The 144,179-nt window shown below is 40.1% G+C and overlaps 2 protein-coding genes and 1 pseudogene across 4 annotated transcripts; 2 read left to right on the plus strand and 1 right to left on the minus strand.

The window, feature by feature from the left end:
* Nucleotides 1–9,408: 9,408 nt before the first annotated feature.
* Nucleotides 9,409–56,230, minus strand: ABHD17B (abhydrolase domain containing 17B, depalmitoylase). Of its 2 annotated transcripts, XM_080667748.1 has the most exons (5): nucleotides 55,595–56,228; nucleotides 17,438–17,907; nucleotides 13,749–13,928; nucleotides 11,554–11,658; nucleotides 9,654–10,923 (listed from the first exon to the last, which is right to left on the minus strand). In XM_080667748.1, the coding sequence occupies exons 2-4, from the start codon at nucleotides 17,902–17,904 to the stop codon at nucleotides 11,577–11,579; spliced, it is 729 nt and encodes a 242-aa protein (XP_080523874.1). In that variant the 5' UTR covers nucleotides 17,905–17,907; nucleotides 55,595–56,228; the 3' UTR covers nucleotides 9,654–10,923; nucleotides 11,554–11,576. The 2 variants fall into 2 exon arrangements, with proteins under 2 accessions (XP_080523873.1, XP_080523874.1); XM_080667747.1 differs by lacking the exon at nucleotides 11,554–11,658 and having other exon boundaries at nucleotides 9,409–10,923; nucleotides 55,595–56,230.
* LOC308248926 (PRELI domain-containing protein 1, mitochondrial-like) lies at nucleotides 20,646–22,173 on the plus strand (annotated as a pseudogene). Its single transcript has 3 exons — nucleotides 20,646–20,844; nucleotides 21,742–22,032; nucleotides 22,064–22,173. The product of its transcript is annotated as a PRELI domain-containing protein 1, mitochondrial-like (transcript).
* Nucleotides 56,207–121,024, plus strand: LOC308247915 (uncharacterized protein C9orf85 homolog). The gene is made up of 4 exons (XM_080667749.1): nucleotides 56,207–56,792; nucleotides 99,691–99,797; nucleotides 119,263–119,376; nucleotides 119,915–121,024. Exons 1-4 carry the CDS (start codon nucleotides 56,691–56,693, stop codon nucleotides 120,066–120,068), a joined length of 477 nt encoding a protein of 158 aa, XP_080523875.1. The 5' UTR covers nucleotides 56,207–56,690; the 3' UTR covers nucleotides 120,069–121,024.
* Nucleotides 121,025–144,179: the final 23,155 nt, after the last annotated feature.

Raw genomic sequence — 144,179 nt, forward strand, 5'->3', positions numbered from 1 at the left:
GATGTAAAGGATAAAGAGGGGTGGAGAGGAGAGGACAGAGTAGGCAAGGAGAGCCTTCAGATTGTGAAAGGAGACCAGAAGAAAGAATTTGTAGACTGAACCCCTGACCGTTAGCATAGGTCTGAGAGTCTGGCCAGGTCAATGCGGAGTTCCCGAGAAAAGTTCCATGTCAGGCAAAAATGCTGGCCCACTCTCGGAGCCTCACTGTGTCCATCATTGGCTGCGACAATGGAGGCAAAGGTTGGTCAGCTGGAGGCTGTTTGTTACCTATGGTCCTATAGCAAGCTCTCTTGAGGGAGATGAGAGGGGTGCACTCCCAAGCCCACCATGTTTTAAAAAATTATGTTTTTAGGAATGTACTCTGAGATGCTGCTTTGGGGTAGAAAGTGAGATCCTGAGACCTGAGAAATTTGTGGACATGACTCAAGAATAAAAGAGAGTGCTGTATACCTGAGACTAATAACAAAATAGTATTGAATGCAAACTGTCATTGAAAAAAAAAATTAAAAGACTAAAGAAGAGGCAGGCTGAACAACATGAAATGGCTAATGGAATTCTTACAGATATAGGGATATCTAACAGAGTTAAAATTACAAATCCCGCCCTAGCCGGTTTGTCTCAGTGGATAGAGCATCAGCCTGTGGACTGAAGGGTCCCAGATTCTATATCGGTCAAGGGCACATGCCGGGGTTTCAGGCTCCATTCCCAGTAGGGGGCATGCAGGAGGCAGTTGATCAATGATTCTCTCTCATCATTGATGTTTCTACCTCTCTCTCCCTCCCCCTTCCTCTCTGAAATCAATAAAAATATATCTTTAAAAAATTACAAATCCCCTCTGGCTTTCCAAACCTTCAGTAAAATCTGACATATGTGTAAACACACACACACACACACACACACACACACAGAGAGAGAGAGAGAGAGAGAGAGAGAGAGAAAGAGAGAGAGAGAGAGAGAGAGAGAGAGAGAGAGAGAGAGAGAGAGTGTGGTATGTGTGTTGGGTAAAGAGGGGATGTAAATCAGGGGGAAAAAGGCAAGTTCTATTTTGAGTCAACAAGATACAAAATAGGAACTTTGAACATGGCAAAGAAAGAAAATCCTTAGTTAATTCTGTAGAAATAGAGGTGTTCAGAGCCAGGATTGTCACCAGAGAGCCTAATCTCCCAGGAATTCACAGAGACCTTGGGGAGAGCATTGGGAATTCCAAAGGTTGTCAAGGAGAGCATTAGATCGGTCTTATCAAGCTCTGCTGGGGTCCATAAAGATGGACAGCACCTGCAAGGCCTTCATGCTTATAGCCACTGCCAACCCACAGCAGTGTATGGAGATGTGAAATGGTGTAAGAATATAGAAGAGAAACCAGGAAATTATATTGCTTGCCAAGATTTCTCTACCTCACTGGGCCCTCTGTCTAGTGTAATTTTGTTAATTTCTCTTTTCTCCTTCTGTGTGCCTTTTCTACAGCATATCATGGTTTCTATGGTCTATTACATAGAAACCTCCTCTTCAGCCTGGGTAGGGAAGAAATTGTATAATCTCTAAAGTTCTAATCACTATTTTTTTCTGGCAAATTCTTTGTTTTCAATCTAATTGGTATATTAGCACTGTTCCTATAACCAATGACCTGCCTCAGACATGGAGTGCTATCTTTCTTCACTTACTCCAATTTCAACTAGTGTCTTGAAGCTTTTCTCCATTAATAATTACAACAATCATTTCTGTATGCCTTTTCTTTCTATAGAGCTATGTGTCTGTCTGTTTATCTATCTATCATCTATCTATCCATCTATCTATCTATCTATCATCTATCTATCTATCATCTATCTCTTTCACATGGATATTAGACTAGAGGCCCAGTGCACAAAATTCCTGCACTGGTGGTGGTGGGGGGAGGGAATCCCTCAGCCCAGTCTGCGCCCTCTTGCAGAGAGGCTCCCACCACTGCCACTGCGCTCGCCAGCTGTGAGCCCGATGTCTGGCTGAGCGGCACTCCCCCTGTGGGAGCGCACTGACCACCAGGGGGCAGCTCCTGCATTGAGTGTCTGCCCCCTGGTGGTGAGTGCGCATCATAGTGACTCGTCATTCTGGTCGTTCCACCTTAATGGCCACTTAGGCTTTTATTATATAGACCAGTGGTCGGCAAACTCATTCGTCAACAGAGCCAAATACCAACAGTACAACAATTGAAATTTCTTTTGAGAGCCAAATTTTTTAAACTTAAACTTCTTCTAATGCCACTTCTTCAAAATAGACTCGCCCAGGCCGTGGTGTTTTGTGGAAGAGCCACACTCAAGGGGCCAAAGAGCCATATGTGGCTCGCGAGCCGCAGTTTGCCGACCACGGATATAGACTAAGGGCCCAGTGCATCTTGAAAGGAACTGTGGGCCACGAGGCTGAGGTGGGCACAGGGTGGGTCTTGGCCCATCCTCCATGCTCCCGCTGGGCCCCTCCCACCACAGCCCCCAGTCCCCTGTGTGCAGACAGCCCCACTCCTGCTGCCACCACTCCTACATGATGACGGCGCTGACCATGCTCGCACTTGCTGACAGCGCAGTGACTGGGGCTGGCACCGTCAGCAGGTGCGAGTGGCAGCTGCTGCTCCAATCGCCCCTCATGAGCAGGGGAGTTGGAGAAGCTCTGAGGTGCTATCAGGGCTGGCACCGGGCGCTGGCAGTGGGTGTGAGCGGGGCTGGCACTGGCAGCAGGTGCAAGTTCTGGGCGGGACTGCAGCTCATGGGAGCAAAGAATTTTCAGTTACCACTAGAGACAGTGACCCAATGACAGCAACCGGCACCCCACCTTGGTCTAGCGCCCCTGTTCACCTGCTCCACCATCCCGCCATGGCCAGTGCCCGCCATGTTCTATGCATGCCCCATGGTGGTCAGTGCACATCATAGTGACTGGTTGTTCGGCCGTTCGGTCTATTTGCATATTAGGGTTTTATATATATAGAGGCCCGGTGCACGAAATTTGTGCATGGGGGTGTGTGTCCCTCAGCCCAGCCTGCACCCTCTCCAATCTGGGACCCCTCGAGGGATGTCCGACTGCCTGTTTAGGCCCGATCCTACCAGTAGGATCGGGCCTAAACAGGCAGTCGGACATCCCTCTCACAATCCAGGACTGCTGTCTCCCAACTGATCACCTGCCTGCCTTCCTGATTGCCCCTAACCGCTTCTGCCTGCCAGCCTGATCACCCCCTAACCCAGCCGTGGGCAAACTACGGCCCACGGGCCGGATCCGGCTGTTCTATCCGGTTCTCTTGCTCTCCCCTCCGCTCCTTTACTTTGAATTTATATTAGTTCACACAAACACTCCATCCATGCTTTTGTTCCGGCCCTCTGATCCAGTTTAAGAACCTATTGTGGCCCTCAAGTCAAAAAGTTTGCCCACCCCTGCCCTAACCACTTCCCTGCCAGACTGATGCCTAACTGCTCCCCTGCCAGCCTGATTGCCCCTAACTGCCCTCCCCTGCAGGCCTGGTCACCCCTAACTGCCCTCCACTGCAGGCCTGGGTCCCCCACAACTGCCCTTCCCTGCAGGCCCGGTTGCCCCCAACTTCCCTCCTCTGCCGGCCTGGTCACCACTAACTGCCCTCCCCTGCAGGCTTGATCGCCCTCAACTGCCCTCCCTTGCAAGCCTGGTCCCTCCCAACTGCCCTCCCCTGCTGGCCATCTTGTGGTGACCATCTTGTGTCCACATGGGGGCAGCCATCTTGTGTGTTGGAATGACAGTCAATTTGCATATTACTCTTTTATTAGATAGGATTTTTTTAGAAGACCCAGTAAAGTAGGCTGAACACGCATCATGCTGTAACCACTTACAGATGAGGACACTGAGGTTTAGACAGGATTGCATAAAGTCACACAGCTAGTAAGACAATTGTTCGTTTTTTAGAATTTTAAGAAATGGGCCTGTGTGTACTCAAGTAGCAAGAGTGAGGGAATACAAGTAAGGCAACAACAGCATCTTATTGGAAGCATGAATAGAATATTTTATACACAGTTATCATGCTCACTTTTGTATAACAATAACAATCATTAGAATTGAATATAGCATTGCAATTTTAAGTGCTCTTTCACATATACCATCTCATAGGATTATCATATATCCTTTGATGTCAGCAGCATTGTGCAGATGGAAAGCCAACTATAACAAGTAACTTGGTCAATTATATTATATTGAACACTTAAGGACGAACAAATTTTATCTCCTCCATTAAGATTTCTCATACATTTAAATATACTTCTTTCCTTATACTTAGTTTATTATCTGTGCCCTGACAGGGGATCGAAGTGACCACTGAGAAGTACTGTGAGAACTCCAGGACAGTTGGAAGTAGATTTTGTGTTTATTAGCTTGTGTTTCAGGGTAGCTAAATGAATGGTAACTCTACCTGGACAATCTTTTTACTGGGATTGTCCCTCTGGGTTGAACTGCTGCTTTAAAAAATTCCTCCATCTTAATCCTTTGGTTCTTGGATAAAGCAAAGTAGTGACCCTGTGATCAACACATTATAATAAAATAAAAGACAGATTATAAGAATTTGGTCAAGGTATAATTTCCTATAGGTCATATTTTTTTAAAAGAAAATAATGTAAAATACATAATAATAAAAACTTGATGAAGATAGAGTTTGTTGTGGATCATTTTTGTTTGTTTCTTATAAAGGGAAATACATTAAGAAATAAAAGGGTTTACATTTTAAAATCCTCCATAAAAGATTAAATCTTGTTAGTATTTGCTGGTAATTTATTAATATTTAAAAGTTAAACATCAAACCTCTAACAAATTAAATTTGAATAATTCTTATAATAGTGGAGAACTGTAATTGAAAAAAATGTATTCGGGATTCCCCCTCTCCCACCCCTGGAAATATGCGCACTCAATATTTGCCTCTACCGATGAAATCTTTTCTGAAGCCATGGGAATTCCATGTCAGCTGTCCCAACATCATTTGTCTTCCCTCCAGCATTTGTAGTTTCACTCTCAAAACTCAGAACACAAAGGCAGGATGTTTGGAGAATATAGTACATATTTGGAGCCAAACCGTCAGAACAGGATTGGACAGGACAAAAGGCACATTTGCTGTGGCTCATTCAGCTGTTGCCACTTTCCCCGGAAGGACCATCATTTTCAAGGCTTGACACAAAGGAACTTTCGGTTGCTTTAGATTCTACAAGTCACATGAATATGGCTAAAGTAAGAAATGGGCCAGCTTTCATAATAGACTTAAGAGTGTTCTCTGCAAATTTGTTAGTAAATTGGCACATTATCAATAAAAACTCCCTCCAAATTATCTACAATTCATGACCTGATCCTCTTAATTTCTAAACATAGATCAATCTTTAGAACATAAACAACCCCTTATATTTTTATATTCTTTGAGAGCACTGAGAGAATTCCCATTTAGGATTATCATTTAATTTTCATAGTATACCTCCAAAGCCGATAAAATGGGTATTATCAGTATCCTCGTTAATTGGTAATAATACTGTGGCTCCAAGAGATCAATTAGTATGGCTAAGCTTAAGCTTACCAAACATGACCTACCTTCCATCTGTTAATTTTGCTATTTTCTTCTCTAATATAATTTAAAAATACAAAAGGAAAATATAAAGTTACAGCTTCAAATTACAAAGCTATCCTATTGACTTAAAACTTTGAAATGAACAAAAATGAAGTCTTACCTCTCTCGAACATTTTCTTCTCACACGGTATGAATTCAGTTGCCAGGAAGCTTTCAGTTGTTAAGGGAAGGGTACACGCAAAGTCGACCCTCGAACAACAGAGATTTGAACTGCCTGGGTCCTCTTAAATCCGGGTTGTTTTTTAAAAATAAATACAGTCAGCCCTCCCTATCCCGGATTTCCTACCTGCAGATTCAACCAACTGTGGATAGAAAACAGTATCTTCACATTCCCAACTGTAGATTCCAAACCCTGGTTCTATCTGTCTGTGGATTGTATAGTTAAATTTTGGGGAGTTAAATATAGTTGGCAAAGGGCCAACCACAGTTAAATTTGGGGGAGTTAAGTTGGGTACAGCATTGGCCCGTGCATGGAAGGGTCTTGGGTTCAATCCCCAGTCAAGGGCACTACCTGGGTTGCAGGTTTGATGGTCCTGGTTGGGGTGTGTGCGGGAGGAAACTAATTGATGTATCTCTCTTACATCCATGTTTCACTCTCTCTCTCCCCTTCTTCCCTCCCTCCCTCTTTTCTACTCTCAGAAAAAAAAATCAATGGAAAAAAATTTCCTAGGGTGAGGATTAACCAAAAAAAAAAAGTATGTGGGAATTTTTGACTGAGCAGGGGTCAGACTTAAAAAGCATTTTTATAAAATAACTAGAGGTCCGATGCACAAAATTCGTGCAAGGGGCTCGGCCCTCGCGGGCTCATGGCCCTGCCCCCTGCCCACTGTTCATTCTGGAAGGTCTTCTGGAAGGTTGTTCCGCTGTCTGGTCTAATTAGCATATTAGCTCTTTATTATATAGGTTATGTAAGTACCTTATTGTTGGGCCTATACATATAGAAATGTAATATATGTGTAATATAATTGCCAACAGCACAAATGAGGTGAATGTGAGCAAAACTATATTAGCCTGAAGAAATTACTGCAGATGGTAAACAGTTGCAACAATGCATTGTTGGATTTGTAACATCAATAGTTGTAATATGTAGGCATTGCCTAAAAAATACTTTCATTACATGTAGTACTATATGAGAGTAAGTTTAGATAGTATATGGTACAATTCATTATATTCCTTGCCAAAACAAAAACACTAAAAGCAAACAAACCTCAAAACCACCCAAATATAAGGAATTGCTTCTTTTGGCTACTTCTATTTGCTGCTCTGACAGCCAGGATAAAAATATGTCCGCAAGCTACTTCTCCTTGGTTTATACTGGGGTCCTGATTTCAGAGGACTGAAATTTTAAAAAAAGTTTTTTCCCCCTTCTTTTATAATCATAAAAAAAATAACATAGCAACATACAAGATAACTTTTGAAACTGGACCCCCCTTCCCCCCGGCCAGTTGGTGGATTATATACACACGAGGGAGAAGACAGCTATGTGCAGCTGTGAGCTGCAAGTGTAACATGGAAAGGGGAGGGCAGGGTCTGCAGTCTGACCTTCAGAGCTCAAAGTCCGATAACAAGGTGGCTAATCTTCTATAATGTTACAAACAATTCAGCCTGTTCCTGGGACCGGAGAATGGTCAGTGTTCCCGAGGCAAACTCCTGGAGGGGGTCAGGGTCCGGGCACAGCAACCAAATCAAAGTGTGTCCTGTCCTTGGTCTGTTCTCAATATACATACTTTTTTCTGAGCAATGGACCTATCGAGGCATCTTATCTTTTTAAACTGTTTCATCCTCCAGTTTTCCAGGGCAAGAAAACTTATCTATAGTTAGTAAGGTGAATAATTATTAAACAACTGTGGCTCCATTCTTATTACATGCCCTTCCCCACTATCGCTTTGACAAAAAACTTGATTGTATTTTTCCCTTCTGGTTTTATTCCATAGGCATTCACATTTTATTTTATGGATGTGTAACCACTTACCTATATTTTTGTATTTGGTAATACATTGGATATTAGCAAATTTCATTATCATTCTTGACAGCATTACAAATATTTAGGGATATATAAGTATTTTCTTGTGTCCATCCCACCTGCCCATTCTGTTTTGTAGTGGTGGAAGTAGGAGACTTGGAGCCTAGACTTCCAGACTCAAAGACAAACCGAATATACCAGAAAAAAACACCATACACCAAAATCTTGAACTTTGGTGAATATAAATGGTCTAACTTGACCAAAGTTTTAAACTTGTATTTACATAATTTGAAATTAAGTATTTAAATACAAACATTTATAAATATCACATGAAAAGGTTTATAATGTAAAAGGCTAATTAGAAGTTTGACTTAAAGTCTATGAATCCACCATGTTGGCAGGTACATTTAAAATTTTTCAACTACCAGCTACCCTTCTTACCTTTTTAATTAGCTGCCTTACGCAGTAATTTTAGAAATAATAACTCTAGATTTATTTAGTACAATAGATAAAATTTATTTTATCACTAGATACAAAATATCAGATTTAAAACAGCATTTCTTCCACTTTTCTAATGTAAGAATCTCATTTCTTAAAGCATACTACTAAAACTTTTTAATAGATGTTATAATTGTGTTTTGCAAGTTTAGTACATGGCCTATAGGAGGAAATAGAGTATAAAATAATTTCAAGTCTTATCTGGCTCTAATAAAAAAAAAAAACCAGTTCAACAGCTTTTAGCTCACGGACATTCAAAAACTATGCTTTACTTCCTTTTTTTTTTATATATATAGGATTGCTTTTCTGTTTTTTTAAAAAATATATTTTATTTCAGAGAGGAAGGGAAAGGGAAAGATAGAAACATCAATGATGAGAATCATTAATTGGCTGTCTCCTGCATGTCCCACACTGGGGATTGAGCCTGCAACCTGGGCATGTGCCCTGACCTGGAATTGAACCATGACCTCTTGATTCACAGTTCGACTCTCAACCACTGAGCCATACTGGCTGGGTCCATAATTATTTTTTATACTGAGCTCTAATCTGCCATTTTCACTTTGTTCTATTCTGTCAAAAAGAATAAATCAGTTTCTGAAGTTGGCTTCCATATTATTTCTAGTTAAGCTAAAATCTCTAGATTCTGTCTGCGAACTTTAGACAAATGCAGTTTCATATTTCTATCAATGGCTTTCTATTGTTTCAAGGACAGTAATCAGGGTCCATGATACCACATATGATTGTGCCCCTAACTAGCTTGCCAGCCTCATGCCATCCTTTCCATTTGACCTCTGGCCAATCTTAATTTCAAATACACCATTTTTCTTCCAGGCTTCCACATACTATTTCCCTCAGCCAGTAATGTTTCACCTGGGCCACGTAGGTTTAGTCATTTTTTAAAGCTCAGTTGAAAAACTACTTCATGGGACTCTCCCTTGCCCTTCTCTACACCCTTCCCTTCCAAGAGTACTTTTTACCTAATACCCTACTAATCTCCTGCAGCCTTTATCCAAATAGTAATACTTGTGTAATGAGGTATGTCTCCTCAGCTATACTGTGAAGTCTATGAAGACATGGCCAATGTCTATCTTTATCAGGCATAAAGTTTTGCAAGCTTTAAACATGCAATAAATATTCATTGCATGAATACGGAATTAGTCAAAGAAAACACTCAGCTAAACTCTGGGGTGTATGTTGTACAAAGAAGGAATTGTATAGGCTCTAAGACAATCTTGAGAAAGAAAAACCTCTCCAAATGAAAGAAGTAATAAAATTTAGAAAACTATAGAACTATTAAGATGAACAGTAACTTTTCTTCACCCTTTATAGGAGGTAGAGAACATGCAAAAAGGCAAACAAGCACAGCTGAGTGGTATATTTGTTGTTTTACTGTTAATTTGACACATCTGATCCAAAGCATTCACAATATTTGATATACTTTGAAGAGAATCATATACTATAGTCTTAGACATAACCGCAGAACAAGCAGAACAATTAAAATTACATAAGGCCTTAAAAATATCCACAGTGTATTATTTCAATATCATTCATTTACAAGTTAGACTACATACCATTAATTTATTTTTTATTTTTCTTTCATTTTTTAAATTCAGGAATGATTCATTCAAGGAAAGGCAACTTAGTTTTTGTTTGTGAGTTTTATTTTTTACTACATTGGTTAATATAAAAGTTATGAATTAAATGTTTTCTGATCTCCTACATCAGGAGTAAATCCATGAAATTCTTAGATAATAATCCAAACCAATAAATCCTATTGTTAAAAATAGCCAAAGTGAAAAGGGACCAAAGCCAGTCTGTGGTCTTGAAGAACATCCAATAGGCTTTCAGGTTGTCTTATAATGAAGAGTACTGCAAAATTTAAAACAACATCGCATCTAAAAGTCATTCTTGAAGCTCTAAATGCCTTTTAAATAACTAAAATAAAAATTTTAAGTAGTTGCCTCACAGTACCAAACTTATAAATCAAAACTAGTTAAAATTCAGTGCTATCATGACTTGTCATTTACAAGGTAACTAGTTGGTAAATTAACAGATGGCATAAAAATTAAGACTTAATCATTTTTTTTTATTTTTTAGAGGAGAAAATGTATAACCAGGGAATACAGAAAATCCAATGTACTTTACAATAGAATAACAACTGTTTACACCTCTATTCCTGTACAACAGGGTTTAGGTCATCTCTAGTGAATTTGTGTGTTTTTTTAGTACTTGAATTGTTTCAGATACACAGCTTTTTATTGAAAGAATATTACATTTGTATACCAGGATAAGATTTGGTACATTGAGATGTTTTAAAAATATTTATAAATTTGTTTCTCATATGCAAAAGCATTTGGCAATACTTTTACAGCATTTGATTTCATAGAATTAAAATTTCATACAGTACTTATATCTTGATGTTAAAAAAAATTCACAGAAAAAAATATAAATTACACAGCCTGACTGCATGATACTGTTATTTCCAGTTATAGTTCTGGTAATTAAAACCTTCATTAAGTCTGTTAACAAATCATTACCTGTACATTTATGAAGGCAACTGACATGATTTGCAAACAAAACCTTCAGGTTTTATGTTCTTTACCAAAGAGTGCAGTTCAGCAAAAGAAAACCCGGTATGCAAATTTACAGAATATTTTACAAATTTACCAATTCCTGTGACACAAACTGTTTCAACCTTTCAAGGTACTGTCCATAAAGTTCCACATCATTGTGACCTGCCCCTTCAACCCACAGAGGCTCCACAGGTCTTTGGCAACGCTCAAACAATGCAAGGCCATGTGAAAAGTCAATGACTTCATCTTCAGTCCCATGAATTATTAATACTGGAGAGGTTATTTTAGAGATTTTGTCAATACTGTAGAGAAAAAGGAGGGGGGAAAGTCAATGAATTAACTATGAAAAGGAATGTAAAACAAACTTTCTTGTTCTATATCAGAGAGATAATTCAAAAACCAGAATCTATCCAGAAGGAATTTAAAATATGATTCAAACCCTACAGCACCTTTACATACAATGTTCATGTCTTGCACAGAAAAACTAAGGTTGCAAGGAAAATAAGGACCATTTCAATATGTGCTAATTTCATACCTTTCTGCACTCATATATGGCAGGATTTTTGTTTGTTTTATGGTATTAACTCACAAAAATAGAGCAAATGTAATTAAACATAAAAAATTTTGGAGGTGAATAGTAGATAGGAGAAAACAATTTTTAAGAGGATAGAAGGTAAAGTGAAGAACCAACCCAATTTATACCATGGAATACAGGAGAAAACTAGGAAATGACAGGGGGATGAAGGTAGGTGATTGAAATATTTACAATTTGTTCCAAGAAATAATTTAGGTCCCTCTCTGTCAGCTTCTTTCCCCTACTTTTTGCAGCAGGGTAACTGCACTCCACCCAAAACTGTGGGGTTTGTAGACTAAGGGATTGCCAGACACAGTTTAGGGCAGAGGTATCAGAGGCCAAGCGAGCATATACATACTGGCTGCTGTGAGCCCTTTCTCCCTACTGGGCTTCCAGAACTGGCATCCAGGACTTCATCCACCAAGGGGGAGTTTTAGAAAGTCTTCTTTGGAGACTATACCCACTTTAAAAGGAAAAATATATAAATATTGGTATGGGAGTTCAGGTGGGGATCCCCAATTAATTGGCTTGACCAGATCACTTTACAGTGAAGCTTACAGTCAATAAGTCTTAATCACCCGCTTTAGAACAGCACTTTAGTTCCTCTGCCTTACTATGAGCCGACAACCAAGAATTACCAGACATCAGAGGATTACACTAACATATGACAGAGATCAAAACAATCAGAATTTAAAAGGCAACGCAAAGGAGACATAAATTACAGAGATTACATATAAAAAAAAAACTTAAAAAATCCAGAGAGAGAGGGAAAGGAAGGGAGACATGGGGGCACTGTAATCATAAAATGAGGACAGAGTCATAAAAAGTAAAAACATTATCAATGAAATTATTCAAGGCTGCATTTGGTTAAGGAAAGAATGCTTGGGTATATTATTTGCTGTCAGATATTCAATACTAAAGGTCTTTTTCTAACAGTTAACTTTTAGTGCTGTCCTCTCTGTTGATGCAATAATGAAAGAGGGAGGTAGACAAGAGATATAAGTTTTATGGCAATAGCATTACCCCAAATACCTTCCTATCATCGCTATGATTCAGCTGAACAGAAGCAATGTAATGCACATACCTTCCAACCTACCAATATCTAAAACAAAAACAAACCGAAAATAAAAATCAAATTTCCCTCCAATAGCTTGTTCTGGTGATAAGATCAGATGTACCATAAGCATCCCTTCAAAAGTGACTCCTGACTTGCTAATGATGAAAAAAAAAAAAAAGTTTTTAAAATGACCCTTGATGTTCTTATAAAGAATCAAGTGATGCCCTAGCCCAGTGGTCGGCAAACTGGGGCTCGTGAGCCACATGCGGCTCTTTGGTCCCTTGAGTGTGGCTCTTCCACAAAATACCATGGCCTGGGGGAGTCTATTTTGAAGAAGTGGCGTTAGAAGAAGTTTAAGTTTAAAAAATTTGGCTCTCAAAAGAAATTTCAATCGTTGTACTGTTGATATTTGGCTCTGTTGACTAATGAGTTTGCCGACCACTGCCCTAGCTGGTTTGGTTCAGTGGATAGAGTGTCGGCGTGTGGACTGAAGGGTCCCAGGTTAGATTCTGGTCAAGGGCACATGCCCAGGTTTCAGGCTTGATCCTCAGTAGGGGCCATGCAGGAGGCAGCTGATCAATGATTCTGATCACTTATGTTTCTCTCTCTCGCTCTCTTTCTCTCTCTCTCTTTCTCCCCCTTCCTCTCTGAAATCAATAAAAAATAAATAATAATAAAAGAACTAAGTGATGACTTGGACTTTCATCATTGATGTTTCTCTCTCTCTCCCCCTCTCCCTCCCTCTCTAAAATCAATAAAAAAAATTTTAAAAAAAAGAACCAAGTGATGAGTTGGCCTCTGGTCCACCTATCATTCACAAATAATATCTTTTATTGTTGCAAATTAGGCAAAGAAAATAAAACTTAAATTTACCAGCTTCTCACTTGAGTTGGTGGGAACTACCATCTTGTCTCAAGAAGCAGTAGAAGTAGCCCTTCTTTCAAGTTTGTCTAACACCTTATGTTTGTAGACTCTATGGCGGCAATACTTACCCTAGTTCATTTAAGACTCAACTTTTTTTGCAATTCACTACTTTTGTCAATCAGATGCCAATACATATCATTCACTCATTTTTATGCACACGTGTCTCATTTTCCCTCTACTTGTCCCTTTCCTCCAGTATTGTGTCTCAATGAATGGTACCACCACCCAGGGAATTATGTTCAAGTTCTTTTACTTAGTTAGCATCCTATATCCAGCCTGACCTTTAGTTCTATCAGTTTTGTTCTCAAAATCATTTTGTCTCTAATACTAATGCCATTGTCTGGTTAAAAGGCCCTCAGTACTTTGCACCTGGATCACTACTGCTCAAACATTTCAGTTTCCTGACTGGTGTCTATTACTACCTGCTTAAGTTAATTTTTCACAATTTCTGTAAGATATAAAAAATAGCAGCTCATGGATGAGTGATTTGTATCATGAATACCTTAAGTGATGGAATAAAATTCCCCTCAAAAGTTTCTTTGAATTCAAGTATTTTGAATATTGATACTTACTTTGGGAATGCATCAAAACAGTAGGTTTTCTTGGTATCAGGAAAAGCAACTCGCATTCCTGAGGTCAAAGGAGAATGAAGAATAACAGCAGCACTCTCGTACCGAGCAGCAAGATCCACAGATGGTACTGTCCCTATACTTTGGCCATATATAATCACATTTTCAGGGCGAATGCCATATCTACAAAGTTCAGAAATTGGAGAAAAAAAAAAGAGTTGGACTGGTATGGAAATGTTCAATCATCCCTCACAACTTAACTTTGTAACCGAATGACTTAGACAATGTCAACAAATTTATATTTAAACTTTAAGTTTCTTAGTCATCACTATTATATTTAAAGCTATAGTAAAATCTATTGTCTTAGCTTATTTCATTTTTCAATTTCATCTTTTGGAAAAATTGCTGAGGTCTTTTTAAATTTCAATCTTAAAAATTTATTTATTAAACCATTTATATAACTTAACATATTATTGACTAAATTTGGAACATATTATTATCACTAATATTTTAATGATTGATATTTAATAGATAGTATTTATCTTCCATTAAATGTAAGAAACATTACTTCTCTAGACATCAAAAGTAGATCGTTTCCTTTTCTGAAGTTGGTAATATTGGTGAAAATGTGACATATAGTTACAGTATAGAATGAATGTACACATTATTTTAGTCAAGAGCAAATTACTATATTTCTTGAAATCTGACTTTACTTACCATAGAAATGGATTAGTGACTGAAAAGATAGACGAATGAAAATTCCAATGACATACAATTCAGTTAATTATGAATAGACTTCATGCTAAAATCTCAAGAGTATTGCTTTACTCCCTTTAAAAAGGGTTTGGATTTAAATACGTAAACTCACTGAACTCAGTAATATTGGGCACATACTATGTTCCAGGCACTATTACCTGTCTACAGTATAATTGTCCCAACTATAAACTACTGCAAGTGCAAGTGAGATGCTACAGGAGCTAATGAATGTGGGGGTTAAGGGTTAAGTGACATCAAATATGCCTTTCCACTTCAGTAATCACTTCTGGCTGCTAAGGGCCATTTGATCAACAGCTTCTAATCTTTTGAAAAGGTAATAGAGCTTACCAAATTATCTGAGCATTCACCAGGAAAGAACAAGACAAGCCCTGTATGCTCCCTATGGCCCTTTCCAGGGGCACACACCTATTTGAACTATCCAGCTAATGACATCCCCTCCCATAGTTTCTTCTAATCAGTCCTACACTCAAGCATTTGGATATTTCTAGAGTTTGGGTTCCATCTACTCCAGACTGACTCTAAATGTAAATAAACTCAGAAAAGTTTTCTTTACAACAGACCTGGCTGTGCATACTTTATAGGAATGAAAATTGGGAAAATGAACATTTGCAGAATCAGCATAACTCTTAAGGCTGCACAGTTGCTGTTAGCTGAGTAGCAGCATTGTTGGTGGCAACTATGGGTTTTAGGATAAAGTTAGTGATGGGCAAGGTTCCAGAGCAGCAGAGGCAGCTGCCAATGTCACATCAGAGGACTCCAAGCAATAACAGAATTTCAGAATAAAAGTTAGAAAAGACTTTAGAGACTATCTACTCTGGTTCAGCTGCTTACTGAGCAGATGTTCAAAGTCAGAGTAAGTTAGTGACAGACCTATAATTTGAACCCAGGAATCCTGACGCCCAGTCCAGTGTTTTTTCTATTACAACACAAAGATAATGATTTCAAAATTTGTAGGTGAAGGCTCCATAGTGAATATTAGTCCCTTATTTTCTCTTGATAGATCAGAAGTTCAGAAACTTAGGGTTATTATCAATTATCCTAAAAAGAAAACCAGACCATTCAAGTAATAACCACTTAAGTTCATTATTTACTTTCCCCTTCCTGATTACTTAAGAAGCACTAACAATAAAGGCTGTCTGCTTTAACTTAGCATCTTTAAGAAACATACTAGTCCACTGGAGTTACCCTTTAAAATAGTGAATTATGCCCTGACCAGTTTGGCTCAGTGGATAGAGCGCTGGACTGCGGACTGGGGGGTCCCGGGTTCGATTCCGGTCAAGGGCATGTACCTTGGTTGCGTGCACATCCCCGATGGGGCGTGTGCAGGAGGCAGCTGATCGATGTTTCTTTCTCATCAATGTTTCTAGCTCTCTACCCTCTCCCTTCCTCTCTGTAAAAAAAATCAATAAAAAATATTTAAAAAAAATAGTTAATTATGGTATACAAATTATATCTCAATAAATCTGTTATTAAAGAATACATATTACTGCCCTGGCCGGTGTGGCTCAGTTGGATGGGCACCATCCTGTGCAGTAGAGGTTATTGGTTCAATTCCCAGTCAGGGCACTCAATCCCTAGTGGGGGACATACAGAGGCAGCTGATGAATGTTGCCCTCTCACATCAATGTTTCTCTCTTTTCCCTTACACTCTCTCTAAAAACCAATTTTATCATTTAAGATGGTTTTTAACATTCTGTTCTTCTACCCAACCCTGAACTCTTTTCCTGCTACTTATATTACTTACCATCTATTTTTTTCTTATTCATCAAATATGTTTTCATATCATTTCAACTGATTTAAGAATCCCCTTTATATAGAACTTTGCTATGAGAGTTGAGTTTTATTACATATCTTGGAGGGGTAAATAGTTCTAAAGACATTTTCCCAAAAAAGGCTATGCCTACTAACAAAATTGAAGTGGTTCTTAACTAACGGAAATCATTCATATTTAAACATTAAATTAGAAACATTAAGTTTCCTTTTTCTTTATATTCTTTCATATCTCTCTAGTTCTTCTTTTTAAATTTAATTTTGATTGTCGATACTATTACAGATGTCCCCATTACCCTCCTCCTCCCCACTGCCCTTGCCTACCTCTACCCAGTCCCCACCAGCTCCTTCCCTCTGGCCATCACCACACTGTTGGTCTGTGTCCATGGGTTATGCATATATGTTCCTTTTCTTTTCTTTATGTCCTTAGCTTCTAACTAAAATACTGTGGAAGTCAGGCAGCTTATCAATGTCTAATAGGAAGAATAACTTATACTAAGATATCTGCTTACTGTATGCTAAACGATGAGATAATACACTGAAGTATAAAAAATTGCATTATTTTTAAAAAAGATTTGTAAGTATCCTGGTGACTAGATAAGACTAACACAATTTCTAGTTTCCAAAAAAAATGTAGCTATAAACAAAGAATAACTGACATAGTAACAGAAATTATGTAAATGATTTATCATAGCATTAACTTTTCTTCACTTGAGAGCCTCTCCAAATTTTGAGTCCAGAATGAAAGTAAAATCTGTTTTATAGAATGAAAACTTTAAAAATAGTTCCATTAAGATATCTTTAAGCCACATTTTCTAGGAAATAATTATATAAAATAATGCAAACCCTGGCTCAGGATTTTGACAAAAAACAATGCAGTCTCTTACACTGTTAATGATAGGTCAAGTCAATGAGTAATTAGCTAAATCATATTTTCGCTCAATCTCGTGAAATGCTACAATTTTGAAAATACATATTACACTTTAATAAGTTCAATTACAATCTAATTTTAACTCTTCATAGGTATATAATGGTAAATATAGTCTCTATTTAGCACTTTAAAATGTGTTATAAAAAGCCTTTATTCTATTCTAATACAAGACAATTTTCCCAAGTATGGAAAGTAATTCCCAATCACCATTTACCTTGTCCTAAGAGCAAGCCAAGCAGCTTCTATGTCTGCATAGAGGTTCTTCTCCGATGGTTTCCCAGAACTTGCACCATATCCAGAATAATCATATGAGAATATATTACAGTTAATCCGTGATCCCAATCCTATGTAAAAGCTGCTCATCTGACCAAGATCAACAGCATTTCCATGTGAGAAGAGTAAGGTGTATTTGGCATTGGGTGAGCAACGCACAAACATGCAGGCAATTCTGTTGCCTTTACTGGTTCTAGTCATGAAACACTCCATAGCATCTTTTTCTCTAGAAGAGTACTGCCAGTCAGCTCGTTCTGATAGATGTAAAGTCCAGCGGCTTCCACTTTCATCACACATTAGTGTGTAAGTTGGATCAGGTGGCAAAAATGCTAATTTTGAAGCAATTTTCCCTGGACAAGGTGGACAGCAGAAGAGGCAACATAGCTCACTAAATGAAAGATTATTCATCTTCTGAAAAAGAAAAGAAGATAGCAAATGTTTTAATCGCTGAACTGTGCATTCTGCATTCTCATACAATAGAAGGTTAAAACAAAGACACCAGTAGTCAGTGTCTACTACTATTATTTCAAGTATCTTCAACCAAAACAGATTTTGGGTATCTTTCTAGAAATACTGTAATTCCTGGATGAGGCAAATGTTCCTGATCAGGAGAGAGACTATATGTTTCAAATAGTAATGATTATATTTTAAAGTATTTACCCAAAATATGAAAAATACAAGAGTAGAAGTAATGTTTATTTCCCTACAAATATCAACTCAGTAAGTATAAAATCAGTATCTTTAATATAGTTTATAAGTTCTGTGAAAATTCTCAGAATCTCATGGAGAAGCTAGGGATTTAACATAATATAGTAAATATGTAATAGAGTTATGAAACATTTACTATTTGTTACTATTGTGCTAGGTGTCCTATGCATATTTCCATGTTTAATCCTTGAAACAACCTTGTATGTTGGTCTCTCACAATGTGAGGCAGTGGTAGAGTCAGGATTTGACACCTGGCTCAATCACTATATATCACTGGGCTACACTGTCAAGGGCTCTCGACACTATTACACCAGAATCTTATCATTTTAGCCACAGTGCCAAAGGCCCAAATAACTTTATAAAACTTTAAATGTATGCATGCACATAATCACTGCCCATATTAAAAAGCCTGTAATATAAAGTCCATTATGGAAAAAGGTAAAATCTTGTAAGAGTAAAATTTCTTAAATGGTTAGGTGGGAAAGAACAAAAATATTTGTAGCCAGAGATGGGGGTGGAATCCCAACTCTACCACTTACTAGCTGTGTGTCTTTGGGCAAATTATTTACCTTTTTTACTCTCCTTGTTTTTATAAGTGAGGCCAATACCTATACTGAACAGAGTGGTTGTGAAGAACAAGTACAATAATATAGTTTAGGCACACAACAGAATAATGGCCAGAGAGTTGGCTCACTTAGGAATGTTCCACTTTCTTCTGTCTTTTTTATTAATATTTTAAAAATATCCACCTCATATTAACTCAGGAACAAAAATAAATGCTTGTTTGCCTTACCAGCATTTCCTTCTATGTTGTCTTTTCTCAAATTCCTATGTTATTTTATCAATAAAAGACCTTTGCTTAGTTCCTGGTACCTAATTTTCACCAAAAATATCTAAATACAAGGATAGGAAAAAAATGTACATTATACCAAAAATGAGAAATTACCTCAGGAGTGACTAAAGAGGTGAAAATATTTGGAAAGAAAAGAATGTCCTTTTCACTTACTACTGAATTAAAATCTAGTTTGTATTGCTCAATACAAGTGTGTTTATTTTCTACTTTGAGCTAATTAGGTAGAAAGAAGCAGAAACAGCACAGATAGAAACAAGAGTTGGAACGACATAAATGGCTTTAAAGGAAGTGTCTCTTGGATACTGGGAAACAATTTTACTTGTTATTTTACCTTTATTTCTCTTCAGCCTTCAAAGCGAATATAGCCTGAATATGTTAATGTCTTAGTCTGATTGGAACAAGAGCTAGAACAAAAATGACAACGGGGTATTGTCTCTAGTGGCAAACTCCCTGAAGTGTTATGTGCTAAAAAGGATTCTGAGGGCATATCCAGGGCTTGGCAGGCAAAGAATGTTTGATAAATTAGCAATGTTTATGACAAAATTTGGCTACAAATTATTTTGGTCAGAAGGATAAAAGACCTGGTGAAGAAAATGGAAGTAAAGGGAGGGGACTTCAAAGGGTCAGTTCCAGAGAAAGGGATGACCTGGAAAAAAGTTGAGGTGGAAGGTACAAGATAGCAATGCTGTGTTATTTCTTGCCCCCACTGTCTTACTAGTATATGCCATCAACTGCTGACCCACAATAGCTTATTAAAAACTTGATTAATAAGTAAAAGGTACATAGCTAGACTATGTTCCTATAATTTACCTCTTGAACATGAATACTTTTGTATACTATAAGAAAGTAATTTTGAATTAAACATGGCTGGCTGAACATATACAATGCTTCAGAGATGCCTCTGGGGATGAACACCAAAGGTGAGCAGCACACAGGAAAGCTGCAGTGCTAGGGCCTGGTTTAATGAACAGTCAACCTGACCTTCTTCAGGGTGGCAGAAGAAGGGCTTCCCATCACCACTGCCTCAAATCCAGATAATTGATGTCCACTTAGTAACAAAAACTTGCAAATTAGCACCTTCCTAATAATAAAAAGCCTGGTATAGAGCAGCAACATGGATTTGCTTAAAAGTTATTTTCTCCTTTTCTGTGTGAAAAATTTCACAAAAGAAGTATAAATAAATCAAATAATCAGAGTTGAGTAGTTACTGAGGAAAAACATTTTATTCTTAATAAAAAAAATTTAAGAATCATTAAAATATCTTGTAAATTTAGATTATTTTAAGTCTTGTTTTATATAAAACACATTTAAATAAAAATGCCATTTACTAGTCATTTCTTGGCAACAAAATCTTGAAGAGATATGGCAGTGAATAATCATAGGGGGAAAGTATTAGACAACTCAGAGTACACAAAAGCCATAAAGGGGGGCGGCCTGAGAACTCCTCATGGTGGCAGCTGCTGGTGGGGTGCAGTGGGGAGGTGACTGGTGCCTGGCGGGTGTGCCCCAGCCCCAGCCTGGCCTCCACGCGCCCCCCAGGCTCTGCACCCCTGATGCTGCTTAGGTGCTGATACGCCCGGCCAGGACAATGATGAAGTATTTCCTGGGCCACAGCACGCTCCGGAGTTCCTGAGACCAAGTGTTCGCTGCCTTCTGGCAGTGGTACCTGAATCCCTATAGCACACATGTCTTGACAAATGACATAGTGCATCGGGAGGTGACCCGTGACCAGAAGCTCCTGTCCTGGAGACTCCTGACCAAGACCAATAGGATGCCCCCTGGGCCGAGTGACTAGTTCAGGGGTGGGCAAACTTTTTGACTCGAGGGCCACAATGGGTTCTTAAACTGGATCGGAGGGCCGGAACAAAAGCATGGATGGAGTGTTTGTGTGAACTAATATAAATTCAAAGTAAACATCATTACATAAAAGGGTACCGTCTTTTTTTTTTTATTTCAATAGTTTTATTCATTTCAAACATTTTAACAAGAAGAATGTAAACACTAATTATTATAATTTGAAACTTCAAAAAATGGAGGAATCATAGCACAGTAACATACCTTATATTGAAGATGGCAAAGGCAAAATAAAATTGCCTAACAAAGGAAAGGTACAAAAGCCTTTCAAATTAAACTTAAATATAATAAAATAATTTAAAACTAAAACAAATAGAAAAGAACAAAACGTGTAAACAGTAAATTAAACATTTTCTTTAGTGCAACTTCCAAATTATGCCCGGGACGTAGATGTAGATGGCAATGTAGACTGGGTTGAAAGGTTTTTGGTCTTTAAAACACCAACTTCAGTGAGAACAGTGTTGTTGGTCTCCTTTTTAGCTAATGCTCTGATACTGTGCTCTCCAGGGGCATGTCTCCCTACATCACCACGATAACGTGTCTATGCATTCCCAGGGTGATGTTGGGGGACACATCCGCGGGCATTACAAGGAGCCTCTGGAAGATTGAGAGGTTGTTCCTTCTACTGAATGGGCGGATATAAATCCGCCCACTCAGAAGAAGGAGCTGTGGCTGTGTTTCCCAACGTTGCCATGTTAACACTGCTGCTGGTGAAGGAGTGGAGGGGAGAGCAAGAGAACCCTCCGCTCTTTCGGCTCCGCGGGCCGGATAGAACAGCCGAACGGGATGGATCCGGCCCGCGGGCCATAGTTTGCCCACGGCTGGACTAGTTCCTGCCAATGCTGCTCATTCAGTGTACATCCTGGAGGTTTCTATTGTGGACCCACACAACCAGACCATGACCATCTTCATTGGAACATCAACCACGCCTGGTTGATGGTGGTGGAGTTACTGTGTGAACTTTGATAACAGCAGCTCGACCGAAATCCACAAGGAAGCTTGGGTCTCCTCTAGCTTATTTGGGATCTCCAGAGCTGTCCAGGAATTTGGTCTTGCCCGGTTCAAAAGCAGTGTGACCAAGTCCATGAAGGGTTTTGAATACACCTTGGCCAAGCTGCAAGGTGAGGCCCCTTCAAACCCTTGTTGAGACAGCCAAGGAAGCCAAGGAGAAGGCAAAGGAGATGGCACTGGCAGCTACAGAGAAGGCCAAGGACCTTGCCAGCCAGGCAGCCACCAAGAGGCAGCAGCAGCAGTTTGTGTAGCCAGCGCAGACCCTGGCGCGGCAGCACACCACACCACCTGCTGCACTCCCCCATGTATTTTATTATTAAAAGTCAACTTCCAGCCTGATCTACTCCCTGGGTAGTGGGTTGGAGGTGATATCTGTTTGGCATCTACAGTGCATCAGACATGTTATCCATGTCTGGGCCAGGCCTGCTTCTTCCTGCATTGGATAGCTGAGGAGAGATTTGCCCAGGGTCATGGACAGCATTCAGGCAAAGTGGTCATAAACACTAGACTGTAAGCTCCATGAGGGCAGACACCTTCGTTTTGTTCTCTGCTGTGTCCCAAGTATCTGGAACAATATATAGCTCATAATAGTCGCTCAATAAATATTTGTTGAATTAAAAAAAAAAAGCCATAAAGGACAGACAACAAATTGAATGACTTATAGAACTTGGGAGCCAGACAAACATTTAAAATAAGCTATAATAAAGTCGTGTGTGTGTGTGTGTGTGTGTGTGTGTGTGTGTGTGTGTGTGTGAGTGAGAGAGAAAGAGAGAGAGAGAGAGAGAACTACTTAAGGATGAAGTAAAAAAGTGTGCCAGAGAGAGAGAGAGAGAGAGAGAGAGAGAGAGAGAGAGAGAAACTACTTAAGGATGAAGTAAAAAAGTGTGCCAGAAAAATCCATCCAGCTGGAATCCCTGATATAACAAAACAAAAAAAATCAGTATCTGAAATTTAACAGATTGGTTGGGTATGAGAATTGATAACACTTGAACGTATTAGTAGGTTGAAAGATCAGGTTGAGGAATTCCCAAATATGCTATTTTTCAGGGGGAGAGGGATGAAAAGATAGAAAATATAAAAGAAAATTTAAGGAGGATAGAAATAGAAATCATTATCAATACTCTAGAAGTTCCAGGAAAATTGGACAAAATAGAGATAAGCTAAGCTAGGAATTTCTCAGAATTAAAGTAAATTCAGATTGAAATAGTTCAGTGCCAAACAGATACTTAAGAACAGACGAACAACAAAGGAGTAAGAATCAGATGAACATCTGACTTTTCAATAGCAACACTAGAAACCAGAAGACAGTGGAGGGATAGTATTAAAGAAAAGAAAATAAATGTCAAACTTAGAATTTGACCATTTTAGTGAGGATAAAATAAAAATATCTGCAGAAATGTAGAAGCTTAGAAGGTTTACCAAACCAAGACACTCTTTAAAAACTCCAGCAAGGAGGAAAATAAATCTAAGAGACTCTATTTATTGTATATAAATGCTAGCATATATAAATGCTCACAGCACTATAATTCATAATAGCCAAAATAACCATAAAATGTCCATCAATCAATGAATAAATATACAATGAAGTATTATTCAGCCATAAAAAGAGCAAGTATTGATGCATGCTCCAAACTGGATGAATCTTAAAAAAATTATGCTAAGTGAAAGAAGCTAGTCACAAAAGATCATTTATTATATTATTTTATTTGTATGCAATGTCTAGAATATGCAAATCTATACAGACAGAAATAAATTAGTGGCTCTATGGCTATGGCAGCTAGGAGAGTTGGGGAATAATGGCCAAAGAGTATGAGGTTTCTTCTGGGGATAAGAAAAATGTTCTAAAATTAATTTGGGTAGTGGTTGCACAACTCTATTAATAGTATATTAAAAACCAACCAACTGTGCATTTTAAATGAACAGATTGTAGAGTATATGAATTATATCTTAATACAGCTGTTAGAAAAAAAAGGAAAGGTGTTTGGAAAGCTAAGGTAACTTGCAAAGAAAGAGCAAAAATACCCATGCATTTGTTGGGTGGCTGGGAATTTTTCCTTTTATGTATTAAGACAGACTACACAAAAATAAAGTAATAAAGACAAATTGGTGCTGGCACAGAAACAAATAGACTTAATGACAGCATTGTAATTAACTAGTTATTATTGGAAAGGAGCAAAGGGAAGGCCAGATATCGTAGGCATGTCATCTGGGCAGCTTCACCTGGAGGCTACAACTTTACACTCCCAGGGTCCCAGAGCAAAGAGAAGATAGACACATTTCCAGTAAAGTTGCAGGGGGGAGAGGGGACACACACCTGGGGACAGGGACAGATGGTGCAGAATGGGTGAGGCCGTTACATGGGCATGAAGAAGATTTGGGATACAAAACTCCCTAAACAAAGTTCACTCTCTTGACTCTCTTGGGACTTGAGCGACTCTGGGCGTGTGGGGCTCTTTTGCTCCAGCTTCCATGCATTTGCCCACATGGCACATGGCCATGTGAAACCCATACACAATGGACTAATGGACTGTAACTGACCCAGTTCCAACATGGAAAGGAAACTCTGGATACTGGCTTTGCTTTTAGCTTTACTGAAACCCCAGCTATACTTCCTTTATGACTGGACTATGGGAAATGGGACTTGTAAACCCAGGGATGTAACTCCACGGAAATAAAGCTTTCTACCAATATCTCATCCTCCTGTGGGGTTCTCCAGAAATGCTTCTTCAAGAACCCCACTCCCATTAGCAATGGGGGAAGACTAGGCATGGTTTGGTTTTCTCCAATAATACCAGTAATAGAAGACATAGCTTATAAACAGAGCTGTGCATAAATGAGAATCTTCGATGACACAGCTGGTTTCTCAAAGCAGTAGGAAAGGATGGATCCTTGAGAAGATGGTTCTGGAAACATTTACCAGATAGGCAAAAGTAGTTGGATCCCTACCTCTCAGTATGTAGAACATAAACCACACAGAGATTATAGGCCTAAAAGGAAAAACTAATATAACTTAAAAAAAAAATTCCACAATAAAACATTGGTTGATTCAGTTCCATTTAAATAAAGGATTTTCATGCAGTGAAAAATGCTTTGGGAAAGATGATTTCTTCATCCCAAACTGTCAGAGGGTTAATATTAAAATACAAGGAACTTCTGCAAAAACTAAGAAAAAAACACACAAGTAACTCAAGAGAACAAATGGACAAAATATATGAAAGGCGAATTTACAGAGGGATAAACAAGGCTAACAAGTGTATGAAGAAAGGTCACTCTCATCCAACTGTCAAAGAAATGTAAGAAATTTTGACACTATAAGAAAGATGAAAATTAAAAAACTAAGTAATATCAAATACTGGTGATAATAGGAAAAAAGAGGAACCTTTGTGAACTTCTTGGTAAGCCATTTTGTTTGCCTATGACCCAAAAACCCACTTTTAGGTTAAGTACTCCAAAGAAATACTTGCACAGGCCTTAAGGTAACATGTACAAAGGTGCTCACTGCAGCATTACTTGTATCAGGTATAGGAAGCAACATAGATTCCATTACGGGGGAAATGAATATAAAAATGTTAAATATAGATTATGGAATATTTTGCAGAATAAGAAATACAGTACTTTGTTTTAATGGGTAGAAATTAGAAATATAGTACTAGGTGAAAAAAAGGAATGAACAAATCTATCATTCATTAAATTAATGTAAATTAAAAATACTTAAATGAGGGAAAGAATAGCAAGAACAAATTATCTAAAGACATGCATACTTGAGTGGATATTTATGAAGGGAGAAAGGAGAAAGGAGGATGAGGGGAAAAAAATAAAAATTAAGTAAAACAAGAACAGGACCCACGTTCATTGATGATGAAAATGTGCCACACAGGGGGCAAAATCATATCTGCTTGTGTACCACTGGACACCTAGTTCCAAGCAGAGTAACTGACAAATAATAGGGTTTTTAAAAGTTTTTTGAGCGAATGAGTTAGTAAATGAATAAGATTAGTTCAACACTCTGCATCTTAGAAGCCCCCACAAAAGGAAAAAGTTTACCAAATCACATTAACAAAGAAAGCAAATATGTTTTGTGATAACTACTTACGTTTCTTGTATGGGGATAAAATAGAAGCAGTCAAATAAAAACTATGAACATAAGTCTGGAGGGTGGGTGTATGTAGTAAAAAAAATTGGTAGGCACTAAAGTCATTCAGTGGGTTATGAAGCTCAGGATAGTCTTCCAGGGAGAAGGAAATGTTGTCTCTCTCAAAATCAATTCACAAAACGAAAGGTCAACTCAATGTGAAACAGATGGCCCATTGTGAAAATTAAAGTTTTTCTTTTGGCAGGAGACTCAGAGTTACTTCACTTTCAGCAGGAAGCATTTCCTAAAACTGTGAATTAATTTAACTCCTGTTAACTTTTTCTGCTCAATGACAAACACACACACACACACACACACACACACACACACACAGACAAACATCTGAATTCTTTCTCAGCAAAACAGGAAGACTAGTGCTAAAAAAAAAAAAAAAAAAAGACATCCCCAAATAGAATGACATACTATATCTCCTTCCTCTCTTCTGATAGAAAAAATTACTGAAATGAGGTATTAACAATTTACTGAAAAGAAAAAAAAATCTCCCTTCAATTTCCTTTTTAATAGTTTCTTGGTAATGTACGTAGACTCAAATTACTACATCTACAAAGGACAACTGATTCTTTTAAGGTTCAAGATGTTGTAATGACCTAGTACTCAACAGACTCTTAAAGAGGTTTCAGAGAAAACATTTTAAAATGCTTATATCTTTTCTTCATTTTGGTGATATTTTGACAACCAATGCTCTATCCAGTGGTCGGCAAACTGCGGCTCGCGACCCACATGCAGCTCTTTGGCCCCTTGAGTGTGGCTCTTCCACAAAATACCACGGCCTGGGCAAGTCTATTTTGAAGAAGTGGTGTTAGAAGAAGTTTAAGTTTAAAAAATTTGGCTCTCAAAAGAAATTTCAATCGTTGTACTGTTGATATTCGGCTCTGTTGACTAATGAGTTTGCCGACCACTGCTCTATCCAATCTGAAGTGTAGATAGTATATGATAAGCCATTTAAATTGTGATATACTAAATTTCATGTTAAGAACTATATTCTAAAGTCCAATGGAATTATTTTGAATTTGACTTCACTCATGAATAAATCTGGAAAAATAATTTTATATATTCTATTCTGTAGAATATCAGAGTTTATTATGTCACCTCGAGAATCTGCAACTACTTCCAGTTAGTTATAGGCCTATTTATTTAGAAATCAGGCTTCTAGAGGTCCCAAATGATTCAGCAACATTTCCCGGACATTATCTTCTAAAGTTATAAATAAACAAGTCTCTGAGCATTTAAACACAAAAAATAATTAAAAATGGAAAGACTGAATAAAAATGTGAAGACTGGTCCATTTGCTACCATGTTTCTCTCTTACATCGATCTTTCTCTCTTTCTCTCCTTCCTCTTTCTCTAGAAGCAATGAAAAATATGTCCTCGGGTGAGGATTAAAAATAAATAAATAAATAGATAAATAAATAGATAGATAGATTTATAGCAGAGCCTCACACCAGAAATAGAAAAATGAGGTGGATGTTTGATTAACAGCAAGAGATAGCAAAGATCAGAATGGACTAAAGTCAGAAGTGACAGTAGAGAAGATAAATATTCAACTATGAAAAAGAAACAGATTTTAGATCAGTTCTGCACAAGGGGGTCAGGAGCCTAACACATCCAATAGACTGACCCAAAGAAATCACCATAATATATTATATAAAGGTGGTCAATTATATAACAGCTTAGTAGCTTAAAGCAAGTACCAAAACGAATAAAATTAAACTAACTTCAGTATTTTTTGAGAGTTCCAAGCAAGTTAGACACTGCCGCCCTAAGATTCAGTATGTAATCTGTAGCAACATTTACCAAAGTACAGTGATTAAGTAGAAACCATAAATGTTATAGTCTTTAGAGACCCTTATACATTAGAGCTTAGTGTATACAGAGAAGCTGAATATTCACCTCATAATAAGTTTAATAATATGCTTTTTCAGTCAAGATGGAGCATCCAAAAGATTTAAAATGATCAAGTGTAACTTAGAAACTAGGTGTTTAGTAAAATGTTGTTTTAACACATTTTCTATCTTATTTGTGTATGCATTATATAGAAACACTAGAGGCCTATTGCATGAAATTCGTGCAAGGGGCTTGGCCCTCGCAGCCCCAGCTTTGTCCGGAAGGTCATCCAGAAGGTCGTTCGGCTGTCCGGTCTAATTAGCATATTTTGCTTTTATTATTATAGATAGCTTGTAAAACACTTAGGTCTCTTTGAGGTATGCTGTATTTCTTTCCTTTTTTAGAACATTATAGGAATTAGCAGCAGAGGCACTCTACTGTCTGAGAGATCACAGGACATAACTGAGTGACTTTGCTAGAATTAAAATTCTAAAGACACAGACCGCATTATCTGTGCTACATGGGAATACCAACTTAAAAACTTAAGTTTTACACAGGTCAATGTAGCCATTTTCCCTCAGTTTCTTTTTTAAAAATATGCTCTTATTGATTTTTTAGAGATAGAGGAAGGGAGAGGGAGAGAAAGACAGAAACATTGATCAGCTGCCTCCTGCATGCCCCCTACTGGTGATAGCCCAAAACCTGGGCATGTGCTGACAGGGAATTGAATTGGCAAACCTCTTGGTGCATGGGATGACGCTCAACCAACTGCACCACACTAGCTGGGCATCCTCAGTTTCTTTCTTTCTTTTTTTATTTTATTAATCCTCACCAGAGGATATTTGTTCCATTGATTTTTTTTAGAGTGGACGGGAGTAGGAGAGACAGAGAGAGAAACATTGATGTGAGAGACACATCATTCTGCAGGAGCCCCAACCTGAGCTGGGGATGGAGCCTACAACTGAGGTACGTGCCCTTGACTTGAATCGAACATGTGACCCTTCAGTCCATGGCCGACAGTCTAACCACAGAGCCAAACCAGCTAGGGCCTACCTCAGTTTCTTTATTCTCACTGCACTGTCCAATACAGGAGCCACTAACTATATATTGATATTTAAATTTAATGAATCTTACATATTCAGTTCCCAGTCACCTAGCCACGTATGACTAGTGGATACCAAATTTCACAGTGCAGAATGAACATTTTCATCATTGCAGAAAGTCCTATTAGGTAGTGTTGAACTAGACCATTAAAACAGAGGCAACCCAGGACCACAGCTTACATGTTTCAGATCCATACTACCTTGAAATGTTGGAGCCTTACTGATCTTCCCATCAAAATTCATGTAGGCAATTTTTATAGATACTATTGAACACTGTAAACCACATAAAATGAAATGAGATACCCACACTATACCGTTTTAGAAGAATGTTACCTTGACAAAAATATTACAACAGTTAACCCAATTCTATCGTAAAAGCCATTTTTTAAAAAAGTGAGCAATTCAAATTAATTAGGCTATCTATACATTTTAATGCATAGTCATAGGATTCACATTCTTGAAAGGTCCCCTGTAAGCTAGAGTTGTAAGTAAAACATAAGAAAATATAAAAACATTTGAGACTATTAGCCAACTAATTTCTGAACATAGCCCATACAGTATTCTAAACAGTTAACAATCCTGATGATCCACTTAACCAATGCTCTAAGAAGTGAATCAAGTATTCCATATTAAGCAGGACAAGTTGTCAACTTTTGCGTATGCTAATACCACAGATTTCTGTCAAGTTTTTGGTGCCTGGAAAGTGCAATTAGCTCATCATTCAAAGTCACACCTCTATATATGCCAAGCATAGCTAAACCATGGACACACATCCCACCCTCTTTCATCAGTTTTTGGCACCTCTATGGAAAGGCTTTCCAACACATGCTTATCCTCAAAGTTCACAGAAGAGCTATCACAGTACATTGGTAGAGACATTCCATAAATACACATCATTCCTTCCTCATCTATACTATATATATAAAAGGCTAAGTGACCGTCCAAGCATCAGGTAGGTATGATGCGCACTGACCACCAGGGGGCAGATGCTCAACGCAGAAGCTGCCAAGCTGGCGTGCTTTGGCAGCGGCAGTTTTTGGGTGATGCACCCCGGAACCAGTGAGGAGGGAGCTCTCACACTCCGGGACCCCTCAGGGGATGTTGGAGAGCTGGTTTCAGCCGGATCCCCGCAGGCCAGGCCAAGGGCCCCCATCTGCCAGAGGGACCCTGTTCACTCTGCAGACACCCTTTGAGCCACAGCACCACCCCAGGTGCGGCTGGCCAGGGAGGGACCACAGGAGGTTGGCTCCAGGGTGTGCCCAGCCCCTCTCACCCAGTCCTGCTCCTCTGACCACCCTTTAATTAATTTCCTTTCAATGTGCACAAATCCATGCACTGGGTCACTAGTTTATAAGTAAATCTGTTTCTGGGAAGCTTTTCAGGTGAATACTTATTCAATACATTCCACAACACATACAGTCATCTCTTCATATTTGAGGGGGGATTGGTTCCAGGACCCCCAAGGATACCAAAATCTGCCCACACTCAAGTCTCTTATATGAAACTTGAGGCCTAGTGCATGAAAATCGTGCATTGTGTGTGTGTGTGTGTGGGGGGGGGTGGTGGTCCCTCAGCCCAGCCTGCACTCTCTCCAATCTGGGACCCCTCGAACATCCCTCTCACAATCTGGGACTACTGGCTCCCAACCATTAGCCTGCCTGCCTGCCTGATTGCCCCTAACCACCTCTGCCTGCCAGCCTTGTCACCCCTTAACCACTCTCCTGCTGGCCCGGTCGCCCTAACTGCCCTCCCCTGCAGGCCCGGTCCCCTGCAACTACCCTCCCCTGCAGGCCTGGTCCCCCCAACTGCCCTCCCCTGCCAACCCAGTCACCCCCAAATGCCCTCCCCTGCAGGCCTGGTCCCCCCCCCAACTGCCCTCCACTGCTGGTCCAGTCACCCCTAACTGCCCTCCCCTCTAGGCCTGGTCCCCTCCAACTGCCCTCCCCTGCAGGCCTGGTCCCCCCCAACTGCCCTCCCCTGCAGGCCTGGTCCCCCCAACTGCCCTCCCCTGCTGGCCTGGTTGCCCTAACTGCCCTCCCCTGCTGGCCTGATCGCCCACAACTACCCTCCCCTGCCAGCCATCTTGTGACCACATGGGGGCAGCCATCTTGTGCGAGGGTGTGACAGTCAATTTGCATATTACCTCTTTATTGTATAGGATAGCACCATATTTGCATATAACATGCATATCCTTTTGTATACTTTAAATTATCTCTACTTACTATATAGTACCTAATACAATATGAATGTCATCTAAATAGTTGTTATATTATATTGTTAAAGAAATGACAGGGAAAACAAACTCTGTTCGTGTTCAGTACAGGTGCAACCATTGCAGGCATAACTACATAGTGCACCTCAGCAACAATGTAACATTTCTGTGAATATTTTCAATTCCTGGTTGGTTGACTCCATGGACACAGAAACAGTCTATAGCACAATATAATTCAGTGATTTTAACTGGTGTGCAGTGGCAATGGTGTGCCAAAGGAATTTTAAAAACATGCAATACCTGACTATTAGAGGGGCACTGACCTCTTTCCCCTTAGACTGTCAAATAAAAAAATATCAATAGCCAACACAACAATAGTCTGGAGTGAATGAATCAAAATGATACCTTTTTTTTTTGCCATATTGGCAAAAAATTTTTTTGGTGTGCTGCAGAATTTTAGTAATTATTTTATGTGTGCCATGATATGAAAAAAGCTGGGGAAAGAAGTCACTGATATAATCTAATCAAAGTAGCCATAACTCTTTAAAGATTTAAGGATTATTATAAACTAGAGGTCCCACGCACGAATTTCATGCGCAGGTATGGTCCCTAGGCCTGGCCTGTGATCAGGGCCATGTTCCCCAGCTGCTCACAGCTGGCCCTGCTCCCTGTCGCCACCAATCCCCAGTTCCCCATTTGCCACTGGGTGATCAGTGCCTGATGGACAGGGGAAGGGACCGAGAGGTTGGTTGTTCCTGCCCACTCACTGGTCCTGCCCCTGCTGCGGGTGACCATCAGGCTATCAGAGCCTGCCGGCTGGGGAAAAGGACCAAGAGGTGGTCAGTGTACCTCACAGTGACTGGTTCAGCGGTTGTTCTGCCATTAGGGTCAATTTGCATATTACCCTTTTATTATATAGGACAGTGGTTGGCAAACTCATTAGTCAACAGAGCCAAATATCAACAGTACAACGATTGAAATTTCTTTTGAGAGCCGAAAACTGACTTCTGTGCATGGGCCACGAAGTTTCAATCACACTGTACATGCGCGCCCACACGTGGTATTTTGTGGAAGAGCCACACTCAAGGGGCCAAAGAGCTGCATGTGTCTCGTGAGCCGCAGTTTGCCAACCACTGATATAGGATGATGATTTTTAAAAATAGGGCTCATATTTCTGGTATCCTGGTTTGACTTTCTATGAGTTATAAACAAGATTATAAAATCATGTACAGTCAACACTGCATATGAACAATTTTCCAATCAGCCATTCCTTAACAAGTAGTAAATAAAATAAGCTGTTCCAATAAAATAAAAACTATCGAACAAAAGCTGCTTTTGTTCTCAGGCAATAAAAATTGCTGTAAGAGCCCTAATCGGTTTGGCTCAGTGGATAGAGTGTCGGCCTGCGGACTCAAGGGTCCCAGGTTCGATTCCGGTCAAGGGCATGTACCTTGGTTGTGGGCACATCCCCAGTAGGGAGTGTGCAAGAGGCAGCTGATCGATGTTTCTCTCTCATCGATGTTTCTAACTCTCTATTCCTCTCCCTTCCTTTCTGTAAAAAATTAATAAAAATATATTAAAAAAATTGCTGTAAGATAAACTGGAGCCAGTCAAAAGACAAATGTAAATGGTGATAACACTACTACATTCAAATAATTATTAAACAGGCTGCATTTTTTAAAGATTTTATATATATTAACTAGTGGCCCAGTGCACGGACTGATGCACATTGAAAGGCAATTAATTAGAGGAAATATTTTAATATCGCTATTTGCCCTTTCTCAATATATGTGTCAGAGATGAAAGAAAATTATTAAAATGTATATGAAAATAATATATAAATTGAATAATAAACAATAACAACATGATATAACAACAACAAAGACATGATACAAAACAAAAACATGATATAAAAACAGCACTGATAAAAACAATGACTGATAAATTGATTAAACTTATTTTACTATCTCCCTGTATACCACATTAAGAGTAAAAAAACTTTCAGAGTGCTTGACTAATTTCTTTTGTGATGAAGTATTTACAACTTTAACGTCACACGCTCTTCGAACTCGAGAGAAAGCAACATATAACTGACGGTGTCCGAAAACGGGTTCAGTAGGAATATTCCTACTCTGTCTAGAGCAGGGGTGGGCAAACTTTTTGATTCGAGGGCCATAATGGGTTCTTAAACTGGACCGGAGGGCCGGAACAAAAGCATGGATGGAGTGTTTGTGTGAACTAATATAAATTCAAAGTAAAGGAGCGGAGGGGAGAGCAAGAGAACCGGATAGAACAGCCGGATCCAGCCCGCGGGCCGTAGTTTGCCCAAGGCTGGTCTAGAGTCTGTCCTTGTGATTTATTAATAGTCATTGAAAATACTGGCATCACGGGAAACTGTCTTCAAATTAACTTAAATGGGAGCATTAACTTTTGATACTGAAGAATCTATATTTGCAGGTTCGAAATTTTCCTTGGTTATGAAAACCAGGGTTTTATTTATCAAAATATACTTTTTATATAGCTAGGTATTACTATAAAAACTCCATAAATATTAACCTTTTTAAATCCTCATTACAACCCTATTAGATACCATTATCTACCACCTCACCCCCCCAATTTATAGGTAAGGAAACAGAATTTAAATTTCCTAAGAATACAATGAAGCCAGGCTTCAGTTTGGGTTCAGAGCCCATGCTTTTACTCACTGAGTTAGATTAGTATGGGGCAATGAAAACGAACATGTTTTGCTACAGTTTGAACAATAGAGAATGTAATGAGTCCAGTGGATAAAGAAAAATGAAGATAAAAGAACTTCCCATTCCACACCAAAACAAATGCAACCAAAAAAAATTTTTTAAAAATCAAAGATTTGATGAAAAACAGAAAGGTGAGGTAGTTGTTCAAAATGTGAAAATATCTATCTGGGGAAAGAGGAAGGAAATGGTCTTGGCCACCAGATGGCAAAAGAAAAAAAAGTAAAACCTGGACTGGTATCTATACTAATAAATTCACAACTTTGTTGTTTTCTTCTGAGATTCTGAAGTTACTTTAAAAAAGGCAAATTTTACTAGTTAAATATTAGAAAGTGATATATTTCAGTGGTCTTTATGTGTGTAAGAATTCTAGGAAGTGTTTGGATGTAAAAACTTCAATATTGTAAAAATTCTATTTCATAAAATGTACCTTTGAGAGCAGGCAGCATCAGTTTGCAGTAACACCTACAAAACCACCCCAGGTGGATTTGTCATTTGGATTAACTGACATCTTAATACTTTTAAGTGACACTCTGTTGGGATGTTGATGAGTAGCACTGAATCTAGAAATCAATTTGGGAAGAACTAAAATCTTTGAGTGTTAGTATTCCTGACAATGTATCTCTATTTTTTACATCTTTTAAAATATCCCATTTTCTAATTGTTTGCTGATGTACAGAAATGCAATATTTTTGTGTGCTGATTTAATATACAACAAGTTTGCAAATTGTTATTCTCTCATTACTGTTTTTTGCTTTACTGCACTGGTTGGGATTCCAGTACACTGTCGAGTAAGCTCCTGGTCTTCAATGGTGAAACTATGATGGTAGTATAATGTTTCCTGTAGAATTTTTATGGCTATCCTTCAGAGATTAACAAGTTTCCTTGGCTTGGCAGATGTGGCTTAGTGGCTGAGTGTGGACTTATGAACCAGGAGGTCATGGTTTGATTCTCAGACATGGCACATGTGTGGGTTGCAGGCTTGATCCCTCGTAGGGGGCATGCAGGAGGCGGCCAACCAATCAATGATTCTCTCTCATCATTGATGTTTCTATCTCTCTTTCCTTTTCCCTCCCTCTCTGAAATTAATTAAAAAAAAAAAAAAACAACCTTTTTTTTTAAGTTTCCTTTTCTTAAAAGTTTTAATGGGATAAATTCCACAAAGACCACTTGGCATTCTTGGAATAATCCTAATTTGATGATAATGTATACTTTTATACACATTGGTAGATTCACTTTGCTAATATTTTGCACAGAATATTTTATGTTCACCAGTGAGAATGGTCTTTAATAGTCCCCTTTCATACGTCTCAGGTTTTTGTATTAAGGTTATACTAACCTAATACAATTTAGTTGAGGAGTGTTCTCTCTCTCTACGCTAAAGAAAAATTAGTTACATCTTCTTATAGCCAATATAAGACATTTTTTCCCTAATGATTTTCTGTGTTCTCTGTTGTTTCTTGCTATTCTTTCCCTCAGTGTTACATTAATTTTTATTAAAAACACTTCTCTAGTAATAGCTGTTCCAATGAGTAAATGGTATCTCACAAAACAACAGTGCTGACTGCACAGAAACTAATATAATAAGTCTTTGTAAAAAAATATATTTTTATTGATTTCAGAGAGGAAGGGAGAGGAAGAGAGAAAGAAACACCAATGATGAGAGAGAATCATTGATTGGCTGCCTCCTGTACACCCCTTACTGGGGATCGAGCCCATAACCCGGGCATGTGCCCTTCACTGGAATTGAACCCGGGATCCGTCAGTCCACAGGCAGATGCTCTATCCACTGAGCCAAACCAGCAAGGGCAATATAATGAATATTAACTGAACAATGCCTGATATACAGTAACTTTTAGAGTTTATAGATTTAACATTCAGTGTCAACTACTGGAGGACAAATGAAGAGGCCTGTCCCTGCAATAAAGTATAAATGGACTACTACCCTTCTCTCAGAGCAGCTTTGAAAAATTAGTGAAATAAGAAGACCTAACACAAATCTAAAATTCAAACTGAGGTTGTTTGTTGCAAAAATGAGTAAGAGGTGCCATTATTAGTAACAGAATCCTTCCTCCAAGCTTTAAATCTGGCTTTGAATTAGTTTCTGTGAAAACTTGGCAGGCTCCCTGTTAGCATGGACAAGGGGATGGGAGTGGTGTTGGTGGTACAGAAACCACTTGGAATATGAGCAGCTTAGAGCCCTTGAACAGCTCCTTCCCCACCTGGGGACATAAAGGAACTTATGGCTAATGTGGCTGCATCTCAGGATTTTACATTTCACCCTTCTTTTTGAACACTCTTATTCAAGCCTGATTTTTCTGTGTCTTGTTCTATTACCTTCCATCTGAATTTTTAGTTTCTGTCCATCTACCTGATATATAGGTTCTCCCTTCAATCTTGAGGTCTTTGGTTAAGTTTTATTTCACTTTCAAATCAACCTCAGCCCAGTGCTTAGAAGCACATAAATCAGCCATCTGATCTCCTATACTAAAGCTTCTACTTGGATAGAGGAAAAAAGAGTGATACAATGAGGGCACTGAATAGAGCCAGGCAAACTGGTTACTGTGTACCTTGTTAGAGGGGAGATTAGTTACTAGTCTGAGAGCCACTGGGTCCATTGGGGACCCTAGGTGGCCTATAATTGAAAAAAAATTTGAAGTCAAATAAATATATGCTTATTAGGAGACAGGCCATTTAAACAAGGACAAGCCATCTAAAATGCCTCTATTCTGTAAGAAACATGCCTCTGATTCATCTTCATAGAAAAGAAACAGCATGTGGCCAGTTACTGAATTTCCCCAGAGCAAACAGGATGTGGGGGGTGGGGAGAAGGTATGAGAGCTGTGCATGTGGCTGACAGCACATTTTCCAGGAAGATTCCCCTAAACAAAGGGAGGTGGAGACAGCTCAGAAGGTCTCAGCCCAATATCTTAAACTAGATGCCCGGTGCACGAAATTCGTGCACTGGGGTGTGTGTCCCTTAGCCCAGCCTGAACCCTCTCCAATCTGGGACATCCCTCTTACAATCCAGGACTGCTGGCTCCCAACCACTCACTGGCCTGCCTGCCTGATTGCCCCTAACCGCTTCTGCCTGCCAGCCTGATCACCCCCTAACCACTCCCCTGCCAGCCTGATCAATGCCTAACCGCTCCCCTGCCAGCCCAATTGCCACTAACTGCCCTCCCCTGCCGGCCTAGTCACCCCTAACTGCCCTCCCCTGCTGACCTGGTCGCCCCTAACTGTCCTCCCCTGCAGGCCTAGTCTCCCCCAACTGCCCTCCCCTGATGGCCCAGTCACCCCTTACTGCTCTCCCTTGCCAGCGTGGTTGCCTCTAACTGCCCTCCCCTGCCGGCCTAATCGTCACCAACTACCCTCCCCTGCAGGCCTGGTCCCCCCCCACCAACTGCCCTCCCCTGCAGGCCTGGTCCCCCCTAACTGCCCTCCCCTGCTAGCCTGGTCCCCCCTAACTTCCCTCTCCTGCTGGCCTGATCGCCCACAACTGCCCTCCCCTGCTGGTCATCTTGTGTCCACATGGGGTCAGCCATCTTTGACCACATGGAGGCAACCATCTTGTGTGTTGGATGATGGTCAATTTGCAAATTACTCTTTTATTAGATAGGATGGCCCAATGGGAGACAGCAAGACTTAGGCAATGTATTAGGAAACAGGTGACCAAATAGTACTCAGCCAATGAGGAACTGGAGGAGGGACTAAATAAATAGGCTATGTTCCCTGCCCCAGGTGTGTGCTGTACAATGGACACCAGCTCTGGAGAGTGTTATTAAAAGTCTCATTTTCGCCCTAGCTGGTTTGGCTCAATGGATAGAGCATCAGCCTGCGGACTGAAGGGTCCCGGGTTTGATTCTGGTCAAGGGCACATGCCCGGGTTGCAGGCTCGATCCCCAGTGGGGGGCGTGCAGGAGGCAGCTGATCAGTGATTCTCTCTCATCCTTGATGTTTCTATCTCTCTCTCCCTCTTCCTTCCTCTCTGAAACCAATAAAAATATATTTTAAAAAAAAAAAAAAGTCTCATTTTCGCCATGTTCCTGTTTCCTAGTCAATCATTTGCTATTTGGAAAGGTGAGCCATTTCTCACAATTCTAACCAGGAAATAAGCCAGGATAGCTGGTTCCAAGTCCATCCCTCTTTTTCTGTTTCATTCTAGGCTTTTCACATCCCTAAGAAGTTTCCCTTTGAATTGTTAGGAGGCATGGACATGATAAATTCTTGAGCACTGGGAAGCTCTGTAGAGCTTGTAATGGAAACTAAAACTTACCACTATCCAACAAGCTACTATTACTGATGGGTAGTCAGTAGATAAGTGCATAAGGTTGTTACAAAGACTATCTGCCCTAGAGGTCTGAGAGGTACTTTGAGCAGCATCATGTATTTATACTATTTCTTTACTATCTTTCAGTGCTGGGGCTCAGTAGAAATAATCAATCCCATTGATTGGAATTTCTATCCTCCATCTCCCCACCATGTCAACAGTGTATTTTTATGAGTTTCAGGGGTTTCCATCAGTGAGATGTTCTTAGATCTGGAAGCCAAGAAGTACTAACCCCTCAAGAATTGACTAGACCAAGTACTTAACGTCTAAGGCCTATATCCCAGCCAAATGGGTATATATACTATCTCTCAGGGTCAAATGACCCTATATAATAAAAGGGTAATATGCAAATTGACCCTAATGGCAGAATGACGGGGAATGACTGGTCGCTATGATGCACACTGACCACCAGGAGCCAGACACTCAATGCAGGAGCTGGCCCTTAGTGGTCAGTGTGCTTTCACAGGGGAGTACCGCTCAGCCAGAAGCCAGCTCATGGCTGGCCAGTACAGTGGTGGTGGCAGGAGCCTCTCCCGCCTCTGCGGCAGCACTAAGGATGTCCGACTAACGGCTTAGGCCCGCTCCCCGCAGGGCTCCTGGGCTGCCAGAGGGATGTCTGACTGCCAGCTTAGGCCCGATTCCCTGGAGAGCAGGCCTAAGCCGGAGGGTGGACATCCCCTGAGGGCTCCTGGAGTGCAAGAGGGCACAGGCCAGGCTGAGGGACCCCCCTGAGTACACAATTTTTGTGCACCGGGCCTCTAGTATTTTTATATCCTTCTCTCAAGATTCTTCTTACTTTTGTAGCATACCAGTGTGGAGAATCTGAGCTCTGCCAACCTTAATCAGTGACAAATTAGGAATTATGCTTATTGCTGCTCCTTCTGCCCTCTTATACTAAATTTTACTAAACCTAGGGAAGGGTGATGGTCATAAACCAATACAGATCTGTGAGGTAGAGAAGTGCTACATCACCTTCCTTTGCAAAGTCTAAGCAATCTGAACAATGTATCACACCCTTCAGCCTTATGAGTTGTTTCTTACTAACATCCTTAATGCTTAATGAGTTGTTTCTTACTAACATCCTTTACCCCCAAAAATAATGTATCAGAATAACAATGCAGTATTATTGCTCTCAGACTTGATAGGATGGTTCTGAGGTAGGTACTATTTAATAAATTCCTTGTAAAATCAGTTAATGTGATACCAGCTTGGGGTCAAACCTGGAAATTACCTTATTTAGACAGCAACAGCACTACTAAGGGGATATGTGGTTCTATGACCCCTGAAACCAAATGCAAAGGACCCAAAACAGCCAATATAGATGATCTGAAAACTCATATATAAAAAAGAGGTTATGATTTAAGATTTGTTACATATTCACTTTATGTTTCTCAAATGTTACCACGTAAACAATCTAGAACAGCAGCAGTATCTTAATTTCTTCAGAGGTATTTGGACAGATAAAAGAATGCTTCCACTTTGCACTTTATTTGTGGTTAAGATGACTGTCTCCCATGTTGCACTGAAGCATTTCTGTCACAAAAGGAATGAATCTGGATCTTAACCTACCTACACCCGATTCTGTAATTCTCGTTCTGTTCCTAACTTCTATATAATTAATATTCTAGACTCTAGGCAGGAAATTCCTCTTTGTTCTCAAATTTCAATTTATTTGTTTTCCTTTGGGCACAATCCAGATTACAATTCTGGTAGCAGACTTATTACTGGCCTGGGGATATGCCTTGACTGGGCATTAAGTATTATTCCTAGCTTTGTTAACTACCCAGTGGAGGTTTCAGAGAACTCAGTCAAGACACATCATCAATTTATAAAGATACATTAAATCTTTATTGAAGGAAGACTTACAAATACTGGGGAATTTTCATCTGTGAATATAATGAGATACTGGATTCTTGGTAAGTCTGCCAGCTTTTCCTAGTAGAAGACCTGTAAAAAAGGTACTAATCTATCTATCCTAATATATAAAAACCCAGGGTCCGGAATGACCGACCGAAGGCTCGATTGAACACTGGAAGTCAGTCTTGCAGTCAGTGCTGGGTTGCCGTGGTGACCCAGTACTGACTGCCGAGGGGGCTGTGGATCAGGCCCGGAGAGAGAGGCAGGGTCTGATCCACAGCTTCTGTGGCAGCTGTTGATCAGCCGTTGCCTCTCTCTTTCTCTCCGTGCTTTCCCAGCAGCTGCGCCTCTGTTTCTCTCCGGCCTCCAAGGGGCTGCTGATCAGCCCTGCCTCTCTGATCAGGCCTGGAGATGCTGACTGGCATAGAAACTGACCAATCAGAACCAAATCTGGATGAGCTGTGAGGAGCCAATGGATGCCTAAGAGACGGAGCTTTTGACGCTGACTGGCATAGAAACTGACCAATCAGAACCAAATTGGCTGGCAGGGGAGGGAAGTTGGGGGCTGAGATCAGGCCTGCAGGGGAGGGCAGTTAGGGGCAATTAGGCAGGCAGGTGAGCAGTTAGGAGCCAGCGGTCCCAGATTGCAAGATGGATGTCCGACTGCTGGTTTAGGCCCAATCCCACCGGCAGTCGGACATCCCCCAAGGGGTCCCTAATTGGAGAGGGTGAAGGCTGGGCTGAGGGAACCCCCCCTCCGTGCACAAATTTTGTGCACCAGGCCACTAATATATACTATATAAGAGGGAATATGCTAATTGACCATCACTCCGTCTCAAAGATGGCTGCACCCACATCTGAAGCCAAGTTCCCATAAGGAGCCTTAACGAGCAATCAGCAGGGACCTGAGGCTACGCCCTCCCCCACACCTGTGGGGCTTGACAGGTGACCTCAGGCCACATCCCCCACCCAGCAGGGCTTGACAGGGGACCTCAGGCCGTGCCCCCCACCCAGCAGGGCTTGACGGGGGACCTCAGGCTGCGCCCCCCGCCCAGCAGGGCTTGACAGGGGACCTCAGGCTGCGCCTCCCACCTTGGCACCAGGCCCAGGGACCTCAGGCCATGGCCCCCACCCGGCGGAGCTTGATGGGGACCTCAGGTCTCGCTCCCTGCCCCAGCGCCATGCCGGGGGACCTCAGGCCACGACCCCCACCCCGGCACCAGGCCAGGGAACCTGAGGCCACGCCCCCGGCCTGGCAGGGCTTGATGGGGGACCTCAAGGTGCACTTCCCATCCTGGTGCTGGGCTAGGGGACCTCAGGCTGCTCCCCCCCACCCCAGTGCCGGGCCGGGGGATCTCAGGCCGCACCCCCCACCCCAGCACCGGGTCAGGGGACCTGAGACTGCGTCCCCCTGCCTGGCGGGGCTTGACAAGGGACCTCAGGCCATGCTCCCCACCCAGCGGGGCTTGCCGGGGGACCTGAGGCTGCACACCCTCATGCCGGTGGGGCTTGCCGGGGGACCTCAGGCCATGCCCCCCACCCAGCGGGGCTTGACAGGGGATCTCAGGCCATGTCCCCCACCTGGTGGGGCTTGATGATGGATCTCAGGCACTCCCCCTGCCCTGTTCTGGGCTGGGGGGCCTCAGGCCACGCCCCCGTCCTGGCACTGGGCCAGGGGACCTGAGGCTATGGCCCCTGCCTAGCAGGGCTTGACAAGGGTGGGACTGGCCACGTCTGGATCTAGCCCAATGGGGGGAGGGGCGGCCAGGTCTGGGTCTCATGTGATTTTGAGGTGCATGTGGGTGGGCGGGGACTTGACTCTGGGTCCCGTGGTGTGCCCCAGACTCTGATAGGAGGAAGGTTTTCATATACATTTTACTAATTTTCTTTCATCTCTGACACTTCTACTATAGAGAAAGGGCAAACAGCAATATTAAATTATTTCCCCTAATTAATCCCCTTTTAATGTGCACGAATTTCGTGCACCAGGCCACTAGTACATATATAAAAGCTTAAGCGACCGAAGAACTGGAATGACCAGAACAACCAGAAAACTGGCCGGTAGTTATGATGCGCACTGACCCAGACCCTGCACCCCGGACACAGACAGGAAGGAGGAGGGAGGCCGATTCCTCGAGGAATCAGCCATTGGTTAGCTTGCTGCTGGGGCCCTGACAGCCCCGAATCTGGTTCACCTGCACCCCAGACCCAGAAAGGAGGGAGGAGGGAGCCTGATTCCTCGCAGAATCAGCCTTTGGTTAGCTTGCTGCTGGGCCAACCTCCTGCGGTCCCTTCCCCTAGTCGGCCGGTCCCCCGATCGGCCCTGATTGCCAGCCAGGCTGAGGGACACCACCCGTGCATGAATTCATGCACCGGGCCTCTAGTCCTATATAATAAAAGCCTGATATGTAAATTGTTTCCTTGGGCAGTCGTTTGACCAGGAGTTTGACCGCTCACTATGACATGCGTTGACTACCAGGGGGAAGCATGGAACATGGCGGAGTCAGCGACACGGTGCTAGCAGAGGGCGGCAGTGGAGGTGCTGCCAGTTCCAATGGATCCGGAGAGCGAGACTGCGGTGGGATGGTAGAGCAGGTGAACAGGTGGTGCCTGGACAAGGCAGGTGTGAGTGGGGGCCTGATCGCCCCACCGATCGTCCCGCAGACAGCGACCAGCGGCGGCGGCAGGGGGAGGGGCTGCCATCTGGCTCCCAGGTGCTGAGGGAGCCAGGCAGGGGGCCCGGCCCCGAATGATCGCCCCGCAGATGGCGACCAGCAGCTAGCAGGCCCTGATTGCCTGATCAGGGCCGGGCCCCAGGCTGGGATGGGGAACTGGGGGTGGGTGGTGGTGACCAACCTCCCGAGGCACCTGGGCAGGGGGCTGCGACCTCTCGCCGGCTACCTGGGGGCGGGGGTGATGGGGACAGAGGTGCGGTGAGAATGTGGGGTGTCCACTGAGCTTGCTCTCACTCCCCCTGCTAGCCTCCCCCAGGACGCCAGGGCTCGCGCACTGGAGAAGCCCCCACACTCAGGTACTGGGTGCCCATGAGGAGCCTTCCCACACCCGTGCAGCCTCTTCCGGGTGAGCCAGGCCACAGCTGCTGGGACTGCAGGGGCTGGTCGGGCTCCCTGTGGGTCCATGCAGGAGCCAGTCTGCTAGGTCAGCAAGCGCGCTGCTTGCCCGGCTTCTGTGCAGCGCTGCTGGGCAGGCCCAGAGGCCCACGCTGTGCCCTGGCCTGTGGTATCCGACCACACTCACCACATCTCAGCATGGGGACTCAAGCGCCATGACTTAGGCAGAGGGGGGTGCACGGGGTCCTGGGGGCCCAGGTGCTGCCCAGGGCCCAGAGGTCAGCTGGGACCTGCCCTTCCACGCCAGACGCTCGCGTTTCAATCACTGGCCAGGCCTACGGACCACACCCGTGAATAAATTTCGTACACTGGGCCTCTAGTAAATTAATAATAGTTGGTTTAGAGGGGCTTCAAATACTCTATTTTATTATCTTCTTGCAACCCTGTTATACATGAGATATGAAGTCACCCAGCAAGGAATAAATTATTTCCTAAGCTATAAAACCAAGGCTGTAACAATATCAAGGGCTGGAGAAAACCAGGTGCCCCTTGTCACAAGTGAGGAAGAAATGTCAACTATCATTTATTTAAAAAATCAGAAGAACTACTGTCTAAATTTAACAATGTATAAGGTCTGGTCCTCCCTACTACCCCCTCCCCCAATTTTTAATAATTAGCCTGTAGTATAGTATGAAGAACCTCAGTCCATGAATCAGGAAGGCTGGATTCTAGTCCACACTCTAACACTAACTAGCTCTGAGGCATTAGGGAAGTCACTTTCCTTCCTTCCTTGAACTTGTTTCTTTACTTCTTATATAAAGGTTTGAGTTCAACAGCACTTAAATTACACTCTAGCATATAGGCTTCTTAATTTTGAATATAAGTATAAAGTAGTAAATAACTAAGAGTGAGTGTCTAAATAGAATGAAACAAAGTAATAATTTATTCCTTTTAAAATGTTCTTTGGATTCTTAGGCTTCCTTCTCTTGTTACCAGAAAGGGGACCTGGCCCTGAAAGGGTCTGGAAGGGCTGGGGAAATGAGCCTAGGCTTGCTGCTCTGGCTCACTAAGAAGTCAGAGAAAAGGGGGCCTTGGAGACAGGTTCAGGGGGGTTGCCACAGGTGAACTGCAGCTGCCCTGGTTGCAAGCCCCATGGGGTCCCTTAGAGTTTAGGAGATGCATGTCTGTGGGGAAAGAAGTGAAGGGAGAGGTTCAGGTGTGCTCCTGGGAGGGAGAGGGCACACTGGACCTTCATTTTAGTAGGGATGCAGGAGTTGTGACATTTATGTAACATCAGTATAACAAGGATCATTACCTTTCTTTACATAGATTGTATTATGACTAGTTTATCTATCAACAGTGTAACTATCTATATAAACTGCCACCTCTACCACTTCCTTTTCCTCTGGTTGCCAGTTGCCTCCCTTTAGTTATTTATACTCATCTGCAAGTCAAGGTTTGAAGAAATACCACTATGCACTCTTAAAAAATGTGTAACAAACACTAGTTACTCTAAGTTATGCTTAATTCCTTTCCTGGACTCAATAAACCAATATTTGCCAAGGTTTCTTAGAATACTAAATTTTACCTTTTGCATGGTACATAACAATAGAATAATTATTTCAAAGAACGTGTAAATACCTAAGAAAATAAAAACAACATATTTAACAGAGTTAAGTCAGTTTTAATTCTTTAAGACTTGGGGTAAATCACTTATTTAACTGCTAAGTCTCTGTTTCTTCAATTGAAAACATAAGGTAACTGACCTAATGTTTGTTAAAGTCTCTTTTAATTCTAAATTCATGAGCTTTTTGTAAATTGGTACTCAATATTTTAAATGTATTATAATGAATGAATATATAATTTATTATTAATGAGTTAATGCTCTAAGAGGCTTTTTTCAACTTATAAAAAATTAAGTGTTATTTTAAGCTTCAGATTATCAGACAAAAGTAGGTATCAATAATTAGGAAAGACTTTGGGAAGGATTTAGAATTTTAGAGTTAGATATGATTTCCAAAGCAGAAGGAAACCCCTCCAGGTTAGGTCAATGATATGTGTAAAGTGTGACAGTGGTCTGGCCAGTGGAGCTCAGTGTTTGAGCTGCACTGGCCTATGAGCCAGGAGGTCATGGTTTGATTCCCAGTCAGGCACATGCTGGGTTGCAGGCTCATTCCCCATTAGGGGGTGTGCAGGAGGCATCTGATCAATGATTCTCTCACATCATTGATGTTTCTATCTTTCTCGCCCTCTCCCTTCCTCTCTGAAAGCAAAAAAAAAAAAAAAAAAAAAAGGATGACAGTGAGAAAAAAACAAAACAAAGAGTACATGGTGGAGAGGAAAAAATTAAGAAATGAATACTGATGGTTTATATTGCAAAGTGTATAAAACACATCCTTTAGTTAAATATCAATACTTGACTACACTTAAAAGTAATTTTCTCCAATTTGGTAACATACTTAACTTTCTACTATGCAAAATAAAGTTATTATTGATTTACTGGGTATTTCAGTTAATAAAAATGTTGTCTTATAGTTTAAAGACACAAGTAGCAAACAAAGTAAATATTGTAGACTCTTATTTTTTCGGTAGACTTTTGTTCTCTTCTAAAGACAATTTCTAGAGTAGGTCTGAAAAAGAAGTATTTTAGGTGAAACTGACAGAATAATACACTGACACTATATGCTAAGTAATGCATAGGAAGAAGGATGGAAGGAAGGCAAACGGAGATTGCAAAAAAAAACACACAACACAATAATAAAAAAACAACAACGGTTGAGGCAAATCCTTAATACCTGATTTGAGAAGAATGTTACAGCTAGTTTTTGGTAGTCTACATGTCTAGTGTATCTCTGGGGTAAATATTTGTTTGGGATGAGGAAGAAAGCAAGCATTAGAGATCATCCTTCCATATGTCATCAACCGGGTTACTAAATATCATGCTACATACCATGTAATGCATGAAATATTAAACTCATCAAATGTTTTTGCATATAATTTTCAACTTTTGAAGCCCTGTTTCACATTATACATATCTCATTTTAATAAAATAAAGGAATAGTAGAAACAGCACCTGCCTAGGAAACTCAAGTTCTGGTTATAATTTTATTTAAAGTGTTCTTAAGACCTTAACTGCCTCCATTATAATGTGAGAAGACTGAACTATAGCATCTAGAGCTTTCTCCAGCAAGAATATTTTATTACTAGAGGTCCAATGCACAAAATTCGTGCAAGAGTAGGCCTTCCTTCCCCCGGCTGCCAGCACCGGCTTCCCTCTGGCACCCGGGACCCGGGTTTCCCTCACAGCCCTGGCTTCATCCGGTCTAATTAGCATATTATGCTTTTATTATTATAGATACTAAATCCTCCCTCTCCTCTCTAATTTGCCTGGATTTTTTGGACCTCTTATACCCTCTATTCATACATTATCTTTGTTTATACAACTAGATATGGTTCTCTTGCTCTCCTTGCCCCTGCAGAAAGAGAAATCTTATTGTACATTCTATTAAAAACAATCTAAAAGAGATATTTCTAAAGAAAAAAATTAAAACCTGTGGGAGCATTACTAAGAACAAGTCAAAACAGTATAAAATAGTTTCCATTGACCTCAACTTCTTAAAGTCTAAATACAAAAAAAAAAGAGAGTTCAATTGGGAAATCATTCAATTTCTGTCATCTTTAATTGTAAATGAACACATATAATTCTCTTGATTTACTGTGGTTACATTTTCCACCATTTTATAGTAGTTTCCAGTGTTTACAAACAAAAGGGTTATGTAGAATAAGACAACAGAAGGAACAACTCAAAATGTGTGAGTAGGATAATAAATTACAGTTGATGTAGGATATTATATTAGTTTGTTCTTTTACTTGGAACAGTCAGACATACATTTGATAATCTCTTTTCGGACCCTATAAATCAATTAGTTTTAATCAAAGCCTGATTACCTTTACTTCCTTCACACATATTCTGGAGGGTTCCAATGCCTCTATCGCGCATCTTCCAAGACCAATGCATTTTTAGCCTCTCCTGCTCTACTGGTTCATCTCTTCTGTTTATTCAAGACTCAAAAATTAAAAATTTATAAAAAGTGTGTGTACCTACACTCTAACCACTATCTCTGAGTATCCTCCAGAATCAAACTTCTCACTATTCCCCAATGGGCCCCAAATAAATTGTGATTAATATCTATCATCAAATTGTTAACCTATTTAGGATCACTGATGAATGACTTCTTATTATTTCAAAATGCACTGGATATTTCTCAGTCTTAATTTACAAGATTGTTCTGTGGTATTAAACACTATTTGTCCTTTCCTTCCTTCTTTTTTTAAAATATATTTTATTGATTTTTTACAGAGAGGATGGGAGAGGGATAGAGTTAGAAACATCGATGAGAGAGAAACATCGATCAGCTGCCTCCTGCACACCCCCTACTGGGGATGTGCCTGCAACCAAGGTATATGCCCTTGACCAGAATAGAACCTGGGATCCTTCAGTCTGCAGGCCGATGCTCTATCCACTGAGCCAAACCGGTTAGGGCCTTTCCTTCCTTCTTGTAATGAAGGAAATCTTTCATTTTCTGGTGACCTCCTTCAAAGCTTTTATTTGCTTATTTAATTAATTAAAAAACACAAAGATTGGCCATCTTTTGTCTTCTTATCTTTTGTCTAACCCAAGACTTTAACTACAACTTTGGTCATCTTTTGTTTTCCTGTCTTTTTATCTCAATCACATCTATGGCTTTAACTACTACTTATACAATAATGATGACTAAATCTAAAAACTTAAATCTCTAGCACAGATCTTTAAGGTTATAGACCCTGAAAATCTCAGTATTTCCCTCCCTCTCCCTCTTCTTATTTAATCCTATGTACCCCTCCATTCCTCCCAGTCACATCTTATTAGCTCAGCCACTTTTCATTCACTGTTATAAAATCACTCACTAATATATCATACCCCTCTAAATCCACATAACACTGTTGCCAGGTAATGTCATTTTCCTATTTTAATTTAAATCTTTCAATGAAATGTATAAGCCCTCTTGAATAAATCTAAATTCTTTAGCATGCCATACATGATTTTCCCACCCTCTCTGCTTCCAGGACTCTATGCTTTTTGAGCATTTCCCCATTCATTCATTCTACTAAACATACTGTTCCTCATTAAGAAAAATTATTTCTTGCTTCTACGCCTTTGTACACTGTTCCCATCTCTGTAGGTAAAATCCTCCCAATGTAAAATTCTCCCCAACTTACATTCCTTTCTATAAATAAATAAAACAACTTTTGCTGTGTGTTTTTTTTTTTTTTAAATAAAAGATTCTGTTTAAGTTTTACTTCTTTCTCCAGAGGTAAAAAAAATCTCCTGAACCATGCTCACACTGACCATATAGATAATCTTTTCTGTTTTCTTTATGTATGTATTAGCTCATGAACCAAAATGTTCTTACCTGGATTCTAACCAAAAAATTGAAAGCCATTTTACCCTTGGGGATTGTATCAGAATATCCTTAATGTATAATTTTAAAAAGTCCTCACACCTATTAACTTTACTGCCCTAAATCTTTATTAATAAAAGGGACACTGAGGTCTGTTAAAAAAAAAAAAGAACAAAATGTAACCTGTTGTATTTCAGATATAAGCTTGCCAAATCAAGTTACCGATCAGCATTCTTTTCCTGCTGATAATTGATGTGCAGAGAAGAAGTTTTACATTTGGGGGTGGGAATGGTCAAGCTAGGGAGTAAAAAATTATCAGTACACCAAGCAGGATACTAATCAGAAACAAAATATCTAGGTCACAGGTCTATGGATGGCATTTCTGGGAAAAGTATTATACGAATTATTTCAATTGATTTTAATTTTTAAAATGCATTTAAAGATCAATCTTCTAAATTCAGAAATCAAACAAGTTTATTGAATTTTTTAAAAATATATTTTTATTGATTTCAGAGAGGAAGGGAGAGGGAGAAAGAGATAGAAACATCAATGATGAGAGAGAAACAATGATCAGCTGCCTCCTGCACACCCCCCACTTGGATCAAGCTCGCAACCCAGGCATGTGCCCTTGACCTGAATTGAATCTGTAACCCCTCAGTCCTCAGGCGGATGCTCTATCCACTAAGCCAAACCTGCTAGGGCAAGTTTACTGAAATTGATAAACTGATGATGTCTTCTACTTTTATTCTTGGAGACAATGGTTTGTTGGGACTGGAACAGAGAATTGCCTACACCAAGCTAATGAGGTTTTTTCAACCCCTTTCTTATTCATCCTGACCTATATTAAGCATATATTTATTTTCTTAACCCTGTGTGACTACATCCTAAAAATAAATCTTAAATACTCCAAGACAGCCATAATGAAAAGAATTTCTTTAGCACTATTTATTTTCAAGGGTAAAGACCTCTAACTATTGCCAGTCCTAATGTCACCTCCTGAGACAATGTGAGAAACTTAATGAGGGAAAACTGAAAAGAAAGTCATAACTTAAATATTGTTTTGTGTCTTAATGATTTTCCAAAGGTCATGCTCTAACAATATAACATAAGCCACATAGTTTCACTTTTATAATTTAGTCAATTTTAGCAATACTGCAGAAAAAAAAAAGGGGGGGGGGGACAGAGGGAAAATATAGCCAAATGTAATCAGATTTGATCCAAATTCTACTTGACTTTCTGTGTCACCTTTATGTTATTTTTTAGCTTCAATTTCTTCAAGTGCAAGATGATACATATCCACTGTCTCCATCACAAAAATGATGTGTGGTGATTAATGAGTTAATGCCTATAATAATACAATGTGGAGCTCTAGCATAAAGACTCTATAAATAAAAAACCTTTTCTCAACAGATCTGCATGAGATGATTCTCAAATAAAAACAGGTGTGAAGGTAGTTTATAAATTACTGTGTTAATGAAATATATTACCACACTGACTGGTTCTTCTCATTAATATTTGTGAATGGGTGGGATAAAATTTACAACTAGACACAGATTATTATACAGGACGATAAATGCTATGAAAATATAGAGTGCTACATGAGAACTAGGTGGGGGTGGGAGGTAGATGCTTTCACTTAGCATCTCCTTTATCTTAATAATACTTTTCTGAGCTTATCATCCTTTTACACATGAGGAAATCAAGGCTTCAGGTTGTTAAGTCAATTAATTTGTCTAAGTTCACACAACTTAAGTGGGAGAGCCAGGAACACAGGTTTAACTTAAAGACTACATTCTCTACACTCTTTCAAGATTTTGCTGTCTTCTTCATGTATAGCTAATGCCCTCAACGCACATCTCAGTTCATTCTCCCTTTCTCAATGAGAACTACCCTAATCATCCTATTTAATAATTCCCTGTACCCTTCTCTCCTTTTTCTTTAGAAGTGTTTATCACTTTCTAATATATATATTTTAATTTAATATATATTATTTTATTTATTGTGCATATTCCCTGTGGTCCTCTGCTAGGTAATAAGTTCTAGGAAGTTAGGGACCTTTGCTTCATTTGTTTATACATCTATCTTCCCAAACCTAGAATAGTGATCAATTCACAGTAGTCTGGCCCATTATTTCCTTTCCACTTTTCATCTTTACATGTATGCAAGAACTTGTTAACCATCCTTGCTTTTAATTCTTGGGGAAAAAATCAGGGCCTATATCTGAGCCAAATTAACATTAAAATATTATCTATATTTACTCTGAAATTATGTTTTAAAAAGTAGGGTCATAAGAATCATTTAAAAAAATTCTAGCCAGAATAAAAAAGTGATGAAAAGGCATGTAAATTAAACTGTGGAATGTGGAGGATACAAATGATAGATCAGTTAAGAGTGCCTGCTCACTTTCTATGATGTTTTAGAGACTGAATGTGAGTCACAGATGAAACACAGGAATCAGAGTATTTTGAAGCAGTGGTTCTCAAACCTTACAGATTTCAAATACCAGTTAAATTAAAAAGAAAAGTTGGAATGACAGAGATAGAAACATCGATGAGAGAGAAACATTATTAATTGGCTGCCTCCTGCACATCCCTTACCAGGAACTGAGCCCTTAACCAGGGCATGTGCCCTGACCAGGAATCTAATCATAACCTGGTTCATAGGTCAATGCTCAACCACTGTGCCACACCTGCTGGGCTAGAGGTTAGTCATTTTTATTAAGCAAATTTAGATTCATAAATACATCATTACATAAAAATAGTTCTATGTAAATTTAAGATCTAAATATGAAAAAGTAAAACTTTTAAAATAAGCTATAACAGAACCCATAACCTCAGGATAAAGAAAACCTTTAAAGAGAAAAAGCACAATCATAAAAGAATAAACTTGACATTAACATTAACAATATATTTAAAGTGAAAAGGCATGCTAAAAACTAGACAGATATTTGTAAAGCCTACCAAGTATTTTTACAAGAGTATATAAAAAGCATTTACAAATCATTTAAAATGAGCAATCCCATAAAAACAACAACAACAAGAAGTAATGTATAGAAAAAGGAATGAGAATGGCTAATGAAAGAGTTCTCAATTATAGGTCATCTAATTGGGGAGATGCAAATGAAAACTACAATGAGGTACTATTTCATACTCAGAATGAAGAAACTTAAGAAGTCTAAAGTATTTGGAAGGTGGGAAAATAGACTTTCTCATCCATTACGGAAACAAACACTTTGCAGAGAAAACTGGTAGTTTAAAGTTGAAGAAGTAGCATCTACCCTGTGTTCTAGAATCTACTACTAGATTTGTATCCCAGGGCAATCTTGCTCAATGTTGGCTTTTAGTTGTTATAATCAATGGTGGGTACTACTGAACAGATGCCATGGTGCCAAGCATTCTTAATGCGTGGAGATAATGCTGCCCCACGTCCCATATCTCTGGAACATTCTGCTGACACTAAGGTCAGATATTTATAAACAGGACTTAACACAAAATATAGTTTTATTTTAATATAGATGTAGATCATAAAGAATGCAACCACTATTTAAAGAGATTAAGACTGCACTTTTATTTTTGTTCAAACTTTACTGAAAATAGTTTGTTATTTCAGAAACTTATTTTTCATCATTAGTACCACCACTGGTGTTTGAATGGCCAATTCAACACCTGTTTTAATCTGCATTAGTAGCTGTCCTATTTATTCATGGTGATATTACCCATTGGTGCAAAGTAGCTGACAACTACATTTCTTCTAGCAGTGCTTCTTATACTTTAATGTGCACACAAATCACCTGGGAATCTTGTTCAAATTCAGCATCTGAGTTGGAAGAGTAGGGCCTGAACTTCTGATTTCTAACAAGCTCCCAGAATTCTGATGGTACAGGTCTACTATCACACTTGGTAGAAAGATTTAGAGTGTGGTTGAGCCCCAGCATTCACAGAACAGAATGTATTACTTTGTTATAAGTTACTTTTTATATTTTAGTAAGGGCATTACTTTCCTTAAAATATGAATGTAAGTTTATTACTATCAATTTCTTTTTAGGACAATATTGGGGAAGTTGCAAAACATGTCTATAAAAATGAGATATAGGGTCAAGAACCACTGCCCTAAGTAAACATATAAAAGAATATTCCCCACAAGACTGTTTAATAAGCAAACAAGTGGAAAAACTAAAATAAACAACAAAAACTTGATATAGTCACATAATGGAACACATACCATATTGCAGAAAAATAAACTAGAACTACCTGACTAAACACAAATAAATTTTAGCTAATTGAGTGAAGAAAGCTACAGATACAATCATCATATTTAAATAGTCTTAAAACAAAGAAAAATTATATAGTGTTTATGGATGTAAAGGTAGGAAGTAAAGTGTAAACATGGATAGGATGGATGCATATCAATTTTGGGTCAGTGGTGAGGAATGAGGAAAAGGGTAGAGAGGGGTATGTAAAGTACTATGAGAAAGCTTCATTTTGTTTGGTAGTTTTATTTCTTTAAATTGGTAATGGATGCATGGATATTCATTATATTGTGTGTTGCCAATACTTATATTGCTATATTATTTGTCATTTCACCTGAATTGGCAAAAACTGTTGGGCCAGTCAAATGTTTGAAAAACACTGCTCCCGAGGAAAGGATTTAGGATTAGATGTCAGAAAACTCAGCTTCAAGTCTCAATTCTTACAAATTGTGTAGCTTTAGGCAATTTGAATAATTAAGTACTCTGGGCTTTATTCCACCTATATATGACATCACTTTCCCCCTCTAACGCACAAAGCTGGTTGAGAGGCATATAGAACAATGTATGTGAAAATTTTTTAACAGGGTAGGAAAGGCAGGCATAATTTTTGAGCAGTAAGAGCAAATTTTTGGATATGTTACAAATAAAATATATCAGTAAATAAACCAACCAAGTTAATTTGTCACTCTCTTTTCTTGTCATCACTGATTCTAAAGATATAACCAATCTTAACATGGAAGAAACTTTATGTCTACTAGTATAACTTCCTAAATGCATATAGATAGGCATTCTCCCTATTATAACTACTTTATGCTAATTCTTCACCAAGAAATTGAAATTCATAACGTCAAAACAAAATAAGAGAACTGCACTAAAAAGTACTCTTATTTAACTGAAACAATCTATGTCACATACCAGAGTAACTGTTGATTCTTATTGCCCTTCCTATAAAGTGAGCAGGTGGCACGTTTTATTAGTCCTATATTACAAATGAAGAAACTGACTCAGATGTGGGATAGCTGGCCTGTAGACCAATTCAGTGACAGAACTTGGAACAGACACTAATTGCCTAGTTCTTCTGTGTCCATTAAGCAACCAAAACATTATTCTGTCACAGGGATACAGAAAATTCTTTGTCAGATGTCATTTCACACACATTTCAAAATGGGCAAAAATACTCAAGAAAACAAGCCACTTACCTACAGTACCATACAGTGAGGGACAAAATTAAAACTGCCTTGCCTGGTAAAAATCTAATCCCATCCTTGCCAATTAACCTTATTAATACTATGGTAAGACAAAAGAGGTGTCAAAATATGGATGAGGGTGCTATTCATTTCCCCCTGTATCTCAAAAAAACAGCGATTATTACACAACAGGGATTTTATATTTTTTATTAGTGGAAACGTGGCTATCTCGACTTTTCAAGTAACCCACTACCCCTACTCCAAAAATAGAACTTTACCAACAAGCAAAGAGTTGGCAGTACCCAATCAGAACACTGCAATTATGATAACTATCAAAACACTGGTAATTATTAGATATTAGACATATCACCCAAGTGAGTTTATGCTATAAATACATAAAGAGACAAACTCTTTATGGAGAAGAGTTCATTTTCTTTTAAGTCTTCCTGTTAATGTACTAGTAAACAGATGAATACTATTACAACAGGTACCTGACTTTTACTCAGACCCACTAGGTAGTTTCAAATGCTGGCAGAAGATATCCAAAATTCATTTTATTAATTGGAGCCTTAAAAAATCAATGACTCATCTTGTGGATCAAGTATTAAACAGTAATATCTTTTCATAAACATCCAAAATTTAAACATCATCCTCTCTGTATTCCGTTATTCATCCCTTTGCTTACCAAATCCACCTCACACTTACTTAAAACAAAGCATCGTTTAAAACAAATTATGCTCTGGCATTGCCAGACACTTCACCATAGATCATCATGAACATTTTTGTTTTAAACAAGAAGCTGGGTTACATTATCTTTACAAAAGCCCTTCACAACAATACAATCTAACTTGAAAGAACTTTCGTTCCAGGATTAACAAACAAAACACCCAAACATAAACTCCAATTTTCCGGTTCAAAATTCCTCACCACTCAGAGTTCGAAAATAGGTAAGATTACAGTTCACCCATCTGGAGAAAAGGAACCCTACGGCCCGACCGGAATTCACAAATCACTAAGGACCCGGCAGATTCGATCTCACATCGAGGCTGACACACGAGGGCATACAGGAGAAAGCGTTCAGGCACCGCGAATCTAACCGTGAACCTGACCTCATGTCTCCGTCCACGGTTAGAAAAGCAAAGGAAGTGAAAGGAGACCTTCTCGGCAAGGAGAACCTAAGCAAGACCTTTTCCACCCGTCGGTCAGCCTCTCCCAGGCCCCCAGATTCCCGCCGCCTCGCCCACCACACGGACCCCACTCTACCTCTCCCTTTCCCGATCCCCCTGGAGAACCCTCTCCAAAATCGGGAGGGGCTTCCCCGCCTTTCCCCGCGCTGAGTGGGATCCCGGTCTCCAACAACAAAGACGCATCTCGCTCCCCTCCCCCTGCCGGGCCACGGCTCGCCTCGACCCGCCCGCGCTGCGGCTCCGGGCCTAGCGCCCCCTCCCCACGCCCGGCCGCAGCGGCCCAGCCCCCGCGCCGCCTCACGCACCTGCACCGGAGGGGCCGCAGTCAAGGTGTCGGGCTGAAAGGGCTGGGAGAGAACCTCTGCCGACGCGCTGTCCTCCTCGGGGCGCGCTCCGCGATGCCGCCGCCGCCGCTGCCGCCGCCGCCGGACTCTCCCGGCCTGCGGGCGGGACCGGCCGAGCAGAAGGAACGAGGGCTGCTGTGCTGGCGACGGGACGAAGAAAGGCGGCAGTGCCCGAGAGGGCCCACTCGCGCTCCCTCCTCGCCTCCTCGCGCCGGCCCTGCTCCTCCACACGGGCTCGCGTTCTGCTAACGGCCCCGGCGCGAGGCGCTGGAGCTGCCGCCGCCGCCGGTTGCTCTCGGTCAGCCCTCAGGTCCCGAGCAGCCGTGGTCGCAGCTGCTGCCGCTGCCGCTGCCGCCGCCGCTGCCACCACCGCCCTTTATGGCACTGCCGACACCACCCAGCCCCAGCCAGGTGTTTCCTCTCTTTAATCCTCCCTTCTTGCTCCTGTTCTGCCTGCCAGTCGCTGGGCTCGCCCTCGTGGCGGGAGGGAGGCTGGAAGGGAACCGAGGGGGACCAGCAAAAGACTCGCTAAGCCAGGACTTGGTCACTGACTGGATGGAGATGCCAAAACTGACCCGGGCTCCAGCCTCCGAGCAGGCAGGGGGAGGGACGCAGTCCAGTTTAACCCGATTTCCACCAATCACAAGCCGTCCAATGGAGTCGGGCACCAGGAGAGGCTGAGCTGAGTCGGCAGGAGGCGGGGACTGCGGAAAAGAAGGACCAATAGAAGTAAAGCTTCCCCGCCCCTTCGCCTTGATGGACATCTACGTTCGGACCAATGGGGGAATTCTCGCTTCGAAGAAAGCGGGATTTATATGCGGAGTTTGAGTGAGGATGAGCGGAGGGATCGAGTCTTGGCCTCGAGGAAGAGCCTTCAAGTAGCTGAGGGACCGAGTATGTCCTTTGACCTCCGCGCGGCGTCACGTGGACTGACGGGGGCGGGGCGAGAAAGCTAGATCAGTTTCTTCCGGGTCAGTGACAGGCGTCTTCTCCGTGAGGTAGTTTCTGGCTTCTTGAATCTTCCTAGTCCCAGCGTTTGGTGATTGTGATTTCGGCGATGAGCTCCCAGAGAGGGAACGTGGCCCGTTCCAGGCCTCAGAGACATCAAAATACGTTTAGCTTCAAAAATGACAAGTTTGATAAGACTGTTCAGACCAAGGTAGGAACCTGCCTGTAGCATTAAATCTGACTCCAGGAAGGAATGGTTCAGTGGAGGGGAAAGAGGAAATGAGAGGAGCTGGCGAGGGCGAGTGTGGACCGCAGCCCAGAGTTAGTTTTGGCTGCAGTGCAACCCTTTCTGAAATGATATTCCCACACCCTTTCTTTGACCTGGATGTGTTGTCTCCTCGTGAGTGTATTTGGCAGTCAACACTTAAACTAATTGCACAAAGAGTGAATGGGTCCCTCATCAAACTTAAAAATTGCAAATGGGTAAATTGAGTTGTTGAACGCTCCCATCTGGATCACATATTTACAGTAGGAAAATGAGGATTATGTGGCACGAGTGTCTCTAAAATTTTGTGCCAACTTTATGCAGCAACTGTTTGTTTTTGGAAAACCCCACGTCCATATGTTTGTAGGGGGAATGTGAAGGATTAAACTTTCTTAGCCCCAGTGCTTTCACTAACATAATGGGTCTCTTGTAAAGATATTTTTGAGGGTTGAATTGTTTGATTAATGTAAAAATGCTTGTTTTGTTTTTCATAACTCATTTACTTCTTTAGCAGGATTTCTGCAACCTGAAAGAAAATTAAGACTGTCTACATAGCCTCAGGTTTTGGGTTTTATAAAGCTACTAATTTGCTGTAGGTGTCTCCCCCTCCAACTTCTCCATAGCTGTTGGAGGGGGAGAGGAGATAATTGGAGACAAGGGCATCTTGGGGGCCATCTTCACATCAGATAAAGCTGATATTCACATAATCTGGAGTTCAAATTTCCTAGTTGTGCAGCTTAAGTAAATTATTTTAATATTTAGTTTCTCTGAGCCTTACTTTAGTTTCAAATGAGAAACCTGGCAGGATTGTTGTGAGGCTAAATTAAATGATGTATATAAAAGGTCTAGATCATAATAAGTGTCCAACAAGTGATTAATTTCTCAACATTGAAATTAATGTTGGAAGCAAACTGATTATAGTAACTTGGGGTCCCCTTTTCTTTTTCTCTTTCTGTCTTCACTAACTACAAATATTTAATGAGTACATTCCATGTACAAGGCCCTGTGCTTCAGTGCATACAATGTTAAAAAGAGTTGATTTTGCTTATAGTTGATTTTGCTTATAGTTTCCTGGGTCATTGGACAATAAGCAAGCACAAAGATATATAGTTATGAATTATAATAATTCTGATGAGAGGGAAGACAGTTCAGTAAAGAAGAATAAAGAGGGATATTTTCAATTAGGTGCTCAAGGGACATCTTTTCCTTAGAATTAAGAAGAAAAAAAAAGCTGAAGCAACATTTGGGAAGATTTTCTCAAGTGTGTCTTATCATTAGGTAAACCTCAATAAAAGCCTGTGTTATTCCTAATAAGTGACTGTCTGGTTCTGAATTCTTACTGTAAGTTTTGGCACAAGCAATTCTGATTGTTTTTCATCAGATGATAATGCAGTTTTAATAAGTATTTAGCCACAGTGTACCCTACTGTGCTTCTTGTTCTTATAAGTACAAGACTTCTTTAACTTGTACTTCTTATGCTATCAGTTCTTTGTAGACTTCTTATACTTCTCATTGTCCGTTTTCTTGGTGTTATCTAACAGCTGTGGCATTATGGTCTTAAACCTTTTCATGAGTCTCAAGTTTAATCACTAAGTTTTATTTTTGTTTATCACTTTTATTATTCATTCCTTTGCTTCTTTTAAATTGTGAGGAAGTGCCCTGTCTCGTGTGGCTCGTTTATTGGGCGTCTACCTGTGCACCAAAAGGTTGCTGGTTTGATTCCTGATTAGGGCACATGCCCAGATTTCGGGTTCGATCCCAGTAGTGGGTGTGCAGGAGGCATGCAGGAGGCAATCTGTCGATGTTTCTCTCCCTCTCACTCCCTCTCTAAAAAATCAATGAAAATATTTATTAAAAATTGCTTTTAAATTGTGAAGAAGCCTCATTTGTCCATTGGTAGAAACATCAGGTGTTTTGTTGTTGGAGATACTGGCAAAAACAAATAGAAATATTTTACTGAGGCAAGATCATTAGGTTGATTGTTCATCTGTCTAATGGAGGACTAATAATAGGTTGCTTTTATAGCAAACTAGAGGCCCAGTGCACGAAATTCGTGCACAGAGCGGGGGGTCCCTCAGCCCAGCCTGCACCCTCTCCAATCTGGGACCCCTTGAGGGATGTCCGACTGCTCGTTTAGGCCCGATCCCATGACATCCCACTCACAATCCAGAACTGCTGGCTCCCAACTGCTCGCCTGCTTGCCTTCCTGATTGCCCCTAATTGCTTCTGCCTGCCAGCCTGATCACCCCCTAATCACTCCCCTGCCAGCCTTATTGATGCCTAACTGCTCCCCTGCCAGCCTGTTTTGCCCCTAACTGCCTTCCCCTGCAGGCCTGGTCACCTTTAACTGCCCTCCCCTGTAGGCCTGATCACCCCTAACTGCCCTCCCCTGCAGGCCTGGTCCCCCCCAACTGCTCTCCCCTGCAGGCCTGGGTCCCCCCCAACTGCCCTTCCCTGCAGACCCAGTCACCCCCAACTTCCCTCCTCTGCCAGCCTGGTCACCCCTAACTGCCCTCCCCAGCAGGCTTGATCGCCCCCACCTGCCCTCCCTTGCAGGCCTTGTCCCTCCCAACTGCCCTTCCCTGCTGGCCTGATCGCCCACAACTGCCCTCCCTTGCAGGCCTGGTCCCTCCCAACTGCCCTCCCCTGCTGGCCATCTTGTGGTGACCATCTTGTGTCCACATGGGGGCAGCCATCTTGTGTGTTGGAGTGATGGTCAATCTGCATATTACTCTTTTATTAGATAGGATAGAGGCCTGGTGCATGGGTGGGGGCCAGCTGGTTTGCCCTGGAGGGTGTCCCGGATCAGGGTGGGGGTTCCCTTGGGGTGTGGTGCAGCCTGGGCGAGGGGCCTGTGGTGCTTTGCAGGCTGGCCACGCTCCCCTGCAATCCAAGCAGAAGAAGCCCTGGTATCTGGGATTTATTTATCTTCTACAATTGAAACTTTGTAGCCTGGAGTGGAGCCAAGCCTTATGCTCGCTCCGTGACGGCAGCCATTTCTGTTGGGATTTATTTATCTTCTATAATTGAAACTTTGTAGCATTGAGTGGAGGCCTGGGCCAGCAAGGGCAGGCGGAAAACTTGGCTTCCTCCATTGCCATGGAAACCCAAGCCTCCCTCCTGCTCTCTGTGGCTGCACCCGTCTTGGTTGGGTTTATTTGCATATTCCCTCCTGATTGGCTGGCGGGCGTGGCTGGTGGGTGTGGCGGAGGTACGGTCAATTTGCATATTACTCTTTTATTAGATAGGATTCTTGAGCCAGTTAGATGCTGCTATCTAAAGCCAAAATTTTGTCAGAAGCATCTGACCCTGTCTTCATTTGAATGCTTTATTTTAGAAAGCTATTGGATTCAGTGACATCTAACAATGAAAGAGTAATAACTGCATGATCTTCTGCTACTCTCCTTAAAGGATTATAGTTACAATTGATTACTTGTGCCTCATTATTTTGTAGGAGATCTACATTAGTTCCCCTTTTCCTTCTCTGCCAAGCAGTTTGTCAGGACTTGACTGAAATTAGAAGATGGATAATGACAGATGTTTTATTGGGAAATTTATATAGGTAAAGCACTCATTCCCAAAAGGACAGACTGATAGCTGTCTTCATATACTTGAATATTTTCTAGAAGAGTAGAGAAACTTGTTCTGTGGCATTCTATGTAAGCAAACTTAGACCAATGGGTCAAACTAACAGAGGTAGGTTTTAGCTTAGTATAATGGAGTTGTCTAATAATAAGGAGCATGCATAGGATTTTTAAACTTCCCTTTGGGATTATTTAAAAGAAGTCTCTTGCCATTGGTCAGTAGTGCTGTCTTGGGACTTGAAGAGGTGGGATTGAGGTGGAAATAGGATTAAATCTCATCTAGTCATTTGGTACTAAAATATAGATATCATTAAGACAGCCTTGTGAGCCCTAGCCAGTTTGGCTCAACAGATGGAGTATCAGTCTGTGGACTGAAGAATCCTGGGTTCTATTCCGGTCAAGGGCACATGCCCAGGTTGCCAGCTTGATCCCCAGTAGGGGGCATACAGGAGGCAGCCAGTCAATGATTCTCTCTCATCATTGATGTTTCTATCTTTCTCTTCATCTCCTTTCCTCTCTGAAATCAATTTAAAAAAAAAAAAAAATATATATATATATATATATAGGCAATATGCAAATTGTCCGGGATGCCGTAACGTCACCACCACTCAGGAGGAGGCTGCACGTGCAGGTGGGCGGGAGGGGACTGTGTGCGTGGTGAGGCAAGCCATGGATGGCACAGGCCCGGAGAGAAGAGGGCCTGCCAGCTGCAGCACGCCGGCAGTCCCACCTCTGCGGATGAGCTGCAGAGGAAACACCTTGTCTGACTGCTCATTGGCTAAGCTCCCGGTACGCCATTCGCAGTGTTCTTGGTAACTTGGATAATAAGAATCCAAGAAGGTGATCTAGGGTTTTTCCACCTCACTCCTGGAGGAAAAAAAGAAGGTCCGCTGCTGGAGGGGCTAAGAAATGTCATCTCCTGCCCTAGCTGGTTTGGCTCAGTGGATAGAGCCTTGGCCTGTGGACCACAGAGTCCGGGTTCGATTCTGGTCAAGGGCATGTACCTAGGTTGCAGGCTCCTCCGTGGCCAGGTTCCAGGTCAGGGTTCATGTAGGAGGCAACCAATTGAAGTGTCCCTCTCACATTGATGTTTCTCTCTGTTTTTCCCTCTCCCACGTTCTCTAAAATTCAATGGAAAAAGAGAGAGAGAGAGAGAGAGAGAGAGAGAGAGAGAGAGAGAGAGAGAGAGAGAGAAAGAAAGAAAGAAAGAAAGAAAGAAAGAAAGAAAGAAAGGAAGAAAGAAAGGAAGAAAAAAAGGAAAAAAGGAAAAAAGAAAGAAAGGTCATATCCTATGAAAGAGACATCTTGAAAATGCCTAAAGAAAGTTTGTCATTTTTTGTGGTGAAGGGACTGGACTCGGTGTTGATGAAAACACCTTGGCAGCTGCGGTGGCCGGCAGTGGCAGCAGCAGCGGGATGATGGGGGCGGTGCCTTCCCCTGATCACCCGGTCACCTCCCGCAGAGGGAGGCCAGAGGGAGCGGGCCTAAGCCATCAGTAGGACATCCCCTGAGGGCTTCCGGACTGTGAGAGGGGGCAGGCTGGGCTGAGGGACTCCCCCCACCACCCCGTGCACAAATTTTCATATACCGGGCCTCTAGTATATTATAAAAAAAAGAAATGCATACTTGTTGAAGAATATTTGAAATAATAGAGAAATGAATAAAGTATAAAAGTGAAAGTATCCTTTCGCAGCACAATTCCTCTTCAGGTACGCTTTTTATTTAGTCATGCAAGGCCTTCTACCTGAAGGTAATTATCATTAGAATTTCTTAGTTGCTAACTTAAGCACAAAGGGAAATTATTGGAAAGATACTGAACTGATCTCATGAAGCTTATACAAGGTGTTTGCTTATTTGTTTTTGTATTCAAAATTACCAGGTTGGCATTACTGCTGGGAAATTTTATTCTCATTGTTGAAATAAAATTTTGTTCACTTTCTTGCCCTACCTGACTATTCCTTATAGTCCTTAAGTAATGATGTTTGTTCAATCCCCCAGTTAGAACCCTTTCTCCCATTTGCTGCTTCAGTCCATTTCTTCCTCACTCAAAACCCCAGCTCTTCTGAAATACATACCATCAGATTGTTACCCCCTCCCAATCTGTCCTTACCTTCTAGTTATACCTCCTCATTTGTACCTGGCTCACTGCTTTTCTATAATTCCTGTCATCATATTTAGGATATTCCCATGGATAATCCGACATTTGATCCTTCAGCTTTTAGACCCACCCTCCCCCGCAACATTGGGAATCTCCTCCCATAGTCAAACCTTAAACTCTCTTATGCATATAATTGCTCCACTTACAATGTGGTGTGTTTTTTTTTTGTGTGTGTGTGTGTTTTGTTTGTTTGTGTTTTTTTTTGTAAATACTGACTACTATCTGCTTACCTGGTTTCCTTATTCCTCAAAATAATTTTTTTACTCCATTGGCTCCTCCTCCACTTTTCACGTACTCACTTATGTCCTTTCCCCCCTTCCTTTTCTAGCTTAGAGTCCATGCTTCATGAATACAATTGCTTTTTTTTTTTTTTTTTTTTTGCATATATCTCAGCTCCCTTATCTTCTTTCCCTCTGTGGTACTTGCCTAACAGAATCCTAACCTTAGATTCGGCTTTCTGCTATTCGATCATCACATCTACCGAACTACCCATATGTGTTGCCTTTCTGTAACAGAGGCTGAAAGGCCTGTTTTTCCACTTGATCCTAGACCTGTTTCCCTAAATGACTTAAAGGCTTAAAGCTTCTTATTTGTTGTCCATGTTTTCTTGCATCATCAGTCTTTCCATCACTAATGGCTTATTTCAGATGGAATCCATGTTTTTTTGAAGCTCCACCCTATTTTCTTTTCTTTCTTTTTTTTTTTAATAGAAAAGCTTCTGGTTTTCTACTTCTTTATTTCTCATTGTTTCTATCCCTATCCCAAATAGTTTTGTATCCATCATTTCACCAAAACCACTCTTGTCAAGGTTATTGATCTGTTTCCAAATCCCTGATTAATAATGCTCAGTCCTCATCCCACTCAATTGCTCAGTAGCATTTGCCTCTCAGTCTCCTGAAATAATTTCTTCATTCACGACTTTAAATACCTTTGAGGCTAATCTTGAGGCTAACCTTGCTCCTGAACTGCAGGGTTGTTTAACTACCTACTTGACCTCTATTCTTGAATATCAAAAAGTCTTCTTTACATGGAAAAGAAAGAACTCTTCATTTTTCTCTCTCAAAACTTTCTTCCTCTAATATTCTCCAACTCTGTAAACAGTTCCACCATTTACTCAGTTTCTCAAATAAAAAATTTAGGAATCACCTTTGATTCTTGGCCTTTTCTCGCATCCTGTTTCAATTTATCAAAACTATGAGTTTTTACTTTATTTTTATTTTCATAACCTCATTACTTTTTGGCATATTGTTTGTCTTATTTATAGCCCACTAATAGAATCTGACTTTTGTGAAGCCAAAGATTTTCTTCACATTCTCAAAACCTAGATCAGGGGTTGGTGATTGAATAAAGTAAATAAATAATTATAACAATGTTTTAAATGCTGTGATGAAGGTAGTACATGGGAGTACCACAGTAATTCAGGAATAAAGGGAGAGAGGGAATAATTAATATAGTATTATCCTCAAAGAGATAGTACATCTTGGGGATGAAAGGGTCAAGGAAAAGTTGAATGGAATCAGATGAATAAGGCAGAAAGAAGATTGAGTGCTGGTGAGTTTGTAGGTTGTGAAAAGGATCAGGTAAAATTGTTGTTGCACTGGGGAATCTTTTGTAAACAAGACTTTCGTTTATTTATTTTTGAGGGAAGATTTTGTGACACACTAAAGTCTCCTCAGTAATGTTTGAATGAATAAAGGTCACCTTAAAAGAGAGGCCAAAAAGGCTAAGAGTCAGTGAAGGCTCTTTTCCAAAACAAGATTATAAATAGGTATTTATGCTTATTCTCAAAATGAACATATTATGTTATATGATTACAAAAGCATAGACTGGAAGCCTCTCTTATGTACTGGTTAGAAGAGTGCAGTTGACTAAGACCTTTTTGCCAAATGGATTGATCTTAAGCCCTGGCTAGTGTGGCTCAGTTGGTTGGAGCGTCATCCGGTACACCAGAAGGTGGTGGTTCAGTTCCCAGTCAGGGCATTTACCCAAGTTGCAAGTTCAATCCTTAGTTGGGGTGCACGCAGGAGGTTACCAGGCTACTGATCAATGTTTCTCTCTCACATTGGTCTTTTCTCTAAGTACATGTAGTGTGTTTTATTTTGGTTTTGGTCAGGTTACTTTAAAGAGTAAAAATATTTTAAAGTGTATACATTGGTTAGGAAAATTCCTTGTCACTTGTCAGATTTCAGATGTTTTTTGGATTTTTGGCCAAAGGTAACAAGCTCTTGTTTAAAACAGTGGCAGCATGGCGTGGTACAAAGAAATTGATCTTGGAATAAAAAGATTTAGGTCAAATTCTCTGTTATATATTGGTTGTATGATCTTCAACAAGTTTCTTAACTTGTCAGGGTCTCAGTGGATTTAGTTGTATTGTGAGAGTTTAATAAGGATTATGAAAATGCTTACATGGTACCTGGTATTAAGTATTCTATAAATGCTAGCCCATTCCTTCATCCTAAGGTGTTCATCATGCTCACATGCTACTCCCTCAGGTAGTGATTACCTGATGAATCCTGTTGGAATGTCCCTCCTTCCCAATGGCATTTATTGCCCTCCCCGCACATATGGTACATGTGATATTAGTTTGTAGTTTATATGTCTTGGCTTTTTTCTCTCACATATACATACACAAATATCATCTATCTCTTAGAGGACAGGGACTCAAGCAATTTTGAACTACTCATGGAGTATAATATGCACCTGCAGTAGCAGTTCTGTCCTGTGGGATGAAGAAATGGAAATCAAGTAGTTCTTATTGCCATTGTACAATAGATTACTGATCTATGTTAATTCTCCTGTCTTTATTGGGTACCAAGCACTGAAATGATACAAATCCTTTATTCAGGAATCTTAGACTAGTAACTACTTCAAAAAATGGAAAAAGGATAAATATGAAATGTTTTCACTTAATAAACTTTTGTTGAGGTATAATATAAACATAGAAAAGTGCCAAAGTCATAATAAGAATTCATTGAATTTTCACAAAGTGGACACAGTAATGTAACCAATACCTAGATCAAGAGACTGTCACTGACCTCTCCTAGTCACTACCACTCTCCTCCTCATATGTAACCATCGTCTTGATGGATATGAAGTATTTTAAAATAACCTTAAAGTCACAGCTTTTGAGGGCAAAAATGAGAGAGATACAGGTACCCTGGTTTCTCTCTTCAGAAATAGTGTTAGTGGGTGTAGATAAGCATCCTAATGCTTCATGTAATACTTCTTTGGCTGAAAGAAATTGTTATGATTTGATTCTCCAACAGTGATTAATTTGGAACCTGTAGGATTTTTGGCTTTGAAAAGTATCAAGAGTAAATTTGAATTTCCCCATAGCTTTAGAGCTGATTATTTCAACCTCTGTCTTAATTGTTTTCCACTTTATCTGCTTATTCATAAGGTTGAGTGACATTTTTTTTAGAACTTTATGGTAGACATTTTCTTGGATATCTTATCATGTTTATTTCTAGTTGGCATAGTTGGCTTTACATTCTAAAGTTAATATAATTATTCAAATTGGGGATTTTTTGGAACTAAGTTATATATATATTTTTTTCTTTTTTGGTTTTTGTTTTGTTCTCCTTTTTGTTTGTTTTTGCTTTGGCAGATGCAAAACCAAACATATACCATTAACAAGGAAGTATACTTGTAGGTGATGGAGCTATATATGGATAATAATTTCCAGTAAATTTATACTGTTAGTAGTAAGAATTCTGTGATAACTTTATATTAATCAGATCTGGTTTTGAAGGTCATTTGGTGATGTAGGCCATTTACAACATCATGGATATGAAATGCCAAACTAAGCTAGGGATTATTTTAAATGCTTTTTTGTTCTGTGGAGAATTATATGTTACTAAATCTCAGCCTTCTATTACCAGGTGGCTGACTTGTTTTGAAATTACTCATGTCACTGAAGTCATCAATTTGAGTAATATATTTGACATCATAGTATATACTTATATATGTGAATGTTCTATATTCCATCATTAGCCTTTATCAGAAGACATTATAGTAATTTGATTCTTGTGTTTCCTGTAAACTTGAAAGCTTATAGGACATGATGCTAGATCTAATTTTTTTTAAATATGTTTTTATTGATTTCAGAGAGGAAGGGAAAGGGAGAAATAGAAACATCAATGATGAGAGAAAGTCATCGATCTGCTGCCTCCTACTGGGGATCAAGCCCGCAATTCGGGCACGTGTTCTGACCAGTATCCAACTGTGACCTTCTGGTTCATGGGTTGATGCTCAACCACTGATCCACACTGGCGGGTTTAGATCTAGTTTTTAATAAAGTTAAAATAGTCATGTGGGATAAGTTATTATCATCTGTATTAAAGTATTGTTATTGCTTTTACACATGTGATGCTGTTGCTTTAATTTAAACTCTTTATTACTGAACAATGGACAGTTCTTTGACCCTCATATAGTGACTGCAAGGTCAGCTATTCCCTAGTAAATTTAAATTAAAAACTCCCTGGTTTACAATGGCAATTAACTCTAATCTTAAGGCTTCTCTAGGGACACATTTATTAAGGCCTTCTTTGAGCTACCTAGTAAGAAAAATAAGTCCAATTTTACTAAGGCTTCTAATTCAAAATGGCTGACTAAAAACAAGTACTTATCTTTTCGTTTTCCCCAAATTTCAATGAAATGACAGAAGAAAAAATAAAACTGCAATATTAAAAACTGAAAAAAGCAGAAAAGAACATTAAGTAAATTTAAGATATAAAATAGGATGCAGCTAAAAAATAAATGCAGCTAAACAGCTTAAGAATCTGTTATACAATATAGAGGCCCAGTGCACGAAATTTGTGTCCTGGACGGTGGGGGGCTCAGCCTGGCCTGTGCTCTCTTGCAGTCCAGGACCCCTTGCTCCTTACCGCCTGCCTGCTCGCTGCTCCTTACTGCTTGGCTCGCTGCTTCTTAGCGCTGCCACGGAGTCGGCAGGAGAGGCTCCCACCACCGCCACTGCGCTAGCCAGCCTTGAGCCCGGCTTCTGGCTCAGTGGTGTTCCCCCTGTGGGGGCAGCTCCTGCATTGAGCGTCTGCCCCCTGGTGGTCAGTGCGCATCATAGTGACCGGTCGTTCTGGTCGTTCCGCCGTAACAGTTGCTTAGGCTTTTATTATATAGATTGTTGGATGTTAAGATTTTTTCAGTAAAACTCTAAAATAATGCCAAAATCAGAATTAACAAGCTTTGTATCACTCCAATGGTTATCTAACAGTTGCCCTCAGGATAAAGTCAGAAGAACAGCTCTCTAAAGTGGGGAAATGCCATGAATGGCAAATGCAGAGCAATATTCCTGATCATTGTTGGTCTCAGAGCTCAACAAGGAATCTTTTATACATGGAAGTGTTCAACATGCTTCCAATGCCTGCTAAAGCAAAAGCTATCAAACTATTATTTTTTATCCTTTCAACCAGAGATAAGGATTATATAATTAGTATCTGAATTCACTTCCAAAGCAGTAGTGATTCTCAATTCTGCTTTAGTAATTCATTCTATATTGAATATGGCTTATTTTATACCAGTACTATCCAGAGTAATTTTCTATGATGATGGAAATATGTCATATCATTTCTATCCAGTATGGTAGCCACTAGCCACATGTACCAGCTAAGTATTTGAAATGTGGCTTATGAAACTAAAGAACTGAATTTTAATTTAATTTATTTCAACTTAAATAGGCACATGTGGCTACCATGAGACCTAGGCTCTCATTTATAAATATTAGCAGACTAAGAGGCACTACGCTTTTTAGGAAAACCAAAACCAGGAGAGGTGAGACTGACTGGAAACCCTACCTCCTACGCCCATTTAACAGAGGTAATGTAAGATGAAGAAAAGAACTTTTAAAAGGTATAATTGGTATCCATCAGTAATTCAAAAAACTTTCAATATCCATAAAACAAGGATAGGCTGCTGTTTTTTAAAAAATAAATCTATGACATTCCTTAAAAACTGCAACTGTGGCTGTAGAAATGTAAAGTAAACATCTTAGTAGGATGAATAGCAGGATGGAAAATAATAGACTGAATTAGTAATTTGGAAGATCAAGCCAATGGATTGGTCTAAAAGGCCAAAGTTATAAAAATGATGAAGTGAAATTTGAGATATGGAAGATTGAGCTAGGAAATTCCAGAAGGCGAGGAGAGTTCAGAAGAAATGATGAAAAGTAAAGAAGAAAAAAGCCCAATTTCATAAAGTTTAAGAAAATCTTAGGCTTTCAGATAGAAGGATATTAGACATATGGTGATACTTTTTAACTCCAATGATAGACATTCCTACCAACTTTCAGAGAAAGGGAAAAAAGAAGTTAGCCATAAAGCAACTATAATGCTGTAGATATCTGACTTCTCATCTGCTACTTGTAAAAAATAGAGCAAGTTCTTTAATGTGCTGTGAGGGAAGTACTTTTAATTTAGAGTTCTTGATAGGGCAAAAGAATCAATACAGGGGTGGGCAAAGGTAGGGAAAAAGACAAGCAAGTTTTAATTATTACAATAACTTTATTAACTCTCTTTCACATACTCACAACTGTAAACCTATTTTTGCCTATCCCTGTATTTAGGGATATACTCCCGAATATAAGAAGATAAGTGGTAGAAGAAACAGTGGTGAACGAAGAGCCTAGTTAATCTGAGTTAACTTTATTTATTTTTTTTTTTTTTTTTTTTTTTTTTTCAAATTTTTATTAAGGTATTATATGTGTACATATCTTACCATTGCCCCCCACCCCCACCCCACTCCCATACATGCCCTCACCCCCCAATGTTTTGCATCCGTTGGTTACTCTTATATACATGCATATAAGTCCTTCAGTTGATCTCTTATTTCCCCCACCTCTCCCTAACCTTACCACTGTAATTTGACAGTCTGTTTGATGCTTTACTGCCTCTGTAACTATCTTTTTGTTCATCAGTTTATAATGTTTTTCATTATCCCCAAATGAGTGGGATCATGTGGTATTTTTCTTTCATTGACTGGCTTATTTCACTTAGCATAATGTTCTCTAATTCCATCCAAGTGCCTACAAATGGTAGTAATTCCTTCTTTTTTACGGCAGCATAGTATTCCATTGTGTAGATGTACCATAGTTTTCTGATCCAGTCATCTGCTGATGGGCATTTAGGCTGTTTCCAAATCTTAGCTATTGTAAATTGTGCTGCTATGAACATAGGGGTGCATATATCCTTTCTGATTGGTGTTTCTGGTTTCTTAGGATATATTCCTAGGAGTGGGATTACTGGGTCAAATGGGAGTTCCATTTTCAGTTTTTTGAGGAAACTCCATACTGTTCTCCACAGTGGCTGCACCAGTCTGCATTCCCACCAGCAGTGCACGAGGGTTCCTTTTTCTCCGCATCCTCGCCAACACTTGTCGTTTGTTGATTTGTTGATGATAGCCATTCTGACAGGTGTGAGATGGTATCGCATTGTTGTTTTGATTTGCATCTCTCGGATAATTAGTGACTTTGAGCATGTTTTCATGTGTCTCTTGGCCTTCCTTCTGTCTTCTTTCGAAAAGCTTCTATTTAGGTCCGTTGCCCATTTTTTTATTGGATCATTTATCTTCCTTTTATTAAGTTGTATAAGCTGCCTGTAGATGTTGGAAATTAAACCTTTATCAGTGATACCATTTGCAAATATGTTCTCCCATACAGTGGGGTTTCTTGTTGTTTTGTTGATGGTTTCTTTTGCTGTGCAAAAGCTTTTTATTTTGATGTAGTCCCATTTGTTTATTTTCTGTTTGGCTTCCATTGCCCTAGGGGCAGTATCACTGAAAAAGTTCTTTTGGCAAATGTCTGAGATTTTGCTGCCTGTGGATTCCTCTAGTATTTTTATGGTTTCCCGTCTTATATTTAAGTCCTGTACCCATTTTGAGTTTATTTTTGTGTATGGTGTAAGTTGGTGATCTAGTTTCATTTTTTTGCATGTATCTGTCCAATTTTCCCAACACCATTTATTAAAGAGACTGTCTTGACTCCATTGTATGCTCATGCCTCCTTTGTCAAATATTAAGTGCGCATATTGGTTTGGGTCGATATCTGGATTCTCTATTCTGTTCCATTGATCTATATGTCTGTTCTTGTGCCAGTACCAGGCTGTTTTGATGACAGTGGCTTTGTAATACAGCTTGAAATCTGGTATTGAGATCCCTCCTACTTTATTCTTCTTTCTCAGGATTGCTGTGGCTATTCGGGGTCTTTTTTTATTCCAGATGAATTTTTGGAGAGTTCTTTCTAGGTCTGTGAAATACGCCGTTGGTATTTTAATGGGGAGTGCATTGAATCTATAGATTGCTTTGGGTAGTATGGACATTTTAATGATGTTGATTCTACCAATCCATGAACATGGTATGTTCTTCCATCTGTTTACATCTTCCTCTATCTCTTTTTTCAGTGTCCTGTAGTTTTCCGCATATAGGTCTTTTACCTCCTTGGTTAGGTTTATTCCTAAGTATCTTAATTTTTTTGGTGCGATGGAAAATGGGATTGCTTTTTTAGTCTCTCTTTCTGTAAGTTCATTGTTGGTGTATAGAAATGCCATAGATTTCTTGGTGTTAATTTTGTATCCTGCTACATTGCCGAATTCATTTATTAAGTCTGTTAGTTTTTTGATGGAGTCTTTCGGGTTTTTTATGTACAATATCATGTCATCTGCAAATAAGGACAGCTTTACTTCTTCTTTTCCAATTTGGATGCCTTTTATTTCTTCTTCTTGTCTAATTGCAGTGGCTAATACTTCCAGTACTATGTCAAACAGGAGTGGTGAGAGTGGGCATCCCTGTCTTGTTCCTGTTCTTAGGGGAAATGGTTTTAGTTTTTGCCCATTGAGTATGATGTTAGCTGTGGGTTTATCATATATAGCTTTTATGATGTTGAGGTATGATCCTTCTATTCCCACCTTGTTGAGAGTTTTTATCAAGAAAGGGTGTTGGATTTTGTCAAATGCTTTTTCTGCATCAATTGATATGACTATGTGATTTTTATCTCTCAATTTGTTTATGTGATGTATCACATTTATTGATTTGCGGATATTGAACCATCCTTGCATTCCTGGGATAAACCCTACTTGGTCATGGTGTATGATCTTTCTGATGTACTGCTGGATCCTATTTGCTAGAATTTTGTTGAGGATTTTGGCATCTACATTCATGAGGGATATTGGCCTGTAATTCTCTTTCATTGTGTTGTCTTTATCTGGTTTTGGTATTAGGGTGATGCTGGCTTCATAGAAGGAGCTTGGAAGTGTTCCTTCCTCTTGAATTTTTTGGAATAGTCTGAGGAGGATAGGTTTTAGTTCTTCCTTGAATGTTTGGTAGAACTCTCCTGTGAAGCCATCTGGCCCCGGGCTTTTGTTTGCCGGAAGCTCTTTGATGACTGCTTCAATTTCTTCCATAGTTACTGGCATGTTGAGCTGTTTAGATTCTTCCTGATTGAGTTTTGGAAGGTTATATTTTTCTAGGAATATGTCCATTTCCTCCAGGTTGTCCAGTTTGTTGGAATAGAGTTGTTCGTAGTATTTTTTAACAATCCTTTGTATTTCGGCGGGATCTGTTGTTATTTCGCCTCTTTCATTTCTGATCTTGTTTATTTGGGTCCTCTCCCTTTGCTTCTTGGTGAGCCTGGCTAGAGGTTCATCAATCTTGTTTATCCTTTCAAAGAACCAGCTCTTGGTTTTGTTGATCTTTTGTATTGTTTCTTTGGTCTCTAGGTCGTTTATCTCTGCTCTGATCTTTATTATTTCCTTCCTTCTGCTTACACTGGGCTTTTCTTGTTGCTCTTTTTCTAACTCTTTGAGTTGTTGGGTTAGGTAATTTATTAGCCCTGTTTCTTGTTTTTTGCAGTAGGCTTGTAGAGCTATGAACTTCCCTCTCAAGACTGCTTTCGCTGTGTCCCATAGATTTTGGATTGTAGTGTTTTCATTGTCATTTGTTGTCATGATGTTTTTTATTTCTTCTTTGATCTCTCTGGTAACCCAGTCATGGTTTAATAGCATGCTGTTTAGTCTCCATGTGTTTGATTTCTTTGGGTTGTTTTTATTGTAGTTGATTTCCAGTTTTATGCCACTGTGGTCTGAGAAGATGCTTGATATGATTTCTATCTTCTTGAATTTGAAGAGACTTTGCCTATGTCCCAACATATGGTCTATCTTTGAAAATGACCCATGTGCGCTTGAGAAGAATGTATATTCTGTGGCTTTGGGGTGAAATGTTCTGAAGATGTCAATTAATTCCATCTGGTCTAGTGAGTCATTTAGGATTGATGTTTCTTTGCTGATGTTTTGTTTAGAGGATTTGTCCAATGGTGATAGTGGGGTATTAAAGTCTCCTACTATGATTGTATTGCTGTCAATGTCTCCCTTGATATCCTCCAGGAGTTTTTTTATGTATTTGGGTGCTCCTGTATTGGGTGCATATATGTTTACCAGAGTTATTTCTTCTTGTTGGATTGCTCCCTTTAGTATTATGAAATGGCCTTCCTTATCTCTTGTTATGTCCTTCAGTTTGAGATCTAATTTGTCAGAAATAAGTATTGCTACCCCAGCTTTTTTTTCAGTTCCATTTGCCTGGAAAACCTTTTTCCATCCCTTCACCCTCAGTCTGTGTGCGTCTTTTTTTCTGAGGTGGGTTTCTTGTAGACAGCAGATATATGGGTCGTGTTTTCTTATCCAATCTGTTACCCTATGTCTTTTGATTGGGGCATTTAATCCATTTACATTTAAAGTTATTATTGATAGGTACTTATTTGTCGCCATTCCTATTCTTTACCCCTGTGTTACTTCTTCGCTTCCTGTTTCTTTCTTTCTTTCTTTCTTTCTTTTTTTTTTTTTTTTTTACAGTAGACCCTTTAGCATTTCTTGCATTGCTGGTTTGGTGGTAATAAATTCCCTTAGTCCTTTTTTGTCTGTGAAGCTCCTGATTTCACCTTCAATTTTGATTGACAGCCTTGCTGGGTACAGTATTCTTGGATTCAGCCCCTTCCTTTGCATGACTTTGTATATTTCATTCCATTCCCTTCTGGCCTGATGAGTTTCTGTTGAGAAATCAGTTGCTAGTCTGATGGGGGTTCCTTTGTATGTAACTTTCTGTCTCTCTCTTGCTGCTTTTAAGATTCTTACTTTGTCGTTGGTGTTTGCCAATTTAATTATAATGTGCCTTGGCGTCGGTCTTTTGGGGTTCATTTTGCTTGGGACTCTGTGAGCTTCTTGGATTTGTGTGGGTTTTTTCTTCCCTATATCTGGGAAATTTTCTGTCATTATTTCTTCAAAGAGGTTTTCTATTCCTTGCTCAGCTTCCTTTCCTTCTGGAACCCCTATTATGCGGATGTTGTTTTGTTTCATGTTGTCCCAAAGTTCCCTTAGACTCTCCTCCTGCCTTTTAATTTTTTTTTCTAGAAGTTGCTTTTCTTGGGTATTTTTTTCCATCTTGTCTTCTAGCTCACTGATGCGGTCCTCTGCTTCTTCTAGTCTACTCTTGATGCTTTCTATTGAGTTCTTTACAACAGCAATGTCATTTTTCATTTCTTCTTGGTTCTTCTTCATTTCCTCTTGGTTCTTGCTCATATTGTCGAATTTGTCTTCCATTCTTTTCAGCCACCTTATGACCATTTCTCTGAATTCTTTTTCTGGAAGGTTGCTTGCCTCCATTTCGTTTACTTCCTTTTCTGGTGATGCCTGCTTTTCTTTCATATGCGGGCTGCTTCTTTGTCTCCCCATGGTCTCTCTTCTCTGGGTGTCTGGTTATGTAGTTCTCTCTCTCCTGGGTTGATTTAAAGGCACAAAATACAGCACTACCAGGTACAACTCACAAAGCACTGAACAGGAATGTATTCACGATATTAATAACCTCCAATAAAGGTGACCACCAGAGAAAGGCAAATTAGGTGATAGGAGAGAAAGAAGAAGAGGAAAAAAGAAAGAAAGAAAGAAAAAAAGAAAAAAGGAGTGTGAAAATGAAATTGGGAAAAGGGAAAGTAAAGAGAAAAAAAAAAAGTAAGAGACAAGAAATTGACTAAGAGAGAAAGGGGAACAGACTATATATATATTGGGGATAAAACTCCAATAGAACAATCACTAATCCCAGCAAATGCCAGCAACAAGTGCCTGGGGATTAGTACAAACTACAACACCAACTAATATGGAGTGAGGCAAGGTTAAGCTGAAGCACAAAACAAACAAAAGAATAAACAAAAGAAGAATAAGCAAAACAATCTCACAAAAAAAGCATAAAAATTGGATATATTCTACATTCAAGCAAACAACAACAAAAGGACAGAGATAAGGACAAGTTTATGGATAACTCAGACAGCGAAGGGAGAGGTGTATGTGGACTTGGAGCAGGGGATTGGAGATTAGATATGTAAGTAGGGTGAAATTTTAACAAGGGGTAAACAGAAAGAATAGGGAAAATCTAAAGCAGTAAAAGGGTAAGACAAACAGGACACTGAAAAGGGGGAGGTTAGGAAGAGAGTGATGGCCTAAAGGTAGAGTTGAGATAGAGTAAAACGATGCTAAAGGAAAGATAAAAAATAGAATGTAGAACCCTAATCCCAAAATAAAATGAAGAGAAAATAAAATGACACTTTAAAAAAAAAAAAAAAAAAAGATAAAATAGCAGTAGTAATAATACGGATTGAAAATAAAAATGTAATCATTAAAAAGGCAAGATCAAGTGATGAAAAAAGAAAAAAAAGTTTCTTGATTAAAAGATGCAAAAAATGAAAATTAAAAAAAAATAAAAAAATAAAAAAAATAAAAGGTAAAAATAAAATGTGGAGTAGTGAAGGTCATTCACTTCCTCTGTTTTTCTGTTTGGCACGCCTGTTTCTCAGTCCAGACAGTATTGCAGTTCCCTGCGATCCACTGCTCTTCGGTGTTGTAAGCCAGTCCTGATTTTAAGCAGGCGGTGTGTCTTAATTTCTCGTATTCCTTTATTTTTGATTACACAAGAGTCAATTTGTGATTCAGCCCCTGGGTGGCAGTGTTTCTGGATTGACTTCCGGGTCTATCTATGGCCTCTCTAGGCAGTGTTAGAGCCTTCTTTCCCGCACTCGCCACTGGCCTGTGGGAGTGGTCTGCCTCAGAGCTGACTCTCTGATGGTCACTCCCAGCTCCAATCCCCAGGTTCCAGAAAAACAACCTTCCCCTGCAGTCTCCCAGGGTGTCCCCAACTGGGTGATCCTATGTATTGGGCTTAGTAATCAGAAGCAAGGATTTGAAGAGGAAAAAGCCCAAGTGTGCGCACTCCGGGACTGCGAGTGAGCCCAGGCACCCAGGGAGCGCACGGGCTGCGCGTAAGTCTGGACTGCCTGAAATTCTTAGGGTGTCCCTGCACTTCAGATCAAAATGGGTTGCTTTTTAGAGTGCCCTTCTCTTAGCAGCTCTGGGGACCCCTTTCCACAGTCACAGATCACGCCAGCCCCTACAGCCACGGATTTTTCTAGGCACAGACTTCCCTGGTCCTCCAGCTCCCGCAAAACGCGCGTTCCTCTCTCCCGCCGGGACCAGAGACCTCACCTTATCCCAGGCGAAATCTGACCTTTCCGTGGTGGCGTGTAGAGCTTCTCTGAACCCGTGTGCTTGCGCCAGTTGGGGAGCGTTGTTCTGGGGCTCGCAGCTGTTCCTGGGGTGCCGCAGTTGTGGATTCTCAGGCTTCAGATAAGCTCCACTTTCCGGATCAAGATGGCGCAGACTCCGCGTCCAAGTCCGCAGCTCCGGGAGGGGACCCAGCCGCAGTTCTTGCTGCCAGGTCAGGGGAACCCCGTTCAGCAGTCCCCCACCTCCTTCTGGAATTCAGCTGTCTCCCAACCAGCCAACAAACACTCCTTGCGCGACCCTCAGCTGTTCTTTCTTTCTGCTCCGGGACAAGGCTCGGAACACGTCTGTCTATTCCGCCGCCATTATTCTCCTCCGCAGACCCCTTTTTTATGTTTTTATTGATTTCTAGACAGAAAGAAAAGCTCTGAGTTAACTTTAAATAATCACTGATAATATGGTGGTAAAAGGTAATGCTGTTGTTATATGCCAATTATCAAATAGAAGAGATAAACTTTTGGAAGATAAAATCTATACCAGTTCCAGATTTCAGCCAAACCTGGGAATTGAAACTAAAAGCAAGCTCTTTTTTGTTTTTGTTTTTGTTTTTTGTTATCATCAGATGAGACAGTAAAAGTGAAGCTGGGACATAAAAAAACACACACAAAAAAATAAGAGCAAGTTAAAGATCCTGTCTTGTTTGGGTGCTGGAAAAGCCATAGGGAAGAAAAATCAGTGTCATTGTCAGTTTTAAAGTCTTTGAGTTCCTAGTGTTTGCTTGGTATCTGTGGTAGGCAATACTGAGATGAAAATAAGACCTTGTTCTAGCCTCCATGCTGTTGATAGTCTAGCTGGGGAGATAAGGCCAGTATATAAGAAGCAACAATGAGCAAATTAGTACTTATATCAAGACCTTATAATATAAAAAGGCTTTTGATTTAAAATAGCTGAATTAAAGCTTTGAAACGTAATTTTAGTTCAGTTAGTAAAGTTAAAAGTTGAGCTACATACAATATAACTCATATAATCTAACATTAAAAACATGGGATTTCTCCTCTCTGTAGAAATGGTTATCTAATTCATCTTGTTCTCTGTTCATTATCAAGTTATAGACATTTCAAGAAAGGCTGAAACACAGTGGCCTGTGTGAATAGTGAACATAATCTCTCCTGCTTCTGTTTGTGGATGAACCCAGTTTCTAGTTTTAATATGTGACCGGAAGAGGTATAAGAAATGTATGAAGGAAGATGAGTTGCTGATGTTCTAAATTAAACTTGTGTATCACCTTAGGTTTTGACCTTTTGAGGACCTGCTTGCTTAAGATTTAGCAATGGTCTTTGAAAACATAAAATGCCTTTCCCATTCTGAGACACCTTTGCAAATTTGCCTTAAGTAGTAGAGATACGTGACTCCCTCACTTTGTCCCATTGGATTGGGGCTGAATGAAAAGACAGTTTTTAAATCTGTAAGACTGCCAATCAGCCCTGGATCTCTGGTGACTCCCTTTCAATCCAAATACTTCTGAAAGCCCCGTTTGAAAAAGCCAGCCAGTTAATCTCTTATTTTAAACACCATTTAAATTCCAGCAAATATTGCTTGCTCTCCAATTTTACTTCATGACCATTACTTTTATCTCTCCAACTAAAGCACATAAATCTTTTGAATTCTTGAGATGCCTAGGATAGTGCTGAGTACATGCTAACTCATACTTTTTCAGATTGTTCCTATAGACAGCAGAGAGATAGCCATGCTATGTGCTGTATTGAAGTCTAACCTATGACACATTGTATAATTTGACATGTTGGAAGGAGCCCTAAGCTTGGAGTCAGGGCAGCATCAGGAGTAGACTCTTCAGACTCCTGGTGTGGTACTGACTCACTCTCTCTATAACCATGGGTAAGCTATATCAACTCTACAAGTTAGAATAAAAATAAATAACAATAACACTTTCTTTCTTCCACACAGGGATGATGTGAGAATAAAGTAAGAAGCATTATAGGACAAAATAATATTTAAAAAAAAACTATAAAAATAAAATGTAGTAATATTTTGTTATAGGTGACTTGCATTTGTCATTCAAAATATACCTTAATTTTATCCCTTAAGCTCTTTGTATTCTTGTCATCAAAAACATCTTTGTTTTCCTTTGAAGAATGAGGAAATGCTGTCAACTGAAGTTAAGGAAGTCACATGTGAATACTGAGCTTTAGACTAAATGAATCATGGCACAGCCTAATTTTTTCCTAATGTGACTGGACTCCTGAATCAATTGTCAGCATACATAGGTTATTCTATGACATATTAATACCACCAAAACAAGGCAACTATCTTTGAAGAAGTTAACTAGCTTCTATGGTAATTATTCTATATGGCTGCCCCAAGCAAATGACTTACAATATAGATTTATTTTAAAAGGTAAAATCACCCCAATAAATTCAATAAAAAATAAAGGCTAAAATCATTTGGTTTGTGGGCATTACCAGTTATTCTGCTTGAAAGAGGTTTTTTTTTAATTTAATAAATCTTTATTGTTCAGATTATTACAATTGTTCCTCTTTTTCCGCCCCATAGGTCCCCTCCACCCGGTTCCCATCCCACCCTCTGCCCTTACCTCCCCGCCACTGTCCTCATCCATAGGTGTACGAATTTTGTCCAGTCTCTTCCTGCACCCCCCCACGCCCCTTTCCCCCCGAGAATTGTCAGTCCACTCCCTTTCTATGCCCCTTATTCTATTTTATTCACCAGTTTATTCTGTTCATCCGATTTTTTATTCACTTGATTTTTAGATTCACTTGTTGATAGATATGTATTTGTTGTTCATAATTTTTATCTTTACCTTTTTCTTCTTCTTCCTCTTCTTAAAGAATACCTTTCAGCATTTCATATAATACTGGTTTGGTGGTGATGAACTCCTTTAGCTTTTTCTTATCTGTGAAGCTCTTTATCTGCCCTTCAATTCTGAATGATAGCTTTGCTGGGTAGAGTAAACTTGGTTGTAGGGTCTTGCTATTCATTACTTTGAATATTTCTTGCCACTCCCATCTAGCTTGCATAGTTTCTGTTGAGAAATCAGCTGACAATCGTATGGGTGCTCCCTTGTAGGTAACTAACTCTTGCTGTTTTTCTCTTGCTGCTTTTAATACTCTCTCTTTGTCTTTTGCTCTTGGCATTTTAATTATGATGTGTCTTGGTGTGGTCCTCTTTGGATTCCTTTTGTTTGGGGTTCTGTGCGCTTCCTGGACTTGTAAGTCTATTTCTTTCACCAGGTGGGGGAAGTTTTCTGTCATTATTTCTTCCAATAGGTTTTCAGTATCTTGCTCTCTCTCTCTTCTTCTGGCACCCCCATAATTCTGATGTTGGTATGCTTGAGGTTGTCCCAGAGGCTCCTTACACTATCTTCAAATTTTTGGATTCTTTTTCCTTTTTGCTTTCCGGTTGAGTGTTTTTTGCTTCTTTGTATTTCAAATCTTTGACTTGATTCTTGTGTTCCTCTAGTCTGCTGTTAGGTCTCTGTATAATATTTTTTATTTCAGTCAGTGTATGTTTAATTTCTAGTTGGTCCTTTTTCATATCCTTGAGGGTCTCGCTAAATTTATCAGCCTTTTCTAGGAAATTCTTGAAAAACCTTATAACCGTGGTTTTGAACTCTATATCTAGTCATTTGCTTTCCTCCATTTCTTTCGTTTGTGATCTGTTTCTTTGTCTCCGCATTTTCGCTGCTTCCCTGAGTTGGTAGAGTAGCTTTGTGTGCTAGGTGTCCTATATAGCTCAGTGGCTCAGCCTCCCCAGTTACCTGAGGTGGACACTCTTGGTGCACCCCTTTGTGGCTGTGTGCACAGCCTTGTTGTAGTTAAGTCTTGATTGTTGTTGGTATCACTGGGAGGAATTGACCTCCAGGCCAATTGGCATGAGGATCAGCTGTGTCTACGCTGGGGGAACGTCTGTGCTGGAGACAGCCTTATGAGACAAGACTTGCAAAATTGCAAAAGCCTCTGTGCTCAGCTTGGATGGGGCTGAGTTTCAGGGCTGAGCAGACAGTCTTGGTTTCCCATCAGCCCTGCCCTATGAGGCCCCTGTGTCTCAGTGTCCCTCGGTAATCGCTGCAAGCACCTCTGAGAGAAAGCCGCCCTCAAGTTTCGCCTGTTGCCAGACAGTCCAGTTTCTCTCCGAATGAGTCGGGGTTCCCAGAAACTTGCCTGGAACTGGAGTTTAGCGCAGTCGGGAGCTTTCGTCTCCCTCCCGCTTTAGAAAGGCAGCCGTGCACTCAGCCGCCCATGCATTTAGCAGTCAGTCCTCTCTGTGCACACGCGCCTCCTGATCTCTGCCTTCCGCAGCTCCCGAGTCTCAGTGTGCTTTCTCTTTTCCTGACAGTCCAGATCCCCCCCGAATGAGTCTGGTTTCCCACCACCTCACCCGGGACTGGAGTTCAGTGCAGTCAGGAGATTCCGTCTCCCTCCCGCTTTAGAAAGCCAGCCGCGCACTCATCCACCCGTGCACATAGCTGCCCATCCTCTTCACGTGCAAGTCTCCGTACCTCAGCCTTTTGCAGCTCCTCTGAGTCTCAATGTGCTTTCCTCTTTTCTTCTAGTTGTAGAATTTCCACTCAGCCAGCTATCCTGTGGTTCTGGATGGTGTCCGTTTTGTCTTTTAGTTGTAGTTTAGATATTGTTGTGCGAGGCAGGAGTTTAGGTGTTTACCCATGCCGCCATCTTGGTTTCCACTCACTGCTTGAAAGAGTTAAATCCATAATTTCCTCATATGCTATTAGCAGGAAATTAATATTATTATTCTTTTTTGTTTAACATTGTGAAACAATGGCCAGTCAATATTTTTGTCTCTTTTAAGATCAATAACTTGGGGCATACCATTCTGGTTGGACAGGATCTCACAATGTGACTAACTTTTAATGAGTGCTAATAAAAACATGTGTGTTGCTGCATGACACTACACAATTGCTGCTTGAGCTTTTTGCATTCCAGTTGAATTGTACATAGCTAGCATATGTGGCTTACCACTTAGTTATCTTTTATTGTTTAGGTCTCTGTATTGAAAATCCTGTAGGGAACATGATAAAAAAGTAAATCCTCCTCTTTTAGACCATTGCTTAGCAAACATAATTTTTCTTTCCTAAGTGAATTTTTCTAACTTCGGAATTTTGTCTTGTGCTTTTAAAACTAATGGATAATACTGCAATGTTTCCTTAGGAACAAGCTAGCAGCTTTTGCCCTCAATGCAAAACAATATTCCAGTGTCAGAATTTAAGTTAAAAACACAGTACAAATTGAAATGTGTACTCTGCAAAAATTTCAGCTGTTTTTTCTTTTACTATTTAGAAAACCTTGAAAGCTGTGGGGAAACACTTTCTACTTGTCACTTTAATAGAATGCCCTAAGCCTAAACTAAAAGGCATCTTTTTATGGGTCCTGCCTCTGCTGCTCCTGATTAATTGTGTGACCTCAAGCAAATCTCTTAATTCTCTGAGCCCCAGGTTTCTCATCTGGAAAATGAAGATAATTATGCCTGCCCCTAGCCACAGGAATGTTCTAAGAATAGCAGCGGAGAGAATTTTTATAAAGGATTAGGCATGTGGTTTGTAGATTTATGATAGTAGAATTTTGTGTAAAAATTATTTGGTTTGTTTTAGTTTTATAATTAAAACCAAAAAGACCTGTTTTTTTAAATAAACCATTTAAATAGATCTTTCCTATGCATGCTTTTGTCTAGACACCTGGCCAAAGTACAGGCATGTCCCATGTATGTGAAATCACTCAAGGACATGAGTAAGCAAAAGAACATTGACCAGAAACTGTAAACAACCAAGCAGGGAGTTAAATGATAAGGAAAGTAGAAGATAGAAGCACACACATTCTTTACCTCTGTCTCCCTTAGTTTTGATAGAGGCATTCTCTGTTGGGAGAGAATGTAATAGGATCTCTCTTCCCTGTCCTTCTCCAAAATACTTATTACTCTCCTGTTAATTCAGCTATACTATTTTCTATAATTGATAAGAGTAACATGGGAATGTGAACAGTGGAAGCAATAACAAAGGTTGGGAATCACTGATCTAGAAACTACCCAGATTTCTGAGCATGTTTCTGATTTTAGGTTGCCTAGGTAATTGAGATTTGGTCTGACATTTTTTCCCCCAATTTTTTTTTTATTGATTAAGGTATTACATATGTGTCCATATCTCCCTATTGCCCCCCCCGACCCCACTCCCGTACATGCCCTCACCCCCCTGCTGTCTCTGTCCATTGGTTATGCTTATATGCATGCATACAAGTCTTTTGGTTGTGGTCTGACATTTGATCTTATAACTAAGGCAGGTTTAAAACATAGGAAAGAGCAAAGAATAAATAACTTTTCAGCTTTCCCATGTGTTTAGATTTGGCTTAAATTCCAGGAAGAGGAATAAAGACCAGAAACTGACCATGAGGAAGTGAGAGTAGAAAGCAGATGGTTTCTATACTGTGTCTACCATGTCTGAATTAAGGGACTTTGGAAGTACAGAGTAAGAGATTAGGGGAAGTTACATTTTGGGGTGATGTCTCTTGATACAAAAATTTGGAAAAGTTTCTTAAATTAGCATGCAAATAGTCTAATTTTCCTGAAGAAATGATGCTCTGAATGGTGAAACTAGAAATCAAACTGAGATTCGTTTCTAAAGTTGAGGCAATATGGAATAGTGGGGCAGAATAGTGGAATTTGGAGTCAGAGGGCATGGTCGTGAGCCCTGGTTGTATTTCTTTGTAAATGTGTAATCATAGGGAGATTATTAAAACTGTGTGGATTTGTTTTTTCATCTGTGAAGAAGGAATAATATTATCTCCCAAGGTAGTTGTGAGGAACTGATATAATGAACTGTGAATATTAATTTTTAAACAGAAAACTAATTTTTATTTTATAATTACAGTTGATGTACAAACCCTTTCTGTCTTCTTCTGGTACCCCTATGATGCAGATGCTGTTATGCTTTATGTTGTTCCAAAAGTCCCTTAGACTTTCCTCATTTTTTTTAATTCTTTTTTTTATGCTGCTCTGATTGGATATTTTCTGCTATCATGTTTTCCAAATCATTGATTTGATCCTCTGCTTCATGTAATCTGTTGATTCCTTCTAGTGTATTCTTCATTTCAATTATTGTATTCTTCACTTCTAACTGGTTATTTCTTGTGGTTTCTATGTCATTTTTTTATGCTATTGAAGTTCTCCCTAAGTTCCTAGAGCATGTTTCAAGGATTTTCTTTAGGGGGAAAATGGGTATCCCACATGCTTTCCAGAGAGACGTTAGGACTGGGGACATAATTTTGGATGTAATCCTCATTGAGCTCATTACTGAGGCTGTAGTTACAGGTTCATTTGACCAAGAGTAAAAGTAGTCTAAATAGAAAGGAGTACTGAGACCGAGACAAAGAGTAAATGAGTGAGTGAAGTGAATTGATGATTAAATACATATTAGGAAATGGCCCAGCTGGTGTGGCTCAGGGGTTGAGCACTGATCCAGGAACCAGGAGGTCACCAGTTCTATTCCTGGTTGGCATATGCCCAAGTTGTGGGCTCCATCCCCAGTAGGGGGTGTGCTGGAGGCAGCTGATCGATGATGTTTCTCTCTCATCGATATTATCTCTATTCCTCTCCCTTCTTCCCACTCCCCACCCAAAAATCATTTACAAAACATAAAAATATTGGGAAATGGATATTTTTTTTAATATATTTTATTGATATTTCACAGAGAGGAAGGGAGAGGGATAGAGAGCCAGAAACATCGATGAGAGAGAAACATCAATCAGCTGCCTCCTGCACACCTCCCACTGAGGATGTGCCCGCAACCAAGGTACATGCCCTTGACCGGAATCGAACCCGGGACCCCTCAGTCCGCAGGCCGACGCTCTATCCACTGAGCCAAACCGGTTTCGGCGGGAAATGGATATTTTTAAGGGGTAAACAGAGGAAGAAGTATTAGCAAAGGCTCTTGAAAAGGATCAAATGGAGTTGGGGTTGCAATCCTACTTTGTACGGTCAGTCTTTTTTAAGGAAAGAAAAAAATATTTCTTGATAAAACCATTAACATTTTGGTCATTTACAGCAGAATTCTGGGGAAGAAAAGGCTTACTTCCCATAGAACTGCTCTGATGATAAAACTGTTTATGTCCATTTAGGGAAGTTGTTCTTGAGTTATTCATTTACTAAAAATATAGTGCCTAGCTGGTATGGCTAAGTTGGTTGAGCATTGTCTCATGCACAGAGAGGTCTTCAGTTGGATTCCCTGTCATAAGCACATGATTGGGTTATGGGCTTGATCCCCAGTAGGGGGCATGCAGGAGGCAGCTGATTAGTGTTTTTCTCCCTCTCCCTTCCTCTCTCTCTAAAATCAATAAAAACATTTTTAAAAATAAATAAGTTAAAATGTCCTATAGTTAATAATGAAGATGGCTCAACAGTAATTGAAGGCACATTATCTTAAAATACTAAGTACCCATGTTTTAATTGTTGAGAGGCAAAATTTCCTTGTCAGGAGATTTCTCCTTCCATATTCCGCTTATAATATGTTTTTAGCATTTCATTGTGGGTCCTTCCATAAAAATATTCTTGAACAGTCATAATATACCTTTTGAATTGTACCTTGTAGAACAAAATGAGGAGAATTAAAAATCTTTATACCAGAATACTCTTTGTTTCAACTGCCCACAGTTTTTATATATATACTGGAGGCCCGGTGCACGATATTCATGCATTGGAGGGCGGGGGCTCCCTCAGCCCAGCCTGCGCCCTCTTGTAATCCAGGACATCCCTCTAGCAGTCAGGGGCTCTTGCAGTCTGGGATCCCTCACTCCTTACCGCCCGCCTGCAACGGAGGGCATTGCTCCCCCTATGGGGGCGCACTGACCACCATGGGCAGCTCCTGCGTTGAGCGTCTGCCCCTTGGTGGTCAGTGCGCGTCATAGCAACCTGTCATAATGATGGTCGTTCTGCCATTTGGTCAATTTGCACATTAGGGTTTTCTTTTATAGGATTCATTCATTCATTCATTCATTCATTCATTCATTCATTGAGAGAGAAATATCAATGTGTGAATGCCCTAGTTGAACTTGCAACCTAGGTATGTGCCCTGACTGGAAATCGAACCTGCGACCTTCCAGTCCACTGGATGATGCTCCAACCAACTGAATCACACCGGCCAAGGCTGTCCATACCTTTTAAAGTTATGATTAGTTTATCAAAGCATTGTTTCAGTTATTATAATACTACAGAATATTTGCTTGTTAATATACACAGCACCAACTTATTATAACTTTTCCTTAAAAATAAATGAGTGAAATAGAATATTAGGAAAAAGAATTTACTTTCTTAATAGGTTTCTCTACTGCCAGAAGAAGATATTGCAGCATTGTCCGTTTTGCATTATTTGCCAGTGAAAATCTGAGTAGTTTGCTTGGCTGCTGAAATAAATCAGTAGGTATTTTGGGTAGATTCTACATAAACCCTCTCTGTATAATTGCAACTAACAATAGCTCTACCCTCTTATTAAAAGAATAGTCCTCTGTTTGGGATGATCAGAACTCATTTTATATTCAGTCTTTAGATAAAAATGCAATTGTTTATTTTTGCAGATGTTGCTTGTTAAAGATTCCAGCAATAACAAAAAAAGTGGGAGAGGGAACCAAATATTATTTCTTGACTAGGAAAAAAGCTTACATTGCATTTATATTGAACAAGAACATTTTGAGTATTTCTAGTTTATATTTTCCCTTCTCTCAGTTTGATATTGGTGTTTTATGGACTTATGAATATAGAGTGAATGGGAGGAAGAGAGACTAGACTTCAAGGAAGAAAATTAATTATTTTAGTTTATAGTAGAAACATATCTCATTCTTAATGCCTTGGGTATCTTCTAATTAACCTTTACATAGTAAAAATCAAATATTGATAACAAAATGTATGTAATATATATATATATATATATATATATAATCAAGCATTTTAGAAAATTAGGATAATATTTTACTTAAAGGAGAACAGGCTGAAATTTTTTGTAAAAAAAATATTGTAATTTCTAGTTAGCTCCACTGAACAGATATACTTTCCTAAAAAGAAATAAGCCTATATTAACTTTAGCTTTGTATTTTTCCTTAAATGACAATAAAACCAACTTTACTGCTAGAACTCACTCCAAAAGTATTTCTGAGCTATTAATATTACTAGCTCTTTTTGTGAAATAATAAAATACATAAAAATAGTCAGACTCAGTAACTTATCCAAATAAGGTATTTCTTATATGAGTAACTAGTAGATATTCAAGCTATTACTTTTTATCATAGAAAAAAAAAAGAGTTTGTAGGTTTGAAAGTTTTAAGTGAATAGAACTCAGTATTGATATTCTGGATTAGGTAATAGTAGTATTCTATCTATAGTAAATGTGATATTAAGTTGATTATAGCAATAATTTTTTTAAATTCCATTTTTAAAAAGGGAAATGGCCATGTCTTCTATTTTTAATATTTTAACTGCCTGGATAAAAAAGCAAAGCAAATTTTTATAAACAATATTAGGAAACATGTGCTTTTTCAATATCCAAATAATTGATTCAAGAATGGGACAATTAGCCTTAGCTGGTTTGGCTCAGTGGATAGAATGTTGGCCTGCGGACTGAAGGGTCCTGGGTTTGATTCTGGTCAAGGACACATGCCTGGGTTGTGGGCTTGATCCCCGATAGCGGGTGTGCAGGAGGCATCCAGTCAATGATTCTTTCTCATCATTGATGTTTCTCTCTCTCCCTCTCTCTTCCTTTCTGAAATCAATAAAAATATGTTTTAAAAAAGGAATGGGACAATTATTCTTTGCCTCTGATAAATTCTTATTATTTTTCCTATCTTGTTGAAATAGGATCAGAACTTTTTATGTGCAAATATAATATGATGAAAATTTGCAGGTTCATTAGAAGTTTTCTGAGACTTATAACATAATACGTTTTAAAAATACATTCATTTGGAAATTGGAAACCACAAAACTGACTAGTAATAGGGAATAGGTTAAGGAAATTACAGTGTTACTCTTGGAGAATATAATGCAGACAATAAAAACTTAATGTAAAAGTATATATATTAGTATGAAAAAAATTAAGAACAAAAGTTATAACATCACATGTACAGAAAAAAGCAAGTTTCTGTAATATATGTGCTTGAAATGCTAGGAAGTATAGAATCTCAGTGATGAAATGTAAGTTTTATAAAATTTCTATAATATAAACATTTATATGTAAACACTCATATTTAAAAAAATATGGATTTGAACTTACTCTACAAGATTTTTAATATTCTAGTGTTCTTCTAAGATATATAAAACTTTTATTTCTGTTTTAAGTCCTTTTAATGCATGCATGTGTATTTATTTTTAAAATATGGTTTTATTGATTTCAGAGAATAAGGGAGAGGGAGAGAAAGATAGAAATATCAATGATGAGAGAGAATCATTAATCGGCCGCCTCCTCTACTCCCCCTACTGGGGATCATGCCTGCAACCCTTCTTGTGCCCTGACCAGGAATCGAACCATAACCTCCTGGTAAATAGGTTGATGCTTAATCACTGAGCCTCTCCGGTTGGGTGAATTTCTTTAGCAACTGAGCTAGACACCAAAACCAGATTAAGAGATTATAAGAAAGAAAGCCAATACAACTGTAGAACAATACTCCTCATTGGACTTAGACACAAAAATCATCAACTAAAGGACAATACATAACAGACAAGTGGAGTTTATCACAGGAATGCAGTGTTCATGGATTGGAATACTCAATATTGTTAAGATGTCAATTCTCCCCCAAACTTACTTATAGTTTCAATATAATCTGAATCACAATCATAGTAGGCTTTTTGTTGTTGTTGAAGTCAACAAACTGATTCCAAAATGTGTATGGAAAAGCAAAGGAATTAGAATAGCTAAAATTTTAAAAAAGAACAGAGTTGGAAGATGCACAGTACTGATTTCAAAACATTAAAGCTACAATCATCTAGACAAGGTGGTACTAGTAAAAGAATAGATATAGATTAATGTGATAGAATATTGCAGTAAGCCCAGGCCAGGTGGTTCAGTTGGTTGTAGTGTCATCCCATACACCAAAAAGGTTGTGGGTTTGATTCCCCATTAGGGCACATACCTATGTTGCAGATTCAATCTCTGGTTGGGGCACATATGGGAGGTAGCTGATCAGTGATGTTTCTCTCTCTACCTCCCTCCCTCCCTTCTTCTTTCTCTCTAAAGTCAATAAAAAGTATATCCTCAAGTGAGGGTTAAAATATACATATATACAAATGCAACTCAGTGGCACTAGAACTTCGACATCTATATATATAAAACCCTAATATGTAAATAGACCAAACGGCGGAACAATTGAACAACCAAACAACTGGTCGCTATGATGTGCGCTGACCATGAGGGGGCATGCACGGAACATGGTGGGTGTTGGCAGCAGGTGGCAGAGTGCAGAACATGGCGGGTGGTGGCTGCGGTGGGATGGTGCAGCAGGTGAGCAGGGGTGCCTGCCAAGGTGGGGCACCAGTCGCTGTCATTGGGGCGAGCTTCTGCTGGTTACTGAAAATTCTTTGCTCTTGCACTCCATGGTCCCACCCATGCTCACACCTGCTACCAGCGACAGCCCTGCTTGCACCCACTGCCGGCGCCAGAGCTGCTGTTCGCACCCGCTGCCAGTGCCTGGCGCTGATCCCGATCGCTCAGTGCCATCAACAAGTGTGAGCAGCGGCTGCCGGCCCTGATCGCCCCTAAGGGCTTCACCTCCCCTTGCTCCTGAGGGGCGATCAGGGCAGCAGCTGCCGCTCACACCCGCTACTGGTGCTGGCCCCAATTGCTCCGAGCCATCAGCGGGTGTGAGCAGGGCTGACGCTATCAGCACATGGGAGCAGTGGTGACGGGAGCGGGGCTGCTGGCAGAGAGGGGACCGGGGCTGTGGTGGGAGGGTTCAGGTGGGGGCACGGAGGATGGGCCAAGACCCGTCCCTGTACCCACCGCAGCCTCGTGGCCCAGAGTTCCTTTCAAGGTGCACAAATTTGTGCACTGGGCCCCTAGTACAAAATAATCCTATCTAATAAAGAGGGAATATGCTAATTGACTGCCACACCCTCAAAAGATGGCAGTGCCCACAGCCACAAGATGGCGGTGCCCAGTCCCCTCAGCCCCACCTCATCCAGCCGGAGTCCCCAGTCTGCTCTGCCCTGCCGGAGGGCGGCAGGCACCACGCGCCTCATCTAGCCTCAGTCCCCCAGTCCCCTCGCCCCACAGGGCAAGGCATTTGGGGGTGACTGGGCCGGCAGGGGAGAGCAGTTGGAGGGGATCAGGCCTGCAGGGGAGGGCAGTTGGGCACAATCATGTTGGCAGGGGAGCAGTTAGGCATCAATAAGGCCAGCAGGGGAGCAGTTAGGGGGCTATCAGGCTGACAGAGTGGTTAGGGGCAATCAGGCAGGCAGGCAGGAGAGTAGTTAGGAGCCAGCAGTCCTGGATTGTGAGAGGGATGTCTGATTGCTGGTTTAGGCCCGATCCTGCAGAAATTGGGCCTAAACCAGCAGTCGGATATGCCCTGAGGGGTCCCAGATTGGAGAGGATGCAGGCTGGGCTGAGGGACAACCCCCCCCCCCCCGTGCACGAATTTCGTGCACTGGGCCTCTAGTCCTATCTAATAAAAGAGAAACATGCAAATTTACTGTACCTCCGTTATGCCCACAAGCCATGCCCACCAGCCAATCAGGGGCGAGTATGCAAATTAACCCAACCAAGATGGCGGTTAATTTGCATATCCAGGCACAGAGCGAAGACTGAAAACAGCATAGAAGGAAGCCAAGCACTGCAGAAGGGAACAAAGCAGCCCTAACTGGTTTGGCTCAGTGGATAGAGCATCGGCCTGCGGACTCAAGGGTCCCAGGTTCGATTCCGGTCAAGGGCATGTACCTTGGTTGCGGGCACATCCCCAGTGGGGAGTGTGCAGGAGGCAGCTGATCGATGTTTCTCTCTCATCGATGTTTCTAACTCTCTGTCCCTCTCCCTTCCTCTCTGTAAAAAATCAATAAAATATATTTAAAATAAAAAAATAAAATGATTTATTCAGGCAAAGGATATTGAATGGATGTTAAAATCATAAAATGAAATGCTATTGTGGACCAGTGTATTGAAATGACCCCCATAGATTATTGCTAATCTTTATACTTTGAAGAGATCAATGCTGTCACCAGTTTAACCAACTGATTCGTCAAATTTTTCATTGCTGACTAGGCAAGAATGGGACACTTTGTGCTTCGTGCCTTAGAGTAATATGAAGTTCATAGCAGCAGCCTGTATGAACTATTATAAACAGTATTAAACCTGGATCCAATCAAGACTTTAAACTGAACTTCTACTTTATAGAAATACTAGTGGCCGGTGCACGAAATTCGTGCATGGGGGCGGGGAGTGTTCCTCAGCCTGGCCTGCACCCTCTCCAATCTGGGAACCCTCGAAGGATGTCCTACTGCCGGTTTACAGGGATCGGGCCTAAACCGGCAGTTGGACATCCCTCTCACAGTCTGGGACTGCTGGCTCTAGCCCAGCCTTGGGCAAACTACGGCCCGTGGGCCGGATCCAGCTGTTCTATCCGGTTCTCTTGCTCTCCCTCCGCTCCTTTACTTTGTATTTATATTAGTTCACACAAACACTCCATCCAAGCTTTTGTTCCGGCCCTCTGGTCCAGTTTAAGAACCCATTGTGGCCCTCGAGTCAAAAAGTTTGCCCACCCCTGCTCTAGCCACTCACCTGCCTGCCTGTCTGCCTGATTGCCCCTAACCACTCTGCCTGCCAGCCTGCTTGCCCCCAACTGCCCCCTGCCACTGGCCTGCTTGCCCCCAAATTCCTCCCTGCCAGCCTGATCACCCCCAACTGTGCCCCCTGCTGGCCTGCTCGCCCCCCGCTTTCCTCCCCACTGGCCTGCTCACCCCAACTGCCCCCCTGCTGGCCTGCTCACTCCAAACTGCCCGCCCTCCGCTGTCCTGATCACCTCCAACTGACCCCCACTGATGGCCTGCTCACCCCCAACTGGCCCCCCTGCTGGTCTGCTTACCCCCAATGGCCCCTGCCATCCCATCCTGGCCTGACCACCCCCCGGTGACCCAAGGTCCCAGCCCCTCCTTTGGTTCTTTTTTTTTTTTTTTTAGCGCCTCCTTGAGTGGAGGCCAGGGCCAGCTGGAAGCAAGTATCTATGATTTATTTATCTTCTATAACTGAAACTTTGTAGCCTTGAGCAGATGCCAGGGCCAGCCAGGAAGCTTGGCTTCCTTCATCGCCGGGGACAACCCAAGCCTCCAGCTGGCTCCAGCTCCGTGGCTGCCGTCATTTTTGTTGGGTTAATTTGCATCCTCATTCCTGATTGGCTGGTAGGCATGGCTTGGCATAGCGGCGTGATGGTTAATTTGCATGTTTCTGTTTAATTAGTGTAGATAGGAGATAAAGCAGTGAGTTAAATTACACCATTAGAAAACAATCATATAAATCCATAATGTGGGATATTCTTGAAGACAACTTGCCTAGTATTTTCAAAAACAGTGTAATAGAGGAAACCCTTCTAGATCAAAAGAGAGATAAACAAGGCGGGGCAGTTGAGGAAATGTCATTATAGATGGCTACATTCAATAACGTGGAGTTATTTTTCATTTTTCTGAAGTATGGGTAACAGTATTGTGGTTAAGTAGGAGAAAGTATTTCTAGGATATATATGATTAACAGGTGAAGTGAGTTGATATCTGCTATTTATTTTAAATGTACACACACATAAGAAGCAAATAGGTAAAATACCAATAGTTATCTCTATACAGTGTATATATGGTTATGTATCAGTATTACTTTTTTAACTTTTCTGTATGTTTGGAAATTTTCATAATAGAGAAGAATGTTTTTAGACTCAGTTGAGTACTATTCATGATGTCATTATGATATGCAGTGCATTGCTATAGGTCCTACAAATATCAGGCAGCTGTACCTGCATTGCACCCCTGAGAATACCTTTTCTTTAACCATACTGTGCTTAGCATTATATAACGTGCACTTTGAGAACTGGGGTAGAAAGCAGCTCTGTGAAATGCTTTGTATTGTAAGGATGTTTTAGAGACCATTGCTTACTGTATTGCATGGTGGGTGTTCTCTTTGGGAAAGATGAAACTTTGGGTTTGAATAAGAAGATTAGTTATGCTGTTTCTGATAATTTTGGCAAGTTACAGACATTGAGTTAGGTAGGAGCAGAGCTTATGTCTTACTGACTGCTAGAAAGTTCAAATCCCCCTTGTAGTTCATCTCTAGCAGGTGCACTTCCCAGCAGCACTCCTGACTGCTTCCTAATTTTCTCTACCTACCCTCATTTCCCCCCCAATCTGACTCCCTCATCTATTTGTTTTTGCTTGTATTTATTTTATAACATACTTGATACCCCACGATGTGCTAGCCATATTAAAAGGATTTAAAATGTAGCTTATGATTTGAAAGCCACAGCCTAAAAGACAGTCATATACTAGTACTAGTAAGTTCTTGCTCCCAAATCCAGAGATCTTTTATCCTCTAATCAAATTTAGACTAAGGGACTGTTACCAGAAAACTTAAAAATAATATATATTTAAATATGATTAAGTAAGATATAAAATGCCCTATTTTGTGGGGAGGTTTAATGCAGGAGATTCCATGGAAATGGATTTTCAACAGCAGTTAGAACTGGGATTTTCCTTAAAATTTCATTTTTTTTATTTTTTTTATTTTTTAAAATATATTTTATTGAGTTTTTACAGAGAGGAAGGGAGAGGTGTAGAGAGCTAGAAACATCGATGAGAGAGAAACATCGATCAGCTGCCTCCTGCACACCCCCCACTGGGGATGTGCCCGCAACCAAGGTACATGCCCTTGACCGGAATCGAACCTGGGACCTTTCAGTCCGCAGGCTGACGCTCTATCCACTGAGCCAAACCGGTTTTGGCTAAAATTTCATTTTTTAAAGGCTATCTTTGCCCAATTAATAAAGGAAGTGAAATATGCCTTTGTTTCACTTTTAGCATTTCTGAATTATGATGTACAAAAAAATCATAATGAAAGATTATATTATTCTTGAATGGTATTTAAATACCCCCCCCCCCCACACACACACAGTTTCATCCTTCTGTTAAAGGATACTTTATATTTTGTGAAATATTTTTCAGCATCAGCATGTTGACACAGATGTTATATTTACAATTTATTCTTGCTGTCTTCTTGGGTTTTGAAGTCCTCACCCAATTTCATTTTGGTGTTGCTGTGTTATATTAACAAAGTGCATTGTCTGACAGCAGAATATTTAGAGCAGGGATAACATTTACTATAAAATATGCTGTATGAATTAGTGATGGCTAAGATTTTATGTATATGTTAAGTAGTAGTGTCTTTTGATACACCTTAAGTTTATTTTAACCTTTTTTAAAAAAAGTATTCACTTGATAAATAAGGTTTCTTCTTTAAGATTCCTAAATTCAGTGGAATCTCCCACAGAAGATCTTTTTCCTTTAAAGATCTTGAAAGTAGCCTTGTTAAATTAAATGATCTTTCAAGGCTTTTGCACTTAGAAAACTAAGTTTTGATTTTATATTTAGATTTTATAGGTATACTAGAGGCCTGGTGCACAAAAATTTGTGCACTGGGCGGGGGGCTGTTCCTCAGCCTGGCTTGCCCCATCTCACAGTCCCGTAGCCCTCAGGGGATGTCCTACTGGCGGCTTAGGCCCGCTCCCCCTGGGGAGCCTCCCTCTGTGGGAGGCAACTGGGCTGATCAGGGGAACGCGCCACCCCCATCACCCCATTGCTGCTGCCACTGCTGGCCATGGTGGCTGCGAGGCCTGAGCCCCAGGCCTTGCAGCCACCGGGGCTCACGGCTGCTCGAGCCCATGGCTGCTGTGAGCCCACGGCTCCTGTGAGCCCACAGCTGCCATGAGCCCTGGGCCTCGCAGCTGCTGTGGCTTTGTTGGGATGGACATCCAGATGGATGTCTGTAAGATGTCCACCCTAATTAGCATATTACCCTTTTATTAATATAGATGCTTAAATCTTAACCTTAATAACCTTAATATAAAGTGTCCTTTAACAGAAAGATGATACTATTGTAGGGGAAAAAGAATTTGAATATTATTCAAGAGTAACTAATATAATTGTTCATTAAGATTTTATTTTTGTACACCATAATAATTACAGGAATGCTAAAAGTAAAACAATGGCATATTATATCTCCCTTTGTTAATTACAAATATAGGGTTAAAAATGAAATTCTCAATAAAAATTCCAATTCTAATTGCTGTTGAAAATCCATTTCCAGTGAATCTTCTACCATGAGGGATATGCTAAAATCAATCGCCCTAACAGGGTTAGTTGTAAACATCACAGGTGTGAGTACGATTTGCCCCAGGCAGAATGATTCCTAAAGCTACGACTTAGCTTTCATTGCTCACATCTCTGGAATTAACTCTCTCTAGTTTGCCAAAATTCAGGAAACAAGGTGTTCAGTTCTCTCTCTTTCTGCAGCTATTTTTAAGTGAAAGTACTATTCTCATTCTTACTTCCATTCATTTCTTAACCCATGGAAATCAAGTTTAATTTTGTAGCAGTGCCTGTTAGCTATGTGAGCTCTGTGCAGCATCTCCATTTATACTGCTTCACACATCGCTCACAGGACAAGTTCCCACAAAGACCTGTTTTGTTCTACTGTCAATCCACCTCAAGAAACCAGTTTAAAACTATGTGCAGCTTTGTAAATCAAGATGAACTGGTCAGAAATTGGATACAGAAACAAACAAGAAACCAAGTAATGCTTCCTAGTTAACAAGCAGAGTGTTATATATAATCAAATTTCAGGTAATGAAACACTCCGCATTCTAAGCATATTCTAATTAGAAAGTTTATACCATATTCATATTGTAATCACAGTCATTATCTTGTTCCCATTGCTAGAGTTATGAAAATGTAATTAATGCTTTTAGTAAGATACTGTAGGCAACATAAGGCAGGGAGAATAAATGATGAAATGTGAACTTTGGTTCTGGGGATTTCTTAGCAAGCCTTGTAGGCGATAACTAAGTATCAAGGTTGCTCAGAAGAGGAGATTGATATCAAGCACAGGTTTCCTTCTTTTGGGCAATAATTAGCGGACCACAGTAAGAAGAAATAATGGCATGCAGAATTTATTTTCTCAGGGCCTCTCCATCTAGGTCAGGAAGAAAGGAATACTCATATACAATTCATAAGTAACAGAATTACGTTTTTCACCACAGAGTTAAATTGAAACAATATATTTATAGCTTAATTTATGGTGTTCAAAAATATCCTATGAAATACTTTCTCTTTGGATAAATGTTTTGTAAAATTACTTTGCCTTCTTGTTTAGAACTTTGAAGAATAGCAAGCCCTGTTCAGAAGTTTTGCTTCAGATGATCACTAAACGTTGTACTTTTAACTCAGTATCAAATAAAAATTACCTTCCAGAAATCTGCTTTTTTTGTGATGCTTTTCTTTTTCCTCTTGAGAAACACAAAAAGGAAATAACAGCAAAGAAAATGTAAAATGTTCTCCACTCATTATTCCAGCAATAGGCAAAGACCAGGCTTCCACCACAACTAAGTTAGAGAATTCTCAGAGTACTTAGTGAAAATATATAATCTAGGTTCTGAATCAGATGAACATGTTATCAAATATAAAACTATTATGGAGAAACAACACATTTAAAAAATTTCCATCCTCCTTAATTCCCAACACACTTTGAAAAGAAAATTATAATAAAAACTAGAGGCCCATTGCACAAAGATATTTGTGCAATAGGCCTTCTTTCCCTTGGCTTCCAGCACCGGCTTTCCTCTGGCACCCGGGACCCAGGCCTTCACTCTGGCCAGAGTCTGCCTTCTTCGTCTTCACTGCAGATTCAGGCCAGAGTCTGCCATCTTCGTCTTCACTGCTTCGCTGCAGACTCAGGCCAGAGTCTGCCATCTTCGTCTTCGCTGCAGACTCTGGATACTATTGCCTTCCCTCCCTCTCATAGCAGGTGTCCTGCCCCGCCTGGCCACTCCACCACTGGAGCAGCTGGGCGGCCGCCATCTTTGGCCTTCTAATTTGCATACTCACTCTGATTGGCTGTGGGCATAGCGGAGGTACGGTCAGTTTACATGTTTGTCTATTATTAGGTAAGATGGGGTTTTCCCCCCTCCTAAAGCCCTTTTCCCTACACTGATATTTACTGCACATGAGTATTTATTTTCTGTCTTGAAGAAACAAGATTAGCAAGGTAACTTTTTTTTTTATTTTTAATATATTTTATTGACTTTTTACAGAGAGGAAGGAAGAGTGATAGATAGTCAGAAACATTGATGAGAGAGAAACATTGATCAGCTGCCTCTTGCACACCTCCTACTGGGGATGTGCCCACAACCAAGTTACATGCCCTTGACCGGAATAGAACCTGGGACCTTTCAGTCCGCAGGCTGATGCTCTATCCACTGAGCCAAACCGGTTTGGGCTTAAAATATATTTTATTGATTTTTTACAGAGAGGAAGGGAGAGGGATAGAGTTAGAAACATCAATGAGAGAGAAACATCGTTCAGCTGCCTCCTGCACACTCCCTACTGGGTTTGTGCCTGCAACCAAGGAACATGCCCTTGACCGGAATTGAACCTGGGACCCCTGGTCCACAGGCCGACCCTCTATCCACTGAGCCAAACTGATCAGGGCAAGCAAGGTAACTTTTCTAAAACATTTTTTTTAATTTAATAAATCTTTATTGTTCAGATTATTACAATTGTTTCTCTTTTTCCCCCCCATAGCTCCCCTCCACCCAGTTCCCACCCCACCCTATGCCCTTACCTCCTCGCTACTGTCCTCATCCATAGGTGTAAGATTTTTGTCCAGTCTCTTCCCGCACCGCCCCACACCCTTCCCCCCTGAGAATTGTCAGTCTACTCCCTTTCTATGCCCCTGATTCTGTTTTATTCACCAGTTTATTCCATTCATCAGATTTTTAATTCACTTGATTTTTAGATTCACTTGTTGATAGATATGTATTTGTTGTTCATAATTTTTATCTTTACCTTTTTCTTCTTCTTCCTCTTCTTAAAGAGTACCTTTCAGCATTTCATATAATACTGGTTTGGTGGTGATGAACTCCTTTAGCTTTTTCTTATCTGTGAAGCTCTTTATCTGCCCTTCAATTCTGAATGATAGCTTTGCTGGGTAGAGTAATCTTGGTTGTAGGGTCTTGCTATTCATCACTTTGAATATTTCTTGCCACTCCCGTCTGGCCTGCATAGTTTCTGTTGAGAAATCAGCTGACAATCGTATGGGTGCTCCCTTGTAGGTAACTGTTTTTCTTTTGCTGCTTTTAATATTCTCTCTTTGTCTTTTGCTCTTCGCATTTTAATTATGATGTGTTTTGGTGTGGTCCTCTTTGGATTCCTTTTGTTTGGGGTTCTGTGTGCTTCCTGGACTTGTAAGTCTATTTCTTTCACCAGGTGGGGGAAGTTTTCTGTCATTATTTCTTCCAATAGGTTTTCAGTATCTTGCTCTCTCTCTCTGGCACCCCCAAAATTTGGGTGTTGGTACACTTGAAGTTGTCCCAGAGGCTCCTTACACTATCTTCATATTTTTGGATTCTTTTTGCTTTTTGCTTTTCGGGTTGAGTGTGTTTTGCTTCTTTCTATTTCAAATCTTTGACTTGATTCTTGCATTCCTCTAGTCTGCTGTTAGGTCTCTGTATAATATTTTTTATTTCAGTCAGTGTATGTTTAATTTCTAGTTGGTCCTTTTTCATATCCTCAAGGATCTCACTAAATTTATCAGCCTTTTCTAGGAAATTCTTGAAAAACCTTATAACCGTGGTTTTGAACTCTATATCCAGTTATTTGCTTTCCTCCATTTCTTTCGTTTGTGATCTGTTTCTTTGTCTCCGCATTTTCGCTGCTTCCCTGAGTTGGTAGAGTAGCTTTGTGTGCTAGGTGTCCTATATGGCTTAGTGGCTCAGCCTCCCCAGTTACCTGAGGTGGACACTCTTAGGTGCACCCCTTTGTGGGCTGTGTGTACAGCCTTGTTGTAGTTAAGTCTTGATTGTTGTTGGTATCACTGGGAGGAATTGACCTCCAGGCCAATTGGCATGAGGATCAGCTGTGTCTACGCCGGGGGAACGTCTGTGCTGGAGACAGCCTTATGAGACAAGACTTGCAAAATTGCAAAAGCCTCTGTGCTCAGCTTGGATGGGGCTGAGTTTCAGGGCTGAGCAGACAGTCTTGGTTTCCCATCAGCCCTGCCCTATGAGGCCCCTGGGTCTCAGTGTCCCTCGGTAATCGCTGCAAGCACCTCTGAGAGAAAGCCGCCCTCAAGTTTCACCTGTTGCCAGACAGTCCAGTTTCTCTCCGAATGAGTCGGGGTTCCCAGAAACTTGCCCGGAACTGGAGTTCAGCACAGTCGGGAGCTTCTGTCTTTCTCCCGCTAGAGAAACCCAGTGGCACACTCAGCAGTCAGTCCTCACTGCACACACTCGGCGCGCACCTCCAGACCTCTGCCTTGTGCGGCTCCCCTGAGTTTCCGTGCGCTCCTCTCTTTTCCCGACAGTCCAGACTCCCCTTGTATGAGTCTGGGACCCCAGGGTCTCACCCGGAACTGGGGTTCAGTGCAGTCGGAACTGGGGTTCAGTGCAGTCGGCTGCTTCGTCTCTCTCCTGCTAGAGAAAGCTAGCCAGGCACTCAGCCACCCGTCTTCTCCGCGCACGTGTATCCGCACCTCAGCCTTTTGCAGCTCCTCTGAGTCTCCATGTGCCCCTCTTTCCTTCTAGTTGTAGAATTTCCACTCAGCCAACTTTCCTGTGGTTTTGGATGATGTCCGTTCTGTCTTTTAGCTGTAGTTTTGAAATTGTTGTGCAAGGCAGCAGTTTAGGTGCTTACCTATGCCGCCATCTTGGTTTCTCCTAAAACATTTTTCTTTACTTGAGAATACAAAAGGATTCAATTGAGTAATTAAATGTCTTCTTGCTTGCAACTGCTTCTCCCTGGCACTCCTTTCTCAAGTTTCATAGTCTCCGCTATAGACTGACAGTTTAGGACTATCTCATTTCTAAATCTAATTTCTCATTTTTCAGTGGTAAAGTGTGAATTGTCAAAAGAGTCTTAAAATATGAATTAGGTTTTCTTTATTATTACATTTTTATTGAGGTGTAACTTACATACAGTAAAATGCACGTACCTTAACTGTACAGTTTGAGTTTTAACATTTGTACACATCAGAATCAATGGTGAGGACTTTCTCAAAATACTCCTGCAGGTTAAAAAGTTTCTTAGCTGATTCTGAGGAGCACCAGTTAAGAATCTTTGCTTTTGTAAAGAAGCAAATTGAGGAATGTACATAAAAATACATATAAGGCATTAACACAGGTTATAGTTAGGTTGCTGTTTTTAAAAACCTTAACTTTCTTGTGTGCCTTTTTCATGGGATTTGCAATGCTAGCTCACAGATGAAATTCTCAATTTGCTTTTCTCTTTTTTTTTTTTAGAAAATTAATACAAAACTTCATGATGGAGTATGTCAGCGCTGTAAAGAAGTTCTTGAATGGCGTGTAAAATACAGCAAATATAAACCATTGTCAAAGCCTAAAAAATGGTGAGTTAAGTTTATTAATTACCTTGCCAGTATCATATAGTTTATTATTTTATTCCCCAATTTTCAAAATTGTATTCAAATAAATATTAAGGTAAATAGAAAAAAATTCCATTCTCCCATGTAGAATTTTATCTTATATGCTGAATCCTGCTTTGTGAAGGAAAATAGGTTGAAAAACTGGATTGATCATTCCCTGACCCATTCTTCCATAAGTAATAATGCACCATTTTTATAGATTCTTGTGGATAAAAGGTGGGTTAGGGCAGAGAAGAGAATATTTGTTTTACACGTCTATCTCTCACTGATGAGGTATCAGTATTTACTATGGATCATCTTTACCAAGGGGGCCTTAAAACAGCTCTGACTTTTTAATACAACCCATGAATATTACTGAAATAGCTGAGCTGGAGTATCATAAACTGCTAAATTGATAACTTAAAATTTCATTCCTTTGAATATTTGGGTTTAAATGAAAAAATACTGGACTTTGTTTCTCATTCCTCTGTCCCTCAGCCTTTTTCTTTAATTCTTGGATTTTGTTTTATCAGCCTTATGTGCATCCTAGTGTTGTTCCCTTATATCCTTTAGCTCAGCTGAATAAGGGCCACATTGGAGGGTAATTTCTGCCCAAAAGAGAAAAGTGATCATTTGAAATATAAAAGTTAGCATTAATGTATGTGATTGTGTTTTTACATTCTGAGTTTTAGTTTGGTAGTCTATGTAGTAGCTATTTAGAACACAGTTAATGCATTGTTGCTTTATTTTCCTTTTAGTTTTTAAGTAGTAATGGCAACTTCTTTAAATGTATTCTCTTTCCGGGAAAGAGATCAACCAAAGGACTTGTATGCATGCATATAAGCACAACCAATGGACACAAGACACTGGGGGGATGGAATGAGGGCATGCGACAGGGGGTAGGGGAGGCTGGGGGAAGGTCAATGGGGGAAAAAAAAGGAGATATATGCATTACTATGTGTAATACTTTAAACAATAAAAAAATAAGAAAAAATTTAAAAAAAGAATGAGAAAAAAAAAGAAAGTAAGGTAATTGTAAGTGATTCATCTAAGATCATTTAGTTGGTGAATAGTAGAGTAACATAAAAATAAAATAAAAATTTAAAACTAAAAAAAAAATAAAAAAAAATAAATGTATTCTCTCTTCCTTCATGGGAGGAGTTTTACTTAAAATTTGGAAGGTTAGTCTAAAAATAAACATGATATCACCTTTGCTGTTTATTTTTATTGAAAAATTATGTCAGACATCTTGTGAATTTATAACTTGGAGTCAGGGAAGTTCATGGTGATGTTGCCACTGCTTGGGCAGTATAGTGTAACCCAGAGCCCTTTGAGAGACCTCGGTTAGGTCCAGGAGATGAGGACCTCAGGAGCTGCTTCACCCTGAGGCAGATGAGGTTAGCCATAGAATAGCTGGTGATGAGTGTAAAATGAGGGAAATAAAATATATTGTATAAATACCAAAATACAGATAACATGACATTAAGGCCTAAAGGAAGATCTCTAGAAATAAAGAAGCCTTAGGTATTGCGAAACAAATGATGGCTAATGAGAGACTAAGAAACTACTAATCCAAACATGCTCCAAACATGTTACTTAAGAGGGCACCTGTCTGGCCTAGAACATTATGAATTTCAGATTACACTGAATATGTGACACATGAGGCATTTTAGAAAGCCCAGCTTTCAAACTCTAATCTAGCATTGAGAGTCTTGTAGAAAGGATAACTCATCTATATCTACCTTGCTTTCTCTGCATATTAAGACTTGACCAACATTGTAAGGGATTTAAATGCAATGATGAAAGATGCTTGATGGCATGTGAAGGGGTAAAAATTTCTGCCAACCTGAAGCTGCTTTTTGGGATGTTGATTTTTAAGCTGTTTATTAAGAAACAAAAGACCCAGAAAGAACCTTTGACCCTCCCCCCTTCCCTGCCCACGAGTTTCAGACAAAGAACCCAGCTTCTGGAAGGAGATCTTATGATATTCCCCTTACCAGGGGTTGGCAAAATGCGGCTCAAGAGCCACATGCAGCTCGCGAGCTGTGGTTTGCCTCTCTGTTGACTAATGAGTTTGCCAACCACTGCCTTAGCCCAATTTGAATTAAGTAGGGTAAACAAGAGAACTTCAGGCAGGTGCCTGTTAGCTAGATACCCACTGTGCCCCATTGTGTCTGAGTCACCTCGCACGGATTTTCCTGCCCGGTATGTTTTTTGTCATCCTCAACTACCTGTAAATTGCCCATTCTCACTTTTGAAATCTATTATCCCCCCTTTTCTCCTTGTCCAGAAATGTCTTACATACTCAATGTTGCCTCACTGTCTTTGGAATTTTTATGGATTTATCATTTCTATGTGAATTCCTCATGTGCATGTATTAAACTTTATTTACTCCTGTTAATCTCTGTCTTTTTAATTTGGTTATTAGCCAAACCAGAAGAATTTAGAAAGTGGGAGGAAAAGTATTTATATGTATTTTAGACCCCCACTGAAGCTTTGATCAAGCATAATCACTTACAAATTAAATTTTTCTTTTGTTAGGATTTATACTTATTAAATCCTACCTTTAAAAAAACAAACATGTATTTAGAGAAACAAATTTTTCATTCAGATACTGAAATGCCTAAACTGGTACCTACAGACTTCTTCTGCCTTGTATTTCAGGTAACTAAGCAATCCTTTTCTCCTCTTAATTTACAAGTATGGTAGGCAAATACCCAAACTCGTGTTAGAATCTCTAGCTGCTTCTTTTCTCTTCCTACCCATAAAAGAAAAATGCAGTGCTAGCTAATGTTTAACATGGCCATAGTAGTGGAAAAGAAAGGAGAAGCTGGAATAACACAGCAGCAGGCCCAAAACAGATTGGGGTCTTGTTACAGAAGACCAAAGAAAACCAAGGATGCTCCAAAGAAATGGAGGGACACTGTTTAATACACTGGCAGACTCAGGGAACAGCCTTCCAAATCTGAGTGAAGGAACACGCATAGGGCTTTCCTTTATATCTCCCTCCCTGTGGTCTTTGTCCCGCAAATATGGATTATGCTTCTGGTCCTTTTCCTGGGCCTTGCAAGAAAGCCCCCAGGTGTTGGGAATCTCCAGGCCATATCTGATGGTCTGGCCTGGCGCCAGCGTTAATAACCCTCCCTCTGGGGCAGTGCACTATCCACAGCCCCATGGCCTCTGTAACCGGTTCTGCAAGACCAGTATCTGGGAAGGAGGCAGTGACTTAATTATAGGTTACACTGAGCCTGCTGGCATGGGTTCAGATCACTAGCCTCCAAATAATCAGGGTTACATTGGAATTAGCCCTTTTTAGCCTTCTCATTCTGAGTTTAGACTTGGACCCGTAAGTCCTCTGTATCAGTAGTTCTCAACAGGAAAGCGGATTTTGACCCCAAGAACATTTGGGAATGTCTGGAGAAATTTTTTATTGTCATGACTATAGGATCTGGGAGGGATGCTACTGGCATATAGTGGGTAGAGGCCAGGGATGCTACCAAACATCCTGCACCACACAGGACAGCCCCCACAACAAAGACCTATCCAACCCAACATGTCAATAGTGTCTTGATTGAGAAACTGCTATGTACAAAATCAATGGATACTCACAGGGTCAAGCCACTGAAGCGTCATATGCTAGTATACTGTGGGGGCTAAAAGAATATTAATACTCTTCAACTTCTAAGTTTTTCTAGGCTGGACTAATAAAATTAACAGGTACAGATTAACAGGAGAAAATCAAGGTTTTAATACATGTTCATGGGGAATTCACATTGTCATGAAAATTCCAAAGACAGTGAGGCAACAATGGGTATATAAAATGTTTTGGGACAAAGGAGAAAAGGCGAGGTGGTTGGGAGGGGGGAATGGAGTCTTAGATTTCAGGAGTGAGAATGGGCAATTTACAGGTTGTTGAAGGAGAACAGAACATGAATGGCAGGAATATTCTTGCTATCAAGCTGGAGTCTTCCTGACAAATGCTAGGGTGAAGATTTTTAAGGTGATTAAGCCAAGGTTCCCTTCCCAAAGCAGGTTTCTGTCTGCATCTCTTGGGCAGGAAAGGGGGGAGGGCCAAAGGTTCTTTCTGAGTCTTTTGTTTCTTAATAAACAATTTAAAATCAATATGCCAAAAAGGCAGCTTCAGGGTGGCAAAACTTTGGTCCCTTCAATATCTTAGGTTAGTATTTTTCAGACTTTGCAGCTATAGAATTCTTGAATAAAACAAAAGCTTGCCAGGGAGTTCATTAAATACAGCAGGCTAAAACAGAACTGTCCTGAATGGGGAGAAGGGAGCTTAAATGCCACAAGAAGAATGTGGTTGAAAGTAGATTTCATCCTAAAAGTAATTCAGGTGAAGAAGGAAAGAACATGCCTTGGAACCAACATTGCTTTAGGGATGTCTAGCCCACCATTTTCACAACATGTAGGTGCTTTATGCCTAACACACTGCTTTTCATTAAATCTTTTCATCAAACAAAGGCACTCCTCCTGAGGACCTGGTCTTCACATCCAGGTGTTTAGCCCTTTCTAACTAATAGTTTTTAAATGTATTGCCTTTTAGTTTTTATTCCCATTGACTGCCCAAGGCAGCCCTTATCTCTTCATACTTCATTGCATTAAATAAATAAATAATCTTCTATCTCAGTTATACTCAAACTAGAGGCCTGGTGCATGAGTTCATGTACAAATTCGTGCATTCAGGGGTTGGCGGGTACCTCAACCTGGCCTGTGCCCTCTCACAGTCCAGGAGCCCCTTGATCGATTGCCCTGCAGAGGGAGGCCCCACTGCAGTGCCGCCAGCTGAGTAGCCTGGGACTCCCTCTGCAGGGCAATTGTGGAGTCCACCCCTCCCTACTCCCAATTGATCGCCCCGCTGGCCAGTGGCCTGGGCCTCCCTCTGCAGGGTGATCCTGGAGCAATGGCAGGGCCCCTCCTACCCCCGACCAATTGCATCGCACCTGCCTTGGCTGGCCTGGCGCCAGTGCGTGTCATAGCATAGTCATCCAGACAGTTGTTCTGCTGTTCGGCTGTTTGGTTGATTTGCATATTACGCTTTTATTATTATAGACTAGAGGCCCAGTCCACGAAATTCATGCATGGGGGGTGTCCCTCAGCCCAGCCTGCACCCTCTCCAGTCTGGCACCCCTCGAGGGATGTCCTCTCACAATCCAGGACTGCTGGCTCCCAACTGCTCGCCTGCCTGCCTTCCTGATTGCCCCTAACCGCTTCTGCCTGCCAGCCTGATCACCCCTAACCACTCCCCTGCCAGCCTGATTGATGCCTAACTGCTCCTCTTCCAGCCTGTTTGCCCCTAACTACCCTCCCCTGCAGGCCTGTTCACCCCTAAGTGCCCTCCCCTGCTGGCCTGGTCACCCCTAACTGCCCTCCCCTGCAGGCCTGGTCCCCCCCAACTGCTCTCCCCTGCAGGCCTGGGTCCCCCCCAACTGCCCTTCCCTGCAGGCCCAGTCTCCCCCAACTTCCCTCCTCTGCCAGCCTGGTCACCCCTAACTGCCCTCCCCTGCAGGCTTGATCGCCCCCAACTGCCCTCCCTTGCAGGCCTGGTCCCTCCCAACTCCCCTCTCCTGCTGGCCTGATCGCCCACAACTGCCCTCCCTTGCAGACCTGATCCCTCCCAACTGCCCTCCCCTGCTGGCCATCTTGTGGTGGCCATCGTGTGTCCACATGTGGGCAGCCATCTTGTGTGTTGGAGTGATGGTCAATTTGCATATTATCCTTTTATTAGATAGGATTAGATAAGATAGAGGCCTGGTGCATGGATGGGGGCTAACTCGTTTTCCCTGAAGGGTGTCCCGAATCAGGGCGGGGGTTCCCTTGGGGTGTGGCTCAGCCTGGGCGAGGGGCCTGTGGTGGTTTGCAGGCTGGCCACGCCCCCCGGCGACCCAAGCAGAAGAAGCCCTGATATCTGGGATTTATTTATCTTCTATAATTGAAACTTTGTAGCCTTAAGCGGAGGCCAGGGCAGGCCAGGGCAGGTGGAAAGCTTGGCTTCCTCCATTGCTGGGGCAACCCAAGCCTCCTGCTTGCTGCAGCTCCGTGGCTGCAGCCATCTTGGTTGGGTTAATTTGCATACTCACTCCTGATTGGCTGGTGGGCATGGCTGGGGTGTAGCAGAGGTACGGTCAATTTACATATTACTCTTTTATTAGATAGGATACCTCCATTGGTCTGGAGTTTGAGTAAATGAATGTTTTTAAAAGGCTGGTTGCACATAAATGTGTTAAGGCCTCCTATGGGGAAGAGTTGGGTTTCTAGCAGCAGGAGGGGAGCTTTGTTCCCAGAGAAGTCCTGCTTTTATATGTCTACTATAGTGTATGGGATAGTTGAGCTTGGGAAAACAAAACAATAATTCTATTGGGGAGAAAATGAGATAGAGGGGGATGAGATGTTGCTAACAAGTCATGCCACTCCGTGATTTACCTCTCTAACAATATGCTGGCTCCCTCTTTACTACAAAAGTTTTTCAATCAAATTAGCCAAACTCTGACCTTCAAGATAATCTTTTTCAGATCAGCCCTGTTCTTTTTAAAGTTAACTATTTATCTACTTTTCTGGTGGTAGTACAAAACATACAACATAAAATTTACCATCTTAAGCATTTTTAAGTGTAGATAGTTCAGTAATGTTAAGAATATTAACGTTGCTGTGCAACACATCTCCAGGACTTTTTCATCTTGCAAGTTTGAATCTATTCACATTAAAGAACAACTCTCTGGTCCACTCCTTTCATCTCCTGGTAACCACCATTCTACTTTGTATTGCTATGAATTTAACTACTTTAAAGACCTCATATAAATGACATTTATGCAGTATTTGTCCTTCTGTGACCAGTGTATTTCACTAAGCATAATGTCTTAAAGGCTCTTCTGGGTTGTAGCATGTGATAGAATTCCCTTACTTTTTAAGGATGAATAATATTTCTGTGTATGTGTGTGTGTGTGTGCGTGTGTACAGCACAGTTTGTTTATTCATCCCCTGATGGACATTTGTGTTGCTTTCACAATTGTGTTTTGGGAGGACACTCTAACCAACTCAGCTGCCTAGACAGGGTGTAAATTATAACTTTTTTACTAAATCTATCTCTCTGTTTTCAATTTATCATTCGTCTGTTGCCTCTTGTGAATATTGCTATGAACATTGTGTAAATATCTCTTTAAGACTCCTGCTGAATCATACAGTAGTTCTATTTTTAAGTTTTTGAGGACTCTCCATACTTTTTACATAGTGATTGCACCATTTTACAATCCCACCCACAGTGCACAAGGATTCCAATTTCTCCACACCCTTGCCAGCATTCTTTAACCCCTATTTTTAAAGGAAAGAAGCTGTACTCCTAAAATTCTGCTTAATAAAGAGGACCACTGCACTCATTTATCAAAGAAAGCAAATTAATACACAGAGAGCACCAGATATATTCACCAGCTTGAGGTCATATTTATGGCAGTACCTTGCACTAATTCTTTGGCACTACAGTTTTTGTCCATCAATTGGCATTAATTACTTGTTTTTAGGGCACAAGGTAAGATTTCAGACTAATGATGAAGTGAAAACAGGAGAGATAGATTTAGAAAAGTTATAAATTAGGCCCTGGCTGGGCAACTGAGTTGATTAGAATGACCTCAAGATACACCAAGGTTATGGGTTCAGGGCACATACAAGAATCAACCAAAGAATGCATAAACAAATGAGACAACAAAAATCAATGTTTCTCTCTGTGTGTTTCTCTCTCTCTCTTTCCCTTCCTCTCTCTCTCCCCTTTCTCTTTCTAAAATCAATTTTTTTAAGTTATAAATTAAAAGTAGAAGAGCACTTCCTATAAACAATGTTTATAGAAAATATTTTGAGGAAGGCACCAGAGAATGGAGGGAAAAATAATCAAGAACCCTGTTTTCTCTAATAGACAATGCAGTTAATCTCGAGCTGTCCCTGTATATCTTTTGGGGGTTCCACATAAATTGTCATTTATTCATTTATATTTCCTCTTATTATGTAACTAGAGGCTCGGTGCACAAAATTCGTCCCTTAGCCCGGCGTGTGCCCTCTTGCAGTCTGGGAGCCCTCAGGGGATGTCTGACTGCCGGCTTAGCCCCGCTCCCCGGGGGACATCCTTAGCGCTACCGTGGAAGCAGGAGAGGCTCCCGCCACCACCACTGTGCTTGCCAGGGCTTCTTGCTGAGCGGCGCTCCCCCTGTGGGAGTTCACTGACCACCAGGGGGCAGCTCCTGCATTGAGCATCTGCCTCTGGTGGTCAGTGAGTGTCATAGCGACCAGTTGTTCCGCCGTTGGGCCAAAACCAGCTCTCTGACATCCCCCGAGGGGTCCTGGATTGTGAGAGGGCGCAGGTCAGGCCGAAGGACCCCACCGGTGCATGATCAGGACTGAGGGGGGGATCATGGGAGGTTGGCCAGACCTGATTGGCCAGACTGCAGCAGCAAGCTAACCTACCAGTCGGAGCATCTGCCCCTGGTGGTCAGTGCATGTCATAGTGACTGGTCGACCAGTCGACTGCCCCTTGATTATCAGTGCACGTCATAGCGAGCAGTTGAGCAGTCTTAGCATATCATTAGCATATTAAGCTTTGATTGGTTGAACGGCCGACCAGATGACCAGACACTTAGCATATTAGGCTTTTATTATATAGGATGTTGATCCATGAACATTAATCAGTGCTGTCTGTCACAAAGAAGATTTTCTATCTGCTTTGAATATATTAATTAAAGGTAAAAGTGTTGTTTTCATTACTGTCATCAATCACTCACCTGTGTATGAAGCCTACTTTTGGACATTAATATTGATACAGCAAGGTTTGATTTAAAATTGCCTGACCTAAAGTGTAATGATTTTGATTTTCTCTTTTTTCCTAAACTACTCTTGGTCAGAGGTGAATTATTATGTACTCTTAAGAATTATTCTAATCAAATCTACTACTGCAACAAGAAAAGTTGGTCCAGCCCTGATCAGTGTGGCTCAGTTGGTTGAGTGGCCTGTGCACCAACAGGTTGCCAGTTCCATTCCCGGTCAGGGCACATGCCCAGATTATGGGTTTGGTCTCTAGTCAGGTGTGTACAGGAGACAACTGATTAATGTTTCCCTCTCACATTGATATTTCTCTTTGTGTGTCTCTCTCTCCCTCCCTCTTCCTTTCTCTCTCAAATCAATTAAAAAAGGAAGGAAGGAAGGAAGGAAGGAAGGAAGGAAGGAAGGAAGGAAGGGGAAAGTTGGTTCAACCTTTCTACTTATTTTCAAACACCTCATTTAGGGACACAGGAAAGTGAATTATAACTTCTCAAAGTTCTTGTAATTTGGGGATATTGTTTTCTCAAAAACATTTTCTAAGTAGCATATGATGTAATTCCTTAGTATAGTTTTAGAATCGTTCTCTGTTAGCACAGATTACTTAGAGCCCTTGGAGGAAATGTGTTGTGGAATTCTGTCAATGTTAGGTTTCTATTATTTGCACAGTAAGGGTGGAGTAGCACAGCTCACTGTTTACGAAAGCACTTAGTCATCGAATATGTGAGAGTATACAAGTGGAGCTTAATTATGATAAAGGTTAAAGTGTCATAATATAACCAAGAACTGGAGGCAGTGCCAGAAAAGTTGTGGCAGAGTAAAGTAAGCCTTTTATTTCTAGTAAGTACTAGAAATATAAGATAATTCTTTTCCCCATTGGTAATTATTGTATACTAGAGGCCCAGTGCACGAAATTCATGCATGGCTAGGGTCCCTAGTGGCTGCCGGCTGCCGGCTGGGGCCTCCCTTCCTTGCCTCCCTTCCCTGACTGCCGATGCCGGCCAGGGCCTTCCTTTGTTCCGCACCGCACCCTGGTGGTCAGCGCACATCATAGTGAGCTCAGTTGGTCTAACTCCCGCCCGGGGGGACACTTTGCATATTAGGCTTTTGTATATATAGATATCACTGGTTCTCATGCTTGTGTTCTCAGGACCATTTTATTTTTTTTAAAATATATTTTATTGATTTTTTTATAGAGAGGAAGGGAGAGGGATAGAGAGTTAGAAACATCGATGAGAGAGAAGCATCAATCAGCTGCCTCCTGCACACCCCCTACTGGGGATGTGCCCACAACCAATGTACATGCCCTTGACCGGAATCGAACTTGGGACCTTTCAGTCCGCAGGCCGATGCTCTATCCACTGAGCCAAACCGGTTAAGGCCTATTTTATATTCTTAAAAATGACTGAGGACCACAGAGAGCTTGGTTTATATATGTATATGGGTTTTATGTATATTGATATTTATATTAGATATGAATAAGACATATTTAAAAATAATTATTTAATAAATAATATGAATATAAATAACATATGCCCATAAAGTATTAATATTAATAACTTGCCTATGAAAACTAACTTTTAAAATAAAAATATTAGTGAGACAAGTGGTCATTGAAAACTTCAAATTTTGTCTCTGATTTTCATCCTTAAATATGTAATGAACATTTTTTAACTTTTACTTTTTTGTGTGTTTTTCATTATAAAAAGGTAAATGTCTTTTTACTTTTAAAATAACATTCTAAAAAAGGGTATTACTATCTCCTTTGTTAGTAAACATGGTTTATAGGAATGACCTGTGTTTTTATTTGACCACAGTTTTCATTAAAATAATTACCTGTAGTATATGAATGGTCAAGATTGTTTGATTATTCCTAGGAATTGTGTGCTGTGGAGAAATGAAAAGAAGGCAAAACCATCATTATTTTAATATCTGAAGTTCTCTTTGCAATGTACTCACAAAATTTTCTAAATATAGCTATTTTTTAAGGAAAATTAGGTAAAACTTACACTAGGTGATTTTAAAGTCTCTCCTTACTATGTATTTTATATGAAAAACACACTCTCAGGAGTGGTTAAATAATTTGCAGTTATTTTAAAGATGTTTCATGAGTTTTATGACAATTTGGAATTCATATCATGTATCATTAAAATAATATCTAAACCATTTAATTATTAAGATCAAGATTCTATGGCTTGGCAAATATACTATTGTGGTAAAAAAAAAAAAAAATCCAGAAACTCAATTACTTTCAGACCTTCTCTCACTCTACTTCCAGTGAGGATGTCAAGCATGGATTAAGAGTTTTGAAAGAGAATGCACATCAAGGTCCCACTTCTGTGACAGAAACTGGGAAGATGGTAAACATCTAAAAATGTATATAATTTACATTTTCACAAACATGAGGAAACATGTCAGTTATAAAATATGTGTGTATCTCCTTATAAATAGGTATATTTATAGTCATAGAAGTACTAGTTTAATATAACCTAACCGGTTTTCAGAATGAATTTAAATTTGAAAAGAGAATAATCTATTTCAGCAATAGAATTCCTTCGCTTCTCCAAATTGGCCATTACAGTCTCAGCCAGCAGTGGGAACACTGGAAAGCCCCCACATCAAGGAAGTATTTTTTTGATCCAGTCGGGTTTACAAGTGGCAGTGTGCATAAGAATGTCTTAGAGTTTAACTGACAGATTGGGACCCTGTCCCAAGATTCTGATTATGTAAATAATGGGTGTAGACATTAATCTGCATTTGAATAAGCTATGCAGGTGATTGAGCCAGTGTTTTGAGGCACTGTTTTGGGGATTAGTTGGGCTAGAGAATGTAGAATCTGTGATCTTTTGACTTCAGATTTCAAAACCGGAGATCCCATTTTTACGCCTAGTTTACATGTAAATTTTAACTTTGACAATTCAGTAAATAGTTTTATCCCTGAATTAGCTATTTGAATACTTAAGGATTGGTTTACCTGTGAAGTCCCTGGTGTGAAACAACATAGAGAAATGAAAACATTGTAATTTTCTTAAATCCTGAGATGAACCTAGCCAAAATAGATTTTCTTTAAAATTATTTTAAAACTTTAAAAAAATTAAAGCAAAAAAAAAACAACAAAACACAATACAACACTGAAAATTTTCCTAATCCAAACTTATTTTTCCACTGATTTGACCACCAATTGTTCATCCATTCTACCAGTTGATGGACATTTAGGTTTTGTTAGTTTTTGGTGGTTATGAATTACACTGCCATAAACATTTATGTATAGGTTTTGTGTGAACATACGTTTTCATTTTGGGGGGTAAATATGTAGCAGTGAGATTGCTGGATTGTATGGTAAGGTTGTTTTTATATTGAACTGTCTAACTTTTCCAGAGTGGCTATACCATTTACATTCCCATCAATAGTTTGAGTTCCAGATATTTTAGCCATAAGCTGAATCTCATTGTGATTAAAATTTGCATATCTCTGATGACCACTGGTGCTAAGCAACTTTTCATGTGCTCATTTGGCATCCCTATTTCTTCTTTGGGGTAGTTCTTTCTGTTCATTAGCTAATTTTTTATTGAGTTGTTTTGTTTACTTATTACTGAGTTTTGAAAGTTTTTTTATATCCTGAGTATAACATATTTTATCAGATATGTGTTTTGCAAATAGTTTCTGCTTTTATATTTGGCTAGGGTCCCAATATAACAGGAAATGAGTTATAACTCATTTCTTGTTGATTTTATGGCTCTTCAATTATTTCAGCATCATTTGTTGAAAAAGCTACCCTTTCTTCCTTGAATTCCCGTTGTCCTATGTTGGAAATTAGTTGACGTATGTATGGGTTTATTTTTGGATCCCATTCTATCTCATTGATCTGTGTGTCTGTCACCAACCACACTATCTTGATTACTGGGGCTTTATGATAAGTCTTGAAATCCAGTCAGGAGAATCTTCCAACCTTTTTTGCTTTTTGAAAGTGGTTTTGACTATTATAGTTTCTTAGCTTTTTTTTAAAAAAATAACTTAGAATCAGCTTGTCAATTTTTACAGAAAATCACTGGTCATTGCTACAATGTAGAAATGCAATTTATTTTTGTTTACTGACTCTATATATTGTGACTTTAATAAACTCACATTTTATTTCTAATCCTTTTAAAAATAGATTCTTTGGGATTTTCTATATGAACACAGTTTTATTTCTTGCTTTCCAATCTGTATGGCTTTTATTTCATTTGATCTTGTGCTATCTGGGAGTGATGAGGGCAGATACTTTTGCCTTGCTCCTGATTTTATGGGGAAGGTATTCAGTCTTTTATCATTAAGTATGATATTGGTTGTAGATTCTTTGTAGATGCTCTTTATGAGGTTGAAGAATTTTCCTCCAATTCTTAGTGTACTGAGGCTTTTTATTCTGAATGGTTATTAAATTTTATCAAATGCTTTTTCTGCATCTATTGAGATTATCATATGGTTTGTCTTCCTTAGAACACTGATTTGGTAAATTACATTTATTGATATTAATATTGAATTAGTCTTGCATGCCCTTGGGTAAACCCCACTTAGTCATTATATGTATCCTTTTTATATTTTGCTAGATTTGATTTACTAACATTTTGTCATAGATCTTTATATCTATGTTTATTAGAATTACTAATCTGTAATTTTATGTTTGCTTTGTTTTGCTATTAGGGCCTCATCAAATAGGTTGGGAACTGTTTCTTCCTATTTTGTTTTTTGGAAGGTTTTTGTATAAAATCAGTATTATTTCTTAAACTAGTGGCCCGGTGCATGAAATTTGTGCACAGGGAGGGGGGGGGGGGGTGTCCCTCAGCCCGGCCTGCACCCTATCCAATCTGGGACCCCTCGAAGGATGTCCTATTGCCAGTTTACAGAGAATGGGCCTAAACCAGCAGTTGGACATCCCTCTCGCAATCCGGGACTGCTGGCTCCTAACTGCTCACCTGCCTGATTGCCCCTAACCACTCTGCCTGCCGGCCTGCTTGCCCCCAAATGCGCCCCCCCCCTCCACCAGCCTGATCACCCCCAACTGTCCCCTGTGCCAGTGTGCTCGCCCCCAACTGCCCCCCCTGCCGGCCTCCTCTCCCCCAAATGCCCCCCTGCTGGTCTGCTCACTCCAAACTGCCCCCCCCACCCGCTGTCCTGATCACCCACAACTGACCCTCACTGATAGCCTGCTTGCCCCCAACTGGCCCCCCTGCTGGTCTACACACCTCAACTGCCCGCCCCCCCCCCCCCCCCCGCCGGCCTGATCACCCCCAATGGCCACCCCCCACTGGCCTGATCACCCACAACTGCCATCCCATCCTGGCCTGATCACCCACAAATGCCCTCCCCTCTTGGCCTCTAACCGCCTATACCTCGGCCCCGCTACCATGGCTTTGTCCAGAAGAATGTCCAGAAGGTCTCCTGGAAGGTCTCTCAGTCTAATTAGCATATTACCCTTTCATTAGTATAGATAGAGGCCTGGTGCACGGGTGGGGGCTGGCTGGTTTGCCCTGAAGGGTGTCCCGGATCAGGGTGGGCTTTCCCTTGGGGTGTGGGGCGGCCTGGGCGAGGGGCCTGTGGTGTTTTGCAGGCTGGCCACGCCCCCATGGGGTGAGGGTCCCCACTGGGGGGGGGGCATGGCCAGCCTGGGTGAGGGGCTGAGGGCTGTTTTCAAGCTGGCCACACCCCCTTCAGGGTGGGGGTTCCAGCTGGGGTGCCTGGCCAGCCTGGATGAGGGGCTGATGGCTGTTTGCAGGCTGGCCATGCCCCCCCAGCAGGGACCCTCACCCCATGGGGGCATGGCCAGCCTGGGTGAGAGGCTGATGGCTGTTTTCAGGCTGGCTAAACCCCCTTCAGGGTGGGGGTCCCCACTGGGGTGCCTGGCCAGCCTGGGTGAGGGGCTGAGGGCTGTTTTCAGGCTGGCCAAACCCCCTTCAGGGTGGGGGTCCCCACTGGGGTTTCTGGCCAGCCTGGGTGAGGGGCTGAGGGCTGTTTTCAGGCTGGCCACACCCCCTTCAGGGTGGGGGTCCATGCTCGGGTGTCTGGCCAGCCTGGATAAGGGGCTAAGGGCCATTTTCAGGCTGGCCACGCCCCCCAGTGACCCAAGCTCCCAGCCCCTCCTTTTTTTTCTTTTTCTCCAGCCCCTCCTTGAGGGGAGACCAGGGTGGGCAGGAAGCTGGAGCGAGCAACCCAAGCCTCCTGCTTGCTCCAGCTCCGTGGCCTCCGCCATCTTTGTTGGGTTAATTTGCATATTCGCTCCTGATTGGCTGGTGGGCATAGCGGGACGGTCAATTTGCAGGTTTTTCTTTTATTAGTGTAGATGTTTGGTAGAATTCATCAGTGAGGCCATTTGGGCCTGGAGTTTTACTTGTTGGAGAGTTTTTAACTATGATTAAATTTTTCTTTAATGGATAGAGGAATTTTTAGATTAAGTATTTCTTCTTAAGCAAGTTTTGATAATGTTTCTTTCCCAAATTTGTGCATTTCAATGATGTTTGATTTATGGGCATAGAGTTGTCTGTAAAATTTTATTATTATTCTTTCAATATCTGTTGGATCTGTAATGCTGTCCCTTCTTCACTTCTTGATATGGGTAATTTGTTTCTTTTCTTTTTTTGTCCTGATCAGTCTGGTTATGTGTTTGTGAATTATATTAATCTTTTCATTGAGCCTGGTTTTGGTGTTATTAATTTTCTCTGTTTTCAATTTCATTATTTTCTGTTTATATCAATATTTCTTCCTTTTGTTTGCTTTTAGTTTAATTTATTTGTCTTTTTCTATTTTCTTAACGTGGAAGTTTAGATCGTTTTTCTTGTTTAATATAAACATGTAATTATATATATTTCCCAAGAACTTTTTTAGCTTCTTTCTACAAATTTTGATTATGTGTTTTCATTGTCATTCAGTCAAAATATTTTCTAATTTTTCTGTGACTTCCTCTTTGACCTGAAGATTCTTTAGAAGTGTTCTAATTTATAGATATTTGGGCATTTTCCATATATTTTTCTGTTACTGATTTCCAGTCAATTTCACTTTGGTAAGAGAACATATTTCGTATAAATTTACAGGTGTGGGGTTTTTTTTGTTTTGTTTTTTTAATTTATTGAGGTTGGTTTTATGGCTCAGATATGATCTATCTTGGAGAATGTTTCATGTGTACTTGAAAAGAACATATTGCTCTTGTTGGGTGGAGGGTTCTATAAATGTCAATTTGGTTCATAGTCTTCTGTCAACCAGGTGTTCTATATCTTTACTGATTTTTTTTTTTTTTTGTCTATTCATCCAGTTAGTTACAGAGAGAGGTGATGAAGTCCCTAGTTGTAGTTATGAACTTGTCTATTTCTCTTTTTATTTCATAGTTTTCCCTCATTTATTTTAACAGCCTGTTGTTGGGTACATAAACATTCAGGAATATTTTGTGTTTTTGGAAAATTTATCCCTTCATTGTCATGGTACTATGCTTTCTTTTTAACTATATATTCATGTTAAAGTGGACTTTAAAAATAGATTTTTACTGATTTCAGAAAATGAGAGAGACAGAGAGAGACAAAGAGACATCAGTGATGAGAGAGGATCATTGATTGGCTTCCTACTGGGGATTGAGCCTGCGACCCAGGCATGTGCTCTGTCAGGAAATCGAACTATGACCTCCTGGTTCATAGGTTGATGTTAAACCATTTCTTGTCTTTTATTCATAATGGTGCCATGAACATGGGTGTGTATATATCTTTTTGAGTTAGTGATTTCATTTTCTTCAGATAAATAGCCAGAAATAGATTGCTGAATCATGTGGTAGTTCTATTTTTTAATTTTTTTTATGAACCTCCATACTTTTTCCATAGCACAAGCTATACCAATTTACATTTTCACCAACAGTGCACAAGGGTTCTCTTTTCTTTATGTCTTCACCAACACTTGTTATTTCTATTCTTTTTGATAAAGCTTTTTGAAGGAATAATCTCATTGTGGTTTTGATTTTCATTTTCCTGAGAATTAGTAATGCTGAACATCTTTTCATATACATGTTGACCATCTGTTTATTGTTTTGGGAAAAATGTCTATTCAGATTCTCTGCCCAATTTTTAATCAGATTGTTTGTTTTTGCTATTGATTTGTATGAGTCCTTTATGTATTTTGGATATTCTCCACTTACAGATATATGTTTTACTTATATTTTCCCTATTCAGTAGGTTGCCTTTTTATTTTTTTGATGGTTTCCTTTGTTGTACATAGCTTTTTAGTTTGATTTAGTCCCACTTGCTTATTTTTGTTTGTTTTTTGTTCCCTTTAATTTTGGTGTCAAATTTAAATAATCATTGCTTACAACCTATGTTTTCTTTTAGAAGTTTTATGGTTTCAGGTCTTACATTTAAGTCTTTAATCCATTTTTAGTTAGTTTTGGGGTATGATGTATAATTGTGATCCATTTTCTTTTCCTTTGTATGAGACTGTCCAGTTTTCTCAGCAATTATTGAAGAGTCTGTTAATATATTTTTTACTTCTTTATTGCAAATTTATTGACTATATATGAGTGAGTTTATTTCTGGGCTCTCTGTTCTCTTTGATCTGTGTGTCTCTTTATGCCAATATCATACCGTTTTGACCATTATAGCTTTGTAATATAGTTTGAAATCAGAGAGCATGATGCCTCCAACTTTGTTCATTTTTCTCAATATTGCTTTGGCTATTTGGGGTCTTTTGTGCATATAAATTTCAGAATTATTTGTTTTATTTCCGTGAAAAATGTCATCAAGATTTTGATAGGGATTGCATTGAATCTGTATATTGCTTTAAGTAGTATGGGCATTTTAACAATATTATACAGATACTAGAGGCCCGATGCACGAAATTCATGCAAGGGGCTCAGCCCTCGCAGCCATGGCAGCTTGCCTCAGCCCTCGCAGCCCCAGCTTCATCGGGAAGGTCGTTTGGCTGTCCGGTCTAATTAGCATATTATGCTTTTATTATTATAGATATGCAGAACATTCTATCCTAAAGTGATGGAATATACATTATTCTCAAGTGCACACCAAATATTGTTGAGGATAAATCATCTGTTAATCCTCAAAACAAGTGGTAAAAATTTAAGAAGATTAAAATTATATCAAGCATCTTTTGCAACCACAATAGTATGAAACTAGAAATCAATTTACAAGAAGAAAACCATAAAATTTGCTAATTTGTGGAGAATAAGCAACATGCTGTTAAACAATCAATGGGTCAAAGAAGAAATCCGAGAGAAATTTTTAAAAAATATCCTGAGATAAGTGAAAATGCAAATAGAACATACCAAAACATTGGGATGCAACAGTAACTGTTCTAAGAGAGAAGTTCACAGCAATAACTGCTTACAACAATAAACAAACAACCTAACTTTACACCTCAAGGACCTAGAGAAAGAAGAAAAAAGTACAAAGCAATTAGAAAGAAGGAATTAACATAGATCAGAGCTGAAATAAATGAAACAGAAACTGAAAAGACAATAGGAAATATTAATGAGTTGATTAGTTAAAAACATAAACAAAATTGACAAATCTTTCGCTAGAAAGAGAGGACTCAAATAAATAAAATCCAGAATGAAAGAGATGTTATAACTGATACCACAAAAATACAAAGATTCACAACAGACTACTATGAACAATTGTATACCAATAAATTTGACAACCTAGAAAAAACAGATAAATTTCTAGACATACAATCTGCCAAGACTGAATCATTAAGGAAGAGAAAATCTGAATAGATTACCAGTAAAGAGATTGAATCAATAATCAAAAATTCCCAACAAACCAAAGTGCAAGATCAGACAGCTTCATTGCTGATTTCTACCAAATATTCTAAGAAAATTAATACCAACTCTTCTTAACTCTTCCAAAAAATAGAAGAGGAGGGAACACTTCCAAACCCATTTTGTAAGGCCTGCATCACTGATATTAAAACTAGACAAGGATATCATAAGAAAATTACAGGCCAATATTCCTGACTAATATATAAGCAAAAATCCTCAACAGAATATTAGCAAATCAAATTCAACAGTACATTAAAAGGATCATATACCATAACCAAGTGGGATTTGTTCCAGGAATGCAAGGATACTAGTAGTTTATCATCTACAAATCAGTCAATGTGATACACCACATTAACAGAATGAAAGATAAAAATCTGACATCATATTCATCAATAGAAAGCTGAAAGCTTTTCCTGTAAGAGCAGAACAAGACAGAATGCCCACTCTTACCACTTTTATTCAACGTAGTATTGTAAGTCCTGGCCAGAGTAATTAGGCAAGAAAAAGAAATAAAGGGCATCCAATTTGGAAAGGGAAAAGTAAAACTGTCACTGTTTGCAGATGACATTTTTTAAGGCATTATGAAAGCAGAAAAATCTTAAGTACATCTGTAACCTGTTATCTAGAAATGCTTTATTTAATGTAAAGCTATATAAAATAAATACCTGAGATTGGAATTGTTTTTTTTTATTATCGTCTAAAGTTTTATATATGCCTCCTTTTTCTGAGATTGGAATTTAGGAGTTTTGATTTTTGGGCTTTTTATCTAGACATTTAGCTTTACTTCCTCATTTTATCAAATATCGTATCTTAGGTAATTAGTGAAAATTAATGTTTGATTTCATTTTCTACTTTTAGTGTTAAATGTTTACAAAAGACAGTGAAAGATTCTTATCACATAATGTGTAGACCATGTGCCTGTGAACTTGAAGTTTGCGCAAAATGTGGAAAGAAAGAAGACATTGTTACTCCGTGAGTATTTCTTTCATGTTTGGGTTTTACTGTTTTAGTAATTGGTAAGCGAATTTTATTTAAGGAAATGTTCATTAGCTCTGAGGATCTTGGTAAGTTTCAGTGTATCACACTAATGTAGACTTTTCTGCCTAATAGAAAAAAGTCTTAATTTATCATTACAGATTGAAGTGAAACTTTATAGGTGAAACTTTATATTTTTAGGAAATTAAAATATTTATCTGTGATGTTCATATTCATTACTCATAATTAAAAAGTTCCTTATTATGTAACTGCTTTTCTTTACTGGACATCATGCATTAATTTTTTTGAGCCTACTTTTTTTGACAACAGTCAATATTTATATATTGAAAATACATTAAAGAATTATAATAATATAATTCATTGGATTTTTAACTTAGTCTTCAAGGATTTTTTTCTCTTTACTTATTTCATTAGGCTTCTGTTAATCAGGAAATGTAGTGTAAAGTTATTTTCAATCTACACAAGTAAATAGTGAAAGCCTGGGAAATAAAGAGGTTTTTCCTTCCATCTTTAGGTTTAATAAAGAACCAGAAAAGACAGAAAACATTGAAAATAATCCGCATTCCAATTGTAGAAGAAGCTGCAGAAGAAATAAAGAAGAAAGTGATGATTTAGATTTTAATATTGATTTAGATGACTCAGAAGAAGATGACAATCAAATAGATTAATATATTAAAAATCAGTGTAAAAACATGAAATTCTGAACAATTTTAGACTTTGAGGGTTTTACAGAAAAATACTGTGAAATCCTAATAAAGAATTTAGAATGACCTATAGAAAATGATAACATTTATACATGGACAATATAAATTGTGTATAATATTTGAACAATTATAAAACTTATGCAGAGTTTTCTTACAATAAATTTCCAAGTAGCATATGCTAAAAGATCTGCCAAGTGAGCATTGAGGTATCATAATGCAGTTCATGGGAATTATGTAGAAGAATATCAAAGTAATAAGATTCAGAATTGATGGTTTTGTAAGAACTATCTCATAGAAAAAATTAGATGACATTATTGCTAGCCTCAAAAATTGGTCCTCAGGTATGTACCTTTTGATAAATTTATCTCAAGTAAATTATCCATAAACAAAAGCCTCCTTACTTAATGTTTGGTTGCTTTATAATGCAAAAAGTTAATTTTTTAAATAATAATGTTTAACAAGTATGTAGCAGTTTTTTAAAATATATTTTTATCATCACATTTTTAACATTTTTTCTTTTATAAAATATACACACAGAAAACTGCATAAAATATATATGTATAGTTTAGTAAATACTTACAAAGAAAATTCATACATCTATCACACAGATGAAGAAACTACTCCTAAACAATGTAAATTAGCTTTATCTGATTTTTGAACGTTTTTTCTTTTTATTATGAAAAATCTCAAACCTTAAGAAAAGTAGCAAAATAATGCAATGAACCTTTGTATAATCCTACCTAGATTCATATTTGTTAACAGTTTGCCCATTTTGTTTGTATCTGAATAGGTGGATATGGATATATATTTTATTTGCTGAACCATTTAAAAATAAGCGGTAGGCATTAGTTTTGAATACACTTATGCATGTTATTTTGTACCTCTTCTTTATTTTATTAATATGAAATTTGTGAGATTGATTCAGGTTGTTGCAGAAGCTGTTACTAGTTCATTTAGATGTCTCTGTTTTATTCTATTACTAGAGGCCCGGTGCACGAAATTCGTGTACGGGGGCGGGGGGGTGTCCCTCAGCCCAGCCTGCACCCTCTCCAATCTGGGAGCCCTCTAGGGATGTCTGGTGGGATCGGGCCTAAACGGACAGTCGGACATCCCTCTCACAATCCAGGACTGCTGGCTCCCAACTGCTCGCCTGCCTGCCTTCCTTATTGCCCCTAACCGCTTCTGCCTGCCAGCCTGATCACCCCCTAACTGCTCCCCTGCCAGCCTGATTGATGTCTAACTGCTCCCCTGCCAGCCTGTTTGCCCCCAACTTCCCTCCTCTGCTGGCCTGGTCACCCCTAACTGCCTTCCCCTGCAGGCTTGATCGCCCCCAACTGCCCTCCCTTGCAGGCCTGGTTTCTCCCAACTGCCCTTCCCTGCTGGCCATCTTGTGGTGACCATCTTGTGTCCACATGGGGGCAGGATCTTTGACCACATGGGGGCAGCCATCTTGTGTGTTGGAGTGATGGTCAATCTGCATATTACTCTTTTATTAGATAGGATAGAGGCCTGGTGCATGAGTGGGAGCCAGCTGGTTTGCCCTGAAGGGTGTCCCGGATCAGGGTGAGGGTTCCCTTGGGGCGTGGGGCGGCCTGGGCAAGGGGCCTGTGGTGGTTTGCAATCCAGCCATGCCCCCCAGTGACCCAAGCGGAGGCCCTGGTATCTGGGATTTATTTATCTTCTATAATTGAAACTTTGTAGCCTTAAGCGGAGGCCTGGGCTGGCCAGAGTGTGCGGAAAGCTTGGCTTTCTCCATCGCTGGGGAAACCCAAGCCTCCCTCCTGCTCTCTCTGGCTGCAGCCATCTTGGTTGGGTTAATTTGCATACTCGCTCCTGATTGGCTTGTGGGCATGGCTTGTGGGTGTGGCTTGTGGGTGTAGCGGAGCGATGGTTAATTTGCATATTACTCTTTATTAGATAGGATATTTATGCACCATGATTTATTTTACATTCTATAATGTTGACGGACATTTGAGTTATCTCAATTTTCCCCTATTATAAGCAATACTGCTTAGAGCATTTTTATATGTGTTTTTGGTACACGTCTTATTTCTTGGTACACATTTTTGTATATATGAATCTAGCAGTGGTCGAGGGCATCAGTAATGCTACAGTGCCAGCTGTCTTTCCAGAAGGACTGCCATCTCCCTTCCCCACAGCAGTGTATCAGAGTTCCAGTGCTCTGCATCGTTTCCAACATTTGGTATCAGATTCTTGAATTTCTGTCATTTTTGTATGTGTGCAGTATACATTTTGCCTCATTAAGAGTATAATATCAATTTAAAATATTTCAACATAGTCCCTGCCTGGGTAGCTCAGTTAGAGTGTTGTCCCGATACACCAAGATTGTGAGTTCTATCCCCGGTCAGGGCACATACAAAAAGTAACCAATGAATGCATCAATAAGTGGAACAACAAGTCAGTGTTTCTCTTTCTCTGTCTCTGTCTCCCTCTCTGAAAATCAATCAGTAAAAATAAGTTTTGAAAAATTTTGACATAAAAAAGTAAAGACAGATAACATTACAGTGGCATCAAAGATATGTTAACCAGAAATAAATTTTAAAAATACTCAAGAACTCTGTCGACAAAATCTTATCAAGACATTAAAGAAAATGGAGACAAAAATAGAGAAAGATAAAATAAGTAGAGAGAGATACCATGTTCATTATGTGGAAGTCTCAATACTCTAAGCTTACAGTCTTACTAAAAATTTCTTTGTGTGGCTTACCTGTTTGCATATAAATTTATTTTCTGGACTGTATAACTTTTGTGGCTAAAGAGACGACTAAATTTTTATTAGGCCTAGAATAAGTTCATTCCCATCTGAGTAAGTAATAATTCCTCAGATTACCAGGAGGAAATTTAACAAACAGCATCACCTAGTGACATCTACTAATATCTGCATTTCGTTCTTTAGTGCTAACAAATTTTTTGTTTTCTTTTAACAGACTTCAATTTAATTGTTATATGTAGATCATTTAAAACATTGTTTTTATTGATTTTTAGAGAGAAAGAAAGGGAGAAAGAATAAACATCAATGTGAGAGTGGCTGGCTGCCTCTTGAATATCCTCTACCAGGGATTGACCCCACAACCGGTGCCCTGACCCGGAATCGAACTGGCAACCCTTCTGTGCATGGGATGACACCCAATCAACTGAGCCACACCAGCGAGGGCTATTTAGTTCATTTTTATTTATTTAGGAATTATCCTTTCTAATCTAAAAAGGTGTGTGTGTGTGTGTGTGTGTTTAATTGAAGCCCGACATGGATCTAAATCCTGGCTCAGTAAATAGCTATAGGACTTGATACAAATTAATTTTTCTGTGCCTTGGTTTTCAAGAAGTTGTTAGAAGGATTAAATGCATTAATATGTAAAATACTTAGAACCTGTAAAACCACTACCCAAGTGTTATTATTGCTACTATGAGTGTGTGTGTATAAATTAATTAGTAATGAGCATCAATTTGGTTGTTTGCCTATATTCTACAAAAGAAGACATATGTATCTGGAATGCAGAATGTATATGTGTGTGTGTGTGTGTGTGTGTGTGTGTGTGTGTGTGTGTGTGTGTGTGTATGTTATCCTGTTGATGCCAGAGGAATTCAAAGGCCAGACTTGGTTTTTGGGGCGCCTCTGAAAGAAGCATTTTCAGAAACCCCCACTGGAAAATGGGATGTGGAAACAGACTTTATTGGCATGGAGTTACATTTCTGGGTTCCAAAGTCCCCTGCTCCTTAAGCCAGTCCTAGAAAAGGTGTAGCTGGGAGTCCAGCAAAGTCAGAAACAAGGTCAGTGTCCAGAACTCCTGTTCCATGTTGTAGCCGGGTGTGGTTCAGCATTCAGGCTAATTAAAGTTCATTAGTCCATGAATGGAGCCCAACATGGCTATGTGCCATGCAGGTGCAGGAGACTCAGCCCCCTGCAGCAGGAGTTCCAGGAGCCATAGACCTAGAGCATTCTTTGTCTATAAATATGTATATTTAGATTTCATGCACATGTAATGGCCATGTCCATGCTGGCCAATTTCCTGTTTCCAGGTGTGATTGACAGGCAAGCGTTTTCTCATGTTACGCAGGCCTTGTTGGGCATGCATCTGATCAGCAGAGAATAGACTTGGAGAGTGCTAAATGCAGTTTTTTTGCAAAACTGTATAAATGGCCTGTCTATATCTAGTCTTCCCGTTTACTCCTTTCCTGCTAAATAACAATCTGGTTTCAGAGTCTGTGTTTCTTTATTTAACTACTGCCCCATAGTACCACTGTGTCACATGTCAAAAGCATTTCTAAAGGTAAATAAAGAAAGCTCTGTTATAGGGAGGACATGACACAAGCAAGTTATTTGGTGGCTAAGAAGGCTTGGATTAATAATGGTAACAATATAATGGTTAACATTCATTCAATAAATAATCTTTGAGCACCTATGTGTGCAAGACACTGTTCAAGATACTTGGGGTACAACAATCAACAAAACAAATGTCCTTTCAGAGATAACCTTTCAATGGGTAAAGATAGACAATAAGCAGTAAACATAATAAGTAAATTATATATTAGAAGGTGAAAGGTTCTATGAGGAAAAATAAGGCATGATGGTGTGATTGGAAGTCTAAGGGCATGGATGGGGTGGAGAGGAGAGTGCACAGGTGGGTGGGAAGTGGGCTATGATCTCTATATATAAAAGACAAGCAACTGGAATGACTGGGATGACTGGTTGCTATGACGCACACTGCAGCAGCCAACCAGCCCGATTGGGGCCCCGATTGGCCCCCCCAATTGCCCACGGTCCCTCCCCCTGGCCGGCCCCACTCCCAATCGGCCCCCCAACCCCAATCGAGGGTGGGACCAGCCCCGGCCCCAATTGGCCCTCCCCTCAGGGGTGGGGCCAGCCGACCTCCCACATCCCCTACCCTCTACCGGCCCAGCCTGATGGCCCCCATCGGGGCGGGCTGACCAGACCCCACCTATACATGAATTCGTGCACCAGGCCTCTAGTTTTTAAATAAGGTGTCTGGAGAGACATTTTTGGGGAGGGTGTTCCAGGCCAAGGAAACAGCCACTACAAGGCCTCTAACGCAAGATTTGCCAAGCATGTTTAAGGAACAGCAAGGAAGAGAGTGATTAAGGAAGAGAGACCTAAGAGGTAAGATCACATGCTTTTAATATGTTTTTTATCTTTGTTTTTCATGCATTTGACTATAATTTCTAAGTTGTGAATTTCTTATTTATGCCACCTAAGGTTTTCTGACCTCCTCTAATCTAGTGGTCAATGTCCTTACACAGACTTGGAAAATTGTTGGTCATTATTTCTTCAAATACTGTTTTTTCTTATTCTTGCCTCTGCTTCCAGCACTCCAGTTAGATTTACTGTTGGAACTTTTTTATTCCTGTCTTTCTCATACTCTGTTTTCTTTTTTTACATTTTTTTCCTGTGCTTCAATTTATATGTTTTCTAATGGTCTGTCTTTGCACTTATTAATTCTATAATAGAATTAATGTGTTCAGTCTGCTTTTAAACCCATCTAATAAATTCTTAACTTCAGATACTGAATTTTGCAGTTCTAAAATGTCCCTCTGAATCTTTTTATAGATTTTAATTGTGTTAAAAGATTGCATGTTACCTTTCTTGTCCATATTTTTCTCTGTTTTCTTGACATTAATTATAGATTTATTGAAGTCCTTGTTCACTTTTGTTTGTTTTTAATAGATTATTTTATCTCTTGATTTTCGGTCACTATCCCCAGCTTTGCATGTCTAATCATTTTTATTGTATGCTAGAAATTATAGATAATGCATTATAGAGGCTCCCTCTAAAAATAAATTACTATAGATCACCTTGCTCCTGTCAGAACTTGGGCTTAAAATGTGTTAGGGGTGGTCTATTTCAGTTTCACACTTCTTTCTAGACGTCCTCATTTCTGTCTCTTACTCCTCGAGTGTTGCCTTTATTCCTAAGCATGTATCCTCTGGGGTCTTAATGCCAAAGGTGTTCATCAAGGTCTCACCACCCGGGTAAGCCCGGACTCTAGCGCTGGGACCTCGGAAGTCTCTGCCTAGCTCTGAGCCTCTGGCAGCTGTTCTCTGCGAGGACTGCTGGAGTAGTGCCCGGCATGTGTGCAGCTTAGGAGGCTGCGGAGTGACCAGAGAAGGAAAATCAAGAAAGGGTGTCCTAGAAGGCAAGGGGCACATGCATTGAGTGCTTAATATATCCTGGCACTGCACTAAACTATGCCCTTTACATGAGAAGCTCATTGAATATTCATTATAGCCTTGGTAGTGATAACTAACATGATTTACCAGTACATTTATAGAGAAAAAACTGAGGTTAAGTGACTTGGCATACAGCTAAACACTGTTAGGCTGAGGTTTTGAACCTATACGATCATCTGCACATTAGGGCTAGTGTGCATACGAATATGTGAGTTGCTGACTGTATAACTCCATTGTGTTTTGTGTTTTTTTTCTGTTTTTTAAAATATATTTTATTGATTTTTTTTTTTTTAAATATACTTTATTGATTTTTTACAGAGAGGAAGGAAGAGGGATAGAGAGCTAGAAACATCGATGAGAGAGAAACATCGATCAGCTGCCTCCTGCACACCTCCCACTGGGGATGTGCCCACAACCAAGGTACATGCCCTTGACCGGAATCGAACCCGGGACCTTCAGTCCGCAGGCCGACGCTCTATCCACTGAGCCAAACCGGTTTCGGCTATTTTATTGATTTTTTACAGAGAGGAAGGGAGAGAGATAGTCAGAAACATTGATTAGCTGCCTCCTGCACACCCCCTACTGGGGATGTGCCCGCAACCAAGGTACATGCTCTTGACCTGAATTGAGCCTGGAACGCTTCAGTCCTCAGGCGGACTCTCTATCCACTGACCCAAACCGATTAGGGCTCCACTATTTTTTTTTAAATATATTTTATTGATTTTTTACAGAGAGGAAGGGAGAGGGATAGAGAGTTAGAAACATCGGTCAGCTGCCACCTGCACACCCCCCACCGGGGACGCGCCCGCAACCAAGGCACATGCCCCTGACCGGAATCAAACCTGGGACCCTTCAGTCCGCAGGCCGACACTCCATCCACTGAGCCAAACCGGTTTCGGCAGGGCTCCACTATTTTTTAATACCGCTATTTCAGGACTCTGCTCCCTCTGTCATGATCTCATTTACATTATTCCGCCCCCCCCCCCCCTCTCTCTCTTTGTCTGAAGAACTGTTGGTTCCCAGGCATCATTGGAGAGTGCTTAGGTTTTTAGCTGTTGCTGATACAACTGAATTCAATTCACTTTATTTATTCTTCCCTAATGACTGTTGATTTCCACATATGAATCATAACACCTGTAATCTTTCTAATTAGGTGATGTCACTTTATTGTGAGACCTACTTGCGTAATAGAAGGAATATAGGTGTTTGTAACAATTCTGGATATGTCTGTAGCTGTACTGGGTACCTAAGTTGTAGTGATTGTCTCCTAATACAGTAATAATTATCAGGAGAGGAAAAACAAAGTTATTATATGTACTTGGCACATATATATATATTTTTTTTTCATGTAAGTTCTGAATAAGTATTCTCCATCTTTCAGGTGACTTAACTATGTTCTGAGTAAGTATTCTTCATCTTTCAGGTGACTAAACTAAGGCTCAGAGGTTTAATAATTTGCCAAAGTAAAAAAGATAATACTGAGATTCAAACCAAGTCTTTGTGGCTCCAAAGCCTATATTCTTTCAACTACAAATAATACTTTATGTTCCTAAACATTTGGGGGTTTTTCTTAAGCGAAATTTGTAATATCACTAATTCAAACACACCTCTGTCCCTTCCTTACATCCTTTCTAAGTCTTTTCCTTCCCTTGTAACATTAGTCCTCTACTGAATGGTTGCCCAGTTAAGAAGTTACATTAAAAAAAAAAAATTATAACCATCCTCTATATAACTGTGGCATAGATTTTTGTCACTCATTTTATTCAGGTTTGTTAGTAATATTGAATGTTGCAAGGCTACTTTCCACAATTTTTACTGACAACCCTTATGAAGTCAGGGGAATATGTTGGGATTACTTACTCAGCTCTATATATAAGGAATCCCACACTTTTGTCAGTAATTATACATATGGAAAAAATTATGATTTCCCAAAATCTCATCTGCAAGACTTTTTAAGGAATTGAAGCACCAGGCTTTCAAAAGATAGTGCTACATAAAACTACACATGAATTTTCACCTTTTATTTCTATATTATCTTTTAATATTTTTATAATCTTAAAAATGTGTTTTATTTTAAAGAAAATAATTTGCATTATCATAAAATATACAGTTGGTACTTGGTATTAATGTGGAAGGTTTTAAAAATATATTAGATATGAAAATACAAATTGTACCTGTTAAGTTGACTAAGCTATATATTTCACCAAAATCCGGTTTAGAAGTTTCTGAAACCTCTAACAACATTAATTTGAAGTATATAAATGAACTTTTCCATTTTGAGGCAAGGGAAAATTAACTTTTCCATTTTTATACATTGTATACATTGATGAACCTCGCAAATATGATGAGCAAAAGAATCCACATACAAGAGATTATACACTTTATGATCTCATACGAAGTTCAAAAATAATCAAAACTAATTTATGGGATAGACACCAGAATAGTGGTTTCCTTTGGGGGTGTGGACTGACCAGGAAGGGGCATGAGGGAACCTCTGGAGTGCTGGAATCACCCGTATCTTTATCAAGGATCTAGAGTCTAGGGCCTAGGTGGTGGTTACACAAGTGCCTAGAAATATTAAGTATAACACTTAGGATTTGTTCACTTTATTGTATGTAAAGTTAACCCAAATTCAAAAGTAATTATGAGCCCTAGCCAGTTTGGCTCAGTGGCTAAAGTATCAGTCCTCTGACTAAAGGACTGATTCCAGTCAAGGGCATGTATCTCGGTTGCAGGCTCCATCCCCCGGCCCTGGTCAGGACACGTGCAGGAGGCAACCAATCGATGTTTCTTTCTCTGTGTCTCTTCTCCTTCCACTCTTCTCTAAAAATTAATGGGAAAATATCCTCAAGTGAGGATAAAGGATAGATAAATAAATAAATAATGTTGTTTTTTTTTCAGTAATTATAATATTTAATTTTAAAAATTAATAGTACACTGCTGTCAAATCCATGCCTTGAGATAAAGCCACATAAATCTTGACTTCAGGAAGAGTAGGAGATGGAGGCACTCTAGGAGTGTAGGAGGCACATTTGTTTGAATCCTAACTCTGCTTCTTACTGGTCAGGTGACCCTGGCTCAATGCCCTTACCCATGTGAGGTTACCTTATGTGTACCTTATGTATCTGGAAAACAAGGACAGTGATTTTTACAGTAGAAGATTGCTGTATTAAATATAGTATCCATATAGCTCCTGGCCCATAGGAGGCGCTCCATTTATGGTGTTTATTATCTTTCATCTGTAAGAAGTTTTTCTTTTACCATTATGAAGAAAAATGATGGTAACATGGGGAACAGCAGCCTGAATGACTGATAGAGGAAATGAATGGGCCCTGGGGAAATTGCCAGGACCAGCGGCAGTCAGGAAAGATGGTCTCCTGCGGCACAGAGCTGACGTTCCTTAGCAGAGGATATTACAGCATGTCCGCAAAGGCAGGAAGCAGCAGGTAAACTGACTTTTAAACGATTTACACTGTTCAGTCGTATACACAGTATGTTTTCTGGTGAAGTGTTCTATCAGGGGTGGGCAAACTTTTTGACTCGAGGGCCACAATGGGTTCTTAAACTGGACCGGAGGGCCGGAACAAAAGCATGGATGGAGTGTTTGTGTGAACTAATATAAATTCAAAGTAAAGGAGCGGAGGGGAGAACAAGAGAACCGGATAGAACAGCCGGATCCGGCCCGCGGGCCGTAGTTTGCCCAAGGCTGGTTCTAGATGAAAAGCTATATGTGTCCAATTGTTATTCTGGGAAAATATTTAATTAATATACTAAGAATGTCTAGAACATCTGGAAACACTGGGAGAATAGTGTATTTATTACACTTTACCCCAAAGCATACTGAACATACTATTTGGAAATGCACTGAACAGTTACACACTGTTTTAAAATAGATTTCCTCTATGTTTCTCACCTTCGCAACACTAATGGCCAGTGACAAAAACAAGACTTACTGAAAGAAGCAAGTATTTCTTATAAATCATTTGGAAACAGTTTTGGAATCCATTTCTTGGCAATGGAAATAGTACATTTCAGATCCTATTAAGTGATTGATTTACAGGTGGGAAGTACTCAATTGGTCGTTCTGGAAATACTTAGTGATGCTGTGCCACTGTTCGTAAAGTTGAGAGGATATCCTACAGAAAATGAAAATCCCAGAGGGAGGAAGCCACGTGGGGGCATGTTGTCTCTGCCTGGCACGATTACTTAATACACATTTGCACTGTAGAATTGTGGAGACCCAACTGGTTTTAGGTGAAATGGGCTCCCTGGGATAGATTGGAGCCAACACAGGAATCCACAAAACAGCTCCATTATATGTTTGGACAAGCATCCACCAGTCAACCTTTCTGTGGTTTTTCAGTCATACAACTTCCTCCTTTTCCATGACCCTCTCTTCAAGTACATTTTCCCCACCCATGGGACATGCCTATAGTCCAACAATCGATTGTGTTTTCCCAGCTGAAAACTGACTGCAGAGTTGACGAAAATCACCATGGAATTGAACATAAAGGAGTAATTTTGCTTTTGTTGTTCAGTGTTGCATTAGGAGGCGAAAGAGTTTGAGGGAGTTTCCACACAGGGACTGCTGACCCCACCAGGTTGCAAGAAGCCATGAATCCACATCGCAGTGGGCCTTGTCGGCAGATTGCATAAGGACTATGCCTTGCATATCTATCTACTATTTTTATATGCAGTAGACATGATTAGTTAAGTGCAAATTCAATTAAAATTATTACAGAGTTCGAAGTATTCTCGAAATGATGTATTTCCTCAATTTATATTAAAAGTTCGATTCAAATATGCAGGATTGTCACTTTTTTGCTGTTAGAAAGGGGTCTTTGCCTGGGAATGGTTGAATACCACTGATAAACATATCAGTCTTGTCCTGGCCGGTGTGGCTCAGTTGGTTGAGCATGATCCAGTCCAGTGTACCGAAAGGTTACGGGTTTGGTCCATACTGAGGCAACCAATCGATGTTTCTCACATCAATGTCTCTCCCTCTCTCTCTAAAAATCAATAAAAACATATTTTTTTTAAAAAAAATCAGCCCAACCAGTGTGGTTCAGTTATTAAGTGTCAGCCCATGAACCAGCAAGCCATGGTTCAATTCCTGGTCAGGGCACATGCCTAGGTTGTGGGTTCTATCCCCAGTAGGAGTCGTGCAGGAGGCAGCCAATTGATGTTTTTCTCTCATTGATATTTCTATCTCTCTCTACCTCTCCCTTCCTCTCTCTAAAATTAGTTTTAAAAAAAGAATCAGCCTTCATTGTGCTGTAAATTCTGTAAAACTCTATAAAAACTATTTCCACAATGTAATAATTCTGTCTCTGTACTTTTTAAATGCTGAGGTATAATTTATAGACCATAAAATCCACCCATTTTAAGTGTGTACTTTTATGAGTTGTGCAATTATCACCACAATCCAGTTTTAGTACATTCCCATCACATAAGAAAGATCTATCATGATCGGTTTTAGTCACTCTCCATTCCCACCCCCAGCCCCTAAGCAACTATCTTTCTTTGTCTATAAAATTTCTTTTTATGAACCTTTTATATAAATGAAATCATACAATATATGCTTGTTAAGTCTGGCTTCTTTCACCTACCATAACATTTTTGAGATATATCCATGTTGTTACATGTATCAGCAGTTCATTATTCTTTTTTTGTTTTCTTCTTTTTTAAAATTGCTAAATAGTATTCCATTGTATGAATATACTAATACTGTTTACCTACTCAAATTTCAATTGTTTCTACTTTGTGGCTATTATTAATAATGCTGTTGTGATCATTTGCATATGAAGTCTTTGTGTAGACATGTTTTCATTTTTCTTGGGTATATATACCTAGGAGAAAGATTGCTGAATTGGCCCAGCCATCTGGCTCAGTAGTTGAGCATCAACCTATGAACCAGGAGGTAATGGTTCAGTTCCTGGTCAGGGCACATGCCTGGGTTGCAGGCTTGATTCCCAATAGGGTTCGTGCAGGCGGCAGCTGATCAGTGATTCTTTGTCATCATTGATGTTTCTATCTCTTTCTCCCTCTCCCTTCCTCTCTGAAATCAATAAAAATATTTTTTTTTAGAAAAAACAATTTTTATATCTTAAATGCAAATGTCCTGCACCTGCAGTCTGTGGCCAATGCAGTTTCTTTTCTATCTTCTCTCTTCCCATTTGGTAGAATGAAAATCTTGAGCTAAAAATAATTTTTCTGCTTCCCAAAAGTGTGGACACTGAAAATCACTGTGTAATGCCATTAAACTGAACCTCTCCCCCAAACTCACACAAAACTACAATTAATGATTACTCAATATATATCTGATATGATATTGGCAGTGGTCCCCAGATCTGGGTTCCATTAGAATCACTTGTATTGTGTATTTACATTATAGATCCTCTGGCCCCACAGTCAAAGCTCCTCAACCATGTTGGTACCAGATAGTTAGGGTACCACTAAAGCAGGTCAAAATGGCTTAGCAGGCCAAGGTCCAAGTGCACTGTCACAATAGAGTGCTTAGCACAGCTAGGAGGATGGGTTCACAGGTACTAGAGAAGCTTAGGCACAGAGCCGTCTAAACATCAGGTTGTGCTAAGCTAGCCATATTTGGAAAAATTCTATTGTAGGGTAAATGTGAGTGAGATTTAGAAGTCACAGGGAAATACAGCAAAACAGACTGAATCTTGTACTGTGACAGATGTGGAAGAAACAAACAATTGGCCTCCTGAATGGGTGACTTATGACCTTATGGCCCATTTGGTTGGCAGCAGCTCAGCCTTTGGGAGGTAGCTGAAGGAGAGGAGGACCAAGAGGGGTGCTGGAAGGCAGATGCACCCTTTCCTTAGTGCGGGGTCTGAGTTCAAGTTGCCCAAAGGAACCTCATCGCCTCCCTCTCCCATTCCTCTGGTCCTCCCTCTCAAATCCTGGTCCTAGTGTATATGATCTTCTTACTTCCTCAGGATGCTTAAGTTTTTGCAGATAGGTTTATATAAAAGAGTTAACCCTCCTCTGCTGGTGGCAAATTCCTGCAGGTCATAATTATGTGAGAAGTTCATCAGAAGGCTGAGGGACACCTACAGCAGGGCTGAAGATCTGCGTATTATTGCCTGTTGCCAGACAGCTGAGGACAGTTCCCCCAACCTGATGGTCCTTTATTGTTTACCAAACCTTATCTTTGATATGTATATCTGCTTTGCTAAAGGGAAAAATGTGGGAATAAAAAGCCGTGGGTCTGGACATTCGGGGAGCCCACTTCACTAGAAAGTGGAGCCTCCCCTGGCTTCCCCATGCCTCCCAAATTTATATTTCTTGTCTAGTCTCTCAATCCATTTATGCATAGCCCTTCTCTGGATTCCTGAATCTTGCATCTGTGGAAAGACCCTAGCACTCATCTACTCCTTACATATCTTTGTGTGTGAGGGGAAGTGGTCTCTCTTTTAGCAAAGCTTCAGATGATATAATAATCAGAGATATCCAGTTTTGTTTCAGATGAAAGGGAAAGTGATTGTGAGGCTTCATTGTAATTATAACTTTGTCACCAGCTGGGTCTATGACTCCAGCAAATCACTCCAGCCTGCCGGGCCAGCAGGTTCTCCTTGCTTAAAATAAGTTAGTCTAGATCAGTGGTTCTTGTCATGTGGTCCCTGAACTATCAGCATCAGCATTAGCATTTCCTGGGAACTTGTCAGAAATGCAAATTCTCCCCCAGGCCAGATAGGTCAGTTGGTTAGAGTGTAGTCCCCAAGCACCAAGATTGCAGGTTCATCCCTGTCAGTGCACATAAAGGAAACAACCAGTGAATTCATAAATAAGTGGAACAAGTCTCTCTCTCTCTCTCTCTCTCTCTCTCTCTCTCTCTCTCTCTCTCTCTCTCTCTCTCTCATCAGTCAAAGAAATGGAAATTCTTGGGCCCCACCCCAGACCTACTGAAACACACTCCATGGTGGGGTCCAACAATCTGTGTTTAAACAAGCCCTCCAGGGAGGCTGATAGTTGGCAAAAATTGGAGAACCATTAGTCTAGATTAGTTCTCAACTTTAGCTGAAAGTTAAAATCAGGCAGCTTTTATAGCCTACCAATCTTGGGCTCTGCCTGCCAAAGATTCTGATTTAAATGATTTCTGGTGGTGCCCAGATGTCACTTAGTTCCAATGGACATCTAGATACCGTCTGAGGTCTCTTACAACTAAAACCCCCTGTTTCCAAATGCAAATGCTCCCATCCAGACCTGCAGGCTTGTTAGGCCACTAGGTGTTGCTATAATAGAGAAGGAAAAGCATTTTCAAAACTTTGCCACTGGATATGCAGAGGAGGAAAATGTGTTTCTTGACTTCTGATATGTTATTCTGTGATTCATACCTGAGTACAATTTGTTAAATGTTCACTTGCAATTTGTTCAATTTTATTAAAAGGAATTAAATAGCCCTCAATAATAGAATGAATAAATTGTGGTAAATACATACAATAGAATACTTCTCAGCAATAAAAATAAACTAGTGAGGTACTCAGCAACAATATCAAATCTGACAATTTAATGATGAAAGAAAACAAAACACACAGCTGGATGCAAAATAGAAATACTGTATGATTCCATTTAAATGAAAAGAGAAAACAGGCAAAAGTAGCCCGGACCAGTGTGGCTCTGTTGGTTGGAGCATTGTCCTTTACACCGAAAGGGGGCGGGTTCGATTCCCACTCAGGGCACAGACCCAGGTTAGAGTGCATGCTGGAGGCAACTGATGGATGTTTCTTTCTCACATCAATGTTTCTCCCTCTGTCTCTCTCCCATCCTCTCTCTAAAAATCACTAAAAATATATGCATATATTTTTTTAAAATATTACTTTAAAAAAATAGGCAAAATTAATCTATGCTGATAGAGGTCAGAATAGTGGTTGCCCTTTGGAGAGGTTGGTAATAAGTAAGAGTGAGCACAGAGGATACTTCTCAAGTGCTGGACATGTCCTGCTTCTCCATCTAGTGATAGTTACATGCCTATCTACACATGGACATATATATACACACATACTGTACATATCTATATATTGAGCTGTACTCTTAAGATTTGTGCACTTTACATTTGTATGTTATTTCTCAATATTAAAAACTTACAAAAATGGAAATGTAATCCTCCCGGGGAGTAATTGGCACCCCAGCCATTATCACTCAGTGGATTATTTTATGTGTACCATCTGTAGTCACCAGAGATGAATGTAGCACTTTGATTTTATGTTGTTATTAAGTTAAAATGTATGTATCAATCTATGTGGCCCCGAGCTGCGAAGGTAATGGTGTAGTCTGTATACATATAAAACCCTTGTTGGTCTTGAATATTCATTTGTGTCCAGGCATATTCTGTATACATACAAAGCCCTTGTTGGTCTTGAATGTTTATATGTGCAGCAGCACACTTGAGTGATTGATTCTCTTACAGCAACCCTCTGCTATCTCTTTTGTATTCTCCAAATCCTGTAATAGAATCTAAGAAATAAAGCTGCCTGCTTTTTTTATTATCTGCAGAAAAAGACCTTACTACCCCCTCTTGACAGTGATAGGAGGTTAAATGCATCCTCATAAATCAAGGCGAGATAGGAATCGATCTGCAGCAGAGAGAAATCCTTGCAAACTGTACTAAGCCATTGATTGTCAAAAACAAGCCATATTGGGAGGGCATTTAAGGAAGAAAAATCTGTTGAGGACATGAAAATCAGAGTCACTTAGCAGAATGCACAAAAACCCATTGGAAAAGGAGCCTTATAATATAGATGGGAAATTACCATCCACTAGTCAGCTATCACTTTAAAGCCACTTGCTGGCCATCTGATTTCATCTTAAGCCCTGCTAATCAAAAGCAGAGGCTGGACTGGCTCACGCCTACTTATGGAATCACTCAAGAAGACTTGAAATCGTTCTGCTGGGACTATATTAAATGCTCTCAGAGTTTTACTTGACTCAGTCAATTTTGAATTAATTTGCTCTTTCCCATTATGTTCCAATCACTGTGATGTTCTTCTATTAGAATTGGGTAGAACACATAGGGCAGATTATTTCTTTAGATCATTTTAAAATTTTTATTATTTTTAAAAATATATATTTTTATTGATTTCAGAGACTAAGAGAGAAATAGAAACATCAATGATGAGAGAAAATCATTGATCAGCTGCCTCCTGCACGCTCCACACAGGGGATCGAGCCCATAACCCGGGCATGTGCCCAGACTGGGAATCGAACCGTGACCTCCTGGTTCATAGGTCAACACTCAACCATTGAGCCACGCCGGCTGGACGAATCATTTTTTAAGTCATGCTTTGTAACTTGGTCTATGGACATGTAATGGCATAGCTCTGAACATTGAAGTAGTTTCATTCCTTTGCTCATGACAAACTATCCCAAGTGCTAGGGAAGTTTCCACGGAAGGGTAAGGCAGTCTCTGCCCCAGGGGTTTGTAATCTACTTGAGGGAATGGAATGTAAACGTGTGATGTTTTGAGGGGGTGCAGCAGTTGGACGCATGTCTTTTTCTAAAGTGAGAGGTGAGTTGCTGCACCTTGCATTGACCACCATAAAAAGGCACAGTGAATGTTGGGTCTCTTTGGATTTTGGAGGCCACATAGGCCACATTGGAGCATGCAATTCCAACCCATTCACCTGGTAAGCTGTGAAGCTGGCAGTTTTGAGTGGGATCCAGAGCAAGAAAGTGTCCTGAAGCAGGTGCAGGCTGTGGTGCAAGTTGCCCTGCCACTTGAGCCTCACAAACCAGCATATCCAATGATACCCAAATGTCCGTGACCAACAGAATGTCTTATGGAACCCCTAGCAATCTCCAGTAGGAGACTCGACCTGCTGGCAACCATGACTATTTGAAAGCAGCTCTGGCTTGCTCTTGTGGCCTGGGAGAGCTTGAAAGCCTTACCATGGGCCATCATCTATCCATGTTACCCAAACTTCCTGACATGAATGGGCGTCTCCACAGAACCATGGAAGGGTGTGTGTGCAGCAGCATTCCATCACAAATGGAAACGGGATATGTGCGATCAGTCCCATGCAGATCCACGAGTCAAGTGAACTGCCAAGCATGTGGCTCAGCCCCTTACATTGCCTAGTCCCCTGTTTCACTGCCCCCCTTACCTCATCCACATGTCTTCATGGGAAGATTTCTATGACCTCTTGGAGGACTATGGGCCTGGTTTACTGAAGGACCTTCTAATATTCTGGCATCTGTAATATACCTTTACTCAGGGGTGGTCCTGAAAGACCACGGTGAAAGGAAGGCCTTCCTATTGGGAAGAACGTGGACTTATAACGGTGAGCAGCAGTCAGATTTATGGAGGCCCTGAACTCCAGGATAGAGAGTTAAGGTTTGGTCCCATAGACTGTGGATCTCAGTGAATAGCAGGACTGACTGACCCATTAGGCAGGAGACACAGTGCCGAGGATCTATGATACTTTCAGGAGCCCACAAAGATGTTTGAATTTTAATTTATCACAAAATGAAAAAAATAATGAATATATATAAAGTAAATGTTGTGTGTATAATAGTCACCTGTATGACCATTGTGTTAGATAGGTAGATAGATAGATAGGTAGATAGATAGATAGATAGATAGATAGATAGATAGATAGGTGATAGGTAGGTAGGTAGGTAGATAGATACTTTTTTAAATGGAGGAAGGGGCCCACGAAGGCAAAAGTACTTGGGGTCTACAAAAATCATAATGAATAGGAGAGTAGGGAGGATTCAGGAATGACTTCAAAATTAGGAAACTGAAAAGGTTAAACCAAAAGCCTAAGTATGTCATTGACTAAGATGGTGAAATCAGGAAAAGCTGGTTTAGGGAAAATACTGACGCTTTGCTGAGTTGGAAGCTGTTGCAGAAACTCTGGTATGAAGTGATAAGGATTTTGATCAGGGTGGTGGCTTTTGGAAGAGGAGAGTGTCTTTGAATTAGTGTCCAATTGGACTAGGAAGAGAGGGTTGAGTATGGGAAACTACCTCAGGAATTTCCCATTTCACCACCTGCTCGATGATCCAGCCTTCCTCTTAGTGCGATGACAGGAAGGAAGAGGTTGAGAAGTGGCTGTACTGGGTCACAACCGCCCCTACCATTAGCTCTAGCCTCTCTCATGTTTGTTTATTTTTAATTTGACTTTTGTTTTCTTCTTTTTTGAAATTTACATACTCATTTCTTTTTCTTTAGTGACTAGCCTTAACTATTTTTTCAAATAATCAGATATGTCAATAATATATTATATCTTGCTACTCAAAATGTGGTTTACGAAGGAGTATCATGAGGCATCACTGGAGAGCTTGTTAGAAAGGAAGACTCCCAGGCCCTACCCCAGACCTACTCAATCCGAATCTGCATTTTAACAAGATCCCCAGTTGATCTGTGTGCACATTAAAGTGTGAGAAGCACTAGTTTAATAAATGCATATCTCCTATATTTCACAAATGTTAATATTTTGCCATAATTGCTTGATATCCATATATTTTTGTTTTTAAAGGTAAATTGGAGAAGCTGACATTTATATTTAAAATAGTTTAATAGGGATCTCTTAGAAATGTGTTTTTAAAATATTTTTAATTGATTTGAGAGAGAGAGAGAAACATCATTTCATTGTTCCATTTATTTATGAATTCATTGGTTGCTTCTTGTATGTGCTCTTACTGGGAATTGAACCTGCAACCTTGGTGTATTAGGATGACTCTCTAACTAACTGAGTAGGCCAAGGCTGGTCATTTTTTTTTTTTTTTTTGGTCTCTTACACTTCTTTAAATCTAGGCTACTCCCCTCCCTTCTCCCACACACGCAGCTTTTCTTTTCATGACATAGTGTACTTAAAAAGACCAGGTCAGTTGTCTTAGAATGTTCCCATTTCTGGATCTGTCTGATTGCTTCCTTGTAGTACTTTATAACTGGTTTTTGTTTTTGTTTGTTTTGTTTTAGTCTCTGCATTTTCTGTGAACTCAAAGTGAGAGCTAAAGGCTTGCTTAGGTTCAGGTTAAATATTTTTGGCAAGAATGCATCGCAGACAATGTTTATTTCCCATTACATCAGTCAGGAAGCACATAATGCCTCACTCCATTTAATAGTGATGTGGGTGTTCATCACTGGGTTCAGATGGGGTAAAGCTAATGCCTTCATTGTTTAGTTTTTCCTCTGTGATTCACAAGTAACCTGTGGAGTGACATCTTGCTACTTTGCAAATATTCTGTTCCCCATCAGCTTTTCACATGTTCGCTTTGGCATTTATTGGTAAACCCTTTTTTCTGTTAGCAGCTACAAAATGGTGACTTTCTAATTCTTTGTTCCTTTTACATGTATTAACTGGAATTCTTTGATAACGAAGAACTTTCTTTTTGACTAGGACTGTAGGGTTCCTCTTAATTGCAGTTCTTACTTCAAAGATAGTATGAAGGTTTAATTATTTCCTTTTAACCCTTAAAATCTTAATATACATACTTGTTAATCAATATCTCTACTCACTTACTCCCAAATTAATGACTTTGGAATTTGTCTTACATACTATTTTTGTCAGGGTTTTAATTCTACCTTCTTTTGTCTTTTCCCCAAAACTAGACTTCATTATTACTGATTTATACAGTTGGCCTCTATTTATTTATATTTACCAGAATGTTAGTCAATTTCTTTATCACCCCCCCTCCCTTTTTCCTCTATCTCCTGTGATCATTTTCCAACTTCAGGAATACTTTTAACATTTCTCTTGTGAGAGTTTTTAGTGGTAAACAATCTGAGTCTTTGTTTTTCCAAGAAGGAAAGGAATTTTACTGAGTACACAGTTGATGGTTATTGTCTTTCGTCCTCCTGGTCTATTGTGAAGTGCTGGTCTCAGCCGGCCACTCAATTCTGTGACTTCCTTTTGTAGTCCCCGTTTTCTGCCTCCTTTGTTGTTGTCTTGTTTCCATCATTTGAAGCAGAATCTATATGGCTTCTTTAAAAAAGGGCATGTGAGGTAAATTTTTGGAGCCCTTGCTTGTCTACAAAGTCTGTATTCTACCTTCACACGTGATCTGTAATTTGATACAGAAATTGGCAGGCATGGTTCCTTAAACATTTTGAAGTAATTGTCCTAACACCTTTCAGTGTGGCTGTTGAGAATTAAATGTCTTTATGATTCCCCATCCTTTTATCTTTTCCTCTCTGAAAGTGGTTAGTATCTTTTGTTTGTTTCTCCAAAATGTTATTCTGATATGCTGAGGTTTAGGCCTTTTGTATTTATTTAAGTCAGGCAGTTGTTGAGCTCTTTCAAATTGGAGACACGTCCTTGTATTCTAGATTTTTAAAGTACTAGTTCTTTGATAATTTTAATCTTTCCATTTTATTGGTTTACTTTTTCTGGAACTACTATTGGTCATTAATAGGTATCTTTTAAAAATATTTTTATTGATTTTTAGAGAGAGAGGAAGGGAGAGGGAAAGACACATCCATGTGAGAGCGAAAGGATACTTCAATCTGCTGTCTCCTGCACGCCCCCTACTGGAGATCAAGACCGCAATCTGAGTATATGCCCCGACCAGGACTCGAACTGGCAAACTTTTCCGTGTATGGAACTATTCCCAAACAACTGAGCCACACTGGCCAGGGCTTGATAGATATCTTTGATTTCTCCTTTTAATCTATTGTCATTTGTTTCTTATTTTTATCTCTTTGTCTTTTATAGTTCTACATTCTGAAAGATTTACTTAATTTTTATATTCCAACACTTTGGTTAAATTTATTTTCTCGATCATACTCTGAGTTTGCAAGAACTTAAAAAAATATTTTTATTGATTGATTTTAGAGAGAGGAAGGGAAGCGAGAGAGACAGAGAGAAACATTGGTTTATTGTCCCACTTAGTAATGTATTCATTGGTTGATTCTTTATGTGCCCTGACCAGGGATCAAACCTGCAACCTTTTCAAAAAAATTTTTGATATCTTTTTCATAACACCCTGTTTGATTTTTTGTGGATGAAATGTCTTCTCTTATCTCACTGAAAATAGTGATAGTTTCATAAAATGTATTATTCTGCTTCGTACAATACACTTGTGTCTTCTGGTTTCCTTTTAGTGTATTTGTGTTGGGCCTCTATTTTTCCTACTTGATGCTTTCAACAAGAGTCTGGCTATTCTTATTGTATAACAAAACATTCTATGAATGGAGGTTGAGGGAGAATTAAAGGATAAAGAGGATGCCTTGGCTGCTATTATTTTTTAACTAAGCATCTAATTCTTAACTGTCATTTTTCTCTCAACTTTACATATTATTGTCTCTGTAGGGAAAAAAAAATTCCAAATAACCTTAACTTTTCTTTTTAAATAATAAGACTATGTTTTCTTATGAGTAATAGTAAATTTAGGCATAAACTTGTATGGGATTTTTTTAAGGCAAACTATTTAATTGATTTTTTTCAGAGAAAGAGAGATGAAGAGAGAGAGAGAGAGAGAGAGAGAGAGAGAGAGAGAGAAACATCAATTTGTTGTTCCACTTATTTATGCATTCATTGGTTACTTCTATGGCCTGATGGAAGATGAAATCCAAAACCTTGGCATATTGGGATGATTCTCTAACCAACTAAGTACCTGGCCAGGGCTCGTGGGATTTTTAATAGTATTGACTATAGGATATATGTTTCTTTGTTTTAAGTGTTGAGTGTCAACATTTTGCCTATGCATACTTTTAAGAACACTAGACCATGAGTTAGGAGGACTGGGTTTTACTGCCTGGTTCTTGTGTGATCCTTGTTATATCACTTTCCTTCTGTGAACCTCAACTTCCTCATGTGCAAAATGAAGTCTATTTCCCTCCCTGGACCATTATGGGGGTCCAATGTGACGAACCATTTGGCTTTACCCATAAAGCATCAGTTTAAAGGTTCTTAATCCCTCTGTCCCACAAAGACCTGCAAGCAGGACACTTGCTCACTACGGCGTTATTCTTTCAGAAAAAGATTAACTTTTGGCTGAGGGTTGGCCAACAGCTGCCACATTTTCATTTCTTTGCTTTTGTTTTTTCTAACCTGGTCTTGTTTCCATCATCTGAACCTGGATGAGAACCCTGAGGCCCTGTTGTATTTTATTCTCAGCCTCTGAATGGTTTTCTAAACATATGGCTCTGTGAAGTTGATGCCACTAATTTAATGACAGAAAAATGACTTTTGTCCATTAATCACCATCAGTGGATAAGACAGGTGCCACTGAAAGTATAAAGGACTAATCCATTAGTGACTAAGGCTAAAAGCAGTCCTCCTCAGAACTAGGTCAAGTAGCTTATTTAGGGCTTGGGTGGTGACTCAGCCTGTGGAGGTTTGGACTTCCAGGTTGAGGGACTTGTGAGGTGGTTTTGGGAGTGTGTGTAGCTTGGTAGGGAGAGTGATTCATTCTTCTAGAAGAGTCTCTCTGCATCTATCTCTGTGTCGTTATTTTTTTAAATCTGTGGCTTTGTTTTTAATTATAGTAAGCCTGTGATCACATAATTTACAATTTTGTACTAAGAGTCGATTCTCCTATAACTTTAATCCTTCTAGTGAGTTGGCAAAAGCACCATTACCAATCATACATATACACTAATTCTACAGTTGTGTTTTTAATAGCTGTTCAAGCCGACTTAAAGAATTCACAAGCAAAGTTTGCTACTATATCTTGTCATGCAGACTTTTAAAAGCATCTGATCTTGTGGATCATCTATAAAATGTGAGAAGTGCTAAATATTCTTTATTTGATATTCTAGGTAAACCACATTAAAATGCCTTTCCTTAAGTAAAAGGCTACAGTGAGGATACAGGGAATTTTAATTAAATTGGCATACTTAGAGCCCAAAAGGTAACATGGAGACTGCCAGCGTATCCTCAGCCTTACCTGTCAATAGGCTAATGAACACAAAGTGAAACAAGCTAGTCCCGCTGTTCTAATCGACGGGGAAGGGGTTTCCTTAGTATTTGAGCATATTAATATAACCAGTTACATAAATCTAAATATGAAAGCAGTCTTCTGTAGGTGTGGAGATGGCATTCACCATCTCTGTGAGAAGTGGAGCATTACCAATCCAGTCCAATCCTGTTTTTATAAGGGGAAAACTGATAGCATTTGCTGAACTGAAATTACCATCAAAGTGTTAACCATCTTAAATGACTAGCTATTAATATTAATAATGGGAAAGAATCAAAGGGAAAGCCAGGCATTATAAGCATGGTCATCTGGGCAGCTTCAGCAAGTTGCAACTTTATACTCCCCGGGGAACTACCAGTCTATTCCCTGAAAATCACTGGGGGCGGGGAACCAGCAAAGGGGAAATGGGTGCATGTGCAGTGAAGTCAGGATGATGTAGGGGAGGTGCTTGTCTGTCAGTCTTACCTGGGAACAAAGATCATTGACTAGGAGTGTGGACCCCAGTGCAAACCCGGGAAACTTTGGGAATATATAATCCCCAGAGACGAAGAATTCTCTTATTTCTCCTACTTTGCTCCTGCTTCCTTGCACTCACTTGTTTTGTGACCTGTGCAAGCCCACCATGTGGGCCGTGCACGCGAAGGATTACAGCTGGGGACACTAGCTAACCTAGTGAGATACTGGACTGGACCATGATTTAATATGGAGCGGGAACTCTGGCTTTGATCTTAGCCCTGCTAATGACAAAAAGGGAATTTTTCCTTGGTGGAATAGAGGGAGATGGAACCAAGGGGGAGGAGAACTCTCTTAATGTTACCTCATCAATAATGCTTTCCACAACACCTAATGCTCCCGAGGGAGCCTCAGGAAACTCTTGTTCCCAGTGGCACTCCAAGAAGTCCACAGGTAGGGACACAGAGAACTCGCTCTCCACCTATAACAAAAGTTCAAAAAGCTGCCTGGCCGGTGTTGCTCAGTGGTTGAGCC

The sequence above is a fragment of the Plecotus auritus genome (genome assembly GCF_963455305.1).
Source record: "Plecotus auritus genome assembly, chromosome: 5".
NCBI lineage: Eukaryota > Metazoa > Chordata > Mammalia > Chiroptera > Vespertilionidae > Plecotus > Plecotus auritus.

What these genes read in the sequence shown, in the direction of transcription:
- ABHD17B (XM_080667747.1), bottom strand. Translation starts at nt 17,904, where the DNA reads ATGAATAATCTTTCATTTAGTGAGCTATGTTGCCTCTTCTGCTGTCCA. An exon ending in TGGCTTGCTCTTAGGACAAG is followed by an intron (nt 13,929 to 17,437) that starts GTAAATGGTGAT and finishes TGAACTTTGTAG; the next exon opens with ATATGGCATTCGCCCTGAAA. An exon ending in TGTTTTGATGCATTCCCAAA is followed by an intron (nt 10,924 to 13,748) that starts GTAAGTATCAAT and finishes TTTTCTCTACAG; the next exon opens with TATTGACAAAATCTCTAAAA.
- LOC308247915 (XM_080667749.1), top strand. Translation starts at nt 56,691, where the DNA reads ATGAGCTCCCAGAGAGGGAACGTGGCCCGTTCCAGGCCTCAGAGACAT. An exon ending in ATAAGACTGTTCAGACCAAG is followed by an intron (nt 56,793 to 99,690) that starts GTAGGAACCTGC and finishes TTTTTTTTTTAG; the next exon opens with AAAATTAATACAAAACTTCA. An exon ending in AAAGAAGACATTGTTACTCC is followed by an intron (nt 119,377 to 119,914) that starts GTGAGTATTTCT and finishes TTCCATCTTTAG; the next exon opens with GTTTAATAAAGAACCAGAAA.